This window comes from Cyprinus carpio, chromosome A7 (assembly GCF_018340385.1).
Source record: "Cyprinus carpio isolate SPL01 chromosome A7, ASM1834038v1, whole genome shotgun sequence".
Lineage (NCBI taxonomy): Eukaryota > Metazoa > Chordata > Actinopteri > Cypriniformes > Cyprinidae > Cyprinus > Cyprinus carpio.
Genome location: NC_056578.1, coordinates 17,235,976 through 17,375,428, shown reverse-complemented (window position 1 = coordinate 17,375,428; position 139,453 = coordinate 17,235,976). Strand labels below are relative to the sequence as shown.

The 139,453-nt window shown below is 38.8% G+C and overlaps 16 protein-coding genes across 21 annotated transcripts in view; 4 read left to right on the top strand and 12 right to left on the bottom strand.

Moving 5' to 3' along the window:
- Nucleotides 1-4,883, bottom strand: part of rab8b (RAB8B, member RAS oncogene family) — a 5,385-nt gene extending 502 nt beyond the window's left edge. The window contains exons 1-8 of the mRNA XM_019106900.2: nucleotides 4,603-4,883; nucleotides 3,157-3,217; nucleotides 2,760-2,820; nucleotides 2,581-2,658; nucleotides 2,400-2,489; nucleotides 2,194-2,259; nucleotides 2,011-2,061; nucleotides 1-1,790 (exon numbers count right to left, since the gene is read on the bottom strand). The exon at nucleotides 1-1,790 is cut by the window's left edge and continues 502 nt beyond it. Of these exons, the coding sequence (XP_018962445.2) occupies nucleotides 1,698-1,790; nucleotides 2,011-2,061; nucleotides 2,194-2,259; nucleotides 2,400-2,489; nucleotides 2,581-2,658; nucleotides 2,760-2,820; nucleotides 3,157-3,217; nucleotides 4,603-4,726 (624 nt within the window). The 5' untranslated portion in view covers nucleotides 4,727-4,883 and the 3' untranslated portion in view covers nucleotides 1-1,697. The remainder of the gene's footprint in view (nucleotides 1,791-2,010; nucleotides 2,062-2,193; nucleotides 2,260-2,399; nucleotides 2,490-2,580; nucleotides 2,659-2,759; nucleotides 2,821-3,156; nucleotides 3,218-4,602) is intronic.
- Nucleotides 4,884-11,207: 6,324 nt separating this feature from the next.
- Nucleotides 11,208-12,735, bottom strand: LOC109093165. Its single transcript, XM_019106886.2, has 3 exons — nucleotides 12,548-12,735; nucleotides 11,772-12,425; nucleotides 11,208-11,683 (listed from the first exon to the last, which is right to left on the bottom strand). The coding sequence occupies exons 1-3, from the start codon at nucleotides 12,725-12,727 to the stop codon at nucleotides 11,639-11,641; spliced, it is 879 nt and encodes a 292-aa protein (XP_018962431.2). The 5' UTR covers nucleotides 12,728-12,735; the 3' UTR covers nucleotides 11,208-11,638.
- A 684-nt stretch (nucleotides 12,736-13,419) lies between these two features.
- Nucleotides 13,420-14,065, bottom strand: LOC122145461 (SH2 domain-containing protein 7-like). Its single transcript, XM_042759233.1, has 2 exons — nucleotides 13,769-14,065; nucleotides 13,420-13,605 (listed from the first exon to the last, which is right to left on the bottom strand). Exons 1-2 carry the CDS (start codon nucleotides 13,993-13,995, stop codon nucleotides 13,512-13,514), a joined length of 321 nt encoding a protein of 106 aa, XP_042615167.1. The 5' UTR covers nucleotides 13,996-14,065; the 3' UTR covers nucleotides 13,420-13,511.
- Nucleotides 14,066-17,864: 3,799 nt separating this feature from the next.
- On the top strand, nucleotides 17,865-23,194 carry LOC109092674 (death-associated protein kinase 3-like). Of its 3 annotated transcripts, none has more exons than XM_042760004.1 (11): nucleotides 17,865-18,349; nucleotides 18,788-18,798; nucleotides 19,057-19,124; nucleotides 19,511-19,732; nucleotides 19,865-20,003; nucleotides 20,167-20,296; nucleotides 21,294-21,342; nucleotides 21,442-21,468; nucleotides 21,562-21,714; nucleotides 21,834-21,879; nucleotides 22,008-23,194. In XM_042760004.1, the coding sequence occupies exons 3-11, from the start codon at nucleotides 19,063-19,065 to the stop codon at nucleotides 22,632-22,634; spliced, it is 1,455 nt and encodes a 484-aa protein (XP_042615938.1). In that variant the 5' UTR covers nucleotides 17,865-18,349; nucleotides 18,788-18,798; nucleotides 19,057-19,062; the 3' UTR covers nucleotides 22,635-23,194. The 3 variants fall into 3 exon arrangements, with proteins under 3 accessions (XP_042615938.1, XP_042615937.1, XP_042615936.1); XM_042760003.1 differs by having other exon boundaries at nucleotides 18,788-18,829; XM_042760002.1 differs by lacking the exon at nucleotides 18,788-18,798 and having other exon boundaries at nucleotides 17,866-18,349.
- A 3,046-nt stretch (nucleotides 23,195-26,240) lies between these two features.
- On the top strand, nucleotides 26,241-70,666 carry LOC109092676 (probable E3 ubiquitin-protein ligase HERC1). The gene is given in 79 exon segments (XM_042760000.1): nucleotides 26,241-26,479; nucleotides 29,296-30,239; nucleotides 30,316-30,411; nucleotides 32,650-32,844; nucleotides 32,945-33,256; nucleotides 33,383-33,479; nucleotides 34,154-34,297; nucleotides 34,525-34,652; nucleotides 35,434-35,578; nucleotides 36,333-36,504; nucleotides 36,700-36,834; nucleotides 37,327-37,492; nucleotides 37,585-37,710; nucleotides 37,814-38,026; nucleotides 38,669-38,821; nucleotides 38,919-39,051; nucleotides 39,147-39,338; nucleotides 39,793-40,008; nucleotides 40,125-40,298; nucleotides 41,574-41,688; nucleotides 42,821-42,941; nucleotides 43,167-43,353; nucleotides 44,872-45,154; nucleotides 45,511-45,631; nucleotides 45,722-45,773; nucleotides 47,031-47,299; nucleotides 47,391-47,615; nucleotides 47,989-48,109; nucleotides 48,197-48,434; nucleotides 49,081-49,250; nucleotides 49,336-49,491; nucleotides 49,571-49,677; nucleotides 49,780-49,890; nucleotides 50,001-50,171; nucleotides 50,455-50,694; nucleotides 50,858-50,941; nucleotides 51,864-52,393; nucleotides 52,640-53,415; nucleotides 53,816-54,032; nucleotides 54,129-54,289; nucleotides 54,605-54,721; nucleotides 54,831-55,038; nucleotides 55,159-55,280; nucleotides 56,066-56,295; nucleotides 56,662-56,930; nucleotides 57,014-57,066; nucleotides 57,227-57,427; nucleotides 57,585-57,759; nucleotides 57,840-58,107; nucleotides 58,202-58,415; nucleotides 58,787-58,992; nucleotides 59,072-59,199; nucleotides 59,283-59,419; nucleotides 60,290-60,490; nucleotides 60,583-60,713; nucleotides 60,857-61,068; nucleotides 61,931-62,051; nucleotides 62,156-62,302; nucleotides 62,429-62,530; nucleotides 62,920-63,093; nucleotides 63,206-63,523; nucleotides 63,637-63,702; nucleotides 63,787-63,912; nucleotides 63,990-64,128; nucleotides 64,226-64,407; nucleotides 64,544-64,699; nucleotides 64,978-65,066; nucleotides 65,068-65,098; nucleotides 65,198-65,318; nucleotides 65,438-65,607; nucleotides 65,725-65,863; nucleotides 67,373-67,542; nucleotides 67,673-67,842; nucleotides 67,963-68,128; nucleotides 68,214-68,290; nucleotides 68,378-68,630; nucleotides 69,344-69,496; nucleotides 69,619-69,924; nucleotides 70,013-70,666. Coding segments are annotated over 78 exon segments (14,601 nt in total). The 5' UTR covers nucleotides 26,241-26,479; nucleotides 29,296-29,324; the 3' UTR covers nucleotides 70,199-70,666.
- A 399-nt stretch (nucleotides 70,667-71,065) lies between these two features.
- Nucleotides 71,066-75,367, bottom strand: LOC109092677 (gamma-secretase subunit Aph-1b-like). Its single transcript, XM_019106421.2, has 6 exons — nucleotides 74,993-75,367; nucleotides 74,059-74,229; nucleotides 72,882-72,955; nucleotides 72,677-72,799; nucleotides 72,467-72,594; nucleotides 71,066-72,058 (listed from the first exon to the last, which is right to left on the bottom strand). The coding sequence occupies exons 1-6, from the start codon at nucleotides 75,103-75,105 to the stop codon at nucleotides 71,891-71,893; spliced, it is 777 nt and encodes a 258-aa protein (XP_018961966.2). The 5' UTR covers nucleotides 75,106-75,367; the 3' UTR covers nucleotides 71,066-71,890.
- Nucleotides 75,368-75,764: 397 nt separating this feature from the next.
- Nucleotides 75,765-81,570, bottom strand: LOC109093182 (putative sodium-coupled neutral amino acid transporter 8). 2 transcript variants are annotated; one of them, XM_042759999.1, is made up of 10 exons: nucleotides 81,441-81,570; nucleotides 78,661-78,859; nucleotides 78,365-78,521; nucleotides 78,083-78,187; nucleotides 77,929-77,986; nucleotides 77,655-77,769; nucleotides 77,411-77,558; nucleotides 77,121-77,320; nucleotides 76,615-76,666; nucleotides 75,765-76,426 (listed from the first exon to the last, which is right to left on the bottom strand). In XM_042759999.1, exons 1-10 carry the CDS (start codon nucleotides 81,516-81,518, stop codon nucleotides 76,324-76,326), a joined length of 1,215 nt encoding a protein of 404 aa, XP_042615933.1. In that variant the 5' UTR covers nucleotides 81,519-81,570; the 3' UTR covers nucleotides 75,765-76,323. The 2 variants fall into 2 exon arrangements, with proteins under 2 accessions (XP_042615933.1, XP_042615932.1); XM_042759998.1 differs by lacking the exon at nucleotides 81,441-81,570 and adding an exon at nucleotides 79,809-80,981.
- LOC109093181 (exosome complex component MTR3) lies at nucleotides 81,506-82,550 on the top strand. Its single transcript, XM_019106905.2, has one exon. The coding sequence runs from the start codon at nucleotides 81,586-81,588 to the stop codon at nucleotides 82,396-82,398; it is 813 nt and encodes a 270-aa protein (XP_018962450.1). The 5' UTR covers nucleotides 81,506-81,585; the 3' UTR covers nucleotides 82,399-82,550.
- Nucleotides 82,551-82,675: 125 nt separating this feature from the next.
- On the bottom strand, nucleotides 82,676-86,586 carry LOC109093183 (transmembrane protein with metallophosphoesterase domain). The gene is made up of 5 exons (XM_042759996.1): nucleotides 84,482-86,586; nucleotides 84,020-84,130; nucleotides 83,769-83,934; nucleotides 83,521-83,660; nucleotides 82,676-83,391 (listed from the first exon to the last, which is right to left on the bottom strand). The coding sequence occupies exons 1-5, from the start codon at nucleotides 85,206-85,208 to the stop codon at nucleotides 83,201-83,203; spliced, it is 1,335 nt and encodes a 444-aa protein (XP_042615930.1). The 5' UTR covers nucleotides 85,209-86,586; the 3' UTR covers nucleotides 82,676-83,200.
- A 134-nt stretch (nucleotides 86,587-86,720) lies between these two features.
- Nucleotides 86,721-87,333, bottom strand: LOC109093559 (metallothionein-like). Its single transcript, XM_019107292.2, has 3 exons — nucleotides 87,195-87,333; nucleotides 87,021-87,086; nucleotides 86,721-86,938 (listed from the first exon to the last, which is right to left on the bottom strand). The coding sequence occupies exons 1-3, from the start codon at nucleotides 87,217-87,219 to the stop codon at nucleotides 86,838-86,840; spliced, it is 192 nt and encodes a 63-aa protein (XP_018962837.1). The 5' UTR covers nucleotides 87,220-87,333; the 3' UTR covers nucleotides 86,721-86,837.
- LOC109093184 (guanine nucleotide-binding protein G(o) subunit alpha-like) lies at nucleotides 86,721-97,658 on the bottom strand. Its single transcript, XM_019106907.2, has 10 exons — nucleotides 97,287-97,658; nucleotides 97,127-97,169; nucleotides 95,801-95,942; nucleotides 95,141-95,301; nucleotides 94,880-95,008; nucleotides 94,087-94,216; nucleotides 89,028-89,181; nucleotides 87,195-88,939; nucleotides 87,021-87,086; nucleotides 86,721-86,938 (listed from the first exon to the last, which is right to left on the bottom strand). The coding sequence occupies exons 1-8, from the start codon at nucleotides 97,402-97,404 to the stop codon at nucleotides 88,752-88,754; spliced, it is 1,065 nt and encodes a 354-aa protein (XP_018962452.1). The 5' UTR covers nucleotides 97,405-97,658; the 3' UTR covers nucleotides 86,721-86,938; nucleotides 87,021-87,086; nucleotides 87,195-88,751.
- A 4,695-nt stretch (nucleotides 97,659-102,353) lies between these two features.
- On the bottom strand, nucleotides 102,354-106,088 carry LOC109093186 (tnfrsf1a-associated via death domain). Its single transcript, XM_042759994.1, has 6 exons — nucleotides 105,966-106,088; nucleotides 105,445-105,491; nucleotides 105,205-105,358; nucleotides 104,781-105,061; nucleotides 103,034-103,160; nucleotides 102,354-102,912 (listed from the first exon to the last, which is right to left on the bottom strand). Exons 2-6 carry the CDS (start codon nucleotides 105,463-105,465, stop codon nucleotides 102,620-102,622), a joined length of 876 nt encoding a protein of 291 aa, XP_042615928.1. The 5' UTR covers nucleotides 105,466-105,491; nucleotides 105,966-106,088; the 3' UTR covers nucleotides 102,354-102,619.
- Nucleotides 106,089-106,240: 152 nt separating this feature from the next.
- On the top strand, nucleotides 106,241-109,319 carry LOC109093185 (F-box/LRR-repeat protein 8-like). The gene is made up of 2 exons (XM_019106908.2): nucleotides 106,241-106,512; nucleotides 107,193-109,319. The coding sequence occupies exons 1-2, from the start codon at nucleotides 106,376-106,378 to the stop codon at nucleotides 108,154-108,156; spliced, it is 1,101 nt and encodes a 366-aa protein (XP_018962453.1). The 5' UTR covers nucleotides 106,241-106,375; the 3' UTR covers nucleotides 108,157-109,319.
- LOC109093188 (prolyl 3-hydroxylase OGFOD1-like) lies at nucleotides 108,788-114,520 on the bottom strand. The gene is given in 13 exon segments (XM_042759995.1): nucleotides 108,788-109,228; nucleotides 109,331-109,389; nucleotides 109,538-109,654; nucleotides 109,734-109,990; nucleotides 110,128-110,207; nucleotides 111,085-111,198; nucleotides 111,289-111,417; nucleotides 112,000-112,091; nucleotides 113,452-113,568; nucleotides 113,684-113,776; nucleotides 113,856-113,910; nucleotides 113,983-114,128; nucleotides 114,269-114,520. Coding segments are annotated over 13 exon segments (1,575 nt in total). The 5' UTR covers nucleotides 114,426-114,520; the 3' UTR covers nucleotides 108,788-109,069.
- An 833-nt stretch (nucleotides 114,521-115,353) lies between these two features.
- On the bottom strand, nucleotides 115,354-120,247 carry LOC109097970. 3 transcript variants are annotated; one of them, XM_042759990.1, is made up of 13 exons: nucleotides 119,978-120,247; nucleotides 119,779-119,900; nucleotides 119,399-119,489; nucleotides 118,460-118,539; nucleotides 118,322-118,366; nucleotides 118,184-118,218; nucleotides 117,865-118,016; nucleotides 117,688-117,766; nucleotides 117,404-117,574; nucleotides 117,220-117,327; nucleotides 116,805-117,130; nucleotides 116,545-116,657; nucleotides 115,354-115,621 (listed from the first exon to the last, which is right to left on the bottom strand). In XM_042759990.1, exons 1-13 carry the CDS (start codon nucleotides 120,095-120,097, stop codon nucleotides 115,537-115,539), a joined length of 1,527 nt encoding a protein of 508 aa, XP_042615924.1. In that variant the 5' UTR covers nucleotides 120,098-120,247; the 3' UTR covers nucleotides 115,354-115,536. The 3 variants fall into 3 exon arrangements, with proteins under 3 accessions (XP_042615924.1, XP_042615925.1, XP_042615926.1); XM_042759991.1 differs by having other exon boundaries at nucleotides 116,545-116,621; XM_042759992.1 differs by lacking the exons at nucleotides 119,779-119,900; nucleotides 119,978-120,247 and adding an exon at nucleotides 119,578-119,744.
- A 71-nt stretch (nucleotides 120,248-120,318) lies between these two features.
- On the bottom strand, nucleotides 120,319-123,873 carry LOC109098781 (inactive serine/threonine-protein kinase VRK3-like). Its single transcript, XM_042759993.1, has 7 exons — nucleotides 123,716-123,873; nucleotides 123,516-123,608; nucleotides 123,300-123,432; nucleotides 123,095-123,215; nucleotides 122,376-122,434; nucleotides 121,077-121,213; nucleotides 120,319-120,743 (listed from the first exon to the last, which is right to left on the bottom strand). The coding sequence occupies exons 1-7, from the start codon at nucleotides 123,797-123,799 to the stop codon at nucleotides 120,732-120,734; spliced, it is 639 nt and encodes a 212-aa protein (XP_042615927.1). The 5' UTR covers nucleotides 123,800-123,873; the 3' UTR covers nucleotides 120,319-120,731.
- Nucleotides 123,874-139,453: the final 15,580 nt, after the last annotated feature.

Genomic DNA, 139,453 nt, shown 5'->3' with positions numbered 1-139,453 from the left:
CACGCCTCACAAAAATGAGCAGGGATTTTTTCAAACAGATGCACAATGGCAATAGAACTCGAACAATTTTACACCCTTAAACTTAAGTAGAATCATTCATTCATTCTTAGGTGGAACTTAGGTGAATCAATTTAGGTTGATTCTCCATTTCAGTTTGAATTTTGTGTTCTGAATTTATAACAGGCCCATGGAATCTGTAATTGAAAAATCTGCAGATTTACACAGAATTGGAACATTTGTCATGCACCAGGAGTTAAGTGCTCTCAGCTCTGGTTAACAAATTTGACCATGTTTAAATCCATTCAGCAGAATTCCATGTATTTCCCCCCCACAAAATCAGCTATAAAATAGTGCAGATTCAATTGGGCCTGGTAATAGCCCAGTAAGCTCAGAGGACACTTGAACACATTCAAGCTATTACAATCTTGCACTCTTTTTTTAAAAGTGGCTAACATCACAAGCAGGACTTTAAGTGGTTTATGAAGTGAGGAGGTTCTACGAGAGACCCACACACACAGATAACAGTGCACGACTTAAAAGAAAATACTGTTGCAGTGGTGCTGTAAACACTACACAACTTCACACTCATAAGAGCCTTATAAAAGAGGGAAAAAAAAAAAAAACAACGTACAGAATACTGACATTTAAATGTAATAAGTATTAACAAATAAATCAATCTCAAATAAGCACAGGTTAACATGCTTTAGGTGCTTCATATGCAGTGGTGAGTAAAATATACTTATGTCAATAGAGTATAAAAATATAATACCATTAGTAAATCTAATACTGTATATACTAATATACAGGGCCTAGCTGGCTGCTGCTTCAACAAGCAATAGGAAACGGTTCCTAGCCCTCTCTCTTTATTCTTGTCTTTCTTTTTCAAGCTCAATATATAATATATGAGAGATTACAACCAAAAAAGAAAGTATCCATCACAGTTTCGATATCTTTTTACTTTGGTCTCTGTTAAAATTAAGATTAATATGGTAAAGTCAGGGAAAGGGGGAAGACTAAGACTTGTGAACATTGCTGTCTATTCCACAGTTTATTGCGGCTTTGGAACAGTAACTAAAAACAAAATTAAGTACATATAAAATGGTGACTTTAAATATAACAAAACATAACATTTAACAATAACAGAAAATATATATATATATATATTGCATGTCCTTCGGTTTGACCAATATTTAATTGTCAAACCATCAGGTTCTTCAATCGCTACTTTAGGTCCACAATCTTTATTGCCAAAAACTGCATAATAGCAGGAGTTTGATATATTGTAATCTCTTCATATATTTTCCTTCATTAAATGGTGCTTTAACAAACCCTTTAAAATCAACGTACCTATAAACTGACTATATGTAATTAATTACTTTGAGGAACACAAAAGGTTCTCAAAATTCAAATTAGGCTACGCTGAATTGGGATTGATCCAGGTGGTTAATGGGTAGATTGTAGGATATTTTAGTTCAAAAGGAATGTTTTGGGAACATCTCAAGTGTCTTTTATCTAGCACGCTATCTTCAGGCCTTCAATTCATATAGATGAGGCAGGCTAAAGTCCAGAGCTCTCAGCAGCAGCTAACAGCTAACAAACCAGAGGTACTGTAAACCTCACACAATCACACACGCGCTGAGCTCAAACACACATAGAGAAATGAAATCATTCACACTGAGGCTGCAGAAGTTGCCGGGTTAGAGCAGAGTGCAACGGAAGAAGCTTGGCTTCTTGGATCGACTCTCTGTGATTTTCACTGCTCCTCCTCCTCCTGAAGGGTTATTCTCATTCTAAACACAAAGATGCAAGCAAACAAGAAACCATTTAGCATTAGTGTTACACATAAAGCCACATTTAAACTTTTTTTTTTTTTAATAACTTGACTGTTAGTATCCCACAATAAAGACATTTCAATCATATGTTTGAGTAAGTGAGTAGTTCTAAGCCTAACAATATTCTTGGATAAGATTATAAACATTTTCTACATGATCATAACATGAACATTCTCACCATTTTTCTGTTTAATCTGGTCATGATGTCTCTAGCAAGAGTGACAAAGGCCTAGCATTGAAGAAAACAGACATGACACTAGATTAGATTAATAAAGAAATGCAAATCTTGCTCAGTAAAATTCATTTAAATGGTTCAACATTATATGATTAATACTTTCCAAAAAAATTACATTTCCCTCACCTCTTCCACATTTGTGCTAGATTTTGCACTGGTTTCCAAGAACTTGATTCCATAATCAATAGCTAGCTGTAGAAGAAAAAAAAAAGGGAAATGTTTAAATAAACACATCAGCATTTTTACATACTAGCTCGTTCTGTTTCTGGACCAAGACCTGTTTAATAAAATAGATATTCAGCCATTTAAAAATGAATTTCAATGATACATACCTTTTCCCCTCTTTCCTTTGAAACTTGTCTCTTATCATTCATGTCACATTTGTTCCCCAATATCATCCGTTCCACATCTGATGATGCATGCTGATAAAACAGACAGAGGGAAAATTAATCTCACTTTAAATGAAATTAAAACATAATGCTTATTTTCTCCAGCATTAGGCCTACTTCTCACCTCCTCAATGTTCCTGATCCAGTTCTTGATGTTCTCAAATGATTTCTCATTTGTGATATCATACACCAGCATAATTCCCTGCGAAAACAGCAGAAAAGAAACACATATGGTAGCCTGCTGTATGTAAAGAAAGCATATCTAGCATTATTTACTCAAAAGAATAAAACATTATGTCCTACCATTGCTCCTCTATAATAAGCAGTGGTGATGGTTCTGAACCTCTCCTGTCCGGCTGTATCCTTCATGACAAATTTAAAACACACTTTAAATATTGTTTGTTCACGATAATAATTGATACCAGACATGCTCCAACTTTTTACTACAAAAGGCCCAAAAATCAAACTTGATTGAGGGCTGTGGGCCTAATGTAAGTGTCCAATAATATCCAACAATATCATATTAAAAGTTTCAATTCAAATTCAATAATATTGTACATATTTAAATGCAAAAGTGATATCATAAATTGAAATGAAAATATGCTTCAATTGCATATTGTGATAGGACGCAGTGGGCAAATCTTTTCTCTGGTTTGTTCATCTCTGCTTTATACAGTATAACGCAGACTTATACTCTCACCAGATCTGAAGCTTGATCTTCTTCCCATCCAGCTCAATTGTTCTGATTTTAAAGTCAATTCCTGCAATAATAATGTTTAGAAACAAGTGATGTGAAACACTTCATCTGAAAACAGTCCTATCATGACGCAATGTGAAACTGACTCATCTCAGAACACATCAGAAATCTTTCCGCTGGAAAGGGGACTGACACGTTAACACGATTTCATGGTGTAACCATGGAGATGGAATGTGTAGAAAGGTCAGCACGGTGTAACATATAGCTGCAGTGGTGCAAAACGCTTAGCACATGCGTATAAAAACCTGTTGCATTCAGTGGCAACAGAACATGGTCCCTGATTATGTCAATAATGAGAAAACTTGGCAGCAGTGGCGTGCACAGATCTCCGGAGGGGCAGGGGAGAAGTGGCGTGACGGTCCGGGGTAGAAATTGGGGACCAAAAGGGCCGGCTGTGCATGCCACCGCTTGGCAGTGTGTATTGAGGCATTCAATCCTGTCACCAGTGAAAGCTCGGACGACGGGACATGGGACGGGAAGTGACACAGCAGTAATTTTCATGGCAATAGGGGAAGTCTGTGGCATAACACTGACAAAAGGTCAAGGAACTCTTTTCACGGGTTTTGCACAGGAAATGACATGTTGGACCACAGTAGAGACAGGCCTACCTAAAGTTGTGTCAAAAATATCACAAGAAGAAACGTGGTCAAAAACTAGCCAAGTGACATCGTCCTTGTATGTTTTTACAATTTCTTGTGAAATCTATGCATTTGTACATTCTGATTTTGGTTTCATATTCTGGAATAACACTAGGTCTGTAAATAGGATGTATAACATTAATTTAGAAGATATTAAGTTAGCATAAAATACATTTGAATTTCACGCCGACTTTAATAAAGTAAGAACTGATGTAACAACACTAATGTAACATCTCTATGTTGTAAGCAGTCAGATGTAGATGAGTCAAGTCACTTGTGACAGCACCCAAACACGCTTTTTAATCTTACCCAAGTAAACTGCTCACCCTGGCCCTCTTGAACTCTTGTTTAGTGGTGAAACGTGAATCTAAACGTGTCTTTGACCACAGAAACGAAAGTGCAGTACAGCCCACACCGCTAGCGCGCAGCTAATCAGATCGCGATCATGCTAGCTCTACAAACACAGCCTGCTGTCACGTCTTATTGACATTACAGAGAAAAGTACGTTCCAAGTGAGGCTGACAAAATCGGTCATTTTACACGCTTGTCATTTTAAACGCTAATAAAACGCATGAATAGCGGAGTGAACGGGCTGTCACTTCCACGGCCTCTTCCTGTCACCTCAACAGAGAGTCACATGTAGGTAAACCTTCATGAATCTCTATAACAGCTTATTTCTCCTCCCGCAGGACTACATAGTAAGCATTCCTGTAATGTGCACACAGAAGTCACAGAGTTGAGCTTAACTGACCTATAGTGGAGATGAAGGTGGTGTTGAACGCGTCCTCACTGAATCGAAACAGCAGACACGTCTTGCCCACCCCGCTGTCTCCGATGAGCAGCAGTTTGAACAGATAGTCGTACGTTTTCGCCATGTTTTCTGTTTCTCCTGTCTGGCTACCTCGCTTTGGCTCGGTAGCAGAGTGCGTTTTCGTCTAACGGTACATAAAAGATGCGGCTGAACTTGTGTTTCCGACTTTTCCGATCACAGAAGCGAGGAAGAGGCTGGGCGTGTCCGCCGTGACGTCACCGTCGAAGACACCCGTCAAGAGGAGACTTAGGTCTCTGCAGAGCAAAAGTGGGCGTTTATGACCTTGTGGGTGTTTTCAAACTGCTGGGTGTTTCTAAATCATTCAATCAAAATGATCCCCCTTACACAACCCCACCCCTAAACCTACCATCACTATGACGTCAGTCAATCAGGTATCATGGTCTAAAAACACCCTGATCTGGTAACTCCCATTACTTTCCTGCAGAGACCTATACTTGGTCAAGAGCGAAAGAAGAAGCTTTGGAAAAATCACACAATTTTGATTTAAAAAGTCCCCGCGACCCTACAGAGGAGAAGCGGGGAAATCTTAAATACGAAGTCATATTTATTAGGAATTATGACATACTAATAAGTCATAATTATAAGATAAAATGTAGAAATTATGAGGAAAGTCATAATTATGACAATCAAAAGTTCTGATTTCAAAATTATTTTTAACTATTAATCCATTAATCTCAAAATTACGACTATTTTTCTATTTATTGATTTTTTTTTTCTCTTTTTCTATAAATTGTATATGTTCAACAAAGCCTGCTGTATTTTGTAATTCATCACGTTTATTGATTATAATTTGATTGTCAGTTAGAAAAGCTATAAAAATGTACTAATGTTTGGGATTTTGCTTCATCGCTGTGATTCTCTGTTGAACCCTTTCACTACAATGATTCACTCGATGATTTGTTCAGTGATTCATTTTTAACATTGAAGCAAGTGTGCGTTAGGTGCTTTGGCAAAAAAAAAAAAAAGACTTCCGCATAGGATGCACCCGTATATTCTCGCTTTTCCGAACTCTTTTGGAAGTTTCCTCCGAACTCTTTTGGAAGTTTCCTCCGTTCTCGCAGTGCTTGGATGCATTTCCGGTTCACGGGCTGTAGGACGGAGGAGAAATGAAACGGAAGCAGCTTCATTTTACTAGAGTAGCCATGAGACATGTCACTTTCACACACATCTGGGGAATACCGAACTTTTTGATCCAAATGATTCATAATGTGGTATTATTTCACTTTGTCATAATACCCACATCTTTGTCAGGTTTCTGAGTTATACATTATGATTATCATTCTAGGGACAAACTATTTGTTCATCCCAAAATTCCTATTTGAATTTAACCCAATTTTATTTACTTTTTTTTTTTTATGACAACGAAGGCTACTGTTTATTGTAGTGGATAACATCGTCGTAACTGGTAAACTAGGATAAACTAGTATAGAGTGGGGGAAACGCCCCCCTTAAGAAAAATGTGACATTACAGTGAAACAAAACATAAATGTGACTAGAATTGCCATCCCGGTTTTGAGTGACTATGGCAGGAGTTATTCACCAAATATTAAAATAACTCAGCCTTCATAATTAATAAGTATTTTGACTTAAAATATTTTTGTACAAAAGGGGCGTTTTGCCCCAGCCGTGTTGTAAAACGCCCCCCAATGTGGGGTAAAATGCCCCCTTTCTTACCAACCAGTTTGCTTCATAGATCAACAGCAAAATGAACAGACTAGTTTTTAATCTCTAAAAGTAAAAGGCAAGTAATGTATCAACATGTATAGGCCTATATATATATTTATATTTATTTGAGGAATGTCCAACATATACAAATTTTTAACATTTAAATTTATACATATAACTAAGTCATGCAAACAAATCCCTATGCTGCCTCAAGGTCTTTGGGGGGAGTCCAGATTGATGGGCTGCAGCCTTCAAAGCAGTTCCCTCTTCAATCGCTCTGATGGCATTTTGTAGAGCTTGCTCTGGATAAGCACCATGGTTACTTTTTCTTTTATATGTCCGCATCTATATGGAGAGAAAAAATATATATATGAGGTTGAGATTTCTACACTAGGCCTTTATGGGGTTGATAATTGATGTATTTGTTCACCACTATCACCAAGACAAACAGAAAACCCTAAATAAACATTAAACTTATAAATTTGTATATTTATGTAGGCCTAGTGAAATATATTAAATAAATGCATTAAAAGCCACTATGTTTTATCATTGGGTCCAGGGCCGTGGGAAGAGGTTTTAAGTTGGGGGTGCTGTAGTGGGAGGTGCATTTTTTTGCGTGTCAGGTGGACACCTCTTAATAATAAGAATTAAACACATTTATACCAATCTTGTAACCAGACTCCGTTGCACATAGCAGACACGTACAAATAGCCAAGATAGTTAAACAGCTCCAAAAGGTTGTCGCGCACAGCGGACGTCTTCGCCTTCTGGCTGACCTCCCAGGGCGAGTTTTTTAAGGCGACCGTTATTTAGAATGTGTCACTTTATGGTTTCCATGGTGACGCGTCATTGCTTGTCGCGTGACACACCGCAACAACAACAGAGCTGAATGAATGATGGTCTGCTTTTTATGTCATTTTTCCTTTTTATTCAAAATATTCACAAATTTGTTAGATATGGCATGAAATATCTGATATTCCGATTGTCAAATATATGCAAGTGTTTTAAAAACACCTTTATAACGATCGCGTTAGTTGAGCTGTATGCGCGACGGCATCTTAGTTTGTGCCGCAGACGCAGTTCAGAGAATCGGATCTGTTGGATTTACAACACGTGAATTCATCCACTTCTCCCGAAATACATAAAAGTAAGTGGCTGGTGAACTGAGAGAAGAATAGAGTAAACTTTAAAGTTACTTACACATGTGTATCTGATATGAATAAAACAACGTGTCTAATTATAATGGAAAGGATTATTATTGCCTCTTCCTTTGACATCAGTGTGTATTTTACAAACTCTAAATGTATTGTTTTTTTAGTACTTATATGTCTGAAACCTAAAATAAACATTATGTGGTTGAAAACACTGAAAAGTTGTGATAAATGACAGCTCTGAACCAGGGGCGGATTTAGTGAATTGGGGGCCCCAGGCAAATATAGGAATGAGGCCCTATACATTTTCACACATTTACCTAGATCAACTTTGAGGTCCTTTTTTGTCGTGATGCTTGCTGCTGCACAATGGTGCCACATTGTTGTGTCCAATGTTTCTAAATTTTTTATGTACATGTTAAAATAGGATTCCTTCATTAACATTTACATTTAATCATTTAGCAGACACTTTTATTATTTCATGTTGTAGACCATGAAATAGCAATTGATTAACCTCACAATTGAACCTTTTTTCAAGAAAAGGGATCAGAAGTATAAATTACTATATTATTTAAAATGGATTTATGTGGGTGAATTTTTTGCATTGGTCTGAACAAAAACTGCAGACTGGATTATTGAAAATGCACATTCATTCTCTACCAGTAGGAGGTGCTTTTGGAACGTAAGAAATATAGTGGTTTCCCCGATAACGGCTGTAAACAAAGCAATGCTCAGCTCATAAATGATCCTTCATCAGGTAAAATGAAAATGCGATCTAAACTTTTCTGAAGACTAAAGGTTTCTGAGGTTCATTCTGAATTAGTGAGAATGAGAAGAGTATGAAAAAAGTATACCCTATATTGATGAGTAAAGTCCACTCTTGAGTTACCAGCATAAGCCTACATTTAATTTTAGTCATTTTAACTTAGGGCTGTCAATCAATTAAAACATTTAATCGTGATTAATCGCATGATTGTCATGAGTTAACTTGTGTATAATCGCAACTTAATTACACATTTTTATCTGTTCTAAATGTACCTTAAATTAATACTTTTCCCTCGGTTTCACAGACAAGGCTTAAGATAGTCTCAGACATGTTTAAGCTGGTTTCAACTGATAATATCCCGGGACTTTAAGTTTTTAATACTCTAATCAACATGGGCATGGACAAATACTGATGCTTTATGCAATATATGTTTATGAGTGAAACCATAGTTAACAGAGCATGAAGTTCTGTTGTCAGACAACGGGATGAATATGAAATAGTGACTGAAACGCGACCCATTAAGACTACATAAACAGCTCTCCCTTCCAAGATGTTAATCTGCACAAAAAATCCCGATTTATAGTATAATCGTGCCGTTTTCTGATAAAATCAAAAAGGCTACACATAAGATAAAGACAATAGCTGTGCTGTGATTTCGACTATACTTGCATGTAAAATTAGAGAAGCAACATATATCTGTGTTTTAACTGAAAGCGCAACTCCTTTCAGCCGCTCGCTGAACAGAGCGGACGCAGAGAGAGAAGTGTGTGCGCGCGCTGGGAAAGAGAGACCTCGCGCTCGTGCAGCAGTCAGCTTCAGATGCATGATTTTCATTTGCTACAAGCAGGATACAAAAGAAGCACGTTCAACTCGGAAACGCAGACCGTTGTCGTGGTTAACAAACACCGTAAACAGCAACCGTTCGCGCGTGTCCGCGCTTATTGCGCATCTCCTATATGAAAAGCATTTTAGGGGGCCCCTGGCTTTTGGGGGCCCCAAGGCAGTCACCTACCTTTGCCTAATGGATAAGTCCGCCCCTGCTCTGAACCTATGCTCTGAACGCGCCTCTCTCTGGCTCAGCGCCAGCCAACACGTGAAAGCACATTTGAATTTAGCAGTTGATCACGTCATGCACTGGGACCAGCCTGGACTGATCACACCGGTGTGATCGTACGTACGTGCGAAAGGGTCAATAATTATTTAGTTGTGCTCAAAACCTCCTCGTGCATAAACTTCTTAGGTTAATAACAAACAGGAGGATTTAAAAAATGTTTTAATACGTTTATGTATTTATTTTTTTTGCATCTGTCAGAGAGTGCTGTAATGTCTGCATTTTCCAACGGGGGTGCTGCAGCACATGCAGCACCCCTACTTCCCACGGCCATGGGTCACCTAACCACCTTCCATCAGTGAGCTAACTGTGCTATCAAGGTAATTTTTATTTTTATTTTGTTCAAATATTTTGATTTTACCACCTAGTTATACTGCATTAAGTGTAAAACAAAGGATTTGATAGACAGAAATATTTTATTATAGTAATTATGATAGAGAGAAACTATGCCCTCTGGGGGGCGTTTTACCCCACAAGCTATGACTTTTTAAAAAAAATGTTTAATTTTTAAAATATAATTATATTCCTTATAAATAACATATCCTCTCAAACTACAGACTTCAATATTCATCTATCATACATCACTGTGATATCCTGCAGAACAATATTCTCTTAAACACTTGTTTACTAATATCTGAAAATTATAGCGCTTACCATGTAATCCTCTTCTCTTCAAATACGTCGCTGGTGTCAGCTTCTCCAAGGAGATTTGTTTATCCCCGTTGTCAAACGTAGTGCATAGCAACAGTAAAAATGTATGGATACATTGTGGATACATTGAATTTTGTTTGTACAATGTCACCGCATGCTGGAGACTGAAACTTCTTGACCACAGTAAATCTGCAATTGCGTCAGTGTTTTGAACGTGTTTGCATGTAATCTTGAAATGTAAAATAGTGGTAACAGCAGATTAGAACATCTGGCCTGTCTGAAGACAAACACACATAGTTTGTTTCACTGGTTAAGAAACTGAGGTTGGTGTGTGTGATCAGATTCAGGTCACTTGTTAATTTCTGTATGACTCTCTTTCTACAGGATTGTACTTTTTTACTAGAAGATTTGATTAATGTGATCCTAATATTTTATTTAACAATTATGTGTCGCCATTCTCACAGTTCTGTTTTAGGCTGAGATAACTGCACATTATTTGTCAGTCTCCCTCTAGTTCAGATATAGCTGAAATAAAGAAAGTTTGATTTCTACTTCATAAGTTGGCCCCACACTTGGTACCTCTACACAAATGGCCCACATATATATAACACATCTGTTTATTAAAGCCTGTTTGCCTTTAACAGTCTTGATCACTTTCTAAAGGAGAGATTCTTTTGTTCATATCTTGAATGACCTGTGTACTTGTTTTCCTCAGTGAATTAAAGAGGAGACTGGTTGCCCAGAGATGAAAAATTAAGCACAAGCTTTTTATAAATCTAATACAGTGAAGTCTCTGAAAGACTGTTTTTTGCTGCTAGCTTGATTTTGAAGGCAAGCACAGTTTATTATATAGCACAAGGCTGTTAAGAAACCTCCAAAAGCTGACCAATCCATCATGAGGTTGTAAGTGGATCAATATTTAGAGTCCGAGATATGAGTATATCATCATCCATTAAATCAGCTATTATCTGAATTGCAGTGGATCACGTAATACTATAGTGGAGGGCAAAATATAGGCATGATAGAAGGTCTATAGTAGGTCTATATTCTGAAATGTTTTCTACAGCATTCAATATGAACATAAAATAGAGGAGCACATCACTTTGAAGGAGATAGAAAGCACAATGCAATCACTCAATACTAACCGCATACAGAGCACTTATTGTATAATATCCCCATGCTTTATTCAGTTAGGCTGTGCAGTATTATGGTTTCAGATGTGTAGAGAAAGACTACTGTATCATACAAATAGTGTGGAATGCTGAATTGGGGTTATAGAACCGTGACAGGCTGTAAGCAATTACAAAATAGTAAATTACACTGGGCTAGTCTACACTGAAAGATAAAGTCCTGGGAAAATAGTGGAAATTCATTCATAACAATAGATATAATCAGAGCAGGTGTATCATAACCATCTCATTGTACCATTGTATTTGCATAAACAATTTTCAGCATTTTGTAACTGTAGAGACCATGCTATACTAAAGTTAAATATACTGTACACACCAACATGAAAATAATTATGACTTAATATCTCTGAACTTAATCGTGTAGCAAAACAGTAAAACATTAAATGAAATATTTTTCTCAGCTTTTGCATTCACCGGGTGACTATTGCTTCTTATTCTCCAGTCGAAGTTTCCACCACTTATGATTCTGTAAATAATAATAGTTCTTTAATTTTTATACAAAAACTATATCAGTATAGGAATGTATATTTGTTTGTTATTATATCAGGTCTCACCTTCTTTCCCAAGATGCTCGGTGAGTGTGGAGGCATCTCATCCAAACTTGCATACGTGTTGCTGTCTGTCACTCGGATGTCCTCATACGTGTTGCTCTCAGCTATGTGTTCATAGGTATTACTGTCACGTTGTTCAGGTATGTCTTGATAGGGGTTTTCTGCTAAAAGGATGCTGTCGATGAGCTTTATACGGTTGTCATACTCTTGCCCGGGCTGGTCCTGCTGCCCAGCGCACACCACAGATGAGGTCTGGTAGAGTGGATTGGGCTGCAGGGCTTCTTTTTCAGTATATGAAAAAGAAGCACCACCACTATGGTGTCTTTTAAGGTCGAGGACAGCATAAGAGCAGGACGCTGTTTTGGGTTGAACTAAAGGAGGTCGTTGAGGGGAGGAGGGCACAATGTTACAAGAATTAGAGGTTGAAGACTGATTGTTTTCATCGTGGAGAGGCGATGTTAATTGAGAGTTGTAGCCCTCTGTGTCCAAGGTATCACTTTTCCTGCCATTTAGGCTCTGATCACCAGCTGACCTTCCAGATGTCCTTGATTCTGAAAAGGTGTGTTGTTCTTGTGATGTATTTGTACCAGAAAAACCAGCGCTTAAGGAATTCCGAAGTCGTGTATTCTTCTTTGGCACTGGTGGAACTTTTGTACCCTAATGATTCATACAACACATACATGAATTTCAAAACAAGATATGTAAAAAAAGTTTTACAATCTAGAATTAGCCATGGTTACCAGAAAGATAGTAACCAAGGAAGCAGCTGACTTGGTTACCTGAGAAAGGCTGTTCCTGTCAACAGAGGTGGAGATTGCGAGTTTCCGGCCACTTTTAGAATACAGAACAGGAGGTGGGCCATACAGGACATTGCCAGTTTGTTCCCATAAACTTCTTAGAGCCTTAACGCTAACACCTGCGTTAATTGTGGGCTTATTTTGAACCACATCATAAAGCATGTTTTTGGTGTCCTTGAAGGATGACAAATAGGACATGCATTGTAAAACATTTCCTACTGTGCTCGTATTCTCTCTTTGTTTTTGTCTATTTAAAGGTAAACTTGGTATTTTTTGTATTATTATGTTGTGCTGGCCAATATCCCCAACACTCACAATTAACCAATTTTTTTTTTTCCCCAAGAGCAAATCTATCCAATAACAGGGGATTACTAACATAAATTTGCCTGGTCATGTGATCAACTTTAAATAAAACCACTTTTATTACGCTACTGATAATAAATGGATTTTTCATCTAATGTGATTGAACACGATTTTAAAAGTACGATTCATTTCTTTATGTTAAACTTTTTAAATTAAGAATAATTACTGAGTGCATCTTTAAAAAGAATGATTGATACCTCTTCAACAGAGTCCATGTCTGTGTCGTATGAAGTTAGGTACTCTCCAAAAGGCTGGATCGGTGTGGTTTTAAAGTGACTGATCAGCTCTATGAGACTGTTATGAGTGGTGGAATCACCAGAGACGACCAACAGGCCAGTCTTAGTTTGATTTATCACAAAGTGGCGACAACGATCCTGTCCTCTGTCAACATAAAGCATTAGAGAAATGAAACAACTCAAAACACAGCAGCTTCAAACTGTTTTTAAAGGTTAGAACCATTAGCTAGTTGATTTTACCTCTACCCTGGGGGTTTTAACATAATATAGTATTTACTTAAAATGACTAAATTAGCTAAACTACAAACAAATGAAATCTTATGGTAGTGTTAACCAAAAAAAAATTCTTACTTGTATGAAAGAATATATGCAATGGATTTTTCGCTGAGTCTGATAAGGAAGCAACCAACATTCTTGTCTTTGAGCTGATCTTCTGCTTCGCTGCAAACAGCAACAGTTAGTGTCCAACTGCCTCAGTTTACAATCATAAACATTGCCATCTCAATTGTCATAACCGAAAACAGACAGTATTTAATATGTTTAGATGGTTTTACAGCTCATGCTGAAACAGTTACCAAACCTCTTATCTCTCAATAGTTCTTACTGTCTGGAGATGAAGCCCTGGAACCAGGGCGGAAAACTTCCATCACTCAGGATGAGCACAGCCTGAGTCTCCACAAACCACTTGAGGATGTGCTCCCTCTGTTGTTCTCTGGCCATGGTGAGATCTTCCCCAACTCCCTCCATTCTTTCCATCTGCTTCTCATTTAATTTTTCAGATATCTTCATCTTTTTGTACAAGGCTGCCTCTATTTGCTCCATTGTGAGCATCTCCCTCCGTGCACAAATGCACTGCGCACATCCAATAAAGTCCACTCTCCACTTTCAAACATTCATAGCATCACTCACTTACTGCAACAGGAAACAGGCACACTTCATTTGCTTAGTTTCCTCATACGTAAATGTGTGATCTTGCAAATGTAAATGGTTCTATTGTTTGAGTATATCTGCCTGTAGTCAATAACGACTTACTGGTTCAGTGTGATTTTATTGCACTTTATTTAGAAGGCACTTCCGCCTGAGTTGCAGACTTGTATAAATATCAAAGACTAAAAAAGTGGTTTGGATTTGTGAAACAGATTGGATCAGGAACTATAACCACTGCACATTTATATAAACGGTATTAACATTTAAAAAATGAATATGCTCATCTGGGGAAAAAAGTTGCACAGGCTTATTAGTAATAATATAATTTTTGTGTTTCAGAGCACCAATGTCTGATAGTTCACATACATTATTGCAATTTGCCTTGTTTTGATACATTTTGATGAGTTTGATTATCAGCCTCAGGGCATAAAAGACAATGTGATGGTAGCATGGATGTTTAATTTAAATTTTAGGCCTCACAATTTGCATGTCAGCTAAATATGTACTGTACCTCCACATTTTCATGTAATGTTCAGTTTTAACTGTTTTAGATTAAATTAAGAAAAAATAATCAGTCAGGAATTAGTCTTGAATTTTGAAGAAGAGCAATTTAGCAATTTTATAACATTTTAAATGTATGAATTAAATAAAAAAAATATTTTTATATTTTTGATCGGACATAGAGTCAAAAATATCTATGTGGTTAAACTGTCAAAATAAATGTATACATTTCTGATTAAATGAATTGCGGCAAAAAAAGTATGTTGGTTTTTATTCAAGTTTAATAAATTTATATGCTGGGTTTATTTATTTATTTATATGCTGGGTTAAAAACAACATTTCTGGGCTATTTGTCAACCCAGCACTGGGTGAATATTGGACAGAACACATCTGGGTTATTTTAACCCAGCTTGTTGGGGTTTATACACAGGGCTGGGAAGGTTACTTTTAAAATGTATTTCACTACAGATTACAAAATACAAGCTTTAAAAAGTAATCAGTAATGTATTTCGTTAGATTACTCAGGTTTAGTAACTTAATCTAAATAGTTTAGAATACTTTAAAACACTTAAGAAACACACAAAGGAACATATTAACTGGATGTCTTGTTTTTATGCTTTTTCAACTCTAAATAAAAGTGATAAGATTTGTGTTTTCTTTGCATTTTATTTTTAACAACAACAATTTTCCACAGAATTTCTATGAACAACAAAATAATGTTATGTTATTTAAATCTTCCATTCAAAAGAAATTCGATTTGAATACAATGAATGGGATTCCGTGCTGTTTCATGCTGCATTCCAAGCTTCAAAACGAATTCAGACATACCAGTGGCGTAGGCAGAATTTTATTTTTTGGGCGGGCCTGGTTAAAAGTGAGCGGACAAATCTACTTCATATGCTGATAATGGTATACCAGGAGTCGGCAACCTACGGCACGCGTGCCAACAGTGGCACGCAGAGGGATAATCGCTGGCACGCGAGCACGCGGGAAAACTGCATACTGACGTACATTTTGAGGTAATAACTTCTCATAGTCACACAACCTGTCCTGTTAGGAGCTATAAATAGCCTACTATTAAAGTGTGAGAATTAACTTGCGCTAGCACATACTAGGCGCTTCAGATCAAAGCCTCAGCGGTCTAACAGTGCTCGTCAATGTCAAAATGACTGAGTTGGCCAATCAAATCAAAGTATGCGGGGTTTACTGTTCACAGAAGCAGAGCGCGAGGCGTCAGTTTAACTTTAAAGAGAGCGAGGTAAGATGAAGTTAGAAATCATTTAATATGAGTCAACTTTTAGATAAGTTTTACGATAGAAATGTAAAATGACCGCCAGCTATATCCAGTGATGCATAGCATACTCTATCATTTTTATCAAATATGACAGAGAGACAGAGAGAGACATTTTGACAGAGAGAGAGAAAGATGTGTAGCCTAAATTGTCTGCGTCTGTCTCTCTCTACAAACAATGAAGCTGAGTTTAGTTACTTAAAAAACAGCGATTTTACTCCCTCTTTGCTGAGAAATATAATGTAGCATTCAGTATCGATTAATAAAAGTCGCGTGGTAGGGCTGACAAGAAGTTTATGAGCTGCTGAATGTTACTTTTTGCACATCGCGATCTCAGATAGGCCTATATGTGCCAGTGGTGTGTGTGTGTGTGTGTTAAATTTAAAAAATAAATAAATAAAGAGAAATGAAATATTTCGTGTAAAACAGTTTTTTATAAGTCGGTGCGTGAAATAAAGCTTTTTTTTTTTGATGATTGCAGTGTTAATAATTTTAATTATAGGCCTATAATCAATAAACCTGTTTTGAAAGACCTTTAAAAACATTTTCAATAAGGAGTAAGCTAGCCTAATCTTGACCTCGCGGCGTCAGTTTTGCGGTAATGCAATTATTGTGGGGCAAAACAATTTTAATATTAATTTAAGAATAAAATAACTTAATAATATGAATAGGCCCAATAATCAGAAGAATGTAACAGGCCTACATTAATTGAAAATGCCAAGTTAGATATAGCTAAAGTGTATAAAATAATTTTATTCAGAAATGTCATTTTTCTGATTTTTTTTTTTTTTCAATTCTTATTTAAATGGTCTTCAAATAAGGAAACGTGCAGTTAATCGCTGGCGTCAGTCACAAAATTTATATAGGCCTATACATACATAGAGAGAGAGAGAGAGAGAGAGAGAGGCTATATAGGCTATAGCCTATATGCTTCTGCTTCACAGAATGAACCGGTTCGCGCGTGGAACTGTCTTACCGTTACTTGCGGACGGCTTTCTCCCTCATCAGTGCAAGTTTTTAAAAGTCTTTTTTACAGAATTATGCATTGCTGCTTTTTTTCTAACATTTTCTAAAACACAGCTGCAAATTTCAGTCCAACTGAATGGGTGAAGACCACAGACTGTATAAATTTAAACGGAGAATCAGTTGCCGTATTGGTTAAAATCCCCAGACTGTTTACTTAAGTATTAAATTAAGAAATTACTTAAAAGTAATCACTTTGGTAATCTAAAATACTTTTCGGATGTAACTGTAATCTGATTACCCCTTATTTAAAATGTAATTATAACGAAATACAGTTACTCATATTTTATATTTTAAATAGCCTACGTAACGCCGTTACATGTATTTCGTTACTCCCCAGCCCTGATTATACATTAAACCATTTGCTGAGTTGTTTTTGACATAGTGCTGGGTTGGTCAACCTATTGAAGGTTTTTCATTTTAAATAATAAAAATGCACTCTTAAAATCAGTTATATATATATATATATATATATATATATATATATATATATATATATATATATATATATATATATATATATAGGACAAGAACAGTTCATATACAATATTTTTTATTCAATGGCAAATCAAGATTTTACAGGCATAAAATTCCTCTCCCGGGCTAAACAGGCAGTGCTGTTAAAGCAGGCTTTGATCTTCTTCTGCAGAGGCGGGGGTTAGACACACTGTTACTTCATAAAGTGGCACATTCCTCAACCTGTCGTTTTGGCAGATTGGCTTCAATATAAGCTGTTTTTAAACTAACAAGAAAGTTTTGAGTTCTTAAACTTACAGGATGTTTTTATAGTACAAAGACCTCTGTGTCAAAAGATCAAGGGAATTTTGATTTCTCAGTTCATGATCCCTTTAAGCACTAGTGGATTCACAGCGCCAGCTCGATAGGTCGAGATAAAATACCCAAAAGTCACGTGATGAGGTAGGCTGTAATCCACTAGTGCTTAAACTCTACTCCTGGTGGTCAGGAGAACTGAAACAGACCTGCAGCACCTGGGTAGAACTATTACAAATAACCCAATAAAATTACCCAACAAGCTGAACCCAGCATATTTAGAGTGTATTTACTAAGAAATATTTGCAAGTGTTTTATTACCTCATTACAAAAACTACAAACAACTGTTTTCAAATGTTGATAAGCTTTAACACATATCAGCAGTAAACAGAATAGAAGAGTTCGAGGACGGACAACATTGATCATTCTGACTGAAGTCCAACCTGGATATAATTCAGAAGAGTCCTCTATGTTGTGTTTTTTTTTTTTTATTCATGGGACATGCCTGTGAATGTGTTGTCGCTTTCACGCTCAGGCTTGAGTTCAACAGGTGGCGTGTCCACTTTTAGAAACACGCTGCTGGGACTCGGCGCTTTCTAATGGTCTGTGAAGAACGTCGCGTGATCTCAAGAAAGGTTTTTGGAAACGTAACATATTTGTTGGTGATGACAGGTAGGTACATGTTCTTTTACTTACTGATTTTAATAACTCTTTGGGTAAGTCTTTAATTGTTACCGCTGTGGGGGAGTGCATGGAGTAGGCTATTTGATGATTTTTTTTTTTTTTTATTACAGATACGTCAGCTCGTGCGCGTTAACTTTCGAAAATTAAAAACAAATGAAGGGAGTGCATTACACCGTTTTTTGGAGATCTGGTATTAGACCTACCTCCAGTAGTTAAAACTGTCGTGTTTGTCAGGTAAAAAAAAAAAAAAAAAAACCATGGGCAAAAAGTGCTTCTTTTTCGAGAGAAGCATTGAATGCACATTAGAAGTGTTACAACATGGGAAGAATATCTTGTCATAAGAGACTTTTTCCATTGTGCATTTTGTGAGTTTTCCATTTTTTTTTTTCTATGTTCTGGACACCTGTTTTCCTTGGATAAATTTAGGCTAAATATAGGTGAGGCCTCCTCGTTATCTTGCACACTTCGGTAAGATCTAAATTGGTCCCACCATCATGAATGAAATATTTAGGTCACATCAAACTATAAAATACTGTACAGTATATGCATTAAATAGGGGTTTTAACTGATATGCAGTTGATTTATACAAAGAGGTTGTATAAAACAATTGTAAATTTTTGTGTGTACTGTTTTTTTTATGAGTCTAATAAAATAATAATATAACATTAAGAATTTTTTTTTTTTTTTTTAATAAGATCACAATGGCTGTGTTCAAGCAGCAGCAGGTCGAGACATTCTATGAGATTGGAGAGGAAGTTGGGAGGTAAAGATTTGTTTGCTTGGTGGTTTATCATATGCTTGCTGATTGTTTCAGAACTAAATGATACACATTACACAGCTGCATTCATATAGGTGCTATAGAGGGGCATTGGGTCATTCACCTGACACCAAATCTTTTATCACACAATTCCAGTGTGAAAACATTAGTATTTTAATTGGATCCCTGATATGAACTAAATATAACAACAATCTGTGGTGTAAAATTAAAAAAAAAAAAAATATATATATATATATATATATATATATATATATATATATATAAAACAATAGACAACATATATACATTTTAAGTGTCTATATTATAAACAACATAAACACTTAAACAATGCATTATGGTGTGTGTTTTGTAACTGTTCATGTGTTTTTCAGTGGGCAGTTTGCAATTGTTAAGCAGTGTCGTGAAAAGAGTTCAGGCCGAGATTTTGCTGCCAAGTTCATAAAGAAGCGTCAGAGTGTTGCTAGCCGGCGAGGTGTGCTCCGAGAAGAGATTGAGCGAGAGGTCAACATCCTACAGCAGATACATCATCCCAATATTGTCATGTTACATGACGTGTTTGAGAACAAGACAGATGTGGTGTTGATTTTGGAGCTGTGAGTAGAGCTTGTATTGATGCTTACAAATGATATCGCTATTACATAAGTTTGAGCTTGGATCATTTAATGTGCATATTTTATTAAATTGTTCACCTATCTTTACTGAGAGGAGTTTATGTATTTTTGTAGGGTGTCTGGGGGAGAGCTTTTCGACTTTCTGGCAGAGAAGGAGTCTTTAAGTGAGGAGGAAGCCACACAGTTTATTAAACAGATTCTAGAGGGCGTGCACTATTTGCACACAAGGAATATTGCTCATTTTGACCTGAAGGTACAGTACACCCACTGGCCTCATAACACTGCCCTAGAACATTATAGTACAACACATATGTGCTGACAGATGTGGAGTGCTGTAGAAGAACAGTGTGCCTTTGTGTGCATATGAGTGTGGGTGTGGGTGTGCTTGTGTGTGTAATTTATTTTCTGGTTTGCAGCCTGAAAACATCATGCTTCTGGATAAGAACGCCCCACTGCCCCGAATCAAACTCATTGATTTTGGCTTGGCCCACAAGATTGCTGAAGGGGTTGAATTTAAAAACATCTTTGGAACACCAGAGTTTGTTGGTATGATATATGTTCTGCTTAAATCTTAAAGCCTGCATACACTCAGGGGCCATTCACACAGAACATGTGTTTTAATACAACGGTCTTAAAATGCACTTGAGTGCAGCATTTTTTAAAGTCTGTGTCATGCGCAAGATGAGTGCAGTGGTCAAACATGGTGGTCTAGCATGCTGACAGAAAAATAACAGAAAAGCAGCACAGTGGAATGCAAAAATGTGTTCTGTATGAATAACTCCTAGCACACTTTTTTAATTATTAAAGAAATAGTTTGCTCAAAAATGCACATTTGCTAAATATTCAGAGAAATATAGCATTACATCACTTGCTCACTAATGAATCCTCTGCTGTGAATGGGTGCTGTCAGAATGAGAGCTCAAACAGAAACATCACAATAACATTTCACACCAAATACACAAAATAATGTTCTTTTTAGCAGCATCATATGACCCCTTTAATGTCTTGTGAAGTGAAAAGCTGTGCGTTTGTAAGAACCAAACCCATCAAGTCATTTTAACTTTAAACCGTTACTATGTAATATGTCCATAATGCATTATAATGCTTCCTCCTGTGAAAATGTCCATACCCTGTTGTCCTCTCACATAAAGATTTACAGACATATTAGTTTAGAACTGTTTTGGGCAGTTTTTGCTTGTGAATGGTGTTTGAGCTATGCATATTTCTCTCCTGATTCAGATGGAGTACGCAATATTATGGATAAAGAACTGTTTGAAGTTGAAAACATTAATGCTGGATTTGTTTCTTACAAAACATGCAGCTTTTCACTTTTTATTGATTGATTGACTGGAGTCGTGTTGGTTATGTGTGGAGTATTGAACTCTCATTCTGAGCAAGTAATGTAAAGTGATATTTCACCAAATGTGTTCCAATGAAAAAACACTCATGTACATCTTGGATGGTCTGAGGGTTTTCCACAAATTTTCATTTTTGGGTGAACTATCCTTTTAATGATTTATTCCTAATCTCATATTGTTTTCAGCTCCAGAGATTGTGAATTATGAACCACTGGGACTGGAAGCAGATATGTGGTAAGATCAGTTTTTAAAGTACAATAATTGTAAAAATCTAAATTATTTGAGTTTATAATATATTTTTTATTAAAAAAATTAAATGCTTTACTTTTATAGGAGTGTTGGTGTTATAACATATATTCTGTAAGTAAACAAAAACATAATTTTTTCAAGCCTATAAATGTAAAATTTGATAGCAAAGTTTGAATATGTTGCTAATACGCTTTCTGAATGAAGGTTGAGTGGGGCATCTCCTTTCCTAGGAGAAACGAAGCAAGACACTCTGGGAAACATCTCAGCCATGAACTATGAGTTTGATGATGAATTCTTTGGCCACACCAGTGAGCTTGCCAAGAATTTTATACGACAACTGCTGGAAAAGGACACCAAGTGAGTGCAGAGGGCCGAGATAATCTAAGGCCATGTGTGTTTGAGTGTGAGCTTTGTGATTGTGACAAAGCAAAATATGGTGCTTTTTGCAAGTAATATGGCTTAATTATGTATTTCAGAAAGAGACTCACAATTCAAGATGCCTTGAATCACCCCTGGATTAAGGTATGTTATCAGCTTGTGATTGCATGCCTGAAAAACATTTATAGGCAATCATTTTCTTTTCTTTTTCACTTTCTCTCACTCAGTCTTTACATATCGCTCTTAGTCTTAACCTGATTGTCTCTTGGCAGTCTAATGAGCATAAAGAAGAACGCAGTAAAGCACCAGAGAGAAAGAGAGAGCGTAGGCAGCTGAAGACAAAGCGTCTGAAAGAGTATACCATCAAGTCCCACTCCAGCATGCCTCCTAACAACACCTACATCAACTTTGAACGCTTTGCACAGGTGGAGGAGGACATGTCGGCCATGGAGGGCTCTTTCTGCCAGCTGATGTCGGCTCACGACTCCATGCAGGAAGACATTGACACACTAGTGTCCATCTACAATGAGAAAGAGATGTGGTACAAAGAAGAAAGTGAAAGCATCAGACACGAGTTGTCCCAGCTCCGTTATAAGTTTCGTAAAGTCGAAGCCCAGAGGCGGGGTGTTCACGAAGACATGCAGAGTGTGGATGCCAGCATTAGCCGAGTGAGCGAGCGATATAAGGAGAGGCAGACTCGTTATGAGGCCTTGCAAAAGGAGCTGTGTGACGAGCTGCAGTGGGTACAGGAAGTGGTGGGTTCATTCCAGGTCACCTTCCCAAACTGTAGCTTTAGCAGTGTGTTTAATACTGATGTCAATGAAGCACTGCAAGAGTTGCTGAATAGATCCTGTGGAGGAGACCTGCTGACGGGCAGCAATCTGGACCAGCAGAGATGACACATTAATAACCCGCGACCCACTGATCACACATCGTTTTATTAACATGGGCGAGTTAAATGTGTTGAAGATAATGTGCTGAGGAATATATACCTGAATAAAAGCAGTTATGGTCAGTGGTCACTCAGAGAGAACTATACACATGAAATATGAAACAATTTTGTATGAGTTAACTTATTTATGGTTAACAGGTTAAATAAAATTAATGAATGTTTTTTAATATATTTTTAGGGTCATTCCATCTCAAGCTAGTTACCTCTTGGTATTGCAAAACCAAATTTTTTATTTTTATTTTAAAATGTGCACTAGAGATATTTTTATTATTATTATTGATTGCCTTGAGTTGTAAAATTGGCAGTTATTGATTGCCTTGAGTTGTAAAATCACAAAGCAAGATGCTTTTTGATTTAATATTATGTATTAGGTGTATTTAAAATTATGGTGCTTCCTTTATTTATATTATCTGATCAGAACATATTGTCCGCCTTTGGTTATTTGTGAAATATTTGAAATGGCAAATCAACCAAGCTTCTTTGATTAAACCCTGCTGATTTAGTGAATGTGCCTCAGTTTCACATTCAATTTTTATTTATTTTTTCTATTGCTGTCTACTGTTCAAAGCAATGTGTGTTTATTTGGAATGTGTGTTTGAGTTTGCTGTATTTAATAAGTACAGTAGGGCTTATTGTTATGTCTGCTTGACATAAGTTGCTATGCTTAGTAGAATGATGTCCCTTCCAGCATGTACTCATGAAGCACAAAGAGTGTAGACTCTTTTAAACAATTGACTACATTTTTGGATCTTCTGGAAAGGGATGTTGATTCTCAGTGAACTGTTGGGGAAGCTTTGAATACTTAAAGGAGGTTATTCCATATACCTCTGAATACTCTGCTTGATTCTGTGTATTACTGGTGAGTAATACATTTAAGCTTTAGCATTATGTAGTCATTTATCTTGTGATAACTGTTCTATCTCTTAAAGGGATACTTCACCCCAAAATGAAAATTTTGTCATTAATCACTCTGTGTCTCTTCATATCACCGTATGCTGTGTATGCTCTTCTGTATCATCTGCGCCACAAGGATGCACTGTTCAAATCAAAGCTAAATACACGTAGAAACAGCACATCCTTGTGGCGCAGCTGATACAGAAGAGCATACGCAGCATACAGTGATATGGAGAGACACAGAGGAGACTGTTGACAAAGGAATTGTTGAATAAAGTCGTTATTTTTGTTTTCTTCGCTTACAAAAAGTGTTCCCATCGCTTCATAACGTTTAGGTTGAACCACTGATGGCAGATGGACTACTGATGGTGCGTTCACACCAGATGCGAATAGAGCATCTGGCGCGAGTGATTTCAATGTTAAGTCAATGCAAAGACGCGAATAGACAACCTGCGGTGCGTTTCGCATGAAAAAATTGCCACTTACACTTAAATTAAAATTAAATACCCCGCGATAATGTAGTTGATGTGGATTTGAAAATGCATTCTGAGCCGATCAAAACCAACCAAACGCTTTTCACCTGCCTCAACATCTCAATGTTTTACACTATTGATGCACATAAGCAAACAGACAGTGAAGTTCTACACTTACTTTTACAGGACAAGGGCACACATTGAAATGACCTTTGGGCAACTAAAGGAAGGATTTCACTGTCTGAAGAGTCTGGGGGTTGCACCTGACAGGGCATGCAACATTGTTGCATGTGCTGCATTACACAATATTATCACAGCCAGAAAGGAGAGGACCCCTGTGGTGGAGGTGCAGCCTGATGGATGACCTCCAGCCAGTGCTCTTGGACCAACCTAGTGGCAGAGCTGCATGGGACAGAATTGTAGCACACCATTTTTCATAAGTGTTAATAAAAATAAAAAAAAAATGGTTTCTATGAGTTTAGTTTTCTTAAAATAAAAGTCATCACTCATCTTCTGGCTGCAAAAAAAAAAAAAAAAAAAAAAAGACAAAAAGAGAGATATTGTTTTGCAATGTCACCGATAGTGTTCTGTTTGAAAGTGTATTAGTACTTACTCTGAAGTTCCTTTTGAAGCAACTCAATCTCTAGTGCAACCTTTTTCTTCATTAAAGCTTGAAGTTCTATTTGTTCCCTCAATTTGTTTTAAGTCATAGCATTCAATCTTCTATTGAAGACTTCTATAGAGGGAACGGATGTCACTCTGTTCTATTTGTGCAGAAGACACTGAACTTTCAATACATGCCTCATACAAAAAAAGAAAAAACCACACTGCCCACCTCTGTTTCCCTTCTCTCTGCAGGCCTCTCTGCAGGTGTGGATTCCTGCAACTCATGCTGCAGTCAGAATAGAAGTACCTGAGTATATACAAATTTAGGTCAGAGGTTAATGATGCACTTACAGGTTCTTCCTCCAAGAGACAGTCATCTGAGAGGGTTTCTTCATGGTCCTGTGCAATGGAAACAAATGGTATTACAAAGTGAGTTGTTTTCTTTCCTACTGATGTAAAAACACACACACACACACACACACACACACACACACACACACACACACACACACACACACACACACACACACACACACACACACAAGTCCACTTACTGCACATGCTTCAGCAACCACTTAAATGGGAACAGGTAAAAGTATTGGTATATTGAAACTACACAATAGGGGAAAAACACAATTTTTTTATCATTCAAATTTTGCTGGGTGACTAATAACACATTTTTCTGTGGTATGACAAACTCAGAACACATACTTAAATTTGACTTTACAGGGACTTTAAAAAAAAACTTGTTTTTGCATTATTCTTTTAGGCCTACAGGGGGCCCATATTTACTATCGGACGCACAGGCATGTCATCCATGAGAGGTACTAGTTTTAGATGACAGGATCATATTGTGTATATTGTTGGGTAACTCTGAGGGCAGTGACTCACTAGTGTTTGGCTGCTGTCTTTTATAAAGTTTGGCAGGTCAGTGTTTTACTGCAATTAAAGAACATACAGTTGTCAGGTCTCGGGTAGCCTGTAGCTCGTGGACTCTTCTGGTCAGTTTAAGCCTCACAGTAATTCATTCTTATTAAATAAGCGTAATTATCTTATTTTAATGGCTTCTTTAGTCTGACAACCACATTATCCCATCTTTTATTAGACTCGGCGTGCGTGAACGTGCGCTGCTTTGTGTGCTCAGATAGTATTATCTGCATGTGTGCAGTACAGATTAAGTCGGCCTTCTTTTAGACCATTATTTTTTTTTTGTTTTATTCACTTTGTAAAAAAAAAGTTGCCCCACTAAAAATGAAACCTTAATTGCATATTTAATTATATATATATATATATATATATATATATATATATATATATATATATATATATATATATATATATATATATATATATATATATATATATAATACACACACACAATAGGATAGTATATAATATTAAATACATTACATAGTGGGAATATTGCGTTGGCTGTGTGTGTGTGTATGTGAGAGAGAGAATACTATTGTTTCTAAAATCATTTCAAATAACGAACTGCTCTAGCATGTGGTGTGTGTTACAGAATATATTCATTTTATAAAGGTATGGTTGCATGTGTCGAGCCGCTCCGGGCTGCGAGCGCTGTTGTTCTGTGCAGTGGTAATGAGTGATAGGGAGGGACTGAACACCGAGTCGTGAGGGACTGAGCAGCACTGCTCTCCTCGCACTCAGCTCTCAATATTTCAGCCTTACCAGATCCTCAACCCAGCGATTGCGAGCCTTTTCTGTCATGCACTGTCCCATGCAGGTGCCGAGGGACCGTTAAGCAACATGAAAGCCACTTTCGTTCATGCACTGAATAGGCCTTTGGCAGTTTATGGTAAGCTCCAGCCTCACCTTTTCAGTTCTTTATTACCACAACAACCCACAGGTTTAAGTCTTTTCAAACGTGACATTATGTGTAGTCTTCTTAACTTGCATTTCAGTATTTGTAACAGTCTATGTGTCAAATGCATGCCTCGTACGTTGGGCAGATGTTTGTCTGGGTGCATGATTTTAACGTGAAATATCAGCAGCTGAGCTGACTCATGAAGTGAGTGTCGGAGGGCAGTTTCATTACAGCCTGGCAGCTCCACAGCCGGGCTAATGCGACAAGATACCCGTGCTATATAGTCAAGACAGTTGGGTATTTTACTTGGGGCTTTATTAATGTGACAATTCAGTCTAGGCACACAACGTAAGACGTAAAGTTAGTGAGTAATTTCAGTGTAGTGCATTAGCTTAGCTTGCTGGCGCGTACTGGTCTGTTAGCTATGCTAATATGCTAACGCCTGTAAGTTCCGCTTCACTTGCAGACGTGAACACTGAAAGACATTTCTTTTGGATATCTGTAACAAATATGCTGCAGGTCTCGAATAAAGATTTAAGCAGCCAGATATTCCAGGAGCACGTATTTAAGTAACGCTGGTTATGAAAGCAGTGTGATGCGATGGGTTAGCTTGCTGAATGAATAAGCAAACCGCAAGATTGTCAAAACCAACACCGTTAATCGTTGCGACGCAAAAATCACCCTAATTTTCAGACCATTAAAGTGTTTGTACGCAGGGTGTGATTATGTCTAGAGCAGAGGAATGGTTTAAAATAACCTAATTTGCTGCTGTAACAATGTATTGGCTGACAACCTGTAACTTTATAAGGTGGATTGTATAAAATAACTTGCTATACGAATTTTCTAGTCTGTTGTTATTTATTCTGATAGTAGATAATCTTGTAGTTCAGACTGGAATATACAGCCAGTTTCCTTGTAATCCTCCTGTAGTGGCGAGTGTAATTAAAATGCTGTATATAGCCTACTGTATACTGCCCATGTACTGTCTCACTCGTATAACTAATATTTTAGCTACTAGCAACATGCACTTTAGTATTATAGGGTTTATTACATGTTATTATTGTCTTATGAAAAGATTTGAACAAGATGAATGCGCTAAATGCTGAAATGGTGTACTTATTACATTAGTTATCAGGCGTAAACCATGCATTGCATTAGATATACACACCTGTTTTATTTTTATTATACGTTTGCACAGGTTTATAAGATTCAATTCAATAGACAATAGTTTAAGAAGATGAAAATCATACCCACAAAAGTCTAATGTTGGCCTACTTATGAAAGTTAGCTGACTAGATAAATGAGTTAATAATCAATGGTATGACTCAAGACCTACATTTCTACATGTGGGTTCGGGCTGAGGAGCCAAAGGCTGTCGTTTTGCTGTACGGACTCCAGGGTTTGATAGATTGATTGGCAACTTGACAAGTATGTGTCATCACTGCCTCATCTGCACTTGATTTTTCTAGATGGGTCAGTTCCGAAGTTCAGTTCTCATATTTTAGGATGAATGCAATGCATATTTCATCATCAACTTGTTTTTTTTTAATTTCTGGTTATGGTTATATCAGAATATAGGGAGGTAGTTAATCTAAAATTATATTCTTTTATCTTTTAAAAAAAGTGACGTGACATACAGCCAAGTATGGTGACCCATACTCAGAATTCGTGCTCTGCTTTTAACCCATCCAAAGTGCACACACACACCGTTAACACACACCCAGAGCAGTGGGCAGCCATTTATGCTGCGGCGCTCGGGGAGCAGGTGGGGGTTCGGTGCCTTGTTCAAGGGCACCTCAGTCGAGGTATTGCCAGCCCGAGATTTGAACCCACAACCTTAGGGTTAGGAGTCAAACTCTCTAACCATTAGGCCATGACTTCCCCACTTTTTATGCCAACAAAGGAAATGCACTGGGTTTTTTTTTTTTTTTAGTTGCTTAGTAAGGAAAAGTGGTTTCTCTGCTAATGTGTGCGAGACAGTTAATGTTTAAATTGATTTACTTTGGGATGCATGATCTTTCAGTACCATATTGGTTATTGACTGATAATAGAGATTTTGTTTAAAAATGTATTTGTATCAGTCCATGTTTTATATACACTGCCATTCAAAAGTCAGTAAGATTTTTACTATGTTTTGGAAGGATGCCTCTTATACTCACTAAATGCATCATAAATAAAAAATGCAATAAAATAAATGAAATAAAAAATAAATAAAAAATTTAATTTATTCCTGTAATGACAAAGCTAAATTTTCAGCAGCCATTACTCCAGTCTTCTGTGTCACAGATCGTTCAGAAATCATTCAGATATGCTGATTTGATGCTTAGTTAATTAGAAATGCTAAAAACAGCTGCATAACATTTTTGTGGAAACGGGGTATGATTTTTCTGGATTCTTTGATAAATAGAAAGTTCAGAAGAACAGCATTAAATTGAAATAAAATCTTTCGTAACATTATACATGTCTTTGTCTTTACTGTCATTTTTGATCAATTTAATGCATCCTTTCTGAATAAAAGTATAGATTTTCCTAAAAAAAACATACTGATCTCAGACCTTTGAACAGTAGTCATAATTATCTGTCAGTAGTATCATATAATAATATATAGAGTAATATCAATATGGTAATAGATTTGTGTATGCTCATTCCCCCTTTTTTTATATTTGTTTAGATTACCTTTGTCTGTACAAATAGCATAGAGTGTTAATATTGGTCATTTATTATTTAACATAAAAATAATTGTCCCATCGGTATCAAATATTAATATAGCCACATCCCTAGATTCACTGTACCTCTTTATCTCTCAGATGTGACGGTGAGGTTTTAAGGTGGCACCATGGCTGCGATGATACCACCAGTAAAACTAAAATGGTTGGAGCACCTCAACAGCTCCTGGATCGCTGAGGACAGCGAGTCCATCTCCACCCGTGAAGGCGTCGCTCTTCTCTATGGCAAGCTGCTGGCCAATAAGGAGGTGGTTCTTCTCCCTCAGCAGGTGCTATGTCTGAAGGGCCCTCAGCTGCCGGACTTTGAGCGAGAGTGTCTGTCCAGCGACGAACAGGAGCATTATCTTGATGCGCTGCTGGCCAGTCAGCTTGCTCTGGCCAAGATGGTGTGCTCAGATTCACCGTTTGCTACTGCCCTACGCAAACGTCTGCTTGTGCTGCAGCGGGTTTTTTATGCACTTTCCAACAAATACCATGACAAGGGCAAGGTCAAACAGCAGCAGCACTCGACTGAAAGCACTCTGGGTTCTGCGGACTTGCAAGCAGTTAGCGAGCGGCCGCGCTCTAGTACAGACGCCCTCATTGAGATGGGCGTCCGAACGGGTCTTAGTTTGCTTTTTGCTTTGCTCAGGCAGAGCTGGACGCTTCCTCCGGCCGGTCCAGGGATCAACCTCTGCAATGATGTCATCACCACAGCCATCGAAGTGGTGGGCTCCCTTCCGCCGCTCTCCTTGGCCAATGAGAGCAAGATTCCCCCGATGGGTTTGGACTGCCTGGCCCAGGTCACCACATTTCTGAAAGGAGTGACCATGCGGAACTCAGGGGCCGATGTGGTGGGGAGGAGGCTGGCGTGTGAGCTTCTGCTGGGATTGGCAGCGCAACGAGGGTCGCTGCGCTACCTGCTGGAGTGGGTTGAGATGGCCCTGGCTGCATCGGCCGGTGTCAGCAACCTGGAGCAGAGCCAGGAGGGGCTGATGGGATACGACTGCTTCATGAACATTCTGATGCAGATGAGGCGTTCACTGGTACATGCTCACTAAAACACTCATACACTGATGACATAGTGTTGGATGTTAAATGACTGAATGTCTGGTGTTGTAGGGTTCATCTGCTGATCGTAGCCAATGGAGGGAGCCGACCCGCACGCCTGATGGTCTCTGTTCCCTATACGAGGCTGCACTTTGTCTGTTTGAGGAGGTAAAATATAAATATATTGATCTATATTTGTAGTATAGATAAGAGGAGGCCATGTCAATTTGACGCGTGAAAAACAATGTGTGGTACTTTAATATATAACCCTGTGAAGCCTGGTATGAGAAATAATAGTCTATTTATTTATTTTTAGAAATAGAGCAATTTATGAAAACTTTATATCATACTTAATACATCAGGCTTTTGTGGCTTATATAGTATGAAATAGGAGAATATGAATCCACACTCAAAATCATCATTTTCAGAGACCCAGTTGAGCAAAAATATGCAATTTGGTGCTGTTGCTGATATTTATATGTAAAATATAATGTAGAACAATGATGGCTAAAAGATGTACAAATAAACGTTCAGAAGCCTTATGTATAATATTTAATAGATTTGATTTTTTCTAAAATGAAGTATGGATCATCCTTAACCTAATTTAAATTGAAATATTACTTATAATACAATATAAATATTATCCTTTACCTCATAAAAAATAGTAAAGATTTCACATCAAAAAGACGTGTACCACAATCTGAAGTGAGACATTTTTAGAATGATACTAAAAGACCTTTAACTTGCTAAAAAAAAGTATAAACCATTAGTCAGACAGAAGGCATGTAGTGTAGACTCTGTACAAAAGTTTTTTTTATTTTTTTATCATGTTTATAATGTAGAGGCCTTAAAATTGTATGTTTCAAAAATGATACCGTAGGCTTTATCAGGTTAAGAAAACAGAACTTGAAAGGTATCACCCTAGTTTTTTTTCAAATGTAGGACGTCTTTCATAAGGATTTTACACATTCCGTTTATTCAAGTTCTCAGGAGTCCACTTCAGCAATTGTAATGACCTAGAATAAAATGAAATAGTTGTAATATTTGGTGATGTAATTTGTCAGCCTAAAAGAGTCTTTGTTATTTTCTGTTTATTCTCTCATTCTTGAAGGTAGGCAGCTGCTGCCAGTGTTTAATGTATTACTATAACAATACATGCAAATCTGGACCAAAAATAAATGTAAATCAGTTTAGCCACAATATTATACTGTTGGGGATTTGTGAGATTATGTTGATAGGCTTTGCAGCTAACTGCCCTTTCTTAAATGGTATTGATTTCAGATTTTTGTTACCCCCCTAAAGCCAATCTCTTTTTCAGATTGGACTAAGCATCATCAGCAGGATAATTATTTGTAATTATTAAATCTTGGTTCATTTATGAAGAGAGCATGCATGGCATAACAATACATAAAAAAGTTATAATGCATTACTAACCAATATTGGGGTAAAACAAAAGTAAGCACATACAACTTAATAATTCCTTAAAAGTCCTTTCATTTACATATACAAAGTGTTTCCCACAGACTTCAAACTCGAGATTTAGAAATCAAAATTTAGTTTTTTATTGAAAGAAAAATATAACAAGGCTAGACCCTGACAATGAGATATATTTTTACATGAATGAAAACAGCTTGAGGTGTTAAAACACTGGAGAGAAACCTATGGATTTCGCGCAGAAACTCCAAATATGCCTCACAGATGTAATAGAATGTTCCTTGAAATTCCTAATGTGGACAAAGGCATTCAGCTAGAGTTGTAAGCTCATTATGATAGAAATGCTGTAAATGACCAAACATGACTGGCCGCGGCAATATAAGAATAAAGTCTGTTTATAATGTAATGTTAAATGACATAGCATTTATTATATTGTTGATGTTGTGGCGGGCCACCACAAATAAATCAATGAACTGGAATCACTGTATACAGAAATGGTTTATAAATAAATATAAATCAAATAAAGAGAAAACACTCACTGCTCTTGGCTGGACCACTTTAGCTGTAATAGGCCATTTCCAACCAAACATTACCATAATTTTGATTATAGGCCTGCTTTTCAGTCAAACCCATTGAATCAGTCTTAATGTATGAATGTGTGTCAGTACAGACTTGAAACTTACAGTATATATTTTCCTTGAGAGATTTGTCCTCTGATTTCCTCTTCTCATCCAGTAAATCCAGTTTCAACTGCCATTGTGCACAACTAGAAGAGAATTTCTGCTGCTTTAAGATAAATGCTGTAACATGCTGCACAACAAATCAGTCCTGTTGTATCTAAAAATAGAAAATTATGAATATATATGATACCAAATTTTAGCATTAGAATTTTTTTTCTCACATTATCCTGTGGGCTAGAATTGGGCCATGTGTTTGACACTCTAACTTTGTTTTAAATCGGTTTCCTGATAGGTGTGTCGCATGGCTTCAGACTACTCAAGAACGTGTGCGAGTCCAGACAGTATCCAGGCGGGTGAAGCAGCCATGGTATCTGAGACCTGTGAGGTCTATGTGTGGGGCAGCAACAGCAGCCACCAGCTCGTAGAGGGCACTCAAGAGAAAATTCTCCAACCCAAGCTCGCTCCCAGCTTCAGTGATGCACAAACGGTAGAAAGCATTTTTATTTTAACTATTCATACAGTGTCAGTGTTAGTATTCCCCTTCATGCTCACAATCGATGCTTGCTGACTACATCTCGTATCTTCAGATTGAAGCTGGCCAGTACTGCACATTTGTCATCTCCTCTGATGGTTCAGTCCGAGCGTGTGGGAAGGGCAGCTATGGGCGCCTGGGACTGGGTGACTCAAACAACCAGTCCACTCTTAAGAAGCTGACCTTTGAACCTCACCGTGCCAATAAGAAAGTTTCGTCATCCAAAGGCTCAGACGGGCACACATTAGCCTTCACCAGCGAGGGAGAGGTGTTCAGCTGGGGTGATGGAGACTATGGCAAACTGGGTCATGGCAATAGCTCTACCCAGAAATACCCCAAACTAATACAGGGCCCTCTACAAGGAAAGGTACTGGATTCATGCAGTAGTTATGCATCACTTGAGCTTTTTGAACACTCAGAATGGATCTGTGTGTTTAAATGATTAATGTCTTCTACTGCTTGTGTGTGTGTGTGTGTGTGTGTGTGTTTGTAGGTGGTGGTTTGTGTTTCAGCAGGGTATAGACACAGCGCTGCAGTCAGTGAGGATGGAGAGCTCTACACCTGGGGAGAGGGTGACTTTGGTAGATTAGGTATGCAGTTGTCTATATATACTAGTTGTCTGCTGAAGATTCAGCTTTGCCATCATAGGAATAAAATACATTTTAAAATATATTAAAATAGTAAATTTTAGATAATAATACAGTTTTGATATATAAGTCTTTTTACTGCATTTCTTATCAAATAAATGCTGAAAAATGTCTTTATATATAGTTTTATATATATTTAGCAATCACGTAATTTATTACGTGGCACAAAGTAATTGGCCTGCAGTTGACAGCCAATAAGCATACTTGCTCAACATTTAAATAGTCTGATTCAGTGTTCACTGTAAGCTGGTCCTGCAGCTTGCCTTTAGAGTTCCTCTGAAATCCTCCACCTCCCCCAGCTCCACCTGTCTAGATCTGCTAAGGATTATATGTATGCCTATTTATGCAGTAGCAGCATATCTTATGTGCTCACAGCAGCATGCCAACAGAATGGCAGTAGCGACTCCATACTTGCTCTGCGGCAGCAGAGAGCGTAGCAGACCAAGTCTGCTGAGACCAAATACATTAACACTGTCATATCTATTAAAATGCTATAACTTGTTGTGATTCAAATATAAGTATATTTGTTAACTAATGCACATGACATTTTACCTTGCTTTATTTTGTGTTGACATTTGTGTTTGTGCATCATTGATTATGTTTGTCTATACTTGTAGGTCATGGCGACAGTAACAGTAGGAACATTCCCACGCTAGTTAAAGACGTCAGTAATGTAGGTGAGGTGTCTTGTGGAAGCTCCCACACCATTGCGCTGTCTAAAGATGGACGTACAGTCTGGTCCTTTGGAGGTGGAGACAATGGTGAGTTGAGTTAATCTACACCACTTGTTCTACTGAAGAGACATTTGAGATGGTCCTTTACATGGTGTCAGGCACTCACTATGCACTTAGCCAGCAGCTGCATCTAGATGTGCTTGAGTCACCTTCTTTATGTTGTGCACATCTAGTAATTGTTTGTGAAGTTCCTGTATATGTGATAATAAAGATTAATGGTAGACAGTTACAGCTTTGTATTTGTTTATCTGCAGGGAAACTGGGTCATGGTGATACCAATCGTGTGTATAAACCCAAGGTGGTGGACGCGCTCCAGGGAATGTTCATTCGCAAAGTATGTGCTGGCAGCCAGTCATCTCTGGCCCTCACCTCTACTGGTCAGGTATGAGACATTGCTAAGCCAGAAATTTGTGAAAGTTGTGAAGCCGACAGTGCACAGTAAATAAAGTTATTGTCTCTCAAAAAAAGAATCGAATCTGAATCACCTAAAAGAGACTTCAGGAATTTGAATCCAACTTCCATGATGGCTTTACGTCACTGGGTAACACATCTGAGTAATGCCAGCCTATGTTCTACATTGACAGGACGCGAACAACTTGACCCGCCCTGAAACAGTGTAGTATTTCCATGTGGTAAACATCATGTCGAGAAGAAGCTGTGTCCTGTGCTGTGAAAGTAATAATGTTCAACTAATGCAGAAATGGATAATACTATTGTTTCATCATCGAACTCAGGCTTGAATTTATAGAGTAAAATCAATACCATTTTTTCTCTCTATAAATTCTCTGGAGCTTAGTTTCTGACACGCGCTGTCTGCGTTAAATCAATAACAAAGGACTGGGCTGTCTGACCATTCAGAGCAGAGTAGGCTCACGGAAAGGAGGGGTTTAGATAGACTGAATCTTAAAACTGATTCATATGAATAGTTTACGAATCATTGATAAATGCGGTGAAATTGAATGTATATTATGAGAAAACGAAAGTGTTTGTTGACCTTGCATGCATGTAAACCTGTTGTAGGAGATTCCTGAAACAATATTAGGAACCTTAAAAAGGGCATATTGGGGGAACTTTAAGTTTTGATGATAGATCACAAAATTAGGGGCAGTTATGAGTTCATGTTGATCATTTTAAACACCGTTATCTACGTGTTTATTGTGCAGGTTTACTCTTGGGGCTGTGGTGCGTGTCTTGGCTGTGGTTCATCGGAGGCCACTGCGCTAAGGCCAAAACTGGTCGAGGAACTTGCCACAACCAGAGTGGTAGACATCTCCATAGGAGACAGCCACTGCCTTGCTTTATCACACGGTAAGTGATCACTGCAAACCCACTGAATTGTGTACACAAAACTATGGCTTTATCTGGTATGCTGAAGTGGTTGGTAGTGAAACTAAATGAAAATGAGGCTGTAAGGGATGGACGGACAGTGCTTTCAGTGGATTGTACTATTGTTTAACAGCATGCCAATTGTTCAGCTTGCAAAATGGCTTTCATAAAAAAAAATTGAAATTGAAAATTACATCTTAAAATTACGGTTTCATTTCCATCTGTATTATATTCAATATGGCGTCTAACCTGACTATGGTCTATACAGTGCAGTTAGTTTTGTGATCCTTCTTAAATATTCTCACTTTAATATTTTCACTTTGGGAGTATTGCATAAAGTATTATAGAATTCTAATGTAAACTAAGTAAACAATGGCTGGTGATTAGGTGCTGTTGGCTTTGTGAGTCTTCTTGGGGCTGTACTGTAAGGGTTGTGTGAACTGTAGTTTGTGATAGTGGAGAGAGAGAGAGGGGTCAGATTAGAAGCAGAAGGGTATGTGCTGAGTCAGACTCAGATAAGGTGAAGCAAGGGGGCCTCACACATGATGTCACAGACAATTTGACGCTGTGTACTTAAACAGAACATGCCGTTCATGTGCATTGTGAAATTGTTATCGTTTAGGGCATGCTACTGTCACACATCTGCATTTCACAATGCATAAGACTGAAATGTGACTTGTAATATTACATGCAAATATGGTTGCTCTTTCATTACATTTTTTTCATTTTGTTACAGACAATGAAGTGTATGCCTGGGGGAATAACTCAATGGGTCAGTGCGGTCAAGGGAATTCCACTGGCCCCATCACCAAACCTAAGAAGGTGATTGGTTTAGATGGAGTGGCCATTCAGCAGATCTCTGCTGGCACCTCCCACAGCCTGGCATGGACTGCCCTCCCGAGAGACAGGTAAGCAAGTCTTTTAAACCCTTTTATAATCTTTACCCTGTACATAAGTAGACAATATTTTTCTTATGCATTGGTGCCATTAAGTTTGTTGATTCCTATGGCAAGAAGTTTCTTATTCTATTTTTTCTTCTTTATTCTAATTGTTTTTTCAACATTTCCATATCTAAGCTATTAATCTTTTGTGCATGTTTACAGGCAGGTGGTGGCCTGGCATAGGCCATACTGTGTGGACCTAGAAGAAAGCACTTTCTCTCACCTGCGCTCATTTCTGGAACGATACTGTGACGGTATCAACAACGAGATCCCACCGCTGCCTTTCCCATCTTCCAAGTGTGTGTTCTGCCACCACCATTGACATTAGTCAGGGTAGCACCATATTTAATTTTTGACAGGAATGAAAATGAAGCTGTGAGAAATAGAAGTATAGTGCATTGAGTTGTTTAACAACAGCAGGAAAGGCTTTCTGGGAAAAAAAATAGTAGACAAAAGCTCTATAAAACAGTTTTGAACATTGTGAGCTGATCTAGGACCTTTATACAGTCTGTGCCATTGTAAAGGCAGTGAATATCTCCTTCACAGCCTCATTTTCATCTGTGTAAAATTCAATATTGTGTCTAGCCTGAATAAGGTCTGTCGATGAGTGAAGCATGGTTTTTTTTTTTTAAATGCATTAAATATCACTGGAGAATTAATGCTGCTGCTAATGTTGTTTATTTGAGATCAAGTTTCAATTGATTTTCTAAACCATCCTGAAGGTTATTAAATATTAAGTGTGTGCATTCTTGCAACATGGAGGGAGTAAATTTGTTTTTGGGCCAACAGGGAGCATCATAATTTCTTGAAACTATGTCTACGGCTCTTGTCCAATCACCTGGCTCTAGCGCTGGCGGGTGGAGTGGCCACGAGTATCTTGGGACGGCAAGCACGGCCACTCCGTAATCTGCTTTTCAGACTGATGGATGCGTCAGTTCCGGATGAAATCCAGGAGGTCTGTGTTTGCTTGTGTTTTTCCACATATTTGTTGCTGTGATTGTTTACTGTGGCCTGTATTTTTCTCTGATCTTTGTTTGCATTTTGTAGGCTGTCATCGAGACTCTGTCCGTGGGAGCGACGATGCTGCTGCCTCCTCTGAGAGAGAGAATGGAGCTACTGCACTCGCTACTTCCTCAAGGACCAGACCGCTGGGAGAGCCTCTCCAAAGGACAGGTACGAGTTTGTGCCTGTTTGTAAAGAGCAGGCAGTTTAAGTTAACTTAGAAAAGCATCTGTCAATCATATCTGTGTGTTTGTGTGTGTGTTTTCTCTCACAGAGGATGCAGCTGGACATAATCCTCACTAGTCTGCAGGATCACACCCATGTGGCATCTCTGCTGGGGTACAGCTGTCCTCCAGACGCCTCTGAGCCTCCTCCTCTACCCTCCGACGCTACGCATGTTTCTGGCACTCATTCTGATACACATCCTGACACACACTTGGCAGAGATCCTCATGAAAACTCTACTCAGGAACCTGGGCTTTTATACGGTCAGTTCCACAGATTAAAATCTTGAGGCCATGTTTGCGCTGTCAGCCAGCTTTGTTTTATCTTTATCTTGATTTACACGCTTAGGTTAAATTATCATGTTGCCAAATAAACATTTAGTCAGTAATAATAAAAGTTACACAGACTTTTAGACTGCAAAAAGTGCTTGCTTTATTTTGAGACTGTCATCACTCTAGTTTTTGAATCTTTTTCTGTGATTCATTAAACTAATCACCTCATAAGACTAATTTGTTTGATAGTCAATACACTTGCCTGTTTTTGTATGCAACCTACAAAGACATCTCAAAAGAAATATGTTTTTTTTTTTTGCCGTACATATATTTTATCTCTGTATATTTGGGTAAAATATTACTTAATTTGCTGTTGTGAATGTCAAGGGCATGCAAATTATGTTATATTCAGTGAGGTTCCACTAGTGCTCTTATCAACCTAGTGCATCTTGGTCAGGTAAAAATGTAAACACTATTTTAGATGAATGTAAACAGAATCAAGAGGATAAATTGGATATGGGTCACCTTATTGTATCTATGTATTACACTTACAGTGTAAATGCAACATCTGATATACACTTCTGATTATCTTCTTAAACTGTTTTCCTGAGTGCATGTTTGTTAACCTAACAGGACCAGGCATTTGGAGAGCTGGAGAAGAACAGTGATAAGATCTTGCAGGGAACATCTTCATCTGATAGCAGCCAACCAGCTCACCTCCATGAACTGCTCTGTTCTTTACAGAAGCAACTACTAGCTTATTGCCATATCAACAGTGTTACAGAGGTACATACACAACCAAATACATATACATATCCACACACAAATTTTATTGGCTCTGAGTGGGCTGATTTTCTTCCGTATGTTAATCTGTGTTTTTCAGGGTTCCAGTAGTGTGGCACTCCTCCACAAACACCTGCAGTTATTATTGCCTCATGCCACAGATATCTATAATCGCTCTGCAACTCTTTTGAGAGAAAGCTCTGGAAATGGCAGCGTGCGTGAGAAGCTACGAGGTATATAAATGTACACACACACATTTAAGCTAAACTCATTTGTTATCTAAATGTTAATGGACCTGCTAATTTTTCCCTGTGCTTGGTTGTGGTAGATGTGATCTACATGTCTGCAGCGGGCAGTATGCTGTGTCAGATTGTGACATCTTTGCTGTTGTTGCCTGTTTGGGTGGCGCGGCCGCTGCTCAGCTACCTCTTAGACCTGCTTCCCCCTCTGGACCGTCTCAACAGACTTCTGCCTGCCGCCACACCTCTGGAGGAACAGGAGCTGCAGTGGCCACTACATGGTCAGACTTTCACCTTCATTTAATAAATAGCTCATTTAAGTTTAAATTTACAATGCATACACACACACACACATATATATATATGTATATAGATTTTATTGGTTATGTGTATATATATTTACTGTAATATAAAAATATAATTTAACATGGTACAGATGTGTTTTTAGCATTTTAATAAACTTTAAAGAGCTTGATCTTTAAAGAAAATCATTGTAACCAATCTTGTGTGCCCATGGTAATTTGCTGGGGCCCCTTGCTCCTGTTTAAGAGCCACTCAACACTCAAGAACCACTCATCTCTCATTCAGTTAAACTTCTGAAACTTTAAGCCATAATTTTAAGCAGTAAGCTTTAATTGATAATTTAGACATAAATTATTACTTTTCAATTGAATTCTTTCCCATCGCTCTCACACCCTATAATCCAATTATTTTCCCTTATCCTTCTTCCTGCAGGCACTCCAGATCTGGTTGATCCAGTATGTGTTTCAGGATCGGCACAGTGCTGGGTTTGGTTGGTGGATCTGGAGCGTACCGTAGCGCTGCTGGTGGGACGTTGTCTCGGAGGAATGCTGCAGGGAGCCCCACCCTCACCGGAGGAACAGCACACTACCCACTGGCTCAAAACACCACTTTTTAGTAATGGCTTAGAGACTGATATACCCCAGCTTGGTAAGCACACACATTGCAAGTCCTTTAATCATTAAATGTCCTGTTTTGTTTTGAAATTTATTGAGGTATGGAAGTAAAAAAAAATGTGAATTGTTCTGAAATGGTATGTTTTACAGATGTGTGTATCAGCTCTCTGCTGGAGGTGGCTCTGTGTGGAAATGAGGAGCAAATACCTTTTGACTGTCAGTTGCATGCTGACATGAGTGTGCTGCTTGATTTGGCCCTTGGATCAACTAAAGAGCCCACACACAGCTTGTGGACAAACATGCAGGATTATGCCATCAGCAAGGGTAGGACACAAAAACAGAACATATATTGAGGATTATGGAAAAAGTATTATAAATGCTGATTAGCTTCTCCTAAGTGCTAAGTGCTTGCATAATCTCAGAAGTCACACATTAACCTATGCAGACTTTATAATGGTTTATATTTCTCTTGTGATGGGTAGCCCCACCCACAGTGAAATCTCACTGGTCCAGACTCTCACTACACAACACAGCACCTTTGTGTCAGTTATCATTTCTTTTAAAGGGTTAGTTCACATACAGAGTAAAAAATTATTGATTTTACTCATCCACATATCATCCAAGATGTTCATGTCTTTCTTTCTTCAGTCGAAAAGAAATGTAGGTTTTTGAGGAAAACATTTTCCAGTTTTTTCTCCATACAATGGACTTCAGTAGGGATCAAGCGGTTGAAATTGCAGTTTCAGTGCAGCTTCAAAGTGCTCTACACGATCCTAGCTGAGGAATAAGGGTCTTATCTAGTGAAACAATCTGTTATTTTCTAGAAAAAATAAAACTTGCTATACGTTTGATCACAAATGCTTGTCTTTCACTAGCTCTGTGGTGCACGCATGTTAGTTCTTTGTCTCTGTACTCCGATTCAAAAAGGTAGGGTAGGGCTCATTTTCTCCTTCAACTTCAAAATAGTTTGACATTATTGTTTTTACCTTTTGTTTTTGTAAAGGGCGTTTAACTTTATTTGCACGTTCGCTTTTTCGTCCAGCTAGTGCAAGACGAGCTTTTGTAGTTAAAAAGTATATACATTTTTATTTGTTTTAGAAAATGACCAATTGTTTCGCTAGACAAGACCCTTATTCCTTGGCTGGGATCATGTAGAGCCCATTGAAGTCCATTATGTGGAGAAAAATCCTGGAATGCTTTCCTCAAAAACCTTAATTTCTTTTCAGCTGAAGAAAGAAAGGCATGAACATCTTGGATGACATGGATGTGAGTAAATTATCAGGAAATTTTTATTCTGGAAGTGAACTAATCCCATTTGTATTTCTGAAAGCGGTTTCTGAATGTAGAATTTCTGTCATATTTTAGCTTAGATCCCTGTCATGTGACACAGTATTTTTTTATAATTACTGCCTTGAGGTTACAGTTCAATAAAAAGCAATTGACATTCATATCCTCTGTTATGTTACAGCTGGCAGACTATCCTAACTATGGAGTTATTGGACTTTATATAAAGTTATTTGCATTACAACTTCTCATTTGTGCAACATCAAATCTTTGATGGCATTACGTTCATTCAGTCGTTTTTGTGTGTTTGTGTAGATTGGGACAGTGCATCATTGCCGAATGAAGCTCTGTTGGACACAGTGTCCCGCTTTGTACTTGCTGTCCTGCTGAAACACACAGGGCTGCTGGGACAGGCGTGTGGAGAAGGAAGGTATGACATTATATTTGCCATAATTTCAAAGAATGCTACAGTGTGTACTAGATGTCAACCAATGTTATCGGTTTTGCCGATTAATCGGGACCGATAGTTGATTGCGGGAACAATCGTTATCGGTAATCGGCAAAAATCCATGCCGATAGTTTTCCGGGTTGCGTCCATTGCTGGAGCGGCTGAGAAGGGTCTGTTTTCATTATACAGTGCGAGAGCGGCCTCTAGTGGTTTAAATCACTGACAGCATGTGCTATTTGTTAAGACACGTGATGTTGCACGCTGAAACGTCAGACCCGGATTTAAATGTAGCTGACAGAAAATCCTGCCGCGCCACAGAGTGCCATTCACATAGTTTTCCATTAAATTAAATTTTATTCGCCCCGAATCATTGCTAATATACACAATGAATTGTATATTGAGCATTTTCATTGAAATGTTTGTCTTTCTGTGGCTCTAATAAAGTCTGTATGCTTCATTTATAGAGCTATAATATAGATCGCTCTTTCCGTTTGCTCCGTTTTTTAAACACTGAACTTCAAACTTATCTATGCCTCATTGTTCATACTTGAAGTAAACTTGTGTCCATTTGGTGATTAAATAAACTATGAATGCGACACGTCCGGAGTGTGTGTGATACCGGTGAGTTCTCCTAGTCTCAGCGCTGCTCTTTTATTTTGATTAGATTATCATTAAGTGTTCAAGAATAGAAGCAGTTAAAGTGTGAGAGTATACATTGTGCTGGTATAATCGTAATGCTATGGCCTTTGTGTATATATTTAAAGATGTGCATCTTTAAGCATGACTGTTGAAATGAGTCCATTTGTAACATTAAGATTAATGAAAGCTGTGTAAGTATTGTTCCTTATTAGAGTGTAGTAACACTCTTTCAGCATTTACTATTACTATTATTATTATTATTATTATTACTATTATTAATATGGTTCAGTACTGTTTTTTTTTAAATAAAGTGCTATTTTAGTTTTTGTTCAGTATCCATTTGAAAAACTATCGGTTAATTAATCGGTATCGGCCAGTGTGGTCCAACCTAGCTATCGGTATCGGCCAAATCCACTATCGGTTGAACTCTACTGTGGACACTACTAAAGATTTTCTTTCCCATTTCTTCCTACAGATATCAGCCATGTAAACTCTTGGCAGAGGTGTATCGCAGTGTGTATAAGGTGCGGAATCGCCTCTTGGCTTGCAAAAACATGGAGCTCATCCAGACCCGTTCGTCATCACGAGAACGCAGAGTATGACTTTTTTTTAAATTACAAAAGATATTATCAATATAAGTTTTAAACTTTATAGGATTTTTGAAGAAAAATGAAGAATGATAAAATTACAAAAATAAAATTTAAAAATCACTTTTTTTGGGTGAATTATTCCTTTAAGATCCTAGAAAAATCCTAGAATTTTAATGTGGTCAGACTTTTGGGCCTCATTATATGTAAAGCCATTTCTCCTCCTGTGTTCAGATCTCTGATAACGTGGACTCTGTGGAGATGGACCCACAGGAACACTCTTTCACCCGAACTATAGACGAGGAGGCTGAGCTGGAGGAGAGAGACAGAGAGAGAGAGAGAGAAAGAGAAAGAGAAGAGGGTCATCAGGAGCAGGAAGATGATGAGGAGGAAAGAGAGCATGAGGTCATGACTGCAGGAAGTGAGTTCTGACACATTTGTGAAGGGCATGTGTGTGTGCTGATGTTGGCTGATGCTTTGAGTGGCACTGAGCAAAGTTGTCACACACATTCACACACACCTAGTGCATTTTTCATTTTTTCCTTTTTCAGATTCTTCGTTATTACACCTAAAAATTTACATTCTGTAATTATTCTCCGTCGTATCATTCCAAAACCATGAGATATTTAATTAGAATGTTTTTACATGGCTGTCAATCTCCAAAAAAATAAAAAAAATAACAGCATATACTGTAGGTTTGGAATGACATAATAATGACAATATTTTTAATGTATCACTTTATTATTTTAAGGATATATTTAATAATTGGTTTGACATAGTGTGCTTTGCATTGCATTGCATTGCACCACACAATATACACTACCATCCAAAGGTTTGAGGTCAGTAAGGTTCATGCTGTCCTTTGCTCACCAAGGCTACTTTTATTTGATCAAAAAACAGTAAAACACTAATATTGTGAAATATTGTTACAAATTAAAAAAGGGAAAATAATGAATAGAATGTTCAAAGAGCACCATTTATTTGAAATATACATCTTTTGTTTTATTTGTTAATGTAAAAGTGTTTAGTTTAAAGGGGTCATGACATGGGTTTTTTTATTTTATTATTATGGTCCCCTAGGTGCAATTATAGTATTACTATAGTTTAAAAAAAAAAAAAAACTTTTAAAATGTAGTGAATTATGACATTTTCCCACCCTGTTTCTCATCCTTTGATTCAAAAAGTCTATTTTTGGGTTGTTTCCCCTTTAAGAGTTCAGTGTTAACACCCACTGTTATGATTGGCTAATGACAGTGCCTATGGATCAATTATTAACACCCCTAGCCAGAACATTTGCGGATTGAGCGTAACTGTTTAGTAGCGGGTGATGCATTCGAAGTGATGGCTCTTGCAATGATAAAACCTTATATGTTTGAGCACATCTGCGTGGCATTGTAATTTTCCTGTACACAGACCCACTCGTTGACTGAACACTTGTTAGGCGCGCGGCGCGACAACGATACGAAATGAGCGTAGTTGTCTTGTGCTGGAGGCGGTCATATGCAAATGGTTGGAACGTCACTTCGCAACGTGACGTCACTTCTTACCATGGATCTAGAACGAGCTGTATTTAGAGCTTGATTAAATAAATGGCTCGTTTATAATGGGGAGGACGTCTTAAGCTATGAAACTTGCAGGTCGTTTTAATGGTACAAAGACCTCTTATATTCCAAAAGATCAAGGCAAATTTGGTTTCTCATTTCATGACCCCTTTAATGCATCCTTTCTGAATAAAAGTATTGTTTTTTTTTTGTTTTTTTTTTATCGTACTTACTAACTTAGTGTATACTAATAAATACATTTGTTAACCATAGTTATTATACAATGGTCACACATGGCATTGTGTAATATCCAGCCATAAGCACTTTTTAACAACGTCATGCTTCTTGGCTGCTTCCCTAACCTGGCCGCTCTGTGTCTTATGTCTTGGCGGACACAGAAATCTTTCAATGTTTCCTATCAGCACGGGAGGCAGCACGAGGAAGGGACCGAGATCAGACCGGAAGCATAAGCGTACAGGAAGAGCCGGCTCAGCCTGGTCCGGAGCGCAGGAGCAGCACAACCCCTCAGGAGGGTCAGGATCTTTACACCACCACATGCAATGCAGTCATCCACCGCTGTGCCATGCTCCTGCTGGCCGTCAGCACGCCGCTTGCTCAACACATCAGTCAGCAACCCCTGACAGGCGGGGTCAACCAGGACGGAGGCGGGTTTATGACGAGGCGAGTAGCATCATTGTTAAAAAGTACATTTCACTGATTTAACATGTTACATGACTTTAAACTTTTGAATCATAACCCTTATCTTTGAAATCTGAAGGTCTCACTGAACTCATTCACCTTTCCAGTCTGCTCCTAATTTTCTAGATTTCATGTTATGCAGTTGCAAGTTGTGCTGCTCTAATTTTAAAGAACCTTTAAACTGCAATTAAAAGCAGCGGTTACTGTGATGCATGATTTCAATGAATAACAAACATTCTTCATTAGTGGTATTAATTAGTATTAAAGTCACAATTTAATGGCACAGAACCGCTCACAGAACATGTAACTTTTATTTGCTATTTTCATTTTGCGTGTAGGAGTGAGAGTCTGTTGGCAGAGAGTCGGTCCATCCAGACCAGTCCCAACTACAGACTCACAAAATCCAGGAGTGAGTCTGATCTCTCCCAGCCAGAGTCTGATGAGGAGGGATACTCACTGGTGAGATGTTTCACACTGCCTTATCTGCTTTACTAGATTTATAACTATATCAACTGCAGTTATGTAACCTCTCGGTGTGACCTGTTTCAGAATGTGAGGAGGAATGTGGATCTGGATTTAGCTTTCACTCCTAAAAAAAGAGGTAATGGCCCCACCTTTAACACACTTGAGACTGTAGCAATGGGACATACTGTACTACTCTTGTAATCTGTGTATTTACGCCGTCTATCTGTGTGTGGTTTATTTTTTCTATGTGGCTAAATGGGTCCATGAAATAAGATGACAGTGGATTCCTGCTGGCATCTTTATAGCCTCTTCATGCATTGCCAAATTTATTCCCCAAGGCCAGAATGTGCCACAGCAAATTTCTGTTATAAAGTAGTACTCGCATAATACTTCATCATTATTCCAAATCCTTATTCATGTCCAGACCCACACACAACTGTACAGAAAAGGGCAGTTTATGGGAGAACTCAAATACCTGTCTTTCTTGTTCACATGTTCTGTACATCTCACCTGTGAATCAAACACTTTTGTGCTGGAAATCTGTCATCAGAACTGGTGGCCTTTATTATAAAAAGGGGGGTTGAAATAAATATGCAGGAGGATATGTTTGAGAAGTAGATTATAGGGTGCTATTTAAGCTGCTTATGCTTTTACTTTGTTATCTGTATGCAGTGTAAGCAGCTACAAATATTAGAGTTCTTTTTGTATTACAATAAACAGCAAGTGGGATATTCCTCGTTTTAATCTACAGTAGCCTCTGTTTTGGAGGCTTTGTATCAAAATATTTTGATGATTTCAGCTTCTATTATATAGTTTTTAAATCCTTTTCATAGATTTGATGTTATCCAGTGATGTTGAGATTTGAAACTTAAGTAAAACTCCCGTAAAACACACCTAAACCAGCTAATAAAGGTCTTTGAGATGTTGAAAATGACAGGCATGTGTTGGAGCAAACTCTTGAGGAACAAAGTTGTTCAGAACTAGGATTCAGCATCTACTCTATTGCTGTGAGTGTGTTTCTGAGTGAACTCTGGCTTCTTACCAGAATATGGCATTCACAACACTTCCAGCACACTCAGTGTCTAAATTTGCTTCATTGTTTTCATTCATTAGTGGAGTAATGTAGGAAATAGTGAATGAAAACCAAAAATCAAATGTGATTGCTTCGGGTTGGAGCTGATCGGAGCTCTTGAGTCTGACATGAAGTGAGGTTATGCTTTTTGTGACCTGAGTTTATCTGCTTTGGAGCACTTCACATACTCACCTGTCAAACAAACTGTATTAAGCATAAATATACATGGCACACAGATTTACGGTGGAATATGTTTCTAATTATATAATAATTAAAATGATTCAATTATACTTTTCAAAAGATTTGTTTTGTGTTTTCAAGGCTTTCTGTACAGTTCTCCAGACTCCTCTGCTGACTGGTTTGGGGGACTCTCGGCTCGTGAGTGTTTGTACAGCTCTCCACAGTCCTACGAGGAGTCAGACCTAGATCTGAGCAATTCATTCAGGCTCCATGCACTCATCGAGAACATAGTGAACTTCCTCAGTGGAGATGTTGGGAACGCCCCTGCGTTTAAGGAACCAGAAGAAAGTGTGTCAACGAGCCCACAGGCCATTATTATAGCCATGGAGCAGCAGCAGAGCCGAGCAGAGGTAGATTCAGAATTTTTTTCTTCACTTCCACCCACAGACTTTTGTTTGTTTATCTTGTGCTTTTATTTTTGTATTTTGTTTATTCATATAGTTGCGTCTGGAGGCCCTGCACCAGATTGTGGTGTTGATTTCTGGGATGGAGGAGAAAAGCAGTCAGGCAGGCTCTGGAGGTGGAGCTGGACGCCCAGGCCTCAGTTTTCACTCTGCCTCTCTGCTAACATCAGTCAGACTGCAGTTTTTGTCAGGGTGTTTTGGCCTTGGTGCTGTTTGCAATGGGGGGCCAAAGGGGGAGAGTGTCCAACTGCACCATTACCAGGTAATTGTTCCATCTAATCATTAGAGGTACTGAAGAAGATATTTTTTTGTGTGTCATATTGTTCAATTTTGATTTCTTGCACTCATCAGTGGATAATAAGCAACTGATCAAGTTTTTAAATACAGTTGACCTTTTTTAGGTCATGCTGGCTTAATATGTGCTAATTTAGGTAGGAATGTGTACATTAGACCTGATTGAGAAAATAGCTTTAAAGAAACATAAAGTTCATCAGAATGTCTGTAAGCAATTCAGTCTTATTGATTTAGCACATCTTGAACAATCAACTGGGTTCCAAGAACTGAAATGTTATGATAAATCATTTTGAATGTTATTATTCATGATATGCTCTGCATGTCTTTATTTTCCCTTGTAGGATGGAGTCAGAGCAGCCAAGAAAAGTTTGCAGATGGACATTCAGACAGCTGTTCATAAGATTTATCAGCAGCTGTCAGTCACATTAGAGAAAGCCCTGCAAGCTAACAAGCACCACATAGGTAGTGTATTTGAGCACACATTCAATATATTCATTTATGTAGCATATATTATACTGAATATTTTCTCAATGCTGTGTGTATTTACAGAGGCCCAGCAAAGGCTGCTGCTGGTCACGGTCTTCGCTCTAAGTGTGCGATACCAGCCTGTTGATGTATCATTAGCTATCTCCAGCGGTCTCTTAGACGTTCTCTCTCAGCTTTGTGGAACGGAAACCCTGCTTGGACAGACACTGCAACTCCTGCACAAGCCTGCAGGCTCTCAGCTCAGCACTGCTCTCAAAGTGGCCAGCACCAGATTGCTACAGATACTAGCCATCAGCACTGGGTACAACACAGTTCTCTTTGTAACACCTGGTTTTTCATAGCCGGTCTGAACCTCAGATGCTGTATGTTTTAAATGATTTAACTAGTCCATGAAAGTTCTTTAGACCCACTGTATAATTTTGGCACCTTGTTTACATTACCATTCCAGGGTTTGGGGTCAAGATTGTTTTAAAGAAATTAATACTTTTATTCAGAAAGGATGCATTTAAATTAATCAGAAGTGACAGTAAAGACTTTGACAGTGTTACAAAAGATTTCTGTATCAATTAAATGCTGTTCTTTTGAACTTTTTATTCATTAAAGACTCGTTTAAAATATCACAAAACTATTAAACAGCATTTTAATATTTAATATTTTCAAATGGTTTTTGAGCATAAAATCAGCATATGGTTTCTTTGAAGATTCAACTTTGTCATCATCACAGGAATAAATTTCATTTTAAAATATATTAAAACACAAAACAAATAAATCAAGTAAATGCATTCATGGTGAACATAAGAGACTTCTTTTAGAAACAGACTTCTTTTACAAACCCCAAACATTTGAACCGTAGTTTAATTTATCAGTAGCTAATTAGGTTTGTTTGGTCACATTACACTGTTGAAGACAGCTTCATTAACTTTTGCTCTTTCCTATCTTTCCATCAGGACATATGCAGACAGGTTGAGTCCTAAGGTGGTTCAGGCTCTGCTGGATCTTCTGTGCAGTCAGCTGAAGACTCTGCTGGCTCAGGCTGCTGGAAGCACACTCAGTGCAAGTACAGAACTGCAGGAGAAGACTGACGACTGTGCAGACGCTCAGAAAAAAGATTTTCGAGGTAGGACAATTGCAAGTTAACAGCAACATGCTCACTAATTTACTTAATTTTGTGCGTTTTATATATTGCTTTTATTTTTGTGTAGCATTGTTACGTAAGAGACACACAGCAGAGCTGCACCTCGGAGACTTCTTGGTGTTTCTGCGGCGAGTCGTCTCTTCCAAAGCCATCCAGTCCAAGATGGCCTCTCCTAAATGGACTGAAGTCCTTCTCAACATTGCTGCTCAGAAATGCTGTTCAGGTAACACAGCAGCGTCCAAACAAACGTCATCTTGTCTGTGTGCTAGTTGTTATATTAGTTAAATTTGTGTGTTTTTTAGGCATTCCTTTGGTTGGTAATTTGAGAACACGGCTGTTAGCTCTGCATGTTTTGGAAGCTGTGCTTCCCGCCTGTGAGAGCAGCGTGGAGGACCATCAGATGACCCAGGTCTAAATCCACACACCTCTATTGTGCTCTTTTTTTTTTATTTTTATTTTTTTTTATGGAATATCTGTTGCAGAGTTAAGTTAGCTTGTCTTTGTGTGGTAGGTGGTGGAGAGGTTGTTGGCGCTGCTCTCGGACTGTATGTGGGAGGCACCTGTTGCTCAAGCCAAACACACCATCCAGATGAAAGAGAGAGAGCAGGAACTCAAACTACAGGTGAGGGAGATTCAGTCAGTCAGGTGTAAGAGGTTGTAATGCTTTAAAATGTACTCATACTCAACATTAACTTTTCTGAGATGCCATTCAATGCCATCTTGTTGTTTTAGGGTGAATCAGAGGAGGAAGAAGAAAATTTGCCTATCCAGGAAGTAACCTTTGACCCTGAGAAGGCACAGTGCTGTGTGGTGGAAAGCGGACAGGGATTGACGCATGGCAGTGGAGGCAAAGGTTACGGCCTGGCCTCCACTGGCATTTCCTCTGGCTGTTACCAGTGGAAGGTTCTACACACTTTGTTTTACACTAACGTTCAGAAGTTTGGGCGTCAAAACTACACTGTTTGATCAAAACTACAGTAAAAGCAGTAATATTGTGAAACATTTTTACAATCTAAAATAACTTTTCTATTTTAAGTTATTTTAAAATATAATTCCTGTGATGGCAAAGCTATATTTTCCCTCAGAAATCTTTCTAATATGCTGATTTGGTGCATAATATGCTGAGTTCATGTAAGCCATTGTGTCGAGTTGTGTGAGTATGAAAGGGTGTGTTATTTGTTTTCAGTTCTATATCGTGAAGGAGAATCGTGGAAATGAGGGAACGTGTGTGGGTGTGTCACGCTGGCCTGTGCATGATTTCAACCACCGCACAACAGCCGACATGTGGCTCTACCGTGCTTACAGCGGCAACCTCTACCATAACGGAGAGCAGACTCTCACGCTGTCCAGCTACACACAGGGAGACTACATCACCTGTGTGCTGGACATGGAGGCCAGGACTGTGTCCTTTGGCAAGAACGGGGAGGTGCGGTGCAGCCCACTTACAAACACACAAATATTCAGCCATGTTTCCTACTTGCATAGCAATAGCTGAGCTATAATACACATCCTCTTTCATCAACATTCTCTTTTCAACTCTCTTTCATCATATGTGCTTATGTGCTGAACCACGTGGCTCTATGTGGCAGGAACCCAAACTGGCATTTGAGGATGTCGATGCTACAGAGCTCTACCCTTGTGTCATGTTCTACAGCAGCAACCCCGGGGAGAAGGTAAGACACACAAGTGCTGATGTTGATTTAAACTCTGTTGATTTAAACTGTTCAGACTGCATAATCATGTTGGTGGAAGGTCAGTCTGCACTCTGATTGTGTCACCCTAGAGGTGGGCAACATAAGCACAAAATTATATCATGATATTTTTAAAGCTTTTGGGTCAATAACAAAATATGATGCTTTTTTATTTGAATAGTTGCATACATTGCTATGAAACAAATGTACGAATGTGCATAGTTATAAAGCTTAATATTTTACATTTTAATTTAATTTTTATTTTATTATTTTTTTTAAATATAGATTTAATTTGGCTTTTTTTTTTCATTTTGATTAGTTTTTTATTTAAAATATTTAGGTTCAGTTAATTTTTATTTCAGTTTTAGTAATAGTTTTTTTTTTTCAATTAATAATTTTATGGCTTCAGGTTAATTTTTTATTTTTTTTTATACAAAGGTAATTTCATCAAATGTTTATATTTTATTTAATTTCAGCTTTATTTAAATTAACCAACATGTTTTTAATAGTTGGGGTTTGTTAATAATATTTTTTATGAAATTATATAATTTATATTATATAATTCTATAATAAACATTTGATATATATATAGTTTTTGAATGATTCCTTTAAAAAAAAGCAGTTCATAAGAGCCGTGGTTTTTAATCAAAACACTGTTCACACTGGATGTTAGATTTTGCCCGTAAAGCTTAACAGAAACATGTTTTCTTGCCTATATTTTGTCTTATCTAATAGTCACTTCAGACTGTAAAGTTGCATTCAGAACTAAAATATGATGTCTTTTGCTGTGGAAAGTCATGTAGCACTGCCATAACAACGATATCAACAAAAATGCATACTGATTGACAACTTTCTACTTTTCTATATTGTTCTAACCAATATGTTACCCACCCCTACCCTGCAGGTAAAAATCTGTGACATGCAGATGAGGGGCACACCACGTGACCTGTTGCCTGGTGACCCAATTTGCAGCCCTGTGGCCACTGTCCTTGCGGAAGCCACCACCCAGCTGGTCCGGATCTTACACCGCTCGGAGCGCTGGACTCAAACTATCAACCGCAGCATCCTCCAGCGCCTCCAGCAGATCAGAGGCTGCCTGCGAGAAGGAGCTCCTCCAGCAGGGGCCACCAGACTGCGCAAGAGCCGCTCGGCACAGAGCAGAGAGGAGCAGGACGAGAAGGAGGAAGAGCGAGAGGAGGAGAGAGGAAGAAGCGGACGGCACACTTCAGCAGAGCTGTCGGAGACGCACCTGCGGACGCTGTGCCACCAGGTGTGGCCGGTGTTAGCTGTGATAGGGGGAGTAGATGGTGGGTTAAGGATGGGGGGACGGTGTGTGCACAAGCAGACGGGGAGACATGCCACTCTTCTGGGTGTGGTGAAGGAGGGGAGCACATCAGCTAAGGTGCAGTGGGATGAGGCGGAGATTACCATCAGGTGAGAGATGGGTATCTGTTTGAGTGGTTTATATGAATGTGAAATTGAGGCTTTTACCTCGTTCCTGCTCCCCAGGGCTCTCCTTGCTCTCTTTATCCACTTTTCTTCCTCCCTGATCATTTCATTGACTTTTTCCTTTGCATTAGCTCCATGATGTTGCATGTTCCCTGGCCCTCCTCCCTGCTCCCTCACTATCTCTCTCTGTCTCTTTCTCTTTCTGTTTGGTTTGTCACTCCTTTTCATTGACTTCCCCACTTTTTGGTCGCCCAGTGACACGCCATTGTACAACTTGGAGCCAATCGAGCCTCTTCCCTTCGACGTTTCACGTTTCCGTGGACTCACTGCAGCTCTGCTACTGGACCTCACCGCCCTCGCAAGCCTGCAGGACGACGGCTTCAAATCTGTCTCTGGTCGGCGGCACGAGCGGAGACACCGCCACGAACCCCAGGAAGAACGGGAGAACGAGTCACGCATCAAACCGAAAGAGGGGGCGGGTGATCTGCGCGTATCTCACAGCTTGGACGAGGTTCGAGCTCATGCGCCACCTAACTCCCGCTCCGAAAGCGAGCTGGCTGCCTTCACGCAGGATGCCACGCAGCAGACTCAAGCAGAGGGCCGGCGCAGGCTACAGGAAATGGTGGGGACACGCTCACAGGAGGCGGCTGCGCAGATGGAGGTGCATGCGGTGCAGTTGTCGTATCTGTATCTCGGAGCAATGAAGACCCTAAGCGTACTTCTGAGCTGTAGTAAATATGCCGAACTGCTGCTGATCCCCAAAGTCACACCTGACAGTGGCCATAACGCGGATTGCGCCAGCCCTGGGGTGAGCGTGTGTCAGGAGGAGGCGGAGCTGCGATCGGCTCTGCAGTTTTTGATGCGACACATGGTGAAACGGGCAGTGATGAGGTCGCCCATCAAAAGGGCACTTGGGCTGGCAGACCTAGAGCGGGCGCAAACCATGATCTACAAACTGGTGGTCAATAGCCTACTTGAAGAACAGGAAGGCCAGAGTTCCAAGACAGGTATATCAGAAAACATAAAACAAGCCTGGTACACATAAACTGACTGTATCTATACTATACAGTAAAGGTTTTTTAACATCTGACACTTTAGACTGATTTAATGCAACCATTCTGTATAAATGTATTAATAATTTCTTTGAAAAAATCATGACCCCAAACTTTATACTGGTAGTGTATATAGTCTTAGACTGTACAGTGTACATTTTGCTGTCCCTAGCAGGAGGAGAATATAATTTATTTAAACCATTTTTAAAAATGATTGGGGTCTATATGTAATGTAAATTCACCTCATTTGAATGAAGATTCATTCAACATTATTAGAAATTTTTGGTCCAATGGGTCAAGAATTTTTGGTTTAGACCAGGAATTTTCATATTGGTACATCTGTGTGTGTTTTTAGTGGACACGGAGTGTGAGGAGTTAGAGGGAGACCAACAGTTTCAAACTCCGGTCACCACCTCCCCATCAGCCTCCAGCAGCACCTCCTTTATGAGCTCCTCACTGGAGGACACCACCACAGCCACCACACCCGTTACCACAGCCACCACACCTGTCACAGACGCCGAGACGGCACCGGCTTCTGAATCACCTGGAGTAATGCCACTCAGCCTGCTCAGGTACACACACACACACACTTTGTCTCTTTGAGAGTGTGTGAACAATTAATCTTTCAATCTGTGTCATGATTGATCTGCATGTGCATGTCTGAGCAGGCAGATGTTCTCCAGCTACCCGACGACCACCCTTCTGCCAGCACGTAGAGCTCAGACCCCTCCTGTGTCATCACTGCCCACCTCGCCGTCAGACGAGCACGGCCGGAGACAGAGCCTCACGTCACCTGAGTCCCAGCCTGCCAGGACCACCAGCAGGACAGGTACAAACGCATAAAATGTTTGGTTCTTAATTAATAAAATGTGGTCCAAGAGTCTGATAACACATAAGAAATATACTAAAATGTATTCTTTAAATTTTACACTTGATAAATAGCACAGGAAAATAATAAAGTAAAATTAAAAAAGTAAAATAATATAAAAGATTCAATATTTCACTCAAATTATGATGATATCATGTGTAATGGGAAAAAAGAATTAATTAGAAAGGCTGTCTTTCAGACCTGTGTACATGACTTTATATCCATTTATACATAGGCCTGTATTAAACAGCTGACTGTGTTTGTTTATTTTCTCAGCATTATCAGACCCCAGCAGTCGTCTCTCCACATCTCCACCTCCTCCTGCCATCGCAGTTCCGCTGTTGGAAATGGGTTTCTCACTCAGGCAGATCATGAAAGCTTTGGAAGCAACAGGTAGACACACATTCACTCTCATAGAAATGTTTTGTCTTAATTCAGAATTTCTGCTTTTTTCCACGTTATCATTTCAGATATTCAGAGTATGTTCTGTGTTGGTCTGTAGGTGCACGTGGTGAGGCAGATGCTCAGAACATCACTGTGCTTGCGATGTGGATGATCGATCACCCAGGCACGGCAGACTCTGATGAGGCTTCAGACCCCTTCTCTGGTGCGGCAGGAGGGGGTAAGAGCACAGAGAGGAGCTTCCTGCGCTCACCGGGTGACATCCCCAACGCTGATGCTGCAGAGATGGAGGAGGGATTCAGTGAGAGGTATAATACCTACAGAATGTATGGCATGACATATTGTATTGTTGCATGAGTGTAAGAAAACAGTGTGTAGCTTAATTTTTGTTGACCATTCATCATTCTGTTACTTCTCTCTCCCTCTAGTCCTGAAGGTCTTGATCAAGATTTGGGCTCTTCCTCTGCCGGCCCTACGCCCAGAGGACGCTCTGCAGCCAGCAGGAAACACCGCTTTGACCTGGCTGCACGCACTTTACTAGCTCGTGCAGGTAAACTCTAGGCATCTCCAAAGTTACCTTTTCTAAATCAACTAGTCAGTGGTTAATCTGAACAACTAGTCAATTAATCGCTTTCAATGAAGTCCTGTATAGCAATGTTTTTAGGTTCATCTGACCCTAAGCAGCATCTATTTATCGAAGAATCCTTAAAAGAAAATGTATCGGTTCGCACAAAAATATTTAGCTATTTTCAAAAATATATATATTTCTTTAGCATCAAATAAATGCATATTTGAATGATTTCTGAAGGATCATGTGACACTGAAGACTTAAATTATTAAATTGTAATAATGTTTCACAATATTACAGTTTTTAGTTTTATGTGGTCTTGGTGAGCATAAGAGACTTCTTTCAAGACCTTAAAAAAATTATTACCTACCCCAAACTTTTGAAGTGTAGATCAAGGTTAGGCAGCTTTGGTTTTGGAGGGCCACTTTCCGGTGGAGTTTAGTTCCATCCCTATAAACACACATTCCTGTACTTTATCAAGCAATGCTAAAGACATACGTTAGTTTTTCAGGTGTGCTTGATGGAGGTAAAGTCTGCAGGACAAGACTGGAGTTTCCTATCCCTGGTATAGACAGACAGACAGTTTATATATTTTTAATTTTAGAATGAGGGAAAAAAGTAAAAACTAGCTAAACTTGTCAACTACACTGACTGGTTGGTCAGCAAGTCGGCCATCACAACCTGTACACAGACAAACCAATTCAATTTTTAAGAATCCAAAAAAAAAAAAAAAAAACTCCACACTAACACTGTGTTTTGTTGTGTAGCTGGACTGTACCGCTCAGTGCAGGCACATCGAACTCAAGCCCGTCGAGAAGGTTCTGGACTGCAGCAGGAGCCTGGGCCTCTCGGGGCGCTGTATGACTTCAATTTGGATGAAGAGTTGGAGCTCGAATTGGATCAGGAAGCCATGGAGGCCATGTTCACCCAGGAGCTTGCATCCGATTCCGACATTCTGGGAATGTGGATCCCGGAGGTACTGGACTGGCCAACATGGGTGTGTGTGACAGCAGCCTGGGGCTGCCGCTGCTTTACTACTCACCTTTAACCCCTGCACGGCTGTACACACACCTACACATTTGTTCAAGAACACAAATATTGTACTTGCATATTGTTTGCTCACTCGTGTCCTCAATATTGGACACAGACAAACTTCTGCTAAAGCACAGCAGCTCCCTCACTCTCACTAACACTGGTGCATGTTTTGCCGGCACAGCACAGAAGCAGCAAATGCATTCTGGGATGCTTCAGCCCTGATCCATGTTCCATTGGCTTTCATTAATTTCAAATCTTCACATATACACAACTTGCTCTCCCATCTGACCGCAGTTGTGTGGTTTTGTCTTGTTTGCTTTTGTGTTAGCATGTGTGTGAGTCAGAGGACCGTGATGAGGTGGTCGTGTGTGAGCTGTGCGGGGTCAGCGTGTCCAGTTTCAACCAACACATGAAGAAGAGTCACCCGGGATGCGGTCGCAGTGCCAATCGCCAGGGTTACCGCAGCAATGGCTCTTATGTGGACGGTTGGTTTGGAGGAGAGTGTGGAAGTGGAAATCCCTATTATCTGCTCTGTGGCAGCTGCAGAGAGAAATACCTTAACATGAAGAGCAAGATCAAAGGTCCACTGCCTGAGAGGTGAGATTGAGAGTTTGCATGCATGCGTTGACATAGCCGAATTCACTTCAATCTGACATTTTTCACCGATCTCTGTTTTTCAGGTATAAAGGTCAAGCACCAGACCTGCTTGGAAAGCAAGACAGTGTGTATGAAGGTACTAAAAGTGTCCACATGCAAAATATACCTATAAAAAACAAAATGCAGCAAATATTAAAAACACCGAAAATGCATGTAAAGTTTGTTAGAATTATTAACAACCACTCCAGACTGTGTGATTTGATCAGTGTGTCTAAATAAAAAAAAATTTCCTGCAGAAGACTGGGACATGTTGGATGTAGACGATGCAGAGCGTCTGACGGGTGAGGAGGAGTTTGAGTTGCTCTCTGCTCCACTGGGTCTTAGTGAACGCAGACCCGTCCCAGAGGCAGTCCATTTTCCAGACACTGACCCTCTCGGAGCTTCTGTTGCCATGGTCACTGCAACCAACAGCATGGAGGAGACTCTCTTGCAGATAGGTACAATAATAACACCAATGTGATGGTGAGACTCTGCCACTGTAGTGGTTCAGAGTATGCATCATGGTTTAAAATGCCTGTAATTTCACAGATATCGTCTAGGATTTGTATATGTATGTGTATTTCTATGCATGAGTAATGAATGTTCCGTCTATAGGTTGCCAGAGCTCAGTGGATAAGAGCTCATCAGGTCGCTTGTCTTTGGGGGAGCAGGCGGCAGGTCTGCAGATGTCTGCTGATCGCCTGGTGGCTCTGAGAAGAGTCACTGCCGCCGCACAAGTCCTGTTAGCCAGAACAATGGTCATGAGAGCACTGTCCCTGCTGTCAGTTAGGTTAGTGTGTTTATTGATGTGTCTGTTTATGACTCATATTTCTCATATTGTCTGATGTGACTCATATTTCTGCTCTTCAGTGGCTCTAGTTGCAGTCTAGCAGCAGGACTGGAGTCTCTGGGCTTGACAGACATTAGGACTCTGGTGCGTCTGATGTGTTTGGCTGCTGCAGGTAGAGCTGGACTTTCCACAGGCCTTACATTAGGCCCTGGATCCTCTGAGCGCCCACGAGGGGCTAGCAAGCCCACCAAACCCATCTCTTGTTTGGCATACCTCAGTACCGCCGTTGGCTGTCTGGCATCGAACAGCCCCACCGCTGCCAAACTCCTGGTCCAGCTGTGCACTCAGGTAAACAGATGTTCTCATGAATAGCGAATAAACAGAGAGACAAGAAAAAGCGTTACATCTTTTCATGTCTCACCCTGCCTCACTTTTCCTCTAGAATCTGATATCAGCTGCCACCGGGATGAACCTGACCACAGTAGATGATCCAATACAGAGGAAGTTCTTGCCCAGTTTCCTGAGGGGAGTGGCCGAAGAAAACAAGCTGGTGACATCACCCAATTTTGTGGTGACCCAGGCGCTGGTAGCTCTGCTTGCCGATAAAGGTGCCAGGCTTCGACACGGCTACGACAAGGCTGAACTGGAAAAAAGAGGTTAGTTAACATCTAGCCAGCTGCTTATTTACTCACATTATTTACTTATTTTTTGTCGTCTTTTGTTATTATTTTGTTTTGTTCAGTTAAATCTCATAAATCTGATTTGATGTGTTTGTTTTGGCAGCAGAGGGGTTGTTAGATGAAGCTTTGTTGTGTTGCAGCCTGAAAACCACCGCCTTTGCCACCAATCACAGCCATTTTAATTTAATATTTTTTTCTCATTGTGTGTGTTTGTGTGTGTTTGTGTACCCATCTGTGGGCACGTGTGTATGTTTATCTCGCTTGTGGCCTGGCTTTGTTCTGCTCGGTTGTCACAGGGTTAATGTCGCCTCTCTATGCCCACCACTTCTGTGCCCCTCTTGCTGTAGGCCCATTGGAGCTGGCAAATGCGCTGGCGGCGTGCTGCCTCTCGTCTCGGCTCTCGTCGCAGCACCGCCAATGGGCCGCTCAGCAGCTGGTGCGCACACTGGCGGCTCACGACCGAGACAACCAGAGCCGCCCGCAGACCTTCGCTGACGTGGCAGGAGACCTGCGGAAGTGGTCCACTTTCAGACTCGAGGCCCACCAGAGCAGAGTAGGATTCCCCCAGCGGCGTGTGTTTGCGACTTTTAAACAGCACTGGAATAGTTTCTGAATCATTTGGTCTCTTGTAGGTTATCACATGTGGGTGGTGTAGTAAAAAAGGCTTTCTGGCAACTAGCGGGAATGATGGGACGGTCCGCATTTGGAATGTGACCAAAAACCTGTACACCCTGCAGCAGACATGTGTCTTTAATAAAGGGTGAGTTCCTCTCTTTGTCCTAATTAGGCCTGTTTTTCACCCACTGAAATGTGAGGTTTATGATCTTTTTTGTCTGTCTTCAGAGATGACACTTCGGAGGAGTGTATGGGTAACCTGGGGTCTCCAGGTGATCCAAACTTGGCTCCAATGGCTTGGAGTGTCAGTGGGAAGTACTTGGCTGCTGCCATGGAAAAAATAGTGAACATTTGGCAAGTCAATGGTGAGTCGCTCACCATCACCATATACACTACCGTTCAAAAGTTTGGCAGACATTACTCTACATTACATTAGTCTTCAGTGTCACATGATCCTTCAGAAATCACTCTCATATGCTGAATTGGTACTCAAGAAACATTTATTATTATGAACGTTTCAAGATTCTTTGATGAACGGAAAGTTTGAAAGAACAGCTTTTATTTGTCACTTAATATTCAGTAATATCATCGATCAAGGCACTGACATGATCAAATGTGAATAAAACTAAATTGAGCTGAGTAATTCCATAATTGTCTCTGCTTTATAGCTGAATTGTTTTTTTTTTTTCATAATTCATGAATTTTGCAACATCGACACTAATTGAACTGCAAATTGAATCAACACTGAACTGATTTGAGCTGAATAATGATACAACTGTCTTCAGTAGAGCTGCTTATAGCTTGAATTGAACTTGTTTCATGATGAATGAACGTTACACAGTTATTGAACTGACTGGAGCTGAATAATGACACTATTGTCTTGCTACAGCTGCTGCTTTATAGCAGAATTTGTCTCCTTTTTGCATCGTTGATTCTTTTACTTGTTTAATACTATGAAGCAGCTATAAATAAATTTAGCTTTAAATTAAGCTTTAAATAAATATAATCAGTTTTTTTTCATAATGTACATTTTAATGTTGTAATGCCTTATTTCACTTGTAGCAGTTGAAACAACTGATAGTAGTTCTCAGTATGTTTAATTTTAGACAAAATGAAATACATTATATATATTTTAATACCATTTATTTTTCAGCCATAACATGCTTATTGGCTTATAAATAGCAGACAGAATTTGAATATTGGCACATCCTTAATGTTGTGTTTTTGCACACAAGGTGGGAAGGCCTCGTTGGACCTGCAGCCTCACTGGGTGTCATCGTTAGCTTGGCCAGAAGAGGAGGCAGGGTCTCTGTGGAGCGGGGAGCCTCGAGAGCTCCTGTTGGTGGGTCGCATGGATGGGACACTGGGACTTCTCGAGGTTCTTGATGATTCTGATTTGCAGAGAACTGAACTCCAGCACTGCTTCAGAAAAGATGGTACTAACAGTTTTTATGAAATCATAAACCGTAAAGACTACTTTAGGAAACATTTACATGTATGTATCATTGTTTGTTGCTCTTTTCTACAGTGGCTGTGATGCAAATTGCATGGTACAGTGAGGATCGTCCCTTTGCAGTTGGATACGCTGATGGAAGGCTTCTAATTGGCTCTAAGGAGCCTTCAGAGAATGGATCTGTGGTGGTTATTGATGCCCACAAGGTTAGAGTCATCATGATCATAAGCCTAAGCATAACATACTTTCACGCATTCTTGTCTGTAATATTTCATGTGTGAAGAAGTAATTTAACATGCCTTCACCGACAGTTGAATCGTTGTTCTCTCTTTGTGTGCTTTGACTCTAGGAAAGCATCAGTTCGTTGCGCTGGGCTCCTGGTGGGCAAGTGTTACTAAGCTGTGCTAAAGAGGAGATTGTGCGTTTATGGACAGGGTCAGAGACAGGTTTGGGTCAAAGCTGGACATGTCTGCAAAGTATCACCCATCCTGCTGTTGTCAATGCTGTGGCCTGGTGCAGCCTGCCTGGTCAGGAACCTAAACCTCTCAACATGTTTGCCACGTACGTCCAGACACAGTGTACTCTAATACATGAGAGAACTAAATCCAGTTCTGCTATATTTAATTACACTACTGTTCAAAAGTGGGGGTGGAGAGATTTTTGCCGATAAAGTTTTTGAAAGAAGTCTCTTATGTTTACCAAGGCTGTATTTATTTGATCACAAATACAGTAATATTGTGAAATTTTATTGTCATTTAAAACAACTGTTTTTTATTTTAAAATTTAATTTATTCTTGTGTTGGCAAAGCTGAATTTTCAGTTTCACTTGATCCTTCAGAAATCATTCTAATATGCTGATTTGGTGCTTAAGAAACTTTTCTTATAATCAATGTTGCTGTTTAATATTTTTGTGGAAACCATGCTACCTGTTTAATGATTATTTGATAAATAATGAGGTCAAAAGAATGGCATTTATTTCAAATATAAATGTTTTGTTAACTCTTTAATTTTAATCCATCTTTGCTGAATAGAAGTATTTATTTATTCATTTTTAAATCTTACTGACCCCAAAAATTTGAACAGTAGTTCAAATACTGTTAATAAATTTATGGTTTTCTTTTAAAATTATGCAAAATGTTACTGCCTGGTGTACAAGTGCTACGTTTTTTCAGTTTAACAGCAAATAATCATTCTTTAAATTTTTATGATTAATGTTACTGTTATTGATTTATTTTTGGTGAATTTGTTTCACTGCAAAGCACAGGAAATTCATTTTTTTAGGCCTTTTTCAAGTCACAAGGGTGTAATTGTATTTTTTTTTTTCACCTTTTACTCATAAAGTGTGCATTGTCAAATATGTCCTTAACCTAAAATAAGAATATGATCATAAAAAACATTGAGGGATTAAAACTCTTTCTCACAGATGTTGTCAGAACGGTCTGGTAACTGTATGGAAGGTACCTCAGGACCCTTCGTCATACTCAGAGTCCAGCACTGCCTGCCCTGATGCCTGGTGGGAATCAGAATTCAAATCCAAACTGATGGTAACATGAGCAATTAAAAACCTTTGAATGCTTTGCTGTCTGTGCTTTTTTATCAGTTAGTATTTGTTTGTGTGTGTTATGTGACTTCCCTGGTCTCTGTCCAGCTGGACCCCCAGCGCTGTGAAGGAGCAGTGTGTGTGTTCCAGCTGCAGGGTCACATGACTCCTGTGAGGACAGTAGCGTTCAGTCCAGATGGGCTTGCTCTTGTGTCTGGAGGAGTGGGCGGACTTTTGAACATCTGGTCTTTGCGGGTCAGTGTCTACCATGGACACACACTTCACAAATGCATACAGGCTAACTTACAGTCCTAACAAACAAACTCCAAAGGATTCACTGTAGTGTTTTCATGATGTTTGAGCGTATGTTTATATGTGTAGGATGGATCCGTGCTGCAGACGGTAGTTGCTGGATCTGGAGCAATTCACAGCACAGTCTGGATCCCTGACGTAGGTGTAGCTGTTTGCTCCAATCGCTCAAAGGTAAAAGAATCCTGAATGTTTAAATTCAATTGATTTTCATTTGTTTTGATGAGTTTTTTTTTTTTATCAAAAAAATAAATAAAAAATGTAATAAACAAAGCAGTTATGGTTAAATAACACATATATTCAAATATAAATAAAATAGATAAGTAAAATGTCTTTAAAAAAAAACTATTGTTCCTAATATTAGCATCCGATTCAAACATTAAAGGAAAAAAGTAGAAGGAAAAAAAAAAAGGGGCAGTTACTCTGTATTCAGTTTTTTTGCTGGATACATTAACATGCATATAAGTTATTTTCTTAAAGTTAAAATGTTTCGATTGGTGCCCATTTCTGTTGAAGATATTCAGAAAAGATGTTACTTAATAAGAAATGTATTTGTTCTGCAGGATGTGCTGGTCGTTAATAGCTCATCAGAGTCCATGTCAACCAATCATGTGCTAGCAACTTGCCGCACGGCACTAAAAAAGCAGGGCGTTGTGGGACTGAACATGGCTCCGTGCATGAGAGCCTTCCTGGAGAGACTTCCCATCATGCTTCAGGAGCAATATGCGTATGAGAAGGTACACACAGCTACTAATTTTGATATAATTTTAGCAAATACTGTTCATGTAAAAATGCAAAAAATAGGGACATTGTTGAGGTGATTTCCTGTTGTTTATTTGTGTGTTTCAGCCTCATGTGGTGTGCGGAGAGCAGCTCGTCCACAGTCCTTACATGCAGTGTCTGTCGTCTCTAGCGGTGGGTCTGCAGCTGGATACTCTGCTGTGTCACCCTCCTGTCCCGCCTCACCTGGCCCACTGCCCACCTGAGCCTGGCTCCTCCTCCACCCCCTCCCCCGTCTCCTGGGCCAACAGTGAGTGGGCGTGGCTTCACTGCTTCTCCACCACTGTCAAAACAGCCGAAGCCCTCGCACGCGGGCACACCTTTCCCGAGTCTTTCATCGTCCCCGACCTGGAGCCCGTGGCCAAAGACAAACTGGCACTGCTTATGGTGAGAGAAAGAACACACAAATGTCCTGCAGTGAGACTGACATATTAAATGATTTAATTGTGAAAAACTGAGCTGTTCATGATGATCACAGCCTTTTTAAAAATCGCACACAGGACAACAGCAAGTGGGTGTCTGGGTTGGATGAGCAGATCATGTCATGGGCCACTTCCAGACCAGAAGTAAAACATTCATATATATTTTATTTAAATAATAAATATTATATAACAAGAGATATTTAAAGGTTTTAAATGTATGTTTTTAAGGACTGGCACCTTGGCGGGAAGTGTGATGTGTTTTTATGGGGTGCTGGCAGGCATGGGCAGCTCGCCGAGGCTGGGCGAAACATTCTGGTGCCAACTCTGGCTCCCTCTTTTTCTCAAGCCCAACAGGTATAAACAAACACACAAAACATTGTTTTTGTTTTTTTTAACAAATTAATTTTATTTATTCATTTTTGTTTCGTCAGGTTGTTTGTGGGCAGAACTGCACATTCGTGATCCAGGCTAACGGAACCGTGTCTGCATGTGGCGAGGGCAGTTACGGCCGCCTTGGACAAGGAAATTCAGACGATCTGCACGTCCTCACTGTCATATCTGCTCTGCAAGGCATGCTGAAATCACACACAAACTCGGAATGACTTTCATTATATATGTTACAATACCCTGAAAGTGTTAACAGCAAGTGTGATGTGTGTTTGTGCAGGCTTCGTGGTGACCCAGCTAGTAACGTCCTGTGGGTCTGATGGCCATTCGATGGCTCTAACTGAGAGCGGCGAGGTGTTCAGCTGGGGAGATGGAGATTACGGAAAACTGGGCCATGGTAACAGTGACAGACAGCGCAGGCCGCGGCAGATAGAAGCGCTGCAGGGAGAGGAGGTGGTCCAGGTCAGAAAAACTTCTCAAATTCTCCACACTCCTAAACTCCCCCAGATGCCTCTCCAGTTCTCCTCTTCTTCTTTTTCCTGTGAGGTGTATATGATGAAGTTTGTGTAAATTCATCAGAATATGTGTTTGTGTTCAGATGTCATGTGGATTTAAACACTCAGCGGTGGTGACTGCAGACGGAAAGCTCTTCTCCTTTGGTAATGGAGATTATGGCAGACTGGGACTTGGAAACACCTCTAACAAAAAGTTACCAGAGAGAGTCAGTGCACTGGAGGGCCACCAGGTTGGGCAGGTAACACATTCTTCATACAGTGCTGTTCAAAAGTTTTTTTTTTTTTTTTTTTTTAATTTTTTAATTATATTATTTTATTTTATATATTTAACATTATATTAAATGTTTTAAGAATAAATGAATGAAGGCATTTATTTATCCTCTTATTCTTATATAAATAAATATTGTATATTTCCATGTTTAAATTCGATTTTGAATCCCAGATTCTCATTGTGGACTTTTGAATAGCCTCTGAACACAATTTTATCTGATGTTTATGGTATCATGGTTGTGTGTAGGTTGCATGTGGGCTGAATCACACTTTGGCAGTATCAGCTGATGGGATGACCGTCTGGGCGTTTGGAGATGGAGACTATGGTAAACTGGGAGGGAAACTCTACAGCCAAATCTTCCCCACAGGTACAACTACTGACACGTTAATGTGACAACAGCATCACAAGCATATACAATTAAACATTACATGTCATAAACAAAACTCTTGGCCTTCGCTAAATTAAGTCTGTGGGTTTATTTTATAGAGTGGATGTTTTGTGTGGAATTGGAATAAAGAAGGTGGCATGTGGCACACAGTTCTCTGTTGCTCTAACCAAAGATGGAAACGTGTACACGTTTGGGCAGGGTAAGCCATCCGCACACATACTTGTCTCAGGGAGAAGCTTCACACAAATATAAACTGTTTTATGAATGTTCAAGCAAGTCCACTGTTTTTATTTAATTGTTTTTGCTATAATGTGACAGATCGATTGATTGGTCTGCCAGAGGGTCGAGCACGAAATCATAACCGGCCTCAGCAAGTCCCTGCTTTAATGGCCGTGTTTATAGAGGATGTGGCTGTTGGGGCCGAGCACACACTTGCTCTCTCATCAACTGGAGATGTTTATGCCTGGGGGAGCAACTCAGAGGGACAGGTGTGTGATTATTGGGAGGAGGGGGTTAACAAATTCCCATTTTCCATTGGTTTTATGTAATATCTGAACAATAGCATGAAAATTGATCAGTTTGTGTTTTTGTACATTTTTTATTAGCTGGGCTTGGGCCACACCAACCATGTCAGAGAGCCGACCCTCATCAGTGCTTTACAAGGCAAAAACATCCAGCAGATATCTGCAGGCCGCTGCCACAGTGCAGCATGGACTGCACCGCCTGTACCGCCACGTGCTCCAGGTACAGACACATACACACTGGCTCACATTTATTATTATTAATATTATTATTATTAGCATATAATTATTATTTAGTATTATTGTATATTAGGTATAGAATTTTTTTTATTGTTTTCAAGTTGGGAGTGGAATGAGGACATCAAAAACAAAAACAAAAACCTATGCACTAAAATGTGAAGGGGTCCGTGTACTTTTGCGTCCATTCGTTATTGTAGAACAGTTATTGTATTTTTAAATGCTATGCTGAAAACCTTAAACTCTTAAGATCAATCGTTATCGGGAAACGCAGCCCTGGCTGTTGGTGACAGGACTTGCATGTGGAACAGGGCAGACCACGCACTCGCACAAATGCGACCATGTCAAATTTGAACTCACACATTCTCAAAAAATTGTGAAAAATTGTAAAAGTCTATATGCGGATGTTTGCAGCATGCAGCTGTCACTGGTCCAACAGCATAATGAAAAACTAAATTTATTCAAATTCTGAATGAATTAGCTCAGAAAGCACTCTCGGTGCTCCCTATAATAATTATTGAGCTGTCATTCATTTCAGTTTATTGCAGTCTCACAAAAATTTGTAATAATCAGTGAGGCTCGACCATAGGAGGGGTTTAGAGAGACTGAACTGCTTCGAACAAATCGTTTGAGAATCGTTGGAAAATGAGGTGATATTAAATGCATATTTTGAGAAAACAAAAGGGTTGTTTGACCTTGCATGCATGTAAACCTATTGTAGAAGACTCCCAAAACAATACTAGGAACCTTAGAAATAGCATAATAGGGGCACGTTAAAGCTGCAGTAGGTAACTTTTGTAAAAATGTATTTTTTAAATATTTGTTAAACCTGTCATTATGTCCTGACAGTAGAATATGAGACAGATAATCTGTGAAAAAATTAAGCTCCTCTGGCCCCTCCCAGTGGTCCTATTGCCATTTGCAGAAATACACCGCTCCCGGTAAGAAACAACCAATCAGAGCTGCGGTCCATAACTTTTTTTTTTTTTTGTTCAAAATTTACAAAATGTATATAATAAGCGAGATGAATCATTTTCCAAACCGTGTTTTTAGTCTGTCCTGAATCACTAGGGTACACCTATAATAAGTGTTTATATTTTGACTATTTTAGATTGCTTCGGGGGTACCGCGGCGGAGTAACCCAGTACCTTTGTGATTCTTCATAGACATAAACAGAGAGAAGTAGCTCCGGCTACAATGTTCTTATGCAAGACGCAAGCAGTTCTGTTTATTAACCGCTAGAGCATTAAAAGTTACCGACTGCAGCTTTAAGATCATAAAAATATCGAAGCTCAAAGTTTTCATAAAGCAGTTATGGTAGCCACACCAGTAGCTTACTTTTCAATATTGTAGTATATTAGTTGATCATTTTATCAGCATCATTATTAATTTTTTTTTTTTGTTTTTTTTTTTGCACTAATTCCTTATTTTTAACACATTTCAAAGCTTGTAGCTGTGATGATCAGTTGTTGAGGGGGAGTGTTTGTGTGTTCAGGTTCATCAGTGCCTCTGCAGCTGGGCTTGCCCCTGTGTGTGCCTCCTCAGTACAGTGCCCTGAGAGAGGTCAGTATGGAGGCTCTGAGAGCCCGACTGCGCCTGCTCTACCACTTCTCTGACCTCATGTACTCCTCATGGAGACTGCTGAACCTCAGCCCCAACAACCAGGTATACACTCACTTAAACACTCACAAACATCTCATGTTTGCATCATATTGTCTCTTTACTCTGAGGCTGTTGGGGAAAAAAAACCTCCATGAACACTGTCCTGTTCAATCATGAATCCTTTGTGTTTCAGAGCTGCACGTCACGCTATAATGCAGGTACATGGGGTATAGTCCAGGGTCAGCTGAGGCCCCTGCTGGCCCCTAGAGTTTACACACTGCCCATGGTGCGCTCTATCGGGAAGACCATGGTGCAGGGGAAGAACTACGGCCCACAGATCACAGTCAAAAGAATCTCTACACGGTCAGTCATGCTCAAGAGTTGCAGCCAGAACACTGGAGACATTCTCTGCCTCATTTGCATTCGAGGTAGAACATAAGAACTTCTTAAATGATTTTTTTTTTTTTTGTCCTGTTTTCTCAGAGGAAGGAAGTGTAAGCCCATATTTGTGCAGATCGCCAGGCAGGTTGTGAAACTAAACGCATCTGATCTAAGGCTGCCGTCACGAGCCTGGAAAGTCAAGCTTGTGGGAGAGGGGGCAGATGATGCCGGAGGGGTGTTTGACGACACAATCACAGAGATGTGCCAGGTAGGGCGATACTGACGGAAATGTGTATATGATCCCATTATGGCTCAGCCTTATGAAAAATGACAAGAGCATTAAATCTGTGTAGGAGCTGGAGACAGGAGTGGTGGATCTTCTCATCCCTTCTCCCAACGCCGCAGCAGAGGTGGGCTACAACCGAGACAGGTGAGTGCCGACAGACAATTGTCTGAATATTGTATTCCACTAAACTACTAAACTGATCAGGTTTTCTTGATCTTTGTGTGTCTTCAGGTTCTTGCTGAACCCCTCAGCCTGTCTGGAAGAGCACCTGCTGCAGTTCAAGTTCTTGGGTATTCTGATGGGAGTGGCCATCCGCACTAAGAAGCCTCTAGATCTGCATCTCGCTCCAATGGTGTGGAAGCAGCTGTGCTGTATTCCTCTCACCCTCGAAGATCTGGAGGAAGTGGACCTGCTGTACGTACAGACCCTCAACAGCATCTTACACCTGGAGGACAGCGGCATCACAGAGCAGAACTTTCATGAGGTGGTGTGGACTCCCATAAAATACTTTTTTACTCTGTTTCTCAGGGGCCCCAAGGTGGTTTTGAATGAATCAAAATAAAACTGAATATGCTTTACAATAAGCTAAAACAAAAAATCAGATTTAAGCTGAACTCATGTCTTATTTTAAAGTGTTCCCTCAACAACTTTTATTTTTTAGAACCAGAATTCCCACAGCCTTGGAAAACCTGGATCAAAATGTGATCTTTAGACTTGGAAAAGTCATTAATATCAATAATAATAATATATATATATATATAAATCTAGTTATGTCAAGCTCTAAAATATTTTATCAGGTACAAATTTTGAGCAAAAACAATTAAAAACCTTTAATCATAAATGACTAGGAAAGTCAAATTAATTGGTAATAAAAAGTGTAAAAAACATTTATTTATATTTTAAGTTATTTAAACTTTTAGAATTACAGACTTTATTTTTATTATTTAAATATTATTACTACTACTATTATTACACATATTATTTATAATATTTATATAAATATTTAAGTCTTAAATCAATTTATCATTCTTTTTTTTTTTCTCTCGTCCTTTCTGTAAATAAAAAAGGTTGAAAATAAGTAGCATTGTCATCACACCAGAAGTAACTTGGGGGCTTTCAAATGTTATAATGTCTACTCATGGGTTTAATTTCTTTGACTTTATTACTTTGTTTGTTTGTTTGTTTTTTTATATATAGATGATTCCACTGGACTCATTTGTTGGCCAAAGTGCAGATGGGAAAATGGTTCCCATCATCCCTGGAGGAAACAGCATACCGCTGACCTTTTCCAACAGAAAGGAGTATGTAGAGCGCGCCATTGAGTATCGCCTGCATGAAATGGAACGCCAGGTGTGTTCACCTCGACTCTCAATTGTGTCTCTTCTGTATGTGGGAGTGTATCCACACCTAGACTTGTCATCTGATCCTGTTATTGATCTCTTCTTTTGCGTTCACCTCTGAATGCACGTTAGGTGGCGGCGGTGCGTGAGGGCATGTCCTGGATCGTGCCTGTTCCCTTGCTCTCCTTACTAACAGCGCGGCAGCTGGAGCAGATGGTCTGCGGGCTGCCGGAGATCAGCGTGGAGGTTCTGAAGAAGGTGGTCCGGTACAGGGAGGTGGACGAGCAGCAACAGCTGGTGCAGTGGTTCTGGCAGACGCTGGAGGAGTTCTCCAATGAGGAGAGAGTCCTCTTCATGCGCTTCGTCTCGGGACGCTCCCGTCTGCCCGCTAACACTGCTGATATATCCCAGAGGTTCCAGATCATGAAGGTGGACCGGGTAAGAATGTGTCTGGCTATAAATGTCCGTCCATCCATAAAAGCCCAGTGGAAAAGCGGCTAATGTGTGTTTCTTCTCCGTTTTTCAGCCATACGACAGTCTTCCCACCTCTCAGACGTGCTTCTTCCAGCTCCGCCTCCCACCTTACTCTAGCCAACCAGTCATGGCGGAGCGGCTGCGTTATGCTATTAATAACTGCCGTTCTATCGATATGGACAACTACATGCTCTCCCGCAATGTGGACAACGCAGAGGGGTCGGACACAGATTACTGACCCCCTACATGCACATGTAAACACAGTGTATGCTGTGTGGGACTCAGTTTAGTATTCGGTGCAGGCTTTTATGATTTTTATGATTACAGATGGTTACACATACACATCTTAAACACGTAATCAAGTGTTTTTATTTCACCTTTCGTTTCTTAGCAATTAAGCTGAACTTGGGTGGGCCACACAATCTGTTTACACACATGTACACACTCGCCTTCTCTTTGCTTTGAAGCAGTCTTTCTTCACTATTCATACTTCTTTTGGCTCTGCCTTTTTTTCAGGATATTCTGCATGAAAGTGTTTTATTTAAAAAAATGTATAGAATGACAAAAAAAAAAAAGGAAAACATTGTACATTGTGGATAATGCTTCATTAGGAAATTGTTTTACGAGCATCTGTATTTATTTGAATTTTTTGAACCACCTACACCAGTTTTCTTATGTCAGATGCAATAAATGTTTGAATCTGAAACTGCATTTTTGTTGCATTATTGGTTATTCAAAAGTCCAAAATGACCTGGAAAAAATGCTATAAAGTTTAGGATTAAGATGAATGTGACAGTAGAGACATTATAATGACATGAGAAATGTTTCTTGAGCAACACCGAAGACTCAAGTAATGACTGCTGAAAATTCAGCTTTGCCATCAAAGGAATAATGGCCGTTTAAAATATATTAAAACAGAAAAGAATGATTTAAGATTTTAATATTTCACAGTATTATTGCTTTAACTTGCTCGAGTTCTTGCTCTCTTTATATATGTATATATATTTCCCTCTGCTTATTTGAAAATATTTACACCATGGGGAAAAAATCCTGTAAAAAATTTATTCAGAACAAAAATTTTAAAAAATAAGCCAATTACAATGGATTTGAGCTCAAGCTATTTTATTGTGAATCAAAAATTCATACATCTTACAAGAAAACGAAGCATATGAGTCCAATAAAAGTGACATCTAAAACAGATACCACTGGGGTCAGTGGTCACCTATCTATGTGTTTAAAATCATCCAGAGCTTCTTGTAGCAGAGAGTAGTGGTTTTATTGAAGAGTGGCCACTGCGTTTATCATTCAAGCCCAAGCAGTTTAAATACCTTCCACTGGGAAAATTAAACTGCTGCCCTAGAGAGAGTTGAGGAGGGTCTTTAAAAAGACAAGCTTACAAACACACGAATTAAAAGGAAAACAATGTGATGCTCCAGGGTTTGATCGCCAGGGAATTAAACATCTGCTCTAAAACTGATGTCAGGATAGTGGCAGATCATTTGAGTCTAACTGGCCAGTTAAACATAAAATACAGGGGGAAAGGCCTGACAAGAGGGACAGTCAACAATTTAAGGCCAAACCTATACAAGACCCTTTTTTAAAAACCTGCTACAAAGGAGAAAATCACATATGAAAGCAGCTCTAGACAATTAATTAGTATAAAACACACTCACACACTCTCTCTCTTTGACATGGTTTCAGTGTCTCTTTCACACACACAACATGAGGTACAGAACAGAAAACAGAAGAAGAAGAGGTAATTACAGAAAGGGCAAGATCTGCAGACATAAAATTCCTGTTACTCAGCAACCATTCTTATGCAGACTGCCCAGACCATAAGCCTCCCAGAGTTCAGGGCTGCTGGCCGTGTCATCGGCCTACTGGCTCAATGAGCCAGTCTTTGGAGAAAGTCCTGTTTGTAGCTGATGGGTTATCTTGGCCTGTGATTGGCCAGCAAGAAGTCTTTATCTTTACAGGTGAGGCAGAGTTTGAGGTTCCTCAAGGATCCTCCAGCACACAAGTACGCCCAGGCCGCCATGACAGACAGTATGATGTAGGTCGGGATCAGACTGCCTTGATAGTGTGGGTTCACAAATGACTGTATGGAGAGAGAGAGAAAAAAAAGGTAGCAATACAAAGATGTAACAACAGTGTCTCACATGATGCTCTTGTGATCAGAGTGAGTCAGCTGCTCGTGTCTGTTGCTCTTCTCTGAGTAACGATTACTGTTCATGAGGGAAACAAAGAAATCCATCTCTGTATGTGCAGTGAGTTTAATGAGAATTTTGAGAATTATATATAATAATTAATATTTTTTTTTTTTTTGACTTTACTGGACGATCGTAATTTAAAACAGAAATATATTTAAATCTTCATTTTTGTAATTAGAGTTAAAACAATATAATAATAAACAACATACATATAGTTTCTAATAGATTCAGCTGACAAGAAAAAAAAAAAACAATTTGGGAACCCCTGCATTACTGCATGATGTGTGTTCACTTACTACACATGATACTACTAGATGACTGATGACCACAGCTCCAAGACCCCACCATCTCTGTCGCTCACACGACTCGAAGAAAACAACCCCCCAGAACATATGCAGCAAGATAATGGCCAGTGTCATGAAAGCTGTGGAGAGAAAGCATACGCTGATTGCTTGAGACACTCAATATTATTCCCAGGGTTTAAACACTAACTGGCATCTCATTACCTGAGGATATGAAGTAATGTTGAGAGTCGCCATGGATACCGACAGTTCCCGGACCCAAGGAATCTGAGAGTATGTTGACCACAGAGAAGGCTCCGCTCATGAAGCCAAAGCCCAGACCTGATACTGAAAACCAACGACACACACACTTGAACAAAACACTGGCTGTTTGTTGGACTGCTAGAAGCAGCATGTGATGGATGTTTACCATAAGCTAGCTGCCGTATGGAGATGGGCATGGTGTCCTCCTGACTGAGCGCCAACAGCCCTTCATTTGCTTTCCTGCGAGAGATACAATAACAGACATTAACAACTCTCCTACACAACACCAACACTGAAAGCCAAACTGAATCACTGATGTAATCTTTTAGTTATTTAAAGACTGCATGGAATCTGAGGAGGGACTGTTTGTTTCTATTTCCTACTGAAACAGGAAGATTGGGTGAGATAGCCGAACAGTTTTTGGTCAGTACATTTTTTATTTTTTAATAAATTAAACTTTTGAGTGAGAATAAATTCTGAACTCAAAACTGAAAGAAATCCTTTGGGGTAACATAAAGTTGTATAATATAATATATAATATTATTTTGAGATTTCTATTTATCAAAGAATCCTGAAAAAAACACAGCACGGTTTCCACCAAAATATTGTTAAACTGTTTTCAACTTTGATAATAATAAGAAATGTTTCTTGAGCACCAAATCTGAACATTAGAATGGATTCTGAAGCATAATGTGACACTGAAGACTGGAGTTATGAGGCTGAAGATTCAGCTTTGCTGTCACAGGAATACTTTGCATTTTAAAATGTATTCAAATAGAAAACAGTTATTTTACATTGTAATAATATTTTACAATATTACTGTATTTGAATCAAATAAATGCAGACTTGGTGAGCAAAAGAAGCTTCTTCCAAAAACATGAAGAAATATTACTGACCCCAAATGTTTTACCACTAATGTGTGTTTTATTTTTTTAAATAGCAAATATGTTTTAGTTATAGAGAAAGACTGTACATTTCAAATGTGTCTAAAAATGAAGTGTTTATTGACCCTCAAGTAAGCTGAAAGTTGAGAATGAACAATCTTATCTGTTGTTTCAACTCAAAAATGCATGTTGAAACAACTAAATCACACCGAAAAAAAAATAAAAAATTAAGGCAGTGGGGGTAACAAAGTTTTTTTTTTTTTTTTAAGTTGACAGTGTAGATGACCTCATTTTTACAGTGTAGATGACCTCAAAACAAACACACAAAACACAGCCCTGCCACAGTTATCAGTGTAATATTAACACAGTCAGCACTCAAGAACACCGTACGCGGTTACATTTAGGTTTATTGATTATGTGGCTGCTTTCGAACACAGAAAATGAACAGTTAGTTCTTACTTCAGCAATCTGTAGTAACCGTATCTGAAAGCCTCCTGAAGCAGCACAGAGAGCACAACCCCGAAGATGAGCAGCCCTGTCTGCTGAGTGGCACTGTTCTTGTTGCTGATCTGAACCGTGATGAACCACACAAGAGAGGACAGCAACAAAGACACCAGCCAGAAGAAAGCCCTGAAACAAGCACAATCATGTTACAAATACTCTCTTATTTCAAACACTGCTCAGAATGCTTCCCCATTCCATTGCATTGCATTGCTTAAGTGCTCTTAAAGGAGTAGCTCACTCAAAAGCTACACGACATTCAGAAATTTGGGATCTGTATGATTTGATTTTAACGTTTTTTTTTGACACAAGTCTCACCAAAGCTGCATTGATTCGATCATAAATAAACTGAGAAATATTATTAAAATTTAAAACAAATTATTTTTATTTTCGTACATTTTTACAATTGCAACGCTTTTTTTTCAGCAGTCATAATAGTTTTCAGTGTCACGTGATTTTCAGAATTAATTTCATAATTAATTAATTTCGGTTTCATATTTTTGTAGAAACCCTGACATGTTTTAAAGATTTATATGAACAGAAACTTTAATAGAACGTCATGTAAAACTCTCTTCTGTCGCTTTTAATCAGTTTAAATCGATGCATCCTGGCTGAACACAGGTATTAATTAAAAACAAAATCAATCTTACAGACCCCAAACCATTCGTTTAAATGTCTTAAGACTTCTCTTTGCATTCGGTTGTTAGAGTTTAAGGTTGTATCTTCTTGTAATAATATATCTAAGCCTCAGATCCTGGTGATCTGTCTGAAGCAGCAGATGTTTAGCAGGACTCAGCCCGAGTGCTGAAGTGCTGTATCACGGGACTTTCATCCACACTGAACCCGCACGCACACCGGGAGATGAGAGCCGCATATCTGCCCTGATACTTACCCTGCTATAAGGAAGATCACTCGCAGCGGGTCCCTGGCGATTGTAAACACGAACAAAGCGACTGCTGGCCCGAAAGCGATGAACGTACAGCCGAAAAACACCGCCACGGTCATGATGGAGCGCGGCTAACCTGCTAACTCTCTCAAATGACTAACACTTCACACAGATCAGTGCCCTCAGAGGCTATCAACACACTTCAGCCATGAGAGAGTCATACGGCTGTTAATCGATTCACATAAGCAACATACACCAAGAGCTCACGAGGCGTTTATTAAGCCAGTTTTCTTCGAAATAGGTGGAGAGAGCTCAGCGATACGCTCGAGCAGTTCAGCGCAACGTCTAAGGTTACTTCCGGTTCCTAGTCATGTGACCTCATGTATTTTCATAGCCTATCAGTTTTCTTACCTCACCCACTGAATTCCTTTTCTTACCAGCATTATTTAACCCTCCTATTGTCCTACGAGCTTGACCCACATTTAAACCTATTAAAATGCATGAATTCTTGTTTACAGTACATCTAAATATCCCCATTAGACACATAAAATGTGTTTTTCTCTCATCCAAAATTGTATTGTTATTGTAAATGATATTATAGAAAGCTGATTCAATTGAATAGTGGCAAAGCACAAAATGAGTAAAAAATGTCTCTTTTCCTAGTTAATTTCATTTGTGGGATTACAATACCAAATCATGAACTGTTTCAATTTCACACTCACATTAAGTCAAATGTTAATTCATTTTAATAAGAAATTTTGAAAATGTACTACACGGTCATTCTTTATATTTGTATTCATATACTCCAGTATTCAGTATTCATTCCACATAATGCATTTAAATAAATTTATTGTTCTTGTCTAAACCTACACAATATAATAAATATATAAACAAAAATCCTCCTACACCTTTTCTTAATCACACGCACACACAGCATATCAAACTGAGCACTTACAGGGTGGTGGCTAGAAGGGATACAGCAAAAAACCAGAAACTAACAATACATTGAATTTTCTACCTATTAGATTGTGTTTTATTAACATCTGCACCTATATCAACCCTAAACCTACCCCTTACAATAATGCAAAAAAAGTAATTATTGTTGTACAATGTGTTGTACAAAAATTACGCTACATTGATGTGCGCATGCCCAGTAGTTTTTGCTGTATGCCATCTAGCTTTAACCCACTAACAGTAATACACGCATAAGGCCCTGTTGTGTGACATTTTCTCTTCCTCGGTTTCAAGTATCATACTGTTTATCATCCGTTAATCAAATATACAAACACATTTTGTCAAGACAATAATATTCCAAATGATGAAGACCATGACGAAGATTAAAATTTGTGTGTCAGCTCCATAACAGCTATAGTTGTGCTCTGGCCAAAGATAAAAGCTCCAGTAATGACAGTCACCACACCCCATCCTGTCAAGATGGATCTGGAAGGAACAAACAAAATTTGAAGGGAAAAAAAATGTAAAAGGGGAAAGTAATTAAAAACTATATTTTTAGACACACCATAAATGTATGAAAAAAGCTAGAAGTAAATAAGAGACCGGAGGAAATGGTCTGGAATTTTAAATGACTTCACTTGGCTTTCTTTAAACATACATAAGATGTTACTCACCTCATCCTGTGATTTATAGGTTCTGTCTGCATGGCAAAAATGAGGCACAGCCCTGCAAAAAATCAGTTTGGTCAATATCATCTCACGGATGAGTCTTTATGTACGTGCACTGCATCGTTCAAAAGTTTATTTTATTCAGCATGGATGCATTAAATTGATTAAATGAAAAAGTAAATACATTGATACAAAAGATTTCTATTTCAAATAATTAAAATAAATATGAAATATTTCTTGAGCACCGAATCAGCATATAAGAATGATTTTGCTGAAGACTGGAGAAATGGCTGCTGAAAATTCAGCTTTGCCATCACAGGAATAAATGACATTTTAAAATATATTAAAATAGAAAAGAGTTCAATTGTAATAATATTTCACAATATCACAGATTTTACTGCAGCTGTGGTGCGCATAAGATAAATCTTACCAACCCCAAACTTTTGAACGGTAGGGTATGTATGCATGCTTGTGTGTTGGTGAGATTGTAATTGTTTAATTGAGTGTCTCACCAGGAAAAATAAATATAAAGAAGGCACTAATTCCCCCAATTATGCTGATGACCTCACTCATATCTGGTACATATATGGCGATGAGGAGAGTCACAGTGATCCAGAGAATTGTTAGGATCAGACGGCACCGACTCTCAAACACAGATGTAATTATGGCCCGTCGTTCCCAAAAGCGCAGTATCTGTGTTAGAATCACTGACCTGTGAACAAGACGCAATCATTGACACATGAGTGTGTGTACACAGAGTGTGTGCAGTGAGCTATTCACATTTATTTGTGGTTTATAATACCTTCCCAGCAGCAGTATTATAGGATAGATGGTGATGATCGAAATACCAAACAGCAGCCTAGCAATAATCATCACTACATCATTTCCAGGATATGACATCAAGATATCTGAGGCTACTTCCCGTCCAAATGTGAGAAAACCAAACACACCTGCCATATTGTTACAAAGTGTCAGTCTCTCCATTTAAAACTCACTGGAAAATATTTATACTGTAGAAAATAATGAGCTCTACAAATATGTCTCACCCGTGAGAGTATAAATAAGCAGACAGAAAATCATAGAAGTGACAGAGATGAAAACCCAGTGTGTAATCTTTTTGTTTTCCATGCTGCTGTAAATAGCAATACAAGCTTCGTGACACTGTAATATAAATAAAGATTACAGTATATGAGCTTTTAGCAATCACAGTGGTCAAAAGTACAACACAGAAGTTTGCAAACAGTGCACCATTAATTTAAAGAAAGAATATTTTATCTCTGCATAGAAAAAAAAATATTTTTTAAATATATGGAATCTGACCTGGAAACCAAAACAGATAGTAGGAACCACGCTGAAGATGGAGGCCCACGAGTCCAGTCTGTTACAAGTAACCAAAATAAACCACCGATATTAAACTCATATGAATAGTATATACATGCACATGCACTTTATGGAAAACATGTACTTAGCTCACCCTTGACTGTGCTCTGGTGTGAGGTCTGCCGTGTGCTCATCTTTTAGATAATACTTTGCAATCACGGCTACACTCAGGTATGTAGCAGCCAAAGTTCCCAATACACTGGCAATGAAACATAAAGAAACATTCAGAGATGATGGATACAGCAGGCTGAAGTGGGACAGAGGTGGGAGAGTGAGGGAATCATGCAGTACTTTTCACTAGAGCTTTAAATGATGGAATTCTATGGTTTAAAAAGATTTAGGGAGTAACAGATACATGTGTCAGCTTTCAACACACCTGGTGTATTTCTGGATGCCGATCTCTTTGGGTATAGAGAGTGGAAGGATGATAATGAGGCACATGACAAAGAGTGCGAAACGGTGATCTGTGTACCAGTGATATGGCATCTCTCCTTCTGTATTTCCCGTCACTGTCTCATACAGAGACAGACACACTGAAACACACAGACACTTAAGTTCAAATGGACAAAAGATCTCTTTGTGTCTCTGTCATGTGTATATATACACATTAATCTGTTACAGTTACTCACACTGAAACATAATGACTCATAAGGAACAACACATACAACTTACACTTATCCAGCTGATCCTGCACAACCACCAAAAAGGCCACAGAGATCATAAAGAGGTTGAAAACAAAGCAGATTTCACACAGATGGCCAATCCTCTGTCCACACACCTCTCGTACCACATCATGATACGTCTTCTGCCGACTGATTGATGAGGCGTAGCCTAGAATGACCAACCCGCTTATGAGAAAAACCAGAGACACCTGAGAGAAAGATGTTGAATTGGTTTAAACATCTACATATTCTTTTTCGCATCGCTGTGTAAAAGGCTTATGGGCTGTTTCTTTGTTAAAAGTTCCTTGCACATTAGTTTAACACATTATTTGACTCTAAAATTCCTAACACCTTTCAGTTAAAAACTGCTTTTAGTTTTTGCTGCTTAATTTTTTTTGCTGGAACCATGATACACTACCATTCAAAACTTTGTAGTAAGATTGTAAAAAAAAAAAGAAGGAATGAATAAATAAAAATTATTTTATTCAGAAAACACACATTAAGTTGATCAAAAGTGATCGCAAAGACATTTAAAATATTACAAAATGTAATTTTTCAAATAAATGTTCATTAAACTTTATATTCGTCAAAGAATACAAGTATCACTAAAGTATTACTAAAACTGATAATAAGAAGAACTATTAATAATAACAGAGCACCAATCAGCATATTTAAATGATTTCTGAAGGATCATGTGACACTAAAGATTGGAGTAATGATGATGAAAATTTTGCTTTGGCATCATAGGAATAAATTACATTTTAAAATATATTAAAATAGAAAATGGTTATTTTAAACTGTCAAAATAGTTTACAATATTACTGTTTTACTGTATTTTAATCATAATTGTAGCCTCACTGAATATGAGATTTTTCTTAAAAATCTTTAAAAATCTTATTCAATGCCAGTACTGAATGTAAATTTTATATTAATACATAAGAATATCTCAAAGGATGATTGATTGAAAAATGTAAAAAAAATAATGAGAGAGAGAGAGAGAGAGAGAAAGAGAGAGAGAGAGAGAGAGAGAAAGAAAGAATTTTGACAAACCATCTTAAGTTTGTTTGCTGGTCTTTCAGCTTGACAAATTAAATTATACCTGTGCAAGTGCCCTAGTGCATAAGTGACTCATCTACACTAGTCAGAAACACAACGCACCATCTCCACACTGATGGCTGTGTTCACGCCGCCAGCCTTCTCAAAAGCCCATGGAAAGTTAAGGAGTCCCGCGCCGAGGGCTGATTTAAGCATGATGAAAATGGCCCCAAACGATCCAAGTCGCGGGACGTCCGAGCCCTGCGCAGGTTTGGATAGCAGACTGATGCTGCGTATACTCTCCCGAGCCAGTTCCTCCATGCTTAGTACGAAGCACAAATCTAAAGTTCTGTTGTATTCTAAAACGAAAACGATCTAAGAAGCTTCCTCCATAAAAGTGGAGCGTTATGTCCAAAGCATCCGCACTTCTAAAACCTCTGTTCAGTTTAGTAATGCGAGTGAGCCTGTCTCAAGTAAGACCCCTTAAAAATGTCATCCCCAGGTGAGAAATATTGTAAAGACTTGCTAGAGTTTATAATGGTGGGTTTCGAGTCTAAATGATTGCTTTTCTAAAGATGCACGTTAGGAGGAATTTGCAGCTGATTTCACACAGGAGCGACTACTTCAGCGTCCTTATCAAACGAGACTCTGGTTTCGTCTAGAACAGGAGGAATTCGGTGTTATTTTCTCAAGTGAAGCACCGTGGCAATGTAATTAGTGCTCGTCTTGCGAACCTCTTTGAGCCCTTTGAACAAACATTCAATTGAAGCGCTTGCTTGAGGCACGTGCCTGTTAAAGGGACTAAAACTCAGTTTGTTTGTGAACTTTCATTTCCACATTTTTTCCACTACATAATATTCGGATCTATAAATCATATTCATTTAATTTATTAATGATGTGAAGGCTCTGTCACTTTTAAAAAGCCATGGATTATCCGATTCCAATTATAATAGCCTATTCATAAGAAAGCATGTCAACATTTATATTAAATAGCCTATATTACAGCTGGCTGTAAAACGTAATGCAAGTGTAATGTAAATATATAAAAAATATATAAATAGCCTACATTTATAAAGAAATAATTTTTTTTCTGTGTAGGTCTATTTACGTTATTCAAATTAAATTTAGTAGAGGAGCCAACTTTTTTTTACTTAATTCGTTTAACACATTGATTTAAATAAGATAATCGTGTACCATATTGATAGAAAAATACTAAGAGAAAGAAAATATTCCATTTGTTATTAACAACAGGAAGTGCATATACATTATATTAGCCTACTTAAAAGTTTTCCAAACTGGGGTTCACGAGTTTAATGAAAAGCTAATAAATCATAAAAATATTAAATTACAATAAATATTTTTAACATTAAAACAATCAAAACAAAACAATTAGCTACTAAAAATATTAAATATTATACTTGTGTACCTGCAAGTCATATGCGACATGTAATCAGTAAAACACTGTAGTCTGATTCCGAGTATTTTAAAATGTAATATAATCTAATTACAAGTAGGCCTACTTAAATTTTGGAATCTGATTAGTTCACTAAGCAAAGAAAGGGAAGAAGGTTATAGTAGCCTATATAATATAGACTACAGAGTTTGTGTTAGTTATAGCCTATATACAAGCATACAGATATGCATTCAGATAGTCTGAATAAACATTTTCTTGGGAGGTTTTTAAAAATGAGAATAATATGTAGCAAAATATAACTTTGAAATGACACGTAGGGTACACATCCCAAACTGTCATACCTCGAAGTCTCGCTGTGCGTCACGCCACGCCCATCCGACAGATGGCGGTAGAGCATAACTAACAGTATCCTGTCGCATTTGATTTCACGTACAAGACCTGAACAGCTCCTGAGAAGTTGTTCATTATCACGTGGGTTTAGTTAAAATGCCCGTTGATACGAAACGCATCCGTGGACCGGAGGAGTCGCAGTCCCCACTGCTCTTTCTTTCCCCAGGTAAAGTTCCCGAGGCCAGCAGCAGGCAAGGCGTCCGGGGGAATGGAGACGCGCGGCCAGTGTTTGCGCGGTGCGGGCTGATCAGCCAGGCGAAGGGCTCTGCGTACCTCGAGGCTGGGAACACCAAGATTATATGCTCGGTGTATGGACCGAGAGAAGCTGAACGCAAGGACGAAACAGATATGAAAACCGGTCGCCTTGTTTGCGACTTCAGGCTCGCGCCGTTTTCATGTCTGAAACGCGGTGCCTGGATCCAAGGCAGTGAGGAACGAGATCTGTCACAGACTCTACAGGAGAGCTTACAACCAGGAGTTTGCCTACACAGATACCCGCGCTCTCAGATTGAGGTTAATGTCATGGTTCTGGAGAATGACGGCTCGATACTGGCGCATGCGGTGACCTGCGCCTCTATGGCCCTGGCGGACGGCGGCATTGAAATGTATGATGTGGTGTTGGGATGTACGCTGCGGCAGAGTGGAAGCACGTGTCTCGTTGACCCTTCATACTCGGAGGAATATGGGAGCTGGCAGGAGGGTTACGGGGAGGACCAGGGGTGTGTCACCGTGGCTCTGCTTCCCAATCTGAATCAAGTGTCTGGTCTGACTGCGGACGGAGAGATGCGGGAAGACATACTGTCCGATGCTGTGAGAAGCTGCATGGACGGCTGTCACAAACTCTATCCGGTGCTACAGCAAGCTCTGATGCGGGCTGTGAAGAAAAAAGCTCCTCCACCCGCGAAATAGACTTTTACTTGCCGTGTTTCTAAAGTTGTATTTTGAGGAAAATAAAACTAAAAGAGAAAATATTGTTTATGTGCATTGCTTATCATACTTTCTACACTTAAAAGTGCAACAGTGCAATACAAATGAAATAAACTTATCTGCATTTGCAAATATATTTTCTTTTATTTCTTCATTCCACAAGTGTTGCTGGTTTTGTATGCAGTAAGTATGATTCCAAATGTATAAAACATGCAGTTCACAAGGCATTTTTAGAAAAGATGCATTTTGAGACTGATGCTTTGGTGTAGTAGTAACCTTTAATCAAAACATTTGTCACAAAAGATGGTTAATGAAATCCCTGACTGACTCCCAGTTGTGACAGTCCAAACAGTGCACTCAAATAATTTTGATTGTGTAATGAACTGATTAAAACATGAAAGGGGCCTGAGTAAAACAGTTCAAATACAAAGTAATTTAAAAACTGGCACTTTTGGAATGTGAATATTCAAATATTAAAGTGTTTGTATTTTTAGTACGTTTTTTTTCTTTCTTTTTTTTTTCCAAATTGCGAAACCACATTAAAATTATAAATGACAACTAAAACGTGGCTAAATGTGTCTCACTCTCTGTATAGTGAAACAGACCTGTTGTAAGATTGCTCAAGCAAATCATAGTGCAAACTGTAGAATCTATTTGACTGATATATCGCATAATTATGCATACATTACTATGTAATACATGTGAACTGTTTGTGTCACAGCATGCAGGGTAATGTATGGATGAGATTGTGTATTTAATCCCTGCACTGGACTGTGTGAGGCTCTCAAGGATGTTTCAATATAATGTTTGTAATTTCTGAACGGCTTGCAATTCTCATTGGAATGCCATAATAAACGGTTCCAGGGGTCACGTAGACCATAGTGTGTTCAGAGACACGGTAGAGTCCACAGAAAAAAGGATTCATCAGGAATGCCAGGATGGTGAGGGGGAACAGCTGACCAGCATGCGTGTGACCTACATAAATGCAAAATTGAGTTCAGTAGAGGAAAGAAGTTAAGCTTTAGCAGCATACTCCTAAATTTTCAGTTTACAAAACACCAAAGCATCTGAGAGACCACAATAATTGAATTGATATTTACAGACCTGAGAGTACCAGACTGATGTCTGGTCGTTGCTGGAGGGCCTGTTTGGCAGCATGAGGCTGATGTGCAAGAAGAATAATAGGGCTCTCTGCACTGCAGCCACTAAGAGCTTTCTCAACATCCATGCCATGGCCTGGGTATCTTTAACCAAAGTAACACCATGAACATGAGCCCAGTATAACACACACAATTTGCATCAGATTTGTACGTATTCAAATGAACCTGACAATGACATCAATGTGGACTGACCGTAGCATGCGGGCCTCAAGGTCATCAATGCCAGCAAGGCAAATCCAGTCTTGAGTTTGTTCAGGGCGAAACACTTTTGCATGGCTGTTGTGAAGAGCCTGAATCCCCATCGAGCGCAAGAGCTCAAACCAACCTTCAACATCGGCAGTGTAGTAGTCATGATTGCCTGAAAGTCACACGAAAATAAATGTGAAGATGTGCACAAAAATGTTTATTTACACCCTTATTTCCAACAGCTAACTAAGACTGACCTGTAGCAAAATAGGAGCCTAGTCTAGCCTTCATCTGTCCCAGTGGTTCTGCAGCACTCCTCAATCGAGTCACCTGAGAGTCAGTCAGGTCACCGACAATCACCACCACATCTACAGCAACAAACAAAGTAAAATTCAATATCAGATACATGTTAAAGGGACAAAAAATACAATTCTGGCATCATTTGCATGTAGTTCCAAACTTGTAATACTCACTTTGTTCAGTTGAACATGAAGATTATGTATATTATATATATATATATACACACACACACAATGGAAATCAATGGGAATGAATACAACAGAAGAAAGGCAGTCATACAGGTTTGGAATGACATGAGTGTTAATAAATGATGGGAGAATTTATTTTTTGGGTGGACTATCCCTTTAACATTATATTTATATTTATATTTAACACAGATTATAGTGATAGATAGCATATAATTGTATAATTGTAATTACCTGGGTTCAGCTCATTCACCATAGTCACAATGCGCTGCAGTTTGGAGCGGCCTACTGTAGGTCCCAGGTGTATGTCGGACAGAAGCACCAACCTGAGCCCGTTCAAAGACTCAGGGAGCTTCTCTACTGGGATCTCCACCTCAATTACTCGTGGAGGCTGAGCTGCATTTACCAACCCATATACTGCCAGTATTGCTGTTACTATCATTGCCAACACTATATGACTGACTGATCCGCTCGCGACCGCATCCTCTCCTCCTCCTCCTCCTCGGCTGCGGGAGAGAAGCCTGCGGAGGCGGGTAAGGCAGCCAAAAACAAACAGGAAGAACAGCAGGATGACATAAATGCCCAAACAGGAGAAACTCAGCAATGAAAACCAGTGTGGCTCAGTGTCCACGAGGAAAAACATGCACAGGTAGCTCCCGTGCACCAGAGTAAGAAACAGCAGGACGAGAAGACGCCAGCATCTCTGCGGGACAGAAGGTGCAGCCCTGGCTCCGCACAGCCGCCGCACCACGCGTTTCCAAATGTAAAGAGAGCCGAGGAGCAGAAGGGAGTTGATGAAAAGGAGAAACTGAATGCGAAACAACGAACCACGAGTGTTTTTGTCAACCCGCTCTGAGATTAATGTTCTGGATATAAGCATAGAGAAAAAAACTACTCCCGATGCGATTCCTACTTTCCACTCGGCGGACAGGCGCCCGAATCCAAACATACTGACCGGCATGTGCTCGGTCACTGACCCCGGCACAGTATACTGCGGTTATTCTTACGACAGCACGGTATAACTTACAAGAACGATATAAGAGTTCCTCATACCTGTCAATTCACGGTCCATTCTAGTATAAAAATTAGAGTCATTCTTAGAACTGTGACATGGTAGAACAACACAAAACTACTTCCGCAGACATAGACGTGCGATGGCTGCTATGATAACAACGTGAAGAACACTGTTATGATTCGCGGTTTCCGACTAGAAAGGTCATACAGACATTGCCACATACTCAAGCTATATAAACGTCCATTGCATAAGTCGCGATCATGTAAAACAAATTAAATATAAACACGCCGGTCATTTGACAGCGTCTCTTCTGGCCTCTCTGAGTGACAAGTGTGCGATAATATCATTGGCTCGTCACATTACAGAGGCGTGGCTACTGTTACGCTCTTAACTCTGATTGGAAAGGATCTCATCATCTCAGTACTATTAACACTAATATTTTGAGTAATTTAGGCCTATTAGTTTGCAACTTTATATATATATATGTGTGTATATATATATGTATGTATATATATATATATAAAACATTTCCTGCCGTAGTTTTTGCTTTTGTAAGTATTGTTCATTATCTTACTTAAATCATTATCACCTAAGAATAAGCTGTTTACTACTTTTATAACTAAGCAACACTCCATTTCTGTTCATTTTTATTGAAATTTGAAGCTATTTATTTCGTTAGGTCAGATAACTTACGAGTTTGATAATGTTATATAACAAAATCATTTTGATTTAATAATAATGATGATAAAAATAATAATTTGATAACTTTATATATACCCAAATTTGAAGTGCTTGAACGAAAAATGTTGTCAGGTTATTTTTCTTAATGTCACACCTAATACTTAATACACACCCCTGGTTTCATAAGCCTAGTCCCAGACTGAAATGTAATTCTGAGCTATTTCAACTGAAAGAAACTTGCACTGACTGATCCTAAAATATGTCAGTACCCTTGTTTTTTCTTGGTTTGATTTTTTAAGGCATGTTCATAAAAAATCCTTGAACAATGGCCTAAACCTGACTTAGTCTGCCAGGCCACAGTGTCAAATGTATACATGCAAAGCTGCTTTTAAATTTTAGGAATGGGGTCCCTCACAAGGGGATCATCATATTTGGATGCTCTTGGCACCAAGTTTGAACCCCCCTGGTCTAACTAAAGTAGAAAGCACACACCTTATATATAGCGTATTTATGAATGTTCATAAGCATAACACCTTGTGTGCAGGATACAGTTCAAACCTCTTTCCTTCTAGTCCTGTAACATTGGCAGAATTCTAATTTGTGCTTTGGTATTGTCAACAGATGCTCTGTTTTTTACAATTTAGGCATTCTGTTAGTTTGTATATTGTGTATACAATATAAATATGGTGTATTTAGTGTACGTGAGCTATTACAGATTTTAACGTTTTTAAACTGTGTATGTATCCTGGCTGTATGGATGAGAAATAACATTAAAACTCAAAGTACATCCTTTAATTTCGTCAATAATCACAACAAATGAGGGAGTACACGAAAGATTTGTTGTATGTTATCATTATTAATGGAGCACAGTGTCACAGCACATATCACAGACTTTCATTTGCAGCAGTGTGTGTCGCACGACTTCTCCTTGTCCTTGCACGCGCTCTCGCAGTCCTTTGTGCCCTTACTGCATTCAGATGGACAACTGCCGCAACCTACCGGGTCGAAAAGGGGGGAATTATTTAATTCTGGGTGAAGTCATGTTTAATAATCCAAAGTGTTAGTTATTCGACTCACTTTTCTTGCTATGTGCGCACTTGCAGTTGGAGCATTTGCAGTTTTGCCCGCATTTACAAGACCCAGCTACAACACAGACAGATGGTATTTAAAATTTCCCGAAGATGCGTGCGCGAGTCACCGTATTTTCTTGCTATAATTGCTTAATTATATATATTTGGTTTATATACTTACATTTAGAACAGTCACACTGGTCCATTTTGGCACCCTAATTCCAACGACTGTATGATGCTTTCGTGGAAAAAATCTGTCTGGTAGTAATAAATGGAAACGCTCGTTCGTGCGTCACAATTACGTGAGAACGTCATATGTGTGAGCGCGCTGATGGATGAACTTGGGATTCAGTATTATGTGGGCATCAGATAAAGATAAAGGCATAATATAATTCTTATATTTGACACTGATGTTATTTTATGTATTTATATGCGCAATTATATACGCAGCCCAATTCTTGATAACTGCAGGTTAAACTAGACTTACCATGTTAAAGGAGGGACAAATCAGTACACAACCAGTAGTTGGTGCTAAAGTGTTTTCTTTTTTAATGTAAACATTTTATTGGTCGGTCAGAAGACTAAGCCCAGCAGTACAGTGCAGTATGACCCCAAGGGAGGAAAAGAGGACATTCAGTGCACCAAACAAAAAAAATCCATCCACAGCAGAGAAAATAGGAAAAGAAATCTGGGTTAAGTAACAGTCATGACTGAATAAAGAGTGTGCATGCATCACACACGCACACATCTGTACACACTCTCACACGTCATGTCAACAGTTAAAGAGAGTGATAAAAAGAAGCAATAGCTCATTCGTTCAGTAATACAGTTATATATATTTATATATATATATATATATATATATATATATATATATATATATATATATACACATATATATCCGAATTACTATCTTAATATTTATGCAGTTCTCCGTCTGTAAGCTAGTTTGTTTGTATTCATAGCCCGACACTGATAGGGTGCACAAAGTGCGGGGCGATACAAAATATGTAAATACATGAGCTTATAGTTATATAAATAAATAAACTACAGAATAATTTGTACAGAAACGAACAACTGAAAAGATCTGGAACTATTTGTGCTCATGTTGAGTGAGAATGTTGTCAACATCACACTTTGTAAGAGGCTTCATTTGCTGAAAGGCATTTTATTTCACAGCCTGAAGCCATTGAGCAGAGACCTAAAAAGGAGCGATGCCAGGTCTCAAACAACTTTGGCTTAAAGAGCTCATCATCAACATTCAGTTTCTGAGGTGACATTCAGCTCTTCTAAATGATTCACCATATATCTTGCTCTCAGTCACTCAATATTTTTAGATGTTTAGCCTGCAAGAGTCACTGATCCTTCTGGGACTCTGAGATCATTTTAATGGATTATGCCAGCACTTGGAAGTGTCTTATACAGCAGAGAACCTTTGTGTGTTATCACCTGTCAAACACTCTCACTCGTTATGACTTCCACTCACACACATGCACTCAGGCTTAAAGCATCTACGCCCGGCCAAACACTAATTTTTACACTATACATGCACACCCATACGTTATTTACTCCAGCAATGTACTGACAAACTACAAAGGAAAATAAGGTATAAATATTCTGAACAAAAGACAAAAATTGACAGAGTGAATTGAAATAAGGGAGTGCCTTGGCCAAAGTCACAGGGGTGTCAGTTCAGTCACTTGTTACCATTTGGAAGGGCAACATGCGGAGTCGGAGCTCAGTAGAGGCCACAACCGCGCAGGTTATTGGCGATGATGATGTCAGTGACAGCATCAAAGACCACTTGGATGTTTCCTGTGTCTGTAGCGCAGGTTAGATGACAGTAGATTTCTTTATTAGGAGAGCGATTCTTACTTTCAAACTGAACCTGTATATATGCAGCCGCGGCTTCAAATGTATTTGGGCCTGCAGGAAAGATGAAGAGATGATGGACTAAGTTTTCCTTTTTTATATCTGTACATTTCTTATATACATGTGTGCATAGCTCTTGTACCTGTGTATTCTGGGAAGCAGATAGTCAGTGGAGATTTCGCAATCTTTTCTCCAAAAAGGTCCTTCTTATTTAGGAAAAGGATGATGGATGTGTCAACAAAGAACTTATTGTTACATATAGAGTCAAAGAGCAACAGAGACTCATGCATACGGTTCTGCAGAGAAGAGAGAGAAAAAATTTAATCAAACACATTTGTATTTTTTTAGGCTGCATAATTACCATGAGTTTAAACTCTGCAAGCTTTTTAAATATATTTCTCATTATATTACATTATATTATTGTCACAGAGTCAACAACATCCACAGCAACAGAACCCTACACTCCACCCACAGTCACAGAGTTCTGATCACCTGCACCTGTCACAACCAATCAGCACAGACTATATAAACCACTCACCTCAGTTCACTGTTGTCTTCTCTCATTGTTCCTACCTGAACGCTACCCGACCACTTACTTGCATGGACTTACCTTCTTCCATTCGTTATTCATCTGCATCCAACCTCACCAACTCTTTGTTCATCCAAACCTGCAAAGATAAGACTGTTATTCACTGAAATACCTCAGCATTGATCTGTTGACCAATCACTCACCTGCTATCCACGTGTATCTGTCAAAACCTGCAATAAACCTTTTGTTTGGATGACAAAACAAAAGGTTTTATAACTGAAGACCAGACCAAACATGCAACATTCAAGCGATGCACACAACCCTTCCAATGATCCTTTGGTTTACTTAGTTTAAGCTTCTGTCAAGCACTTCAACCACCCGACACCACTCCTTCACCGTCTGCCTCTGCCAGTCCCATGGACTGACAATCGGCCTACTCGGGAGAAGCGGAGGATTGCAGCGGATTCCTAGGGATTCCTGCTACAGTGCTCTCTGTTTTTTGACATGCAGCCGCGGCTGTTTACCAACGATCGTCACAAGATTGTATCCTCTTATGAACTGGAAAACCAGTGAGGTGCAACAATGGAGTGAGAACTCTTTGGCTAACTGTATCAAAAGAACAACCTTCAAGTCTGTTAAACCTAAATCAACTCCTTCTTCTCATGTCGATGTATGTTCCATGTCCATTTAGAGTCCTGACTGCTCCAAACCACAAAAAGATTCCTCCGGAATACTGGGCATTCAAGGATGTCTTCAATAAGCAACTAGCAACCAAACTACCACCACATCGGCAATGGGACTGTGCTGCCTGGGGCTACATTTCCATGTGGTAAGTCTACCTTGTTGTCCATCCCAGAACAAAAGGCCATGGAGGAGTATATCGAGGAGGCTCTCAAGCAAGAATTCATCTGTCCATCCACTTCCCCTGCCACTTTAAAGGGTTACTCCACCGCAAAATGAAAATTTTGTCATTAATCACTTATCCCCATGTCGTTCCAAACCCATAAAAGCTTTGTTTGTCTTCGGAACACAATTTAAGATATTTTGGATGAAAACCGGTAGGCTTGAGACTGTCCATATACTGCCAAATAAATAACACTGTCAAGGTCCAGGAAAGTATGAAAAGCATCGTCAGAATAGTCCATCTGCCTCAGTGATTCAACCGTAACGTTATGAAGTGATGAGAATACTTTTTGTATACAAAAAAACAAACAAAAATAACGACTTTATTCAATAATTCCTCTCCTCTGTCTCTCTCCAAATCAGCGTAGTGCCATTTTGGCAATTCTGAGCAGTACGTAGATGGCGTACGCTCTTCTGTGTCAGTGGCGCTGCGCCGATGCACTGTTTGCTTTCAAACCAAAGCGTAAATACACATAAAAAAATATCCTTGTGGCACGGCTGATACAGAAGAGCATAAGCCACCTGCGTACTGCTCAAATTTGTCAAAATGGCGGTATGCTTATTTGGAGAGACACAAAGGAGAGGAATTGTTGAATAAAGTCGTAATTTTTGTTTTCTTTGTGTACAAAAAGTAATCTCGTCGCTTCATAACTTTATGGTTGAATCACTGAGGCAGATGGACTATTCTGACGATGCTTTTCATACTTTCCTGGACCTTGACAGTGTTATTTATTTGGCAGTCTATGGGACAGTCTCAAGCATCCCTGTTTTCATCCAGAATATCTTAAATTGTGTTCCGAAGACGAACAAAGCTTTTACGGGTTTGGAACGACATGGGGGTAAGTGAATAATGACAAAATTTTCATTTTGGGATGGAGTATCCCTTTAAGTTTCTACTTTGTGGTAAAGAAAGACAGAGGCTTGCTTTTCTGCAATGACTACTGTGCTCTCAGCTCCCTGATGGTCAAGTTCTGGTACCCTCTTCCTCTGGTCCCACCAGCCCTGGAGCGGTTACAGAGAGCTCACATCTTTACGAAGTTGGACCTGCCGGCCACTACGAATATCTCGTTATGAAATACAGACTGTCCAACTAACCCTCAGTCTTCCAGGGATTTATGAATGAGGTGTTCCAGAAAATCCTTCATCATTTCGTCATCATCTACATTGATGATATACTCATCTATTTCTGGGACCAGGCCAAACATCGCCAACATGTGATGCAGATCCTACAGAAACTTTGAGAATTCCACCTGTACCTCAAGCTCAAGAAATTCGAGTTCCACTGTGACACCAGCCATTTCCTTGGCTATGTCATCGACCAACACGGCATCCGCATGGACCAGAGGAAGGTACAGGCAGTTGAGAATTGGCCACAACCCATATCCATCAAGGAACTACAATGCTTCTTGGGGTTTGCAAACCTCTACAGGAGGTTCATCAACAACTTCAGTATGATCTGCTCACCTCTAACCTCCTTGCTGAAACATGGGGTCAAGTCTCTGTCCTGGAACTCTGAAGCATCCGACACCTTCAACCAGCCCAAGAAAGCCTTCTGTGCCACTCCTACCCAAGTGCATCCCAGTCTACCCTTCGTCGTTGAGGTTGATGCATTCACCACCAGTGTAGGAGCCATATTGGCTCAGCGGCAGGGTGAGCCTCCCAAACTCCATTTATGAGCCTGTTTTCTATGAAGCTGTCCCCCGTGGAGCGCAACTATGACATAGATGACCGCAAAATACAGGCCATCAAACTTGTCTTAGAAGAGAAGCACCAGTGGCTGGAGGGAGCTAAACATCCGTTTGAGGTCATCACTGGCCACCGTAATCTTGAGTTTTAAACACCTGTCAAGCTCGCTCTTCTACACCAGATTCAATTTCACTGTGACTTACCAGCCAGGGAGTAAGAACCAGAAAGTGAATGCTCTGTCCTGTGTCTACCACCCTGAGTCAGATACAACTACTCCTGAACCCATTCACCCTCCAGCCATCCTTGTCAGCCCGATTGAGTGGTCCATCAATGACCAGATCGTGGAAGCCATGTGGTCTGAACCTCATCCACCAGGAGGTCCTGAGGGACAGATATATGTGCAAACTCATCTCCGTCTGTCCCTCATGGACTCAGCATATACACCACTGGGCTTTGGACACCCAGCAGCCAGCAATTCCTTTGAAAGGACTATCCACTGCCTTTGAAACTGCCAGCACCCTCTTCCAGCAAGTCTTTTGTCATTTTGGGATCCCCGAAGATATCATCTTCGTCTGCGGACCTCTTTTCATCTCCCGAGTGTGGAACGCCTTTTTCCAGTTACTCGGAGTAACTGTCAACTTAACATCAGGATATCATTTGCAGTCCAACAGTCAGACTGAGAGGAAGATGCAAGAAATCGAGAGATACCTGCAGTCATATTGTCATGAACATCAAGACAGCTTGAGCCGTTACCTTCTATGGGCCGAGTATGCACAGAACTCCCTGCTTCAAGCCACCACCGGATTAACACCCTTCCAGTGCATACTCTGCTAAATAAACTGCCCTTGTTTCCCTGGTCAGATGAGCCTTCTGATGTTCCAGCTGTCCACCGTTGGTTCCAGGAGAGCGAGAGGGTTTGGGACTCAGCTCACATCCACATGCAGAGGGCAGTTCAGAGACACAAGAGCTAGGTCGATGCTAGAAGTTCAGCGACACCCCAGTATCATCCAGTGCAGAAGCTCTGGCTCTCAGCCAGGGACATACGTCTTCGACTGCCCTGTTGCAAGCGGAGTACCCACTACATGGGTCCAGAGTACCTCGTAGATTAGAAGGGGTTTGGCCCAGAGGAAAGATCTTGGGTTGCCATGATGACATACTAGTCCCATCTCTGCTTCTTGAATTCCACACAAATCAACCCACTCGTCCAGCACAGAGAGGCAGAGGCCATCCCCATCATTGTCGAGCTGCCCGTGGAAGGAGGCTTCTGTCAGAGAGTCAGCAACATCCACAGCACCAATACCCTTCACTCCCCCCTCTCTTTCACAGTCACAGAGTTCTGATCACCTGCACCTGTCACATCTAATCAGCACAGACTATATAAACCACTCACCTCAGTTCACTGTTGTCTGGTCTCGTTGTTCCTACCTAAATGCTACCCGACCACTTACTTGCATAGACTTACCTTCTTCCGTCTGATATTGATCTGCATCCAACTTCCAGATCCGGCTCACCAACATGATAAGATAAGACTGTTATTCACTGAAATACCTCAGCATTGCTCTGTTGACCGATCACTCACCTGCTTTCCAATAATATCTGTCAAAACCTGCAATAAACCTGTTGTTTGGATGACCTTGTTGCATTCTTCTATTTTATGACTATTATATTATATTAATTATATATATATATATATATATATATATATATTGTGAATATACAAATGTGCCATTTCTTTTTATAAATATGTGTGTGAATTTAAATTATATAATTATATATTAAACACACTAAATAACCTTTATTTTTTATATATATATATATATATATATATATATATATATATATATATATATATATATATATATATATATATACTTTTTAAGAATAATTTGTATATACTAAATTTTTATATATATATATATTTAGTGATTCAGATCCACTTTATGTTGACCGTCAAAGGATTGTTTTAGAGAAAAATGCAAAGATAGAAAAAAAACTTTTAAAAACTAATTTACCATTAAATGTCATAATGTGAGTATACAAGCTGTCTAAATGATCAGGTGTAAGTCTGGGTGTAGTAGTTCACCGTTGTTTCATCTTCATGGAGCATTTGGTCATATCCACTCAGTGCCACACAGAAGATAATGGCTGTCACATCCTCAAAGCAGTGAATCCATTTTTTCCTCTCTGATCTCTGTCCCCCCACATCAAACAGCCTGGGGACGAAACATCACACACTTTCAGGACACACGTGAAGCCATGTACATGCATGTGTGCACATACACAAGACAGACAATGCATGTTAAGAAACAAAATAGGTCAACCAAAGATATCAGATTTACACCGTCTAACATACTGATAAAGTGAATAAAAAGAAATGATTTTCCAATTCCTTATGTCAGTTACTTACAAATATACTTTGAGGACAATTATACAGATCTTTTTTATTTCTGCTATTTAACATCTAAGTATCTTTTCATTCAACAAAATATTCCCAATATTTTTTCATTTAAAAATGTTTTTATTAATAAAAAATATATATATATCAAATGAGTCAATCAGATTTATTTTGTGATTTTTACACTAAACACAGTTTCAAACCAGCTTAACATAAAGTCATACTAATATGTCTTAAAATGTACACTGAGCAGTTTTAGGGTTGGGTGATATGACAATATGTTGATAATATAAATTATGAACCCAGTTCAGATTCAGCTCTATATATTTACTTATATTATGCAGATATAGTGTTTGAAATAAGTTTGATGAGGTATAATAACATGCTTTTAGGAGGCACGGAAAAATCCTCACTTTTTTGAATTCCCAATAAATATTGCATTTAACGTACATAAAAGAAACATATATACTTAAGTAGATACCTAAAGTTAAGGTTCTTGAAGGAAAAATGTGTCTCAACGATGCCAGTGGTTTTGACTCTGGTTCGGAGTATATCCTGTTCAGTGGGGAGGTAATCTGGAGATCCAACACGCTGCAAACTGTCTAGGTAACTAAAACACAGAACACCCGTGTGCATTTTTAAATATGTATTATAATACATAATATGTGTAACGTGCGCACATTACATCTTACAGTAACATGCTTGTTGCATCATTTCATGTGTGTATAACAGCGGGACTCACTACTGGGCCGAGTCGTTGAGCTGATACTCTCGTGAGCGGCTAAAGCAAGTCTGAGTTCCAGCATCAGTCCACAGACGTGTCATGGCAGCCAGCAGTTCTGTTGAAAATGGCTCTGTGTCTTCCATACGACCAACCACATCAAATACGATCTTAGCATCTGCCTATAAACTCACGCAAAATGTTAGAAACATCCTGTTAAATGCTTATAAGTGTAAAATGACACCTACTAAATGTTCATTGCATTGGAACTACAATGATATTTTCTAATTCATGCACTAGGTGTCACTGTAGCTCAGTGCATCCTCTGAGAAGTGTGGTTTGGGTAAAACAAGGTGAGTTCAATCACCAGAAAAATCTAATGCAAACATTAAAGAACACTGCAAATCAAAACAATTGTATAAAGGTACATTAACAGTAGGGAAACTGCCCTGCTGTTTTCTGCTACCTTGTATTGATTTATCAAACCAATTATATTATTAAGATGTTTGAACAAAAGTAATATGGAAAATAATAAAACATAATAGATATAGATAATATGTTTCAGGAGAAATCAATAAAACAATTCATCTGAATATTTAATAAAATCACACCACTTGTAATTTATTATCTCTGTGGCGTTTTAAATCAGTTCACAAGAGTGTGTGCATGTGATATACATACAGTTCTGTCCTTGTCTGTGTACTCTATACCAAGAGTTTCCATTGCTCGCAAGATGGTGGCGAGACTCTGAATGGTGTTGCTATAGACCACAGGTTTAAACTGCTTTACGTCGTCTCCAGAGAACCCATCTTCATGGATAATCCTGACACAGACACACAACAGAGAATAGCCATTACAGAAACACAAGCACCATTCAAACACAACAGAACTGACATTATATGTGTGTGTGTGTGTGTGTGTGTGTGTATATATATATATATATATATATATATATATATATATATATATATATATATATATATATATATATATATATATATATATATATGGCTGGAATACGTGGTGGCAAAAGCAGTATGTTTTTATGCAACAATCTGTCTTGTACTTCTACATGTTGCATTGCCCGATTTTTTGGTTATCTTAATATTTTAAACCACAAGTTAAACTGTAACTATGCAATAACTATATTACTGTAATAAAAAAGGTTAAAGTGTAACTAGTAAGAGGATATTTAAAACCTTTAAATATATCCTAGGTCTGAGATATAGTTGTGTGCTTTGAATTACAAAAACTGCAGTGATGCTGGTGCAGTATGAGTTTGATCTGCAAAATGATATTTAATAATAAAACACAATTGGTCAAAACTGCCATATGAGTTTAAAATAGTTGTATGTGCATCCGTAGTTCTGAAAATGCAAGGTTAGGTGGCATAGTCCCGGTAAATCCGTTTAATGGGCGGATAACGATAAACGAGAGTGCAGGGATCAGGCACTAAAAGCCACCCATTAAGATTAATACAGAGAAAGATTCTAATGCCTCTCTCTCGCGCGCGCACGCACGCACGCACGCACTCACTCACTCACTCACTCACTCACTCACACACACACACACACACACTCTCTCTCTCTCTCTCTCTCTCTCTCTCTCTCTCAAGTACACATACTCAGAGGACAAACTGAACACAAGGCCTTAACGCATAAAGTTGCTCAGCACACAAATTCCGGACCCAGATTAAATGCACATGACAAAAGCGTGAAACATTAAGGAACTTTGAAGCCCAAGCCGGCAGAGACAGCGGCGAAGTAGGTTACACGCGCGCTCTCGGGCTGCACTGCACACATGCTGCTAACATACAAATACACACACACACACACACTCACAGCGCTGTCTGTCTCTTGTGGTGCGCTTGTGTTTCAGCACTACCACACACAGAACAGCGCGAGACAAACAGTTTCCAACCTTTAACCGTTCAGAAACATGGCCGAAACATGAACCGAACAGAAAAAAGGCACAAAATCACGGAGTATGTTAAAAACCCGCACTTACTTCATCTGTTTGACGATGGTGCTCTTCCCCGACTCCCCTCCGCCTGCGGAGACATAGGCTGTGTCAGTGCTGTCTCTCACTCTCTCTCTCACACACACACCTGCAGCATCCTTATTCAATGCACTCATTGAAAAGCGGCCAGTTGGACCTCACGACTTACCCAGCAGCAGTAATTTTACTTCTTTGGCTGCGCTTAGTCCGTCTTCCTTCAGGTTTTTCTCGATCGCTTTGCTCCGGTCCAGAGCCGCGCGCTCCTCTGCACTTAACGTGCATCCCATTGCAAGACCGAGAGCTGGGACGCGCGAGAGCTGTATCCCAAATATCCGTCTCTGTCCCACGCTCTCTCCTCTCTCGCTTGCTCAGTCTGACGATTGTTGCTAAAGCATCCAAGCCGAATTGAGGTCAGGTACAGGCGCACACTCCGGCCTCTTGATTAGGAGGAGGTCGTCCTGCTCGCGCTACGGATCGCGGGTGTCTATTGGGCGGCGGCAGTGACAGCCAGCACGAGCTCATCTCATTCTGTAGTTCCCTCCTAATGCGCGAGGGGCAAACCCCTGTCATCGAGCTGACGTCACACGAGGTGCAGGGCTCTGGAACATCTGTTTGGTGGCGGCCGAAATATAACTAAAGCGCGGAGGCTGTTTGATTTGTTTGTAGAGGTATTGGATATGTTCCACGTTCTGCTAAATTTTATGTTTTGTTGTATTACTGAGCCTTCCTAATATGGGTGCCATGTTTGGATTATCATAACAGGCATATTTTATTTTTCAATAAAAAGAACAATCTTAAGATTCATCCAAACATTAATTTTTCCATTAATATGCAGTGAGATTTTTGTATGCACAAGGAGTCTGACAAAAGCCAGTGCTCCACACAGAGATCTGATCTCACCATCATCCAGTCTGTCTGGAATGACATGAAGAAACAGAACAATCTGAGACAGACCAAATCCAGAAGAACTGTGGAAACGTCTCCAAGATGCTTGAAGAAGCCTTCCTACAAAGCTGCAGTGCTGTGAGAAGTTTCAGGCACTTGTGTAAAAGTGCTGTAAAATGAGGATGCTGTCACAAATAATGTCATAAATATATTTTATTTATTAATTAACTTCTATTAACTAAATTAAATCAACACTTGGTGCGACCATCCTTTGGGTTTAAAGCAGCTTTTGCCCTAGGTGCACTTGCGCATAGTTTCTCAGGTAGCTTTGCAGGTAGGACTCTTGAAGCATCTTGGAGACGTTGCCACAGTTCTTCTGGATTTAGTCTGTCTCAGTTTGTTCTGTTTCTTCGTGTAATCTCAGACTGACTGGATGATAAAGAGATCAGGTCTCTGTGTGGATCACTGACTGTTGTCAGACTCATTGTGCAAACAAAAATCTCACTGGATTATTACAATTAATGGCAAAATGAATGTTTGGAAATGTAAACATATTTCCTACTGACACATTACAGCAAAAGATAAAAAATAACTGACTTATGACTTAAAACTTTTTTTTTTTCTGGTGAAAATACTAGTGTTCTAGTAATTTTGGCCACCACTATGTATATGTATATGTATATATATATATATATATATATATATATATATATATATATATATATATATACAGTACAGGTCAAAAGTTTGGAAACATTACTATTTTTAATGTTTTTGAAAGAATTCTCTTCTGCTCATCAAGCCTGCATTTATTCAAAAATACAGAAAAAAACAGTAATATTGTGAAATATTATTACAACTTAAAATAATAGTTTTCTATTTGAATATACTTTAAAAAAATAATTTATTCCTGTGATGCAAAGCTGAATTTTCAGCATCATTACTCCAGCCTTCAGTGTCACATGTAACATCCAGTCTATCACATGATCATTTAGAAATCATTCTAATATTCTGATTTATTATGAGTGTTGGAAACAGTTCTGCTGTCTAATATATTTGATGAATAAAAGGTTAAAAAGAACTGCATTTATTCAAAATAAAAAAAAAATTCTAATAATATATATTCTAATAATATATTTTCTTTACTATCACTTTTTATCAATTTAACACATCCTTGCTGTATTGATTTTATTTAAAAGAAAGAAAGAAAGAAAAAATTACTGACCCCAAATTACTGACCAGTAGTGTATATTGTTATTACAAAATATTTATATTTTAAAAACATAGCTTTTTTTTTTTTTTTTTTTTTTTTTTTTTTTACTTTTTATTCATCAAAGTATCCTAAAAAGTATCACATGTCCTGAAAAAAATATTAAGCAGCAGAACTGTTTCCAACTTTGATAATGAATCATCATATTAGAATGATTTCTAAAGGATCATGTGATAATGATCCTAAAAATTCAGCTTTGCATTAAGAAATAAATTATAATTTAAAGTATAATAAATTTAAAAACAATTATTTTAAATTGTAATAATATATCACAACATTACATTTTTTTTTCCTGTATTTTAGATCAAATAAATGCAGGCTTGATGAGCAGAAGAAACTTCTTTCAAAAACATTAAAAATAGTAATGTTTCCAAACTTTTGACCTGTACTGTATATATACATATATATAATACACAATTACCTTTTAATCTCTGGGGCATTAAAAAAAAAAAGTAAAAACTTAAAATTTTGAGGGGGAAAAAACTGAATTGCAACATTTTAACTTGGAAGTCACAATTGCTGGATGCAAAATCTGAATTGAGAGGGAAAAAAAGAACAAAATTTGCAATAGCGAGACATAAAATCTTAATTTGAATTTTGAGATCTAAACTCGCAATTACCTTTTTTTATTATTCTTTTTTTTATTCCATTGTATAAATAAGCTTTCATAATATTTCATAATATTCTTTTGGCTTTTTCATTTTTCTTTTGGTGGAAATGATACAAATAAACTGGGCAATTTTTATCTGCAACATTACAGTAATTAGATGATTTCTTGACAATAACTTTACATTATTTCAGGTCACAATTGTGTGTAATTATATATATATTATTGTGTGTGTGTGTGTGTGTGTAAGAGATTCAAAAATGTCTCCCTTTTATCTTCTTTTATTCACCAAATTTCATTTGTGCAGTGATGCTTTTAAACGATAATATTTATGCAATTGGAAGATGCTTTAAAACATCTTAAAGAGCATTCAAGATAAACATTTAAGTATGTGTGTCTCATGGAAACCAAATCCCTGACCAAGTGCCATGCTCTACCAGTCAAGTAACATGAACATCTTTAACATTAGTAGGGATTTAAAAAACAAACAAAAAAAAAAAATTCTGCATCGATGGAGCACAGATACACTAATATATAAATACAAATATTCTCCCCCACACCCTCCCAATCTTACAGCTCTAAAAAAGTCCTGTGAATTTCTCTAATGCCTTACCTCTGGCATATGAGCCAGATGTTCTGCAGCTGGATTTTAGATAGAAACACATAATAATGCTTTAAGAGTTTGTGCTTTATGCAACTGCTTTATGGGTGAGATGATTTAAAAAAAAAAAATGAGATCACTGAGTGTGTTTTTTATATCTAGTGTAAATCTCGGGAGATCTTCGGATGTCATCACTCAACGCTTTAAAATATATGCATGCACATGCATCATCATTTGACACTTAGTGTTATTCTTTTGGCTTTCTGATGTCGGTCAGAATGTCAATGTTTGCCCAGAAGAATACTGTGAATGTTTGTGACACAGAAGTGAAAATGTACATATACAAATAAATAAATGCATATACTTCTAGGTAAAGATGAATATCTGACTGATTCTTTGAAATGTGACCAGGGGGAGGGGGAAATGTAAAACAAACGTTCACCTTTGTTTTCATGCCAAGCCCAGCCCTAAGTGCACAGGACTCTACACTTTCCGAACACACCAGTGACACACACATAGGTCACTCTGATGGATTACTTTACCAAGATAAGAGCAATATCAAGCCACATAGCCTGCTTAACATGCTTTTATCTTTATTACCAGGCTGGAGACAAAATCACAGACCCTCCTCCATAAGCTGTAACATCACAAGTATATTGAAATATCATTGCATAATCATATGCGAGTAGCATTTATATCTTGAGCAAACTAAAATCAAGGAAATCTTTACATTTATTCCTAAATGAAATTGTGAATAAAACAGTTAACAAAGCATTTCACCAGACAGGTAACAACGGAACTGTTGAGTAATTTTCTCTGGTATTTAATCACCAGGTTTTTCATAAATGAAAATGCTAGATTTCACTCTAGAAAACGACTAGGAGCTTCTAAATCCCCATAACTAAAATGAATGTGATCTCTTAACCATGTAATACTTTAATGGCAGGTCTGCGTAATGCTTTAATGGAGAAAGGCCTCATCCATTTCATTAATCTGACCACCCTCAATAGATACCATTAAGCTAAAATTAATTTCTAAGAATAATAGCATCTCATAGCGTATTACAACACTATCAGATCCAGATGTTGACTTTTTTTTTTTCAACTGATTATTTGACATTCATTTCACCACACCTTTTTCTCAGATCAAAAAATGTCAAAAAAAAAAAAAAAAAAAAAAACAGGAAATACTCATTCTTTTCTCCAAATGTTTAATCGTACCGGAAGAGGTAGCAATATGCTACTGTAACATGGGTTGGTGTTTATTTATAGAACCTCCGAATAATGATTTCAGGATTGAATTTCGAAAAACTATATACATTCACCTAGAGTTCTTTAAATACTGCCCCATGTCATATTTATCCTTTCTAGTCTCTTTTAAAAAATTTGATCAATATAGGTGACCTATACTCAGTGGACTGGTTTTATAATCAGATTAAGCATGCTTTTGGACTAGAAAGCAGTTTATTTAGAAACATTATTATGAAAGTAATCTATAGTTCAGTAATATCCTTAATATGCATAACAGGAATTTGGTCCTCACAATTTAATTTTTAAAGTGGTGTCAAGCTCTGTATTTGCAGTTGTCTTTAACGTATGAGTGATTTCATGTAATGTGCCGATTAAGAGTCAATCCATGTTAGCTGTGCTGTAGCAGTGGTCCTGCTACACTAAATGCCTTCTAACAATAACCCTGCTCCCTTCAATGTGGAGGGCAATTCACTGTTTAAAAACACACTCAAGTTCTGGAAGTTAAAGTGATGCTGTTTTTAGCATCTACAGTTTGTTGCTCTTATGCACATAATGACTCCGAGATGCAACTTTTCCTGCCCGTATAAAACGCAGACAGGACAATGTGAAGGACAAAACTTGAGTTATGCATGAAAAACTCTTTATTTAAAATGTATTTCATTTTGGGCAGACGACAAGTGTTGGGGAATTTTAAAGTAAGAGACAGATAGAAATGACAAGGTCATGATGAAAAAAATTCACAAAAATGAGAGTGCTCTCTTTTCAAATGTAACTATATATCTCGGGAACAATAACACATGTACAAAAAGAACACACACACACACACACACACACACACACACACACATACATCACTCATTCATTGTACAGAGACTCATATGTCTCAATCTCATGGCTGGATGCCCAACATGATCTCTGCCATGCTGGTCAGTTTTGTCTCCTCTAGTGCACTGATAAGACGGCTCAGTTTGGCACTCCTGCCCTCTGATTGGATGAAACGTCCAAGCAGTTGATAGGCCTGTTCATAAAGCCCTTCCCTTTCATACTCATAGGCGAGATTGTCAATAGCAGGTCCTTTTAGGGCACGGCAGTTCTTTTGTAAAGCCCGTCCCACTCGTTTCCAATCCCGTCCCACGTGTGCAGCAAACCGTTGCTGGTCTGCTGAGGTCAAAGGCCTATCATCTGAGAGCAAAGGGAAAGAGAAGACAAAAATCAAACAATTTGAATGTGAAAACTAGTCTGTGATAGTAGAAATACAAGTGTAAATTGCATCATCACATACATTTAAATAGTTAAAACTCACCAAAAACTCTTTTCTGAAACAGAAAGCAGTTCCTGGGCAGCTCCTGTGGTGGTTGACTGGGAGGACCGTAGCTGTTCTGCAGCTGCTGCTCCAACTGTGAGACCTCGTCATCTCGCAAACGCACAGGCTACAAAACAGCCATCCGTTAAATAAACAGCTGGTTATTTGAAAATATCTCAACCATACAGTTACAGCCATAGAAGGTAAGGCTCAACCGTCAGCGGTTTAGTCAAAAAAAAGAGATTTAACATTTTTCTCAAAAGGTGTTAATTTGATTGGGAGTCTCCCAACAATGAGATGTTCTCATCTGAGCAAGACTGATACATCAGACTAGTTCAGATACCACCCGTACTTCTACTGAAAAGACATTTGTAGACACAATGTCCATGATGACATCAGGACAGAGAAAGACGGCTTTATAGCAAGAATATGCAAGAGGTCAGAGGCCTTCTGTTTACAGACCTGACTAGCTTTGGCATAAGAAGGTTGCGAGGGATCTTCTTCACATGTCACTCTGTGTTCAAGCCAAACTACACTTCACTTCATTGGTGTTTGAGTCATTTGTTTATTGTTCTTCAGCAATAAAACTCAGCCAGACAGTAAGCATTTCTGATTTAACATCAGAAGAATTTAAAATAGGCAAGGAAAGGTTTGACGAAACCTTTAATTATTTTTGCCAAATGTTTACGTACAAGTGAGCCTAAAGGAACTGAAAGCTAAAGAATGGTTTCCACATCTCTGACTCTGCAAATGTAAAAACTAAAATTGATTCATAGTTCTGTTCTGACAGGGTTGCAGACAGCAGTGAAAAACAAGTTAAATGCAAATTATAACATTGCAACTATATAATCACAGATAGAAACTATAACAAAATAAATAGGCCGACTTTTAAAAAGACAGGAAAAAATGCTTCCCATATCTTTTGTTGCTGATGCCAAGCCAAGCAAGTGCAAGCAAGTCACTGCATCTGACTCTATAGCACAAATTAGGATTTGTAGGAGTTGCCAGCAGATGTTAACATGTACAGGTGTGACAGATGTGTGAGATCCGCTCATCCTCAAAAAACACTGCCGTGCATTATTGGCTGCCAAGAGCATTAAATCACCAATTTAGAAAGCAAATGAACCTAATAGCTAATTCTTCTATTATTATCTGTTGTTATCATGTTAATAATGCATTTAATAATAATTGTATTTACTTTTGTACAATTTATACAACTTGATGTCCAAAGCAAAATTAAGGTACTAAATTTACATCAGAGCATCACTTCACCAAAATTAATATTTGTGTTTGGTTGTTTTCACCATTTACAGTAATGTTACAATAATACAAAACATTTCACAGTTGCTACAAAAACCACATGTAATCTAACACAAAAGCAGAATAAACAGATTTTAGAGCAGTACATATGTTTCAGCATTCACATTTTATATTAAAAAACCCTCAACATTTAGGTAGTTGTCCGAAACATGCTTACATGATCAAATCAATCTATCTTTAATCTATGAACCTGTAGTTTCTTGTCAGAGCTGCAAATGTGTCAAGAGTATGCTCAGTTTTCATTTCTTATTTGTTATTCTCACTAAAACTGTGTATTTTCTAGCAATATCAGAGGCCCTCTTGATTCTGGGAATTCCCAGCATTTACACCAATAACCTTTTGGCCTAAATTTAAACTTTGCCTAAATACGAATCATCAAAAAATGGTAAAACTACCTCTGTTAAGCAGCAGAAACAAACACACATACCTGTGATTGGCCTATGTGCTCCAGACAGATCTCTAGATCTTGAAGGCTTTGGTCCAATGTATGTATCCCTGCTTTGAGCTGTGTTTCCATGACAACCCCGTCAGGAAGAGTAAGAAGGCGTGAGGCATGCTGGGACAGAAACTGAGCAAGCAAGCCACATGCATAGCTCTCCAGAAATCGCTGACAGGGAGGCATGGCCATGAATTTAAGTTCCACCCCAAGGAAGGGATCAGCATCGTGCAGCTTCAGGATTTCGTACCCTTCCAGTCCACCAACAGAATCTGGATCAAAGACAGTTTGAAACGTATCAATTGCAACACTAAGACATTAATCTACCGTACAGCTAAAACGCCACACTCTTTTCATTTCTGAATAATTTGATTAACTCAACATGTACTTGGTGGCCACCTCTATCAATGCTTACCTATAAGGGTGAGTTTAAGGACCTTGAACACGCTGAATTTCCCTTGCTCGTCTTTGTAAAGTGACAGAAGGTTGTGTGCTGGACTGCTACACCCCAAGAAGAGCACAGCACACCCTGAAAATGCAGCATCATTGCCGTTGCGAACATTTAACTTCTGCAGATTAAGATAAAATCACACACACACAATGTTAATTCACTTACAGCGACATCCGGACAGACACAAATGTAAACACAGTGTACCTTTGTGTCTATACTGTCCATCTTCTCATAAAACTCCAGTCTCAATCCTGTGAGTGTGAACAAATTACTCCATTTAAAAAAAAAAAAAAACATGGACAAAGAAATTGTGAAACCAAAGCAGAATTAATTTCTGATCTTATTAGACTAACAAAAAAAAAACAACAACATTATTTTGTGTTTCCAGGATGTAACCACTTCCTTATAAGGCTGTGAGCTTGATGGTCGGTACTGCTTTATAAATGGGGTCAGACTTTGGTGATTGTTAAATATGCGATGCACATGTTTACAGGTAACATGATGCGTCACGTTTAAAAGTCTTAACTTTTGACATTTTTCAGAGGTCGGTGGATACAACATATACAAACGCTCGCTCACGCAGACTCGTGGTTTTTATTTTTATTCATTTTAATGTTCTCTTGAAAAAAAGTTTAACATAACGCTATACTGCTTGTCTTCAATTCACATAATAGCGAAAATGAAACCTGCGCTTTTGTTATAGATATATATTACATGTTACTTACACAACGACTTGGTGAACTTTGAATGATAAGGAAGTCTAAACAGGCCCGCAAACTTACACGAAGGAAACTTTCGAGGTGTCGAAGGCAGCACTGCCTTGGCTACTAAGACACACCCGCTGCAATGTATCTCAATCTGATTGGTTAAGAACCTCGCGCATTCTATGTCGATTGGCTCAAAGCTCCACATTTGTTTTCATCGCTGCGTTTAACAACGGAACTCGTAACGCAGGAGGAAGTACAGAAGTTTGAGAACGTATGTTTTTTTTTATTCGGAAGTCTGACAGACACACAGACAGCAGAGTCATCACTGTGCTGGATTGAGGGGTTTTCGGTTATAATAGCAGATAACCTGTTTCAAGTGTATTTAAACGTACTGCGGCTGACAATATAAAGGGCTGATTTGGAATGGAATGGATCTGCCAGAAGAGATCCTTGCACATATTTTTTCTTTCCTGCCTTTACAGGACAAATGCAATGCATTTACTGTTTGTAAGGCTTGGTCTAATATCATGACACATCCAAGCTCATGGAAAGATACTGAAGTCAGGTAAGATCTGTTGGTTTGTCTTGTATGCATGAGATATTAGGAAACCCTTCCAGAGGATAATTTTATTACCTAGGCTAGATACTGCTCTTTCATATATCAGGAGACTTAATGGGGATCTCATTTAAACTGCATGTAAGTATTAACTTTGTCTCACGTTTCTCCTAAAAATTCCTAGGAAAAATAAAACGACAACATACAGAGTTACAATAAATATAATAATATAATATAGGTAGTATGATTGTATAACCCTATATTTCAAATATAAGTCTATATTATAAAGATAATTTAATGAAAAAATATTGAATTTATATTAAAATATCTCACTTTTGATATGTTGGCCACTTTGAGACATTGTTGAGATCTTTTGAAATTGTAGAAGAGGTGCATGTGAGGTTACCTTTGAGAAGAAGGAGACTAAAAGTCTCCATTCGCTCTCCATTTCTCATTATAATCTCATTGCTGTCTTGGAGAAACTTCTCCATGGCCTCATATTTGACCAAAGGTTCTGTGCTGATTAAGTACCCTGATAAAAGCATGTTATGTCATTAGTGAAGACTTTGTGCCATACAATACTGTCATAAAAATCTGTCACATGAACTTTAATGCATATTCATAACAAAATAATAAAGAGCAATAAAGAGCGTGTTTTGATATGTGTGACATGTTATCTCTCATCTTAGGTGTGAGTCAGGAACCAGTGTCCCTGACAGATATTCTGCTCTTCTGCCACTGGTCAGAAACTTGAAACTGAGAATGTGTCTGACCGATCCAGCCAATCGCAAAACAGCACTCTGGGTGCTGCGGCAGGCAGTTGCCAGAGGTGATGGGCGGCTGGAAGGACTTTCCATCTGTTGTGTGGGGAACACACCTCTCTTTTATGCTGGTCAGGACCTGCAGCAAGGCTTAGTGGACATACTGACGAACGGGTCGTCCCTAACCGTGCTTGACCTAAGGGGTGTACCCTTCACCCTCAGCGACTCCTTCGTCAGGAGTGTAGCCATGCTTTGCCCTGCTCTGCAAAGTCTTTACATCAACAATCACTCTCTGGTGTGCGGCGTCAATGCTGAGACGCTAAGGCAAGTGCTGAAAAGCTGCCGGTCACTCAGCATTCTCGGAGTTTTTCAGGCCAGTCTATCACAAGACGTCTTGAAAGATCTCATGTTGCCAGAGCGACCAGCGCTAAAGAAACTAGAGCTCCGTTGCGAACGCACACTTAAATACACCGTGCCTCTCTGTGACCAGATATGGTTAGAGTTAAAACTGAGACACCCGCGTCTCTGGGTGGAACTTGAGCTGGACCACACCCTTCCCGAATTGCACGTTCCAGGGGTACTGCAGCCCAGCATCCCTGTCCGGTGTCTTCGGATGCTCACTTGGACTTTGCTGTTGGATGAGGTCCGGATAGTCAGGCAGAGTTACGCAAACACGCTAGAGGTTCTGGAGCTGCAGACAATCCCATCCCCTGAACTTAACTCTGAGCTGATAGCCTTAGCAAAGCAGTGTGCCAGGCTCCAAGAGGTTCACTGTTATTGTGTGGTCTCGCAGGAAGTAATAACAGCGTTCATCACAAACTGTCCGAATCTCTGCAGATTCACACTCAAAACACATAAGGAGCCTCACCCATGGACCTCTAGACTAAAGTAAACTAAACTGTAGTGCTCTTGCACAATTTTTACATTAGCGACATTTGTGAGACTGATTATGTGAAATCCTTTTACAGACGGTTAGATGTTCTTGTTACCATTTAAGCTCAAGATGCTCTTTGGATCATTCTCAAATCATGCAGGAGAATGTGATCATCAGGTTTAGTTCATGGAGGTCACATGCGGCTGTCACTACAGCATAAGGGAGACAAACCAAACACTAAGATGTTCTGAAATTCATGTACATTTTTAAATTAAACTTCACTTAAATATAAAACATTATTCTGTCATCATTTACTCAGATTCATGTCATTCCAAACCTGAACAACTTTCTTCTGCAGAACACAAAAGAAGATATTTTGAATGTTGGGAACCAAATGACATTGGAACCCACTGACTTCGATTACATGAAAAATTAACATTTCTTAATATAACTTCTTTTATGTTCAGAAGAATAAAGAAATGCATACAGGTTATAAATATGCAAAGACATGAGGTGAGTACATAATGCAGATGAACTAGGCTACCTTAAATATAAACAGTTTTACTAATGCTCTCAGGTTTAATTTGGTGTTTTAACACGTTATAGTTCTGTGATATAACACAATGGGCTTCAGATGAACACAAATGTCATTATTCATGTGTTAATTATTAACATTTATTGACATCAGAGCACAAATTCTCTTTTAACAACCAAATGATTACATTTCATTTCGAGCATCACACTTAACACTGAATTTTTGTAGTTGGGAGTGAAACTTGCACATTCAAAAATGAAAGTGCACTTATATTTCAAACTTATTTTTGTTTGTGTATATTAAGCTCAAAATGTTACGAAGTGTACGGCCAATGCACTCTGCTTTCGTGTATTCACATACAGTCAGCCAGTCAATCAAACATTTGAGTTTTTCTCCTCATTCATAATAGTTAAAAGAGAAGTCATAGAATGCTGAAGTATTCTGAGAAGAAAGGTGGCTGGAGCTGCTATTATTGATATGCTTGATGAACTTGAGGGTGTCTTTGTCTCTGTAGACCAGAGCGAGGGAGTTATCTTCAGGATACACTGTCAGGAGCTACAGAAAAAAACAGTGTCAACAGAATAAATAATGTGCAATAGTCTGCTGTGTTTGCATATGTTATAATAAATCATTAAATGAAAACAAACCATCACCTACCTCCTCATCTTCATCATGTGCAATATAGGATGTAAATCCCCCAAACTCTGACTTCCATCCTGACAGAAAAAACAGAGGCTGATGTTTGACTCTTGATATGCTCTTGCGCTTTTTTCAACCCTTTGTCCCTCCATCAAAATTGAGTCCTATTGAACACATTTATCAACTAATAGCAAAAAGGACAAACATAAATGTTAGATTTCATACCTGCACAGCCCATGTGAAGCTGCAGATCCAATGCATACTCTCTTTTGACAGAGTCATGCAACAATGTATAGTCGCCATGCATCCAGCGACGCAGTTCTCCTACACAAGTAGGTGGTCCTGCAAGAATACACAGAAAAAATATTGTAGATGTAAAAATTGATCTTAGCATGCATGCATACATGCACATTCTGACTACCTTTGTCTTTCTTCTCAGTTGTTGATGTATCAGCATCAGTATTGGATGCTGATGCTTGTGTATTTCCCTCTCCATCTCTGTTTTCTGTCTCATTCTTTCCATCTTCGTTCTCGCTCTCATCCTCATCACCACACAGATAGTGTAGACAGAGACCGGTCAGGTTGGATAAGAGGATGAAGAATGACTCAGAGGAGAGGAGTTCCCAGCACTCTTGTACACAAGATGGGAGGCTCTGCATATTTGCACAGCCATAACACCTAAACAAAGCATCGGGCATTAATACATAAGCATATAAACATCACATGAAACTTACCAGAAAACAAAACGTGCAGAGACAGGAAGAGATTAATAGATGAAATGTTATCAAACAAAATACGGGTCGTTTACATCTGACCTCTTATTGGGTGGCCCCTTCTTTTCCCAATGGATTTCAGATGACTGGAGTGCACTGCGCACCTGCCTCAGTTTCTCATCCTGACAGTTAAGGGGCAGAATTCAGGATATCAGAATTATAGATACTTATAAGTGATAAAGGCAGGTTTTTATTTACATAAATACACTATGGTTCAATTAGGAGTCCTATCCGGTTGTTGATTGAATAGAGGCAGATCTAAATGTGAGCGTGCGTTTGGTCATAAGAAAGAGGCGGGATTTAATCTGACTAAATGATTGGAGAAGCCCGACATACGTCACTGGAGAGAAATGTGAAATTCTGGAAGAACGAGTTTAGACATTTTAATAAAAAATGATGAGGTCAAAGTAATTAAAAAAAAAAAGAAAACAGATGCATGGATCAATAACATGCATTTAGAAAAGAGATACAACTGAATTTCCAATTCATAGCAACTTAAAAAATTAACATTAATTTAGCAAACTTAACTGAGAAGAGGTACCATTAACAGCATTTTGGCATTTTCATTGTAATTTAGCTCTATTGGCATTGTAAATATAGCACAATATATGCATATTCTTGCATGCAGAGTCTGCAAATGTGACTCTTACATGTGCAAAATTATAAATAAGTAACTTAGACACTTAATTATTTCAAACTTAATCTGACTACATGCCTCTAGTGTAGGAAAGGGACATATCACAAAATTTCACATCTACAGGAATTTCTCCTTTGCATCAATTATACATGGACCTCCACAACAGCACAGACTAAAGGGCTTTATGGAAGCATCTTCTGGCAGAGTTTATTTAACAGGTATTATATACAAATCTTAACCATGTACCAATGTGTTTTGCTCATATGCTGCATTGCCAAACCCTGATGTACATATGTACTAATGCACATTAAATATAATTGAATATTTTTGTGTAAATAATATTAATGATGATGATGACTAACCTGTAAGAAACTAGGCAAGCAAATCTCAGAACTCTCTTCAAATTCCTGCTGTACCCGAGCCTGATATCGAGGATCCAGGTACATCTCATTCACCCACTCAAATAGCAAACTCTCCTTTCAAAAACACACATACACATTGTGCTTCAGATCGAGAAGATACAGACCAACACACCAAAAATGTTCTCTCATGCTAACTTGACTTACATCTCTGGGGATATGAGTGTGACGGGGAACCGGGGGTTCAATGTAGCGCGAGGGTCTTGGTAGAGAAGGACCATGAAACCAACCACTCAGAGATAAACGGCACTTTTCCTCAGAAAGAACCTCTGCCACCTAAGAGAGTCAAGACTATAGTTTAGTTCATTACAACAGATGTAAATCACTGATGAATGGAGAACCAATCCTTCTGACAAATGCTGTGATTGTTAAAAAGACACAAACAAAGATATTTTGGAGAATGTTGATAACCAAACAGATTTGGCTCCCATTGACTTCACTGGGAACCGAAAATAATTAGGTACCAACAGTCTTGAAAATATCTTGTTTTGTGTTCCACAGAAGAAAAAGTCATATAGGTTTGTAACGAATGACTATTAAAAACTATTAAAAATCATTTTTTATTGACATAACATTGAAGGAGATGAAAAACTTAAACTTGAACAAAAATTTGAAATGAATGTTGCCTTGCCGAGGAACTAAATTTACTAAAATAAATAAATGAATAAATAAAAAAAAGGAAAAATGAAAGCATAAATAAATACATACATACATGCATGCATGAATGAATAAATACCAAAAGCACATACAATTACTAACTGAAATAAAAAAAATCATACAAATAAAAGCCAATTCAAAATATTAATAAATACTATAATAGTATAAATATCATACTAAAACAAAACTGCTTCTAACTACCTGATGGAAGGAGACGGGGGACACTTCAAAAAAGACCAGAGAGTTCCAGCAAGGAAGCAGACACTTGACAACACTCACAGAATGACAGTGTTCTGTGAAACATACACAATTATAATTAATTAATCAACAAACAAATACATTTACACATGGTTCTCATGTATGATTCATTATAACATATTGCAAAGAAAAAATGTCTGCTCTTATAATCTTTCATAAATATGTAACTACAGTGCACAGTACACCCCCTCTAAAACTTAAATTCAGCAATTACTCTTTACTTAGAAGACATGTTAGGGTTCTTTGAAGATGTAATGTTCCAACAAGCCTGCTTGATCAATTACCAGAGCTATTCAGCAAAATAAGGAGACTTATTTCTTAGCATAAAAGAGGACAATGGATCAAAAGAAATACCAAATTATTGTTGTAAGTGTGAAGTAGCAGAAGTAGCACCGACATTCAAAAACAATGGACTTGTAGTAAGGCTCCTGAAATAATCAGGTCTTCACTTTAAGTATTCATTTAGTGATGAGTGAATTTTTTTTGCTAGAAAAAGAGAAAGGAGAAATAACATGCAAGTGTCTCAGAGCCAGCAAAAGCTATGAAAAGAGTGACTGTTCATCTCACAGAGTATGACGTAGCCTGCAGAAGTGACATGCATGCTTGTTTATCCACACCAGAACTACCGACTGTAGCCAAAGCAAAATAAACTCATTTAACCAAGGTCCATATTTACAAAACAGAGACTTCTGGGAATCCATACTCTGGTCTCAAGAGACCAAGTCAATCATTTCAGATCCAAAACGTTCTGTTGTTGCTAGAGGAGGAGTACAGTGAGAAGTGCTTGGTACCCACAGTGACGTTCAGTGGTAGTAAAGCATTTGTATTTGTATGAATAAGTGCTGAAGGTGAGAGAGAGTTGTGCTTTATCAATGCTGGCATGAATTCACAAACTACTGTGTGATATAATACAAAAACTTGAAACAGAAGATGCTCCCCTCCCCTCATTCCCTGCATTATTGAGCATTTTTTCAGCTTTAGTCAGAGCAGTATACTTTAAGTTCTGGAGGACATGCTAAGTACTAGAATATTATACAGTTTCTGAATTAAATCTGGGGTGTACACATTTCTGCAATCCTTCATTTCAACACAATTGGCTAATTTACTTATCTTACTGAAAATATTGCCATATTTTTTTTTATTGAGTGTATGTTTAAATTTTGCCATCTTTCCATGAATTACATTAGTGATCATTAAGAAAATGCATTTTTTATATTTATTCAGAGGGGGTGTACTCATTTATGCTGTATACTGTACCTTTTAATGAGTTTTTGTTGACTATCATGTTTCAAACAAAATGCATGTTTCATGTTGACACAGATGGCATGATTTAACTTATTTTAAACTTAGTTGTAGTGGGTAAAATGACACTATTTAAGCTCTTGTCTCACACACCATCAGTGCTGAACAGGTCCAGTGTCCCTCCATCGTTCACCTCCCAGGGAGGAACCAGATAGAGTATGAACGCAACTCTTCGTCCCTCCAGCTCATCATCGTGACACAGCAAAACATCTGCACAAAGAGCAGTGAGAGAGGTCAAGAAATAACCCACTGGGAGTGCACCAGCTGCACATCATCTCCTTGTCTACACCCCAGTGATTGCTCGAGAAGTGGTCAGATGGTTTACCTGTGTGCTCGTACTTTGCACAGGATATATCGACCGTCGCCTCCAGATCCACCTAAAACACCTCACAAAACCAAACGAAAAACCCCAAAAAAAACCAACCACATAACACCAAAAAAAAAAACACATCTGAGAAAAACAAAAAAACAAAAACAAAATCAGAAGCTCATCATTTGAACTCACCTTATTTGTGAGATATGATGTTCTTTTCTCTCTCTCAGATCATCTGACTGCAGAAGAAACACAATTCAGCACTCAGTATCCACTTCTTCATAATATATAGCTATGATTCAGACTGATACCTGTTGAAACTTGTACAAATCATTTGACTTGCTGTTGAAATTGAGCTGCAGGAGCTCTGCTTGCAGACCTTCCACAAAGCTCTCGCTCTGCAGGAAATGAGTGATCTGACAGTGAGGGAAGGGCTCGCAGTCCAGATGGATATCACCTGGAGCAGAGACCAGAGAATTCACACACGTGACAAATACACAGACCAGTTTGATTCATCTCTAAAAGGAAATAGATTCTGCTCTTTTCTGCTAACAGTAACTCTGTAAAACACTGTGTCACGTGGGTGGACCAACATACCATTAGTGTAGCTCTCTTTGCTCTGCCATGCGTCTCTCATGCCTTTCTGGACAGCTTCATCCCTCAAATCCGAATTAATCACGGCGAGTTCACCTCGTTTCTCTTTCTTATTCTTTTTACCCGTTGCGGGATCATTCTGTCGTTTTTTAGCTGGCATAACAAGACCACGAGTTGAATAAACACAGGGGGACTTTTGTTTTCTTTTCCTTGGCTCTTCTTCGTTCAGATTCAGTGCGCTTTTGGATTTGTACTGCCCCTCTAGATCAGCTGTGGAATAGCACAAAGGTTCTCTGAAAACTTTTTAAACTCACAATATTCTGATAAAACACTATGTACAAACAAAAAAAAAAAAAAACTTTTATACACTACCGTTCAAATAATACTGTGATATTGTGAAATATTATTACAAAATATTTTAAATAATGGTTTTCTACTTTAATATACTTAAAAATATAATTTTTACCAACCATTGAATTTTCAGCAGCCATTACTCCAGTCTTCAGTGTCACATGATCCTTCAGAAATCATTCAAATATGCTGATTTATTATCAATGTTGGAAACAGTTATGCTGCTTAATATTTTTTGGAACCTGTGATACTTTTAAGTTTCTTTTATGAATATAAAGTTAAAAAGGAACAGCATTTATTCAAAATAAAAGCCTTTTGTAACAAAACAGGTCTTTACTATCACTAATTAAAAGTATTAATTTATTTTAAAAAGTTTGTGTTTGTGTATATATATATATGTATATATATATATATATATATGTGTGTGTGTGTGTATATATATATATATATATAATATAGTCTATGTAGGCTGCTCATGATGAATAGATTATCTACACAATTTCAGATGTATAATTTAGTATTAATTATTATTATGTAAAGCAAAGCTCCATCTTCACCCTGTTTTATTTTGAAATTTTATTCCTAGTGTTTTGGCAACATGCCCACCTTTAGTCATTTCTTTGTGACAAATGAAGGTTTCTGTTTGGTAAAAAGCATTAATGCCATGGCTTAAAAGAGATAAACATGGTTACGTAAGTAAAATTGTGATTAAATAATGCAAACTGTGACACAGATCATAATATTTGTATATTAACATTTATTATAATAGACACAACTGAATTACTTTACACTTAAGACAGCAGCATCCATTAACAGTAGGGTTTTATAAAAAATATACCTTTTTTTGTACTACATATGGACTAATATTTAAACACACACACACACAAATAAAACTACAGCATGTCATTTGAGGTAACTGCTTATGAACCAGTTTCAGCGCTGACATCTCCACAGTCAGAGGTCCCCAGATAACGCACTGCCCACTGTATCAGATGCCCTGGGATTCTAGACAGGCACACACACAGGGAGAAACCAGCAACAACCAATTAATAAATCTTGGACATGAGGGGTGTAGGTTACAGTGGTTAGGACAAGTTTAAAGACAATGGCTTCGTTTTTCTATTCATATTATATCACTAGTGTTACACACTTATATCCGCTGTCTAACTAACATTCTGCTCTCTTTTTTTTTTCCGATGCTGATCTGGTGTTCAAATTTCATACCTATAAAGCTTTATTATATGTACACTAGCAGTCAAAAATGAAGATGGACACAGTTTTTGTTTTATACAGCTGTATTTACTCAGTGCAATTTATAATATCCAAGTGAAAGATATAACACCAATAAATATATATATATAGTTTTTGTGTCACTTATGCATTCAAATAATTACAATATAAAATAATTATTTTCTATTTTAATTATTTCTATTTTCATTTTTAAATGTAATTTATTCCTGTCATTCAAAGCTAAATTTTCAGCAGCCATTACTTCAATCTTCAGGGTCACATGATCCTTAAGAAACCATTCTAATATGCTGATTTGCTGCTTGAGAAACATTTTATTATTTTCTAAGTTAAAAAAAGTTACTGCTTAATATTTTTGTGAAAAATTTGGAGATAATGAATTGGTGGGTTTTTGTTAAATGTAAGCAAAAATCATCACAATTAAAAGAACCAAAAGTTAAACTACTTCAGTCTGTGTGCATTGAATTTATTTAATACACAAGTTTCACAATTTGAGTTGAATTACTGAAATAAATGAACTTTTCCACGACATTCTAATTTATTGAGATGCACCGGTATATACATTCAAATTTTTGACTGGTATTGTTTAACTGTGCAAGACAAAGTTCTTAGATAGATGGCCAACACATTACAAGTGTATTAAAATCAGCATGTCTCAGTGAGGAACACATCATACTCACTGGAAGTGACTGAGGGCTGTCGCAAGCTGAGGCTGTGGATGATACAAATAGGAAAAAGGCGTTCCATCTGAGTGCACCTGCAACAGGGAAGCTGGGACAATGTAGCTACATTTCTAATGCAATACACAAATAGATAAGGATTAGATATATTCTTAATTTGGTAAGTCCCACAGAAAGCATTAATCATATCATATTACGCAAGTCAGCCACACTGCCCCACTCGGACACAGCAAAATATCATTAATATCATTTACACTCACTTTCCTGGGTTTGGTGGGTGGAGAAGCTGAGGGCTTCGGCCCGGCGGGTGGAGACGCTAGGGGCCTCTGTTCAGAGGGTGGGGCTGTATTATGGACGAGCCACGAGGGAGGACTCAGCGCACACTCTTTGTCTTGCTCCTGACTGGGGTCTCTGAAAGACTTATCGCTCGAGTGGGACGGACTAAACTGGGTCAGTTTTGGTCTCTGACTGAGCGTAATGCCGTCCACTGACATCGCTCCTGAGATCTGCTTTGAGATTTGGGCTTGGGTGCTTGTTGCTACAGGCAGCGGGGGAACTTCCTTTAAAAGCGATTGACTTTCTTGTTCTGGGTTTGTATCACGATTGAAATGATTAGTGCACAATTACAACAATGCCCTGTTATTGTAATAAATATTTGTATAAACAAGGAATTACCATTGGAGTCTGAGGTGGAACATCTACCTAATAGAGCCGGCTCTTGTGTGAACATATCCCATGGGCTCTCTCCATCCCCAGACAGCTCCCCCGTTCCACACAAAACCTCTGAGAGATGGAGGCATGGGTTTAATAACACATCATCTACTTGGAACAGCTCTGACTTTCTCTTGTAAAATCTCACCTGGTCTTGTGTGTTCCAGAGTAGACTGTCCTTCTTCTGGACATGAGCCACTTATACCGTCCTGAGCAGCCATTGTTTGGTTTGCACTCGATGCGCTGGTTGGATGTGATTCTACAGGGGGCGGGGCCAAGTCATTTGGTGTCTCACTCTCACTATCTGCAACTGCGCACACTGACGTACACAAGACAAGACACATATGCACAGTGCGCCACATGCATGAAATCTGGCAGAATGCCCAAAGGGTTGTCATGAAAAAAAGCAATTAATTAGACGGCAGACAGTACTGGGATCATCTGTCATCAGCTCCCTCTGTTCCTCCGGGATGAGAAGAAAAGGCACGGGGACAATGAACTGCTCCTGTCCCTGGAAAACACACACACACGCACACACAAACCCATACGCAATGATAATTTGTGTGGTCCACAGCTGGTGCCTTTAAATTGCCAAGGAAGCAGCTTTACCCTCCAGTGGAGCCTCTCTCGGTGCCAGTGAGTAGGTGTCGCCACACTTGGACAATATGTTGCAGACATGGTTATTTTCTCCGTTGCATCATTCAGTATATTTATTATAATGTCATTGTGCCACACGTCCAACAGAGATGAGAGTGAGACCCCTGGTAAATTAGGTACATAACGCAGGTCTTTATCATTTCTGTGAAGCGGAATGTGTCTTCGCTTTAGAAATGAAATTAAGAATCCAAATTACAGGCATTCAGTGCAAGAGGTGTATGTGCAAGTTATCTGAAGAAACACAAAGAGAAAGAGTGTATGTGATCCTTACCAGAGGCTGAACTTACTGAACCCTCCCTGTGGGATCTGAAAGGGAGCAATACAATTAACAGTAACTGTTAAACATATCATCTGAAAAACACACTGCAGTTCTGTGTGAGATGTGAGACTATAAATGAGGTCAACACACCTCCACGTCTTTATGATCTGATCTCTGACTGATGGGAGAGTTGTACTGAAAGATAATTAGATTAACAAAGGTTAATTATAATGATTTAGTGCGGTTAGGAGTCATCATTGTGCATGGTTAGAGAGATCAATGACTTGCCAGCTAGGGGGGTGTTGGTGCTTTGAGGCGATGCATATGGTGTTCATTTGATTGACTTTTAAGTAAAACTGGCAAGATGCCTGAAAAAACAAACAAGTTTAAAGGTGCAGCCATAAAGTTTGGCAAAATGGTGCATCATCAATCTTGTAGCTTTGTATGAAGCACAGCTCACACAAGTCATTTTTAAACCCAGAAGCTTTCTGTTGGTCCATATGCCGAATCCATGTGACCAATCTGAAACCACTGAAGCAGTTCAATTTCACCAGCAAAAATTTGCCTGAAAAAATGTTAAATGTGACTGCACCCACAATTTTTAAAAATGTTTCTGACTTTTTGTTTCTGAAGATTAGGATTTTTTTTAATATTGTAAAAAAACAAAACAAACAAAAAACATTTTCTACCCAATAAAACATTAAAAAAAACACATATTCCTCTTTGTTTTTGTTTTTTTTTGCATTTTCCAACTTTATTTGGACAGTACACTACAGAGCAGACTGGATGTAATATAGAAAATGGAATGATATGAAAAAGCGGTTAGGACCATGAGTCAGGACTTATTTTAGGACTAATTTTAAGATTAAGTATGAATTTACATGAGGTTTCTAGATCAGACAAGTCAAAAAACACAATATTAACTATTTTCAAACTGCCAAGAAGCTGAAATTCAGCTAAATGCTTTACAACCCCTCCCACATTAAAAATAACCAAATTAAATTAAAATTTAACTCTAAAGTAGTTTCACTAAGTATTTAACTGCATTAATAGGACACAATATTATCATCTAGGCCACTGTATGAATTATAGACCATATTTATGAAATATTTCAGCGTGACCCTGCTCTGTCTCTATCCACTGGCTGCTAGATTTGAAGAAGTTTTTTTAATCAAGAGTTTGAGACAAAAAAAAAATAATAATAATAATATAGCATTCATAACATACCAGATCAGGGTTCATGTCGAATTTCAGCTCAAAGCTGCGTACATACACTATAGCATTGTGCAGGCCTGTGAAAGACTCCATCTCCTCCAAGCTGTGAAGAAACAGAGAACAAAACTCTGATACTGTCACGTTTGAGTTTGATTGAATTACTATCATTACACTAAAACTCAAAGTAGTGCCTGTTGTTCTCTAAAATTCACTCGTGCAAGTGCAAATTCAAGACAACAGTTGCTTCAAGGCAGAAGATCACAGCCCTCGCTAGATTACGCTCATTTCTGCATGATTTTGACAGGGCCAGATTATCCAGAGGAGTTAGCTAAACGCGCGCTCAGGTGTGTGTAGTGAGTGGTGTCATGACAGAGATGTGATCGGTCCCTCACTCCTGCAGACGCTCCCACGCGGCGTCGCTCAGCACCGCGGGGATGACAGCGCTCCCATCAGACATGAACAGCATACAGACATCCGTGTGCTCCATCCGCTGCGAGTCTGAGATATCACACACCTAACAAACACACACACCCGCACTTTAGTACTCACACGACACTCTACAGAGATGATCACTCATATACAGCTACTTACGCCGACAACGTTTGCTTTCACAGTCGTTTCGCACTGGCTTTGGCCGTAGTTTTGGATGAGTTTCTCGATCCATGGCTCCAGCTCGGCCATTCGGCGACGTTTTATCTTTGGTGGATTCATGGTGTGTATATGTTACTGTCCACTTGTGTAAATACAATAAATTAGTTTATCAAAGCATTGAAGTCTTCGCGCCTCCTTATTGAACATTGATGCTATATTTTCATTCCGTGTAGAAAAATACTCCTGGCGATTTGAGTTCCGCCACATTCATATACATTTGAATCGTTGGGGCCCCCTTGCGGTAACAATAATCATAAAAAAAAAAAAAAATCAAAGATGAGTACATTTTTTGGTTACTGTTGTTTATTTTCAGCAAGGTACAATACAACTTATGAAAAAGATAAATACGAAAAAAAAAAAAACCTACATAACACGACCATGTCCTTTTCCACAGTGGAAACCTACAACAAAACCTTTACTTCCACCGATGGCATGAAATGTAACGGCTTTATCAAGACCAGGAAACACACACACACACACACACAGTCACCCTTACAGCTAAATGTTTTAAACATTGTATTAAAAAAATTCTAATAAATCGGTGATTAAAACTGAACCTATGAGAGAAAACATGCAAAGTCTGCAAAGCAATATCATTGTAAAAACAGCAATAAAAGTTGCTTTTAAAAACATAAAAGCTTTCTTAAACATTCCATAAAACAATTAAATCCACATTCCACCTGCTAATTCGTCATTATGGATTCACCTGTAAATAATAAAAAGAAAAAACAAGTGAGACTGAGATTTAAGCTGCCTTTACATGCTGTCATCTTGATCACGAATACAAGTTGCCAAACTTAAAAGTTGCACATAAATCTATTTTTTACAGCTACCTTGTTAGCTGTTGCAGTTTTGCATTAAATACATGAGAGGACACTGCAGGACTATGTTACCTAGTCTTGCTGACCATAAAGCACTTGAATGTGATACCTATAAATACGTCCTCAAAATTGGAAAGGATCTTCCAAACAACATGTAAAGGCATCATAATATGCAGACAGAATATAGGAATAGTCGTGTAAATATAGGAAGGTGTTACCTGCAGATCCAGTGATTCATTCAGACTCCCGCCCATCTTCTGTAAGCTCTCATGAAGCCCAGCTTTCAGAAGTGTATAATCTGGTTTCTCAGTATACTGGAGGCTCATCACATTAGTCAGATAATCTTGTAATGCACCTAAATTAAAAAAAAAAAAAGTAAAAAAAAAAAAAATAAATTATATATATATATACACAGTACAGACCAAAAGTTTGGAAGCATTACTATTTTTAATGTTTTTGAAAGAAGTTTCTTCTGCTCATCAAGCCTGCATTTATTTGATCAAAAATACAGAAAAAAAAATGTAATATTGTGATATATTATTACAATTTAAACTAATAGTTTTTTACATTTATTATACTTTAAATTATCATTTATTTCTGTGATGCAAAGCTGAATTTTTAGGATCATTATCACATGATCCTTTAGAAATCATTCTAATATGATGATTCATTATCAAAGTTGGAAACAGTTCTGCTGCTTAATGTTTTTTCAGAACATGTGATACTTTTTTAGGATACTTTGATGAATAAAAATTAAAAAAAAAAAAAAAAAGAAGCTATGTTTTTAAAATATAAATATTTTGTAATAACAATATACACTACTGGTCAGTAATTTGGGGTCAGTAATTTGTTTTCTTTTTTTTTAAATAAAATCAATACTTTTATTCAGCAAGGATGTGTTAAATTGATAAAAAGTGAAAGTAAAGAAAATAGATTATTAGAATATATATTATTAGAATTTTTATTTTATTTTGAATAAATGCAGTTCTTTTTAACCTTTTATTCATCAAATATATTAGACAGCAGAACTGTTTCCAACACTCATAATAAATCAGAATATTAGAATGATTTCTAAATGATCATGTGATAGACTGGATGTTACATGTGACACTGAAGGCTGGAGTAATGATGCTGAAAATTCAGCTTTGCATCACAGGAATAAATTATTTTTTTTAAAGTATATTCAAATAGAAAAATATTATTTTAAGTTGTAATAATATTTCACAATATTACTCTTTTTTCTGTATTTTTGATCAAATAAATGTAGGCTTGATGAGCAGAAGAAACTTATTTCAAAAACATTAAAAATATCAAATATAACAAACCTTTTTTAAATACTAAAAATATGTGTGTATATACACATATATATATATATACATATATATATATACACACACACACACACACACATGTATATATACACACACACACACATACATACACACACACACACACACACACACACACCTTCACTAGCACTAAACACATGAAGTGAGAATAGAAATATGCAAGCTCACCTGAAGCTTTCGTCTGTTTGTAACAGCAACTCACAAGTCCACGGATATCAGAAATATACCTGTAGGCAGAAAACATTTTCAACATAAAAGCACATAAATGTAGCTTTACCTCTGTAAAGTGGTTTGTTTTCATTCTTGAAAATCCTACATCCAGTTGTAATGTTCCTCGATTTTAAATGCATATAGTATGGTTAAGTAGTCAGTTAGCAGGTGATTGTATTTAAACTGATTAAAAGTACACTCAATAAAGGTACAGTTTTTCTGGACTAAAGGGCCTTTTGAAAAGCCAGTGAAAGCTCATGGCACATGGTGCACTAGCAACGTTCATTTCTTATTTAATCAGTAAGATGCAAAGTATTAATGAGCCTTAAAACATATGGTTCCCTTTATATTTTAGGAAGGTGGTCCATCATGGTCCATGAGCTTTTACTACTATACCACACTACCATTCCTGGGGCCAGTTGCGTAAGTATATGATAAGCCATTATGTCAAGACTGAATCTTAAGAACTTGTCTGACCACATAGCAGTTAAGGTAAGCAGTCTTACTTTTCATATTCAATTTAGACCAGTTTACCTTCTTATGTAACTGACTTAAAATTGAGACCAGTCTTGAAGAAAAAAAAAGGATGACTAATTGTAAGGCTAGTTTAAGCAGTTTATGCACCTGGTCTTTCATGAATACATTTCTGATGAAGGTGTTTTTGTGATTTTACTGACCTCTCCTTCTCTGCAGCAACAGCAGAGCTTGTTTGAGAGTGGTGACTCCAGGGCAGTGAGCCTGTCATCCAATACAGCATACAGTAACCCAGAGACTGCAGGTCACTACGACGAGAGGGACCTGCAAAACACCCATGGACATGCAAATTAGACTTGCTTTCTTAAATGAATAATGTAAATAATGCAATAAACAACTGATGCTCACCAGCCCCCTTGTGAGAATCCATGCTGATAAAGTTGATGTTACCCTGGTGTGCAGTGCGGCTACCCTGTCTGTACTCCACATGCTTTCCACTAGGGCAAAACCTAAATGCATGACCAAACCCTGACAAGAAAACCTACAAAACACAAGCAAACACTTTAATACTTGAGTAATATATACAGCATATATATTCAGTATATAGGGGACATGCTTACTGACCTCTGTGTGACTGTTAGTGTTGATGTAAATATTTCCTGCATGGATGTCTGCATGGGCATATTCCTTCTCGTGAATGAATTCAAGTGCATCCAACTACAAAACACATACATATACTATATACACAGCCTTTTCATTGAGAACTGCATGGCTAGGGAAATAGCAACAAATCTGAGAGTAAAGTCATTTAATAGCAAACTCACTAGTCGTAGTGCAAGCTGGAGAACTGCTTTCTCAGACAGAGTACAGTTCCCTTCATCCATGACTGTCTGTAGAGTTTGGCCCATGCTAGGAAAAACTAAAAACCTGCAGGGAGGTAGTTATGGTTATGATTAGATTCCAAAGTGAGGTCATACGCATTGAACCTTTTTTATCTTTACACGCAATCATTAAACGTGGAGCTCAGGACACAAGACTATGAAAATAAGTGAAATACAAATCAATGAACAAAGACGCCAGTCTACATGTGTACAAAGACTAACAATAATACAGATGGGGTCTGGAAAAATGTATGTAAGTACATTCCACTGTTTTTAATCAGACAAACTGACAACTCGGTTGCTGTTGGCTGTAATACAATAAGTATACAGTTTGTTCAATGATAAGGAAAATAATATACTGGCTTCAAAAAACATTTTTGTAATGTCAGTTTAATTATTTACTTTTCTTACACAAGTGTAATGTCTTGAATAGGCATGGGCCGATTACCAGTTTCAAGGTATACCGCAATTTGAAAATGTCACGGTTTCAAAACCACTAATATTTTCCATTATACCGTTCCTGCGGTATGCGCTGTTTTCCCTGTCTCCACAAAGGCTGAAAGAGTAGGAACCCCTCAGGCTGTGTGCAGTGTAAAGGGTAAAGAATAACACTGACCCCTCCTCCTCCTGTTGGTGCGAGCGAGCGAGTGGTCAGTCACATGTGTGAAGGACGGCCGAACTTAAGGGGCTGCCCCCGGAACTTAAAGGGGTCATATGATGCAATTTCAAATTTTCCTTTCTCTTTGGAGTGTTACAAGCTCTTGGTGAATAAAGAAGATCTGTAAAGTTGCAAAGACTAAGGTCTCAAATCCAAAGAGATATTCTTTATAAAAGTTGAGACTCATCCACGCCCCGTGAAACAGCTCGTTCTAACACGCCCCCACATATCTACGTCAGTATGTGGGAAGATTTGCATAACGCCGCCCAGATGTTCACGCAAAGAAAGAAGGCATTCCCTTTATTCTCGTTGTAGTATTGTTGTTGCCGCCTCCGCCATGTCGTATAGACGCTGTGTGTTTCACTGTCAAAGCGAAATTACTTTGTTTGGCCTTCCAAAAGAGGACGATATTCACTTCGTCATGCCTGGGGCTGATCCGTGCTGGTCGCTGAGGAAATACATCAACTTTGCACTGTGTATCGCAGAATGGGCTTTCACCGTGGACGAAGCGGAGTCCAGCCCAGGGTCGTCACATGTGGTTCCCACAAGCCAAGGTACGCTCCTTCGTAGAATCCGCCTCAAGTCGCCATAAACACATTTCATTACACCAAATACACAAAATAATGATCTTTTCAGCAGCATCATATGACCCCTTTAAGGCCCGGGTACACTTCACATTCAGCGTTCCTTTCCGTCTCGTGCACAGCCGCGTCCGCACAGCTTTCAAAAGTATACTCAACCGCAGATGAGTGCGGACGGATGAGCTCGACACATGCGCAGTACCACAGGGTGCGCAGCTGTCCGCAAGCCATCTTGATGATGAAAATTAAATGATGCACGAACTATTGGAAGACAATCCTCAATATTGATTTGGGGGTTTTAATGAATGTGTTTCTGAGGGGAGCAGACTGTCTTCTGAAAAGTTTACGTGGTATTTTCTTTTTATCTCATCTCTGTATAGTTCATATTAAAGTAGTGTTTGAGCACAGCGCAGCTTTATTTACGGCGGTAACCAAGAAAACGCTGTATCTGGTCTGTATCTGGTGTTCCAGAGGCGCCTTCTGTGAATCTGCGTCTCATTCAGAGCTTCTGCTGTTTGTTTCGTTCAGGCATGTATTATAATTTCACAAAGCTTGTCAGAATATTCTGTTTTTGCTTCAAATTGGGTTATTATTAAATCAAATTATGTCTATGATTATTATTATATAACTAAATTATATGAAATGATATGTATATGAATTATATAACTAAAATTAAATAACTGTAATTACAGATTTAGGTTAAATAAAGATGTCAGTCTTTATATTTTTTATTTTTAGGAAACAAATCAAAGAAAAAATAAACTAATTCTACTGTTTCTAATATTCTGTATGTTGCTCAAAAACAAGATATATTGTGTCCAGCTGAATTTTTATTTTTTTTACCCAGTTATTTAAAAATAACACATTTCAGAGCTGTAGCAACAATACCGTGATATTTTTGCTTAAAGTTATCATACCGTCAAAATCTCATACCGGCCCATGCCTAGTCTTCATTTGGAGGCTTTTCTCTCTAATATGTATTGACATCTATGATAATATATGCACTGCCATTCAAAACTTTGAGGACACTTAATTTAAAAAAAAAAATGTTTTTGAAAGAAGTCTCTTGTTCTCAACAAGCTTGCATTTATTTGATCAAAACAGTAATATCGTAAAATCTTATTAGAATTTAAAATTGTTCTCTAGGTTAATATACTTAAAAAAATTATTCCTGTAATGGCACGGTTGAATTAATTTAGTGTCCAAAAACATTTCATATTATCAATGTTTCAGATGTGTTCAGGCCAACACTCTTTTCGAACATGTGAAGTTTGGGGAAGATCGGACATCTTATGCCTGAGTTCCAACAACTTCTATTCCCATGGCGAGACATCGAACTTTGTCACGGCGCCATGGCCACACCCTTTAATGAAACCTCAAGATGTTCAAAATTTAACATCGCAAAGGCCTTTAGATTAGACTAACCAAAAAAAATTATAAAATGTCATAAAATATCTAGGAGTAGTTTGTTACGGCGTAAAACATGTCACTTCCTGTTGCCAGCAGGTGGCGCTATAGCGATATCTGAATATTGGCATGTAGATATATTCAGGTCAGGAGTCTTCTCAAACATGTGAAGTTTGGGGCAGATTGGACATTGTATGTCTGAGTTATAGCAACTTCCTTTCTCATGGCGAAACATCGAAATTTGTAAGGCAGCCACAGACACGCCCTTAAACGAAACCTCAAGATCTTCGCAATTTAACATCGCAAAGGCCTTTAGATTACACACTCAAAGTTTGGTGTTGATCTGAATAAATCTCTAGGAGGAGTTCGTTAAAGTACAACCCCTGAAAATGGCAAAAACGACACAAATTTTGCAGAGAAAATTCAAAATAACTGACTTCCTGTTGGGATTCGAATTTCGTACCAAGAGACTTTTTTGTATGTATTGGTGTGTTACATGTGTGTAACCGATTTTTGTACATGTACGTGAAACGTAGCTCGAGGCGCACTCCGCTGAAATTGTATAGGTGGCGCTATCGAGGCATTTTGCCACACCCGATGGAATATTTGCCTTCAGATTTGTTCAGGCCAGGACTCTTATCGAACATGTGAAGTTTGGGCAAGATCAGACATTTTATGCCTGAGTTACAACAACTTTTATTCCCATGGGGAGACATCGAACTTTGTGACGGCGCCATGGACACGCCCTTTAACGAAAACTCAAGATCTTCACAATTTAACATCGCACAGGCCTTTAGAATAGAGTGACTGAAAAAAAAAAAATTTATGTCATAAAATTTCTCGGGGTAGTTTGTTACAGTGTAAAATATGTCACTTCTTGTTGCCAGTAGGTGGCACCATGACTATAACTGAATATGGGCATATCAATCTGTTCAGGAAAAGAGTCTTATCAAACATGTGAAGTTTGTGGCAGATTGGACGTTGTATGTCTGAGTTATAGCAACTTCATTTTTCATGGCGAATCATCGAAATTCGCCAGGCCGCCACGGACACGCCCTTCAACGAAAACTCAAGATCTTCGCAATTTAACATCGCAAAGGCCTTTAGATTAGGCATACCAAATTTGGTGTTGATCTGAAAAAATCTCTAGGAGGAGTTCGTTAAAATACAAGGCATGCAAATGACAAAAATGATGCAAAATTTGCTCATAAAATTAAAAATAAACCGACTTCCTGTTGGGTTTCGGATATTGCTCCAAGAGTCTTTTTTGTAGGTACTGATGCTTTACATATGTGTGCCAATTTTCGTGCATGTACGTGAAACACAGCTCGAGGGCTGTTGATTTTTTTACGATAGGTGGCGCTGTCGAGCCATTTTGCCACACCCTCTTCTGAAACCTATATCAGACGTAAATTTTCACCAGGTCTGACGCGTGTGCAAAGTTTCAGGACTTTTCGAGCATGTTTAGGCCCTCAAAAATGCGATTCATTTTGGAGAAGAAGAAGAAGAAGAAGAAGAAGAAGAAGAAGAAGAAGAAGAAGAATAATAAACAAAGCAGATACAAGAGGGTCCTCACACCATCGGTGCTCGGGCCCTAATAAACAAAGCAGATACAAGAGGGTCCTCACACCATCGGTGCTCGGGCCCTAATAATAATAACAAATAATCCTAAGGAAAACAATAGGGCTCTCGCCCTCCAGGCTTGAGCCCTAATAATAATAATAATTAAAGCTGCAAGCAGCGATGAACGGGCCCTCGCACCCGGGCTCACCACCACCGGGTGGCTTTTGTAAAACAGCGAACGGAGATAAATATGCGTTTAATGTGGTAAATATAAGAGGAATATGCCAAAGTCATTTATATGTGCCAATCTTCCTGCTGCCCGCTGGTGGCGCTATGACTATAACTGGATTTTGTCATGTAGATTTCTTCAGTCCAGCACTTTTATCAAGCATATGAAATTTAGTACAGATTGAACACGGAATGTTTGAGTTAGTAAAAAGCATGTTGTGTCCTATTGCCAACAGGTGGCGCTATGATTATAACTGAACATTGGCCTTTAGATATCTTCAGGCCATGACTCTTATCAAATATTTGAAGTTAGGTGCAGATTGGACATTGCATGTTTAAGTTAGTGTAAAATAAGCCATTTTCTGTTGTCAGCAGGTGGCGCTATGATTATATTGGAATAATGACCTTCAGATGTGTTCAGGCCAAGACTCTTTTCGAACATGTGAAGTTTGGGGAAGATCGGACATCTTATGCCTGAGTTACAACAACTTCTATTCCCATGGCGAGACATCGAACTTTGTCACGGCGCCATGACCACACCCTTTAATGAAACCTCAAGATGTTCACAATTTAACATCGCAAAGGCCTTTAGATTAGACTGACCAAAAAAAATTATAAAATGTCATAAAATATCTAGGAGTAGTTTGTTACGGCGTAAAACATGTCACTTCCTGTTTCCAGCAGGTGGCGCTATAGCAATATCTGAATATTGGCATGTAGATATATTCAGGTCAGGAGTCTTCTCAAACATGTGAAGTTTGGGGCAGATTGGACATTGTATGTCTGAGTTATAGCAACTTCCTTTCTCATGGCCAAACATCGAAATTTGTAAGGCCGCCACAGACACGCCCTTAAACGAAACCTCAAGATCTTCGCAATTTAACATCGCAAAGGCCTTTAGATTACACTGACAAAGTTTGGTGTTGATCTGAATAAATCTCTAGGAGGAGTTCGTTAAAGTACAACCCCTGAAAATGGCAAAAACGACACAAATTTTGCAGAGAAAATATCAAATAACTGACTTCCTGTTGGGATTCGAATTTCGTACCAAGAGACTTTTTTGTAGGTATTGGTGTGTTACATGTGTGTACCGATTTTTGTACATGTACGTGAAACGTAGCTCGAGGCGCACTCCGTTGAAAATGTATAGGTGGCGCTATCGAGGCATTTTGCCACACCCAATAGAATATTGGCCTTCAGATGTGTTCAGGCCAGGACTCTTATCGAACATGTGAAGTTTGGGCAACATCGGACAATTTATGCTTGAGTTACAATAACTTTTATTCCCATGGCGAGACATCGAACTTTGTGATGGCGCCATGGACACGCCCTTTAACGAAAACTCAAGATCTTCACAATTTAACATCGCACAGGCCTTTAGAATAGAGTGACTGAAAAAAAAAGAATTATGTCATAAAATTTCTCAGGGTAGTTTGTTACAGCGTAAAATATGTCACTTCCTGTTGCCAGTAGGAGGCGCTATGACTATAACTGAATATGGGCATATCAATCTGTTCAGGTCAGGAGTCTTATCAAATATTTGAAGTTTGGTGCAGATTGGACATTGCATGTTTAAGTTATAGCAGCTTCATTTTTCATGGCGAATCATCGAAATTCGTCAGGCCGCCACGGACACGCCCTTCAACGAAAACTCAAGATCTTCGCAATTTAACATCGCAAAGGCCTTTAGATTAGGCATACCAAATTTGGTGTTGATCTGAATAAATCTCTAGGAGGAGTTCGTTAAAATACAAGGCATGCAAATGACAAAAATGATGCAAAATTTGCTCATAAAATTAAAAATAACCGACTTCCTGTTGGGTTTCGGATATTGCTCCAAGAGTCTTTTTTGTAGGTACTGATGCTTTACATATGTGTGCCAATTTTCGTGCATGTACGTGAAACACAGCTCGAGGGCTGTTGATTTTTTTACGGTAGGTGGCGCTGTCGAGCCATTTTGCCACACCCTCTTCTGAAACCTATATCAGACGTAAATTTTCACCAGGTCTGACGTGTGTGCAAAGTTTCAAGACTTTTCGAGCATGTTTAGGCCCTCAAAAATGCGATTCATTTTGGAGAAGAAGAAGAAGAATAATAATAATAATAATTAAAGCTGCAAGCAGCGATGAACGGGCCCTCGCACCCGGGCTCACCGCCATCGTGTGGCTTTAGTAAAAATATGAACGGTGAGAAATATGCATTTAAAGTCGTAAATATAAGTGGAATATGTCAAAGTCATTTATATGTGACAATTTTCCTGTTGCCAGCAGGTGGCGCTATCATAATAATGGAATATTGGCCTTCAGATTTGTTCAGGCCAGGACTCTTATCGAACATGTGAAGTTTGGGGAAGATCAAACATTTTATGCCTGAGTTACACCAACTTCTCTTCCTTTAGCGAGACATAAAATTGTGTCACAGCGCCATGGACACGCCCTTTAACAAAAACTCAAGATCTCCACAATTCACTACTGCAAAGGCCTTTAGACTAGACTGACCAGAAAAAAATATTGATGTCATAAAATTTCTAGGAGTAGTTCGTTACAGCGTAAAACATGACACTTCCTGTTGCCAGCAGGTGGCGCTATGACTATAACTGAATATGGGCACGTAGATCTTTTCAGGTCAGAAGTCATATCTAACATGTGAAGTTTGGGGCAGATTGGACATTGTATGTCTGAGTTAGAGCATTTTCCTTTTTCATGGCGAAACATCAAAATTTGTCAGGCCGCCATGGACACGCCGTTTAACGAAACCTCAAGATCTTCACAATTTAATATCGCAAAGGGCTTTAGATTACACTGACCAATTTTGGTGTTGATCTGAATGAATCTCTAGGAGGAGTTCGTTAAAATACAACCCCTGAACATGGCAAAAACAACACCAATTTTAAAGGGAAAATTAAAAATAACTGACTTCCTGTTGGGATTCGGATTTCGTACCAAGAGACTTTTTTGTAGGTATTGGTGTGTTACATGTGTGTACCGATTTTCGTACATGTACGTGAAACATAGCTCGAGGCGCACTCCGTTGAAACTGTATAGGTGGCGCTATCGAGCCATTTTTCCACACCCGATGGAGTATTGGCCTTCAGATGTGTTCAGGCCAGGAATCTCATTAAACATGTGAAGTTTGGGGAAGATCGGACATTTTATGCCTGAGTTATAACATCTTTTATTCCCATGGTGAGACATCGTACTTCGTCACGGCGCCATGGACACGCCTTTTAACGAAAACTCAAGATCTTCACCAATTTAACATTGCACAGGCCTTTAGAATAGACTGACCACAAAAAAGAGACATTGATGTCATAAAATTTCTATGAGTAGTTCGTCGCAGTGTAAAATATGTCACTTCCTGTTGCCAGTAGGTGGCGCTATGACTATAACTGAATATGGGCATATCAATCTGTTCAGGTCAGGAGTCTTATCAAACATGTGAAGTTTGTGGCAGATTGGACATTGTATGTCTGAGTTATAGCAACTTAATTTTTCATGGCGAATCATCAAAATTCGTCAGGCCGCCACGGACACGCCCTTCAACGAAAACTCAAGATCTTCGCAATTTAACATCGCAAAGGCCTTTAGATTAGGCATACCAAATTTGGTGTTGATCTGAATAAATCTCTAGGAGGAGTTCGTTAAAATACAAGGCATGCAAATGACAAAAATGATGCAAAATTTGCTCATAAAATTAAAAATAACCGACTTCCTGTTGGGTTTCGGATATTGCTCCAAGAGTCTTTTTTGTAGGTACTGATGCTTTACATATGTGTGCCAATTTTCGTGCATGTACGTGAAACACAGCTCGAGGGCTGTTGATTTTTTTACGGTAGGTGGCGCTGTCGAGCCATTTTGCCACACCCTCTTCTGAAACCTATATCAGACGTAAATTTTCACCAGGTCTGACGTGTGTGCAAAGTTTCAGGACTTTTCGAGCATGTTTAGGCCCTCAAAAATGCGATTCATTTTGGAGAAGAAGAAGAAGAAGAAGAAGAATAATAATAATAATTAAAGCTGCAAGCAGCGATGAACGGGCCCTCGCACCCGGGCTCACCGCCATCGTGTGGCTTTAGTAAAAAGGTGAACGGTGAGAAATATGCATTTAAAGTCGTAAATATAAGTGGAATATGTCAAAGTCATTTATTTGTGACAATTTTCCTGTTGCCAGCAGGTGGCGCTATCATTATAACTGAACATTGGCCTTCAGATTTGTTCAGGCCAGGACTCTTATCGAACATGTGAAGTTTGGGGAAGATCAAACATTTTATGCCTGAGTTACACCAACTTCTCTTCCTTTGGCGAGACATAAAATTGTGTCACAGCGCCATGGACATGCCCTTTAACAAAAACTCAAGATCTCCACAATTCACTACTGCAAAGGCCTTTAGACTAGACTGACCAGAAAAAAATATTGATGTCATAAAATTTCTAGGAGTAGTTCGTTACAGCGTAAAACATGACACTTCCTGTTGCCAGCAGGTGGCGCTATGACTATAACTGAATATGGGCACGTAGATCTTTTCAGGTCAGAAGTCATATCTAACATGTGAAGTTTGGGGCAGATTGGACATTGTATGTCTGAGTTAGAGCATTTTCCTTTTTCATGGCGAAACATCGAAATTTGTCAGGCCGCCATGGACACGCCGTTTAACAAAACCTCAAGATCTTCACAATTTAATATCGCAAAGGGCTTTAGATTACACTGACCAATTTTGGTGTTGATCTGAATGAATCTCTAGGAGGAGTTCGTTAAAATACAACCCCTGAACATGGCAAAAACAACACCAATTTTAAAGGGAAAATTAAAAATAACTGACTTCCTGTTGGGATTCGGTGGGATTCGGATTTCGTACCAAGAGACTTTTTTGTAGGTATTGGTGTGTTACATGTGTGTACCGATTTTCGTACATGTACGTGAAACGTAGCTCGAGGCGCACTCCGTTGAAAATGTCTGTATAGGTGGCGCTATCGAGCCATTTTTCCACACCCGATGGAGTATTGGCCTTCAGATGTGTTCAGGCCAGGAATCTCATTAAACATGTGAAGTTTGGGGAAGATCGGACATTTTATGCCTGAGTTATAACATCTTTTATTCCCATGGTGAGACATCCATCACTCGTCACGGCGCCATGGCCACACCCCTTTAACGAAAAACTCAAGATCTTCACAATTTAACATTGCACAGGCCTTTAGATTAGACTGACCACAAAAAAATATATAAAATGTCATAAAATTTCTAGAAGTAGTTTGTTACGGCGTAAAACATGTCACTTCCTGTTGCCAGCAGGTGGCGCTATAGCGATATCTGAATATTGGCATGTAGATATATTCAGGTCAGGAGTCTTCTCAAACATGTGAAGTTTGGGGAATATTGGACATTGTATGTCTGAGTTATAACAACTTCCTTTCTCATGGCGAAACATCGATATTTGTAAGGCTGCCAGAGACACGCCCTTAAACGAAACCTCAAGATCTTCGCAATTTAAGATCGCAAAGGCCTTTAGATTACACTGACAACGTTTGGTGTTGATCTGAATAAATCTCTAGGAGGAGTTCGTTAAAGTACAACCCCTGAAAATGGCAAAAACGACACAAATTTTGCATAGAAAATTCAAAATAACTGACTTCCTGTTGGGATTCGAATGTCGTACCAAGAGACTTTTTTGTAGGTATTGGTGTGTTACATGTGTGTACCGATTTTTGTACATCTACGTGAAACGTAGCTCGAGGCGCACTCCGTTGAAAGTGTATAGGTGGCGCTATCGAGGCATTTTGCCACACCCGATGAAATATTGGCCTTCAGATGTGTTCAGGCCAGGAATCTTATCAAACATGTGAAGTTTGGGCAAGATCGGACATTTTATGCCTGAGTTACAATAACTTTTATTCCCATGGCGAGACATCGAACTTTGTGACGGCACCATGGACACACCCTTTAACTAAAACTCAAGATCTTCACAATTTAACATCGCACAGGCCTTTAGAATAGAGTGACTGAAAAAAAAAAAATGATGTCATAAAATTTCTCGGGGTAGTTTGTTACAGCGTAAAATATGTCACTTCCTGTTGCCAGTAGGTGGCGCTATGACTATAACTGAATATGGGCATATCAATCTGTTCAGGTCAGCAGTCTTATCAAACATGTGAAGTCTGTGGCAGATTGGACATTGTATGTCTGAGTTATAGCAACTTCATTTTTCATGGCGAATCATCGAAATTCGTCAGGCCGCCACGGACACGCCCTTCAACGAAAACTCAAGATCTTTGCAATTTAACATCGCAAAGGCCTTTAGAATAGGCATACCAAATTTGGTGTTGATCTGAATAAATCTCTAGGAGGAGTTCGTTAAAGTACAACGCATGGAAATGGCAAAAACGACACAAATTTTGCTCATAAAATTAAAAATAACCGACTTCCTGTTGGGTTTCGGATATTGCTCCAAGAGTCTTTTTTGTAGGTACTGATGCTTTACATATGTGTGCCAATTTTCGTGCATGTACGTGAAACACAGCTCGAGGGCTGTTGATTTTTTTACGATAGGTGGCGCTGTCGAGCCATTTTGCCACACCCTCTTCTGAAACCTATATCAGACGAAAATTTTCACCAGGTCTGACGCGTGTGCAAAGTTTCAGGACTTTTCGAGCATGTTTAGGCCCTCAAAAATGCGATTCATTTTGGAGAAGAAGAAGAAGAAGAATAATAATAATAATTAAAGCTGCAAGCAGCGATGAATGGGCCCTCGCACCCGGGCTCACCACCACCGGGTGGCTTTTGTAAAACAGCGAACAGCAAAAAATATGCGTTTAATGTGGTAAATATAAGAGGAATATGTCAAAGTCATTTATATGTGCCAATCTTCCTGCTGCCAGCTGGTGGCGCTATGACTATAACTGGATTTTGTCATGTAGATTTCTTCAGTCCAGCACTTTTATCAAGCATATGAAATTTCGTGCAGATTGAACATGGAATGTTTGAGTTAGTATAAAGCATGTTGTGTCCTATTGCCAACAGGTGGCGCTATGATTATAACTGAACACTGGCCTTTAGATATCTTCAGGCCATGACTCTTATCAAATATTTGAAGTTTGGTGCAGATTGGACATTGCATGTTTTAGTTAGTGTAAAACAAGACATTTCTTGTTGCCAGCAGGTGGCGGTATGATTATAGTGGAATATTGACCTTCAGATGTGTTCAGACCAAGACTCTTTTCGAACATGTGAAGTTTGGGGAAGATCGGACGTCTTATGCCTGAGTTACAACAACTTCTATTCCCATGGCGAGACATCGAAATTTGTCATGGCGCCATGGGCACAGCCTTTAATGAAAACTCAAGATGTTCACAATTTAACAACGCAAAGGCCTTTAGATTAGACTGACAAAAAAAAATTATAAAGTGTCATAAAATTTATAGGAGTAGTATGTTATGGCGTAAAACATGTCACTTCCTGTTGCCAGCAGGTGGCGCTATAGCGATATCTGAATATTGGCATGTAGATATATTCAGGTCAGGAGTCTTCTCAAACATGTGAAGTTTGGGGCAGATTGGACATTTTATGTCTGAGTTATAGCAACTTCCTTTCTCATGGCGAAACATCAAAATTTGTAAAGCCGCCACAGACACGCCCTTAAACGAAACCTCAAGATCTTCGCAATTTAACATTGCAAAGGCCTTTAGATTACACTGACAAAGTTTGGTGTTGATCTGAATAAATCTCTCTAGGAGGAGTTCGTTAAAGTACAACCCCTGAAAATGGCAAAAACGACACAAATTTTGCAGAGAAAATTCAAAATAACTGACTTCCTGTTGGGATTCGAATTTCGTACCAAGAGACTTTTTTGTAGGTATTGGTGTGTTATATGTGTGTACCAATTTTTCTACATGTACGTGAAACGTAGCTCAAGGCGCACTCCGTTGAAAATGTATAGGTGGCGCTATCGAGGCATTTTGCCACACCCGATGGAATATTGGCCTTCAGATGTGTTCAGGCCAGGACTCTTATCAAACATGTGAAGTTTGGGCAAGATCGGACATTTTATGCCTGAGTTACAATAACTTTTATTCCCATGGCGAGACATCGAACTTTGTGACGGCGCCATGGACACGCCCTTTAACGAAAAAACTCAAGATCTTCACAATTTAACATCGCACAGGCGTTTAGAATAGAGTGACTGAGAAATTTTATGACATCAATTTTTTTTTTCAGAGTAGTTTGTTACAGCATAAAATATGTCACTTCCTGTTGCCAGTAGGTGGCGCTATGACTATAACTGAATATGGGCATGTCAATCTGTTCAGGTCAGGAGTCTTATCAAACATGTGAAGTTTGAGGCACATTGGACATTGTATGTCTGAGTTATAGCAACTTCATTTTTCATGGCGAATCATCGAAATTCGTCAGGCCACCACGGACACGCCCATCAACGAAAACTCAAAATCTTCGCAATTTAACATCGCAAAGGCCTTCAGATTAGGCATACCAGATTTGGTGTTGATCTGAATAAATCTCTAGGAGGAGTTCGTTAAAATACAAGGCATGCAAATGACAAAAATGATGCAAAATTTGCTCATAAAATTAAAAATAATCGACTTCCTGTTGGGTTTCGGATATTGCTCCAAGAGTCTTTTTTGTAGGTACTAATGCTTTACATATGTGTGGCAATTTTCGTGCATGTACGTGAAACACAGCTCGAGGGCTGTTGATTTTTTTACGATAGGTGGCGCTGTCAAGCCATTTTGCCACACCCTCTTCTGAAACCTATATCAGACGTAAATTTTCACCAGGTCTGACGCGTGTGCAAAGTTTCAGGACTTTTCGAGCATGTTTAGGCCCTCAAAAATGCGATTCATTTTGGAGAAGAAGAAGAAGAAGAATAATAATAATAATAATTAAAGCTGCAAGCAGCGATGAACGGGCCCTCGCACCCGGGCTCACCACCACCGGGTGGCTTTTGTAAAACAGCGAACGGCGAGAAATATGCTTTTAATGGGGTAAATATAAGAGGAATATGTCAAAGTCATTTATATGTGCCAATCTTCCTGCTGCCAGCTGGTGGCACTATGACTATAACTGGATTTTGTCATGTAGATTTCTTCAGTTCAGCACTTTTATCAAGCATATGAAATTTAGTGCAGATTGAACATGGAATGTTTGAGTTAGTATAAAGCATGTTGTGTCCTATTGCCAACAGGTGGCGCTATGATTATAACTGAACATTGGCCTTTAGATATCTTCAGGCCATGACTCTTATAGAATATCAGAAGTTTGGTGCAGATTGGACATTGCATGTTTAAGTTAGTGTAAAACAAGCCATTTTCTGTTGTCAGCAGGTGGCGCTATGATTATAGTGGAAAAATGACCTTCAGATGTGTTCAGGCCAAGACTCTTTTCGAACATGTGAAGTTTGGGGAAGATCGGACATCTTATGCCCGAGTTACAACAACTTCTATTCCCATGGCGAGACATCGAACTTTGTCACAGCGCCATGGCCACACGCTTTAATGAAACCTCAAGATGTTCACAATTTAACATCGCAAGGTCCTGTAGATTAGACTGACCAAAAAAAATATAAAATGTCATAAAATTTCTAGGAGTAGTTTGTTACGGCGTAAAAAATGTCAATTCCTGTTGCCAGCAGGTGGCGCTATAGCGATATCTGAATATTGGCATGTAGATATATTCAGGTCAGGAGTCTTCTCAAACATGTGAAGTTTGGGGCAGATTGGACATTGTACGTCTGAGTTATAGCAACTTCCTTTCTCATGGCGAAACATCGAAATTTGTAAGGCCGCCACAGACACGCCCTTAAACGAAACCTCAAGATCTTCGCAATTTAACATCGCAAAGGCCTTTAGATTACACAGACAAAGTTTGGTGTTGATCTGAATAAATCTCTAGGAGGAGTTCGTTAAAGTACAACCCCTGAAAATGGCAAAAAAACGACACAAATTTTGCAGAGAAAATTCAAAATAACTGACTTCCTGTTGGGATTCGAATTTCGTACCAAGAGACTTTTTTGAAGGTATTGGTGTGTTACATGTGTGTACCGATTTTTGTACATGTACGTGAAACGTAGCTCGAAACGCACTCCGTTGAAAGTGTATAGGTGGCGCTGTCGAGCCATTTTCCCACAACCAATGGAATATTGGCCTTCGGCTGTGTTCAGGCCAGGACTCTTATTAAACATATGAAGTTTAAGGAAGATCAGAGATTTTATGACTGAGTTACAATAACTTTTATTCCCATGGCGAGACATCGAACTTTGTGACGGCGCCATGGACACGCCCTTTAACGAAAACTCAAAATCTTCACAATTTACCATCTCAAAGGCCTTTAGATTAGATTGACCGAAATAAAATGTTGATGTCATTAAATTTCTAGGAGTAGTTTGTTACAGCGTAAAACATGACACTTCCTGTTGCCAGCAGGTGGCGCTATGACAATGACTGAATATGGGCATGTAGATCTGTTCAGGTCCGGAGTCTTATCCAACATGTGAAGTTTGGGGCAGATTGGACACTGAATGTCTGAGTTATAGCAACTTCCTTTTTCATGGCGAGACATCGAACTTTGTGATGGCGCCATGGACACGCCCTTTAACGAAAACTCAAGATCTTCACAATTTAACATCGCACAGGCCTTTAGAATAGAGTGACTGAAAAAAAAAATGTATGTCATAAAATTTCTCAGGGTAGTTTGTTACAGTGTAAAATATGTCACTTCCTGTTGCCAGTAGGTGGCGCTATGACTATAACTGAATATGGGCATATCAATCTGTTCAGGTCAGGAGTCTTATCAAACATGTGAAGTTTGTGGCAGATTGGACATTGTATGTCTGAGTTATAGCAGCTTCATTTTTCATGGCGAATCATCGAAATTCGTCAGGCCGCCACGGACACGCCCTTCAACGAAAACTCAAGATCTTCGCAATTTAACATCGCAAAGGCCTTTAGATTAGGCATACCAAATTTGGTGTTGATCTGAATAAATCTCTAGGAGAAGCTCGTTAAAATACAAGGCATGCAAATGACAAAAATGATGCAAAATTTGCTCATAAAATTAAAAATAACCGACTTTCCTGTTGGGTTTCGGATATTGCTCCAAGAGACTTTTTTGTAGGTATTGGTGTGTTATATGTGTGTACCAATTTTTCTACATGTACGTGAAACGTAGCTCAAGGCGCACTCCGTTGAAAATGTATAGGTGGCTCTATCGAGGCATTTTGCCACACCCGATGGAATA

Bases quoted from the DNA above. Each gene is read 5' to 3' on its own strand.
- LOC109093186 (XM_042759994.1), bottom strand. From the start codon at position 105,465: ATGGACAGTATAGACACAAAG. The intron at 105,062-105,204 runs GTAAGCATTGAT...TCTTTGATCCAG, and splicing joins CCTTAAACTCACCCTTATAG to ATTCTGTTGGTGGACTGGAA. The intron at 102,913-103,033 runs GTGAGTTTTAAC...CTTTGCTCTCAG, and splicing joins GTTTCAGAAAAGAGTTTTTG to ATGATAGGCCTTTGACCTCA.
- LOC109093185 (XM_019106908.2), top strand. From the start codon at position 106,376: ATGGATCTGCCAGAAGAGATCCTTGCACATATTTTTTCTTTCCTGCCT. The intron at 106,513-107,192 runs GTAAGATCTGTT...CTCTCATCTTAG, and splicing joins TGGAAAGATACTGAAGTCAG to GTGTGAGTCAGGAACCAGTG.
- LOC109097970 (XM_042759990.1), bottom strand. From the start codon at position 120,097: ATGAATCCACCAAAGATAAAACGTCGCCGAATGGCCGAGCTGGAGCCA. The intron at 117,131-117,219 runs GTAATTCCTTGT...ATACAAACCCAG, and splicing joins TTCCACCTCAGACTCCAATG to AACAAGAAAGTCAATCGCTT. The intron at 115,622-116,544 runs GTGAGTATGATG...GTGCCTGTCTAG, and splicing joins ACAGCCCTCAGTCACTTCCA to AATCCCAGGGCATCTGATAC.
- LOC109093559 (XM_019107292.2), bottom strand. From the start codon at position 87,219: ATGGACCAGTGTGACTGTTCTAAAT. The intron at 87,087-87,194 runs GTAAGTATATAA...TCTGTGTTGTAG, and splicing joins CCAGTGTGACTGTTCTAAAT to CTGGGTCTTGTAAATGCGGG. The intron at 86,939-87,020 runs GTGAGTCGAATA...TCGACCCGGTAG, and splicing joins GTGCGCACATAGCAAGAAAA to GTTGCGGCAGTTGTCCATCT.
- LOC109093165 (XM_019106886.2), bottom strand. From the start codon at position 12,727: ATGCTTTATGATGTGGTTCAAAATAAGCCCACAATTAACGCAGGTGTT. The intron at 12,426-12,547 runs GTAACCAAGTCA...ATGAATCATTAG, and splicing joins ACAGGAACAGCCTTTCTCAG to GGTACAAAAGTTCCACCAGT. The intron at 11,684-11,771 runs GTGAGACCTGAT...TATTATTTACAG, and splicing joins CGAGCATCTTGGGAAAGAAG to AATCATAAGTGGTGGAAACT.
- LOC109093182 (XM_042759998.1), bottom strand. From the start codon at position 80,006: ATGGAGGAACTGGCTCGGGAGAGTATACGCAGCATCAGTCTGCTATCC. The intron at 77,559-77,654 runs GTGAGACATATT...ACAATATGGCAG, and splicing joins GCTTATTTATACTCTCACGG to GTGTGTTTGGTTTTCTCACA. The intron at 76,427-76,614 runs GTGAGTAACATC...TGTTCCTTCCAG, and splicing joins CCTATAAATCACAGGATGAG to ATCCATCTTGACAGGATGGG.
- LOC109092677 (XM_019106421.2), bottom strand. From the start codon at position 75,105: ATGACCGTGGCGGTGTTTTTCGGCTGTACGTTCATCGCTTTCGGGCCA. The intron at 72,956-74,058 runs GTAAGAACTAAC...TATCTCTCGCAG, and splicing joins GGTTACTACAGATTGCTGAA to GAAAGCAAATGAAGGGCTGT. The intron at 72,800-72,881 runs GTAAACATCCAT...GTTGGTTTTCAG, and splicing joins CATACGGCAGCTAGCTTATG to TATCAGGTCTGGGCTTTGGC.
- LOC109092674 (XM_042760004.1), top strand. From the start codon at position 19,063: ATGGCTGTGTTCAAGCAGCAGCAGGTCGAGACATTCTATGAGATTGGA. The intron at 21,469-21,561 runs GTAAGTAAACAA...TTCTGAATGAAG, and splicing joins GGTGTTATAACATATATTCT to GTTGAGTGGGGCATCTCCTT. The intron at 21,880-22,007 runs GTATGTTATCAG...GTCTCTTGGCAG, and splicing joins TGAATCACCCCTGGATTAAG to TCTAATGAGCATAAAGAAGA.
- LOC109093183 (XM_042759996.1), bottom strand. From the start codon at position 85,208: ATGCCGGTCAGTATGTTTGGATTCGGGCGCCTGTCCGCCGAGTGGAAA. The intron at 84,131-84,481 runs GTAATTACAATT...TTGTTGCTGTAG, and splicing joins GGTGAATGAGCTGAACCCAG to ATGTGGTGGTGATTGTCGGT. The intron at 83,392-83,520 runs GTCTGTAAATAT...GCATTTATGTAG, and splicing joins CATCAGTCTGGTACTCTCAG to GTCACACGCATGCTGGTCAG.
- LOC109093184 (XM_019106907.2), bottom strand. From the start codon at position 97,404: ATGGGATGCACGTTAAGTGCAGAGGAGCGCGCGGCTCTGGACCGGAGC. The intron at 95,009-95,140 runs GTGAGTCCCGCT...TCTGTGTTTTAG, and splicing joins CTCAACGACTCGGCCCAGTA to TTACCTAGACAGTTTGCAGC. The intron at 89,182-94,086 runs GTGAACTACTAC...TCTTCTCTGCAG, and splicing joins TCCATGAAGATGAAACAACG to AACCGTATGCATGAGTCTCT.
- LOC109093181 (XM_019106905.2), top strand. From the start codon at position 81,586: ATGCCCGTTGATACGAAACGCATCCGTGGACCGGAGGAGTCGCAGTCC.
- LOC109098781 (XM_042759993.1), bottom strand. From the start codon at position 123,799: ATGGGCCAAACTCTACAGACAGTCATGGATGAAGGGAACTGTACTCTG. The intron at 123,433-123,515 runs GTCAGTAAGCAT...TGTGTTTTGTAG, and splicing joins ACACTAACAGTCACACAGAG to GTTTTCTTGTCAGGGTTTGG. The intron at 121,214-122,375 runs GTGAGCTTGCAT...TTTTTAATTTAG, and splicing joins CAAACAGACGAAAGCTTCAG to GTGCATTACAAGATTATCTG.
- LOC122145461 (XM_042759233.1), bottom strand. From the start codon at position 13,995: ATGCTCACAATGGAGCAAATAGAGGCAGCCTTGTACAAAAAGATGAAG. The intron at 13,606-13,768 runs GTAAGAACTATT...TGCTGTTTGCAG, and splicing joins CAGGGCTTCATCTCCAGACA to CGAAGCAGAAGATCAGCTCA.